This window comes from Haliotis cracherodii, unplaced genomic scaffold, assembly GCF_022045235.1.
Source record: "Haliotis cracherodii isolate W230 unplaced genomic scaffold, xgHalCrac1.p SCAF_5, whole genome shotgun sequence".
Taxonomy (NCBI): Eukaryota; Metazoa; Mollusca; class Gastropoda; order Lepetellida; family Haliotidae; genus Haliotis; species Haliotis cracherodii.
Genome location: NW_027266308.1, coordinates 21,977,995 through 22,110,539, shown reverse-complemented (window position 1 = coordinate 22,110,539; position 132,545 = coordinate 21,977,995). Strand labels below are relative to the sequence as shown.

Sequence of the window (132,545 nt, the reverse complement as noted above, 5' to 3'; positions counted from 1 at the left end):
ACATTGTGCAAATTATGTAATGTAATCTTGTTTCTTTGTTGTCAAGAGCCCCACTCAGCAATAGTCAAGGTATATGACGGCGGTCTGTAAATAATCGAGGCTGGACCAGACAATCCAGTGATTGACATCATGAACATCGATCTATTGGGATATGATGACAAGCATCAATCAAGTCAGCAGCTTGTCCACCCGATCCCGTTAGTCACCTCTTACGACAACCATATTCGCCTTTTACAGCTAGCATGGGGTGCTAAAGATTCTACTCCGGATCTTCATAAGTAAACTAATGTGATGAGAGGATCTTGTCACGGTGTCGTTTGTTAGATCTGCCATGCCATGGTCTCAATGCAGTCTCACCCGTTTCTCCCAGTCATTAAATTACACATTTGGATTTACCAAACTTTCGGGCAACTTTGGACATTGACTTCCCAATTTACAAATTATATCTGTATTTTCATTGGATGAGAAAGGGTCACATGACCTTCCTTAAAACACGGTATTGCCCAGAGACCCACCCTCTGTGCAGTGATCAAAAGTGATATTGCTCTGTATGATTGAACCAGTTCAAAGGATAGAAATATTTTCAGCCAATCAGAGAGAGCGTAACGCAAGTCTAGCTGTGCATCATCCCCTATGACTTCCCGTGACATCTGATTTAATTATTGTTGAATTTGAAATATTTCTCTGTTTTAAATTATGTCATAAAGCAATATCAATAATGGACACAATTCGAGCAATATCATGTTTTATGGATCCAGGTAACTGATATTGACCTCGGCCGCTGGCTGCCCTCGGTCATAATCAATTTCACTCCATAAAACATGATATTGCCCCCGTGAATGGTCAATAATTGATAAACACGCATACTTATATTACTCTGTATGGCACTTTGAATAGCGACAATGACATGGCCATTATTCAGAAGTATACATACGCAAAATATTGTTTTTCCAGCGGGTACTCACTCAGTGAGTGATTGAGTTGGGTTTAACGCCGCTCTTAACAGTATTCCAGTTATATCACGGCGTGTCAGCTTAATGTGGGAGGAAAGCCCGAAGTGATGCATGTCTCAGACGTTTACCACTTCGGTGACACCCACGAGCACGGGTATGGTGCTGACAAACCTAGAAACATAATCGGGGCGAACCGGGATTCGAACCCGCAATCATAGGTTTCTGGCGTGCCCAAGGGACGCAACTCTGCACAAATCGTGGGGCCTTAGACGACTGGGCAACCCGTGCTCCGGTACTCTCAGGAATCCTTCCACTGACGTTATCCCTTTGGATCAACCAGTGGAACTATCAACTGATGTTATTTATTGTATTTTTATTGTTTTATGCATTTCTAGAAGAATAATAGTTCCAAACTGTATGTAAATTTATTGCAGGGACTGTATAACAAATGTGTCTTTTACGCCTTGTTTTCACCGGTGTTACTTCTCTTTAGGGGAAAACAATTGATTGAGATCGTAAAGTCAGATGTGTTTGTTTAGTCACTTATCGGAATCTTTGTCCAAAATGGGAACAGAGAAACACTGTTTTACATCTTTATTGTTGCAAATCACCCATTGTGCCTGTCCTCAATGTGGACTGTAGTTTACCAGGGACCAATTGAATCCCTTGTTTCTTATGTTGATATATCTGAAACAGAATATGCTGTTTGTTATGACAGTGTAAAGTTTGAAAGTTAGACTTCGTTAAGCCTGTTTCCGGGGGTATCTGTACATTCGGAACACAGGTAAGAGAAAGTACATTACCTAGGGCAGTGTTAGGATTATATTTTAAACTCATTTAGGAAACCGACTGCTTCCACGGCGGACTCTCAACGGCGCGATACATGCTGGGGGTCTATTTTCTACCCTGGAATCCCAAGAAGAGACACACATTGGGTACTAGGGACCTTTTTTAACAAAGGTTCGGGAGGGGAGACAAACCTGGAATCACTTTCTAAAAATCACTTTTACAACGAGTCCCACGGTAAGAGAAACTATATATTGGATCCCGGGATTCGGATAATTGGGAATCTACCCTGTGTTGGAATATCTACTGACATGACATAGGTACCCGCGGCCTCTTCAAGAACCTTTTAACGGGATTTTTTTTATTTTTCAGTCACAAACCACGTATTTGGGAATAAACTGGAACTATCTCCAAGGCAATATGAATATAAACAAAATACTGATACACATTGACAGCAAAAGCACAGAGAGAGCAAGCTAATAATGACAATGTGATTTGTTTGACAGAACAGTCCACACATTTGAGTTAAATTAATATGATGTCTCATTTAATTGTGTCTTATTCTTTGGCTTATTGTCAGTGAACAAATACACTTGGTTGGCCTTCTGTATGACATATACCTACCCAAGTATGCCGACGGTAACTGCAGCTACGGCAGTCATGACGAAGTATGCGACGCCAGGGCGGACATCCAGGGTGCCTCGGTAGGTGAGGTTGATGGCCAGAGTAACGAACAGGTAGCAGATTAACTGGCACACGTTCAGAGTAGAGAATAGGGCTCCTTAGCAAAGCATTCATGAAATTAGTTCTGTCTCCGAAACATGTACCTAATTATCTTCAAATCTCTTATCTTTGGGAAAAAAGAAACATTAAGAACTATTGTTTTAATATTACAACAAAAGAGTTCCAATGCGTAACCTATTCAGCACAAATATGGCCGAATATTAATAAAAGCGACAAAGCCCTTCCGTAATCATAAGAAATGTCCATATTACGATTCAGACAATATCATTTGCTGATATGATAATGAGTGAGTGAATTGGGTTTAACGCCGCTCTTAACAGTATCCCAGTTATATCGCGACGTGTCAGCTTAATGTGGGAGGAAAACCCGAAATGATGCATGTCTCAGACGTTTACCACTTCGGTGAAACCCGTGAGCACGGTCATGGTGCTGACAAACCTAGAAACATAATCGGGGCGAACCGCGATTCGAACACAATCATAGGTTTCTGGCGTGCCCAAGGGACGCAATTGCACAGCGAATCGCGCCGCCTCAGACAACTGGGCCACCCGCGCCCCCCTGATATGATAATGAATTACATAGGGATGATACCGGTCCAAAAAGGGAATTGCATCGGATATATCATTGGTGACCGTCAGTCAAATTTGGAAATGTCCTCCACATATCGACGATGAAACCCTTGGAAAGCTTTTGCTGAGGCACTGAATACTTTAAGTCTGAACTAACAATGTCTGAGCAAGAGTCGCATGACACTCGCATGAAATCTTCGAAGTAAACTGCGAAATGTAGACACCAAAAGCTGGGACTGCTTGGAATGATTCAAAGCTTTCAAACTGTGCGTTCTAATTCTGGGTACATTTATACTTTAAACCAACCTTGTTCTTGGAGAGGCACACACTTCGACATGAAGGTTCTCACCATTGAGATGCCCTGGTCACCGTACAACCCGACACAGGCCGCTGGATGTAAACAGACATGTGTATATTAATTATGAACATTATCGTCTTCATCATTGTAGAAGTGATTGGATTACGTTGTTAAGGCATTAAATAGTTGAAGGGTGGATTAGGAATCCGTCATGCCGTTTCAGGAATGTTCCAGCAACACACGGGGAATGTAACAATGGGATTAATGAATTGTGCTGATTCTGGGAATCGAACCCCATTTCAACTTACCAGTATACATCACTGAATCTGTGTCCGCAATGCCTATGAGAAGGACGTCCAGAGACAGCGAGAGACATCCGCATATGGCTAGTGTGAGGTCGGAGCAGTATCTAAGCAGACACTTAGTTGACGCGAGTATGATGGCCCAGCTTACCACTGTCTTCACCCCGTAGTAGAGGGCGACATGTGTAGAAGTCCAATTGAATGGTGGAGCGAGGAGGAACAGACTGGACAGAGTCATTTCCACCTTCATGATGGACAGAAGCAGGACGCCGGCCAATAGAGAGAGGAGCAGGGAAACGCGTCGCAGACTCGGGATACTCCGCCCATACACGTCAATGCCTCTTTGTATATTCTCGATAATGTCTGATAAACAGAGGGACCTCAATGACCCACCAGGCACTGTTTCAGGCAAGAAACACCACACAAACAAAACGTTGGTGAAACTGGCCACAGCGTACAGTATAGCCGGGAATACAAATCCAAACGAATCAATGAGGACACCCGTTATGGAGATACCCAAACTGATGCCAACAGCGATGGCTGCACATGACGTTGTGATGCGGAATGATCGCTGTGGCCCAATGGGTGTAACGTCAGCTACCATTGCTAGTCCGCATGTTAACATCAGAGCGTAGCTGCCACCCAGTCCATAAATCATGTTTCCAATAAAAAGGTATCCAACATGCAGATCAAAGTGCATGACAATGATATCAATGTTAACTTTCACAAAGGAAGCGACATTAACCATAATAAGAAACGCTTTCCTTCCAAGCTGATCAGAAAGTGGCCCGACTAACAAGTTCACAAAAATGGCTGGACATAATAAAGTTATTAATATATATGTAAAGGTCATGGTCGTGTCTGCTTGGATGGCGTCGACTATGTCCTTCGAGGCGTTGACTGAAGACCCATTTCCGGTATAGGAACGCATATACTTGTCGTGGAGGTAGAACTGGGTAAGCAGGACGTTGGTGTGGCAGACGTAGTACAGAAACAAAGGCATTTCCACCAGAGCGAGTCGGCTTGGCGTCTCCAGGCCCCCACTTGAGGACAACATGACATCTGCCAACAAAAAGGTTATTAAATGACCATAGGCAAGGATAATAGTTTGCTGAGAGGTTGTGTGTATGTGATGAGTACTGATTGGTGTTCACAACAATATCCATTTATGTTCAACACTATGTTCAATCAGGTAAGAAGTTGTCCCCAGAAATCTATGCCTTTCCTAAAGGGCGACTAAATGTATCAGGTGACCAGGCTTGGTTAAATGTGCATCTTCGTACCTCAAGGGTTTCTGATAATAACAAATGGTTTATCTGGTCCAGACTCGGACGTACTGTACATGTGGTCGCAATGTAACTGGACTATTTTAATAGAAATTAATAAATATATTAATTACAATTTGTGCAAATCCTATTTTTCATGCTAGCTCAGAAACTAGTCGTTCATACAGACACTTAAAGCGACTTATACCATTTAAACTTCAAATGTAATGTGTTAACTTTGCTGAATGTAACAAAAATGTATTTATCACCATCATTAACAAAAACAGACAACCTCGAAGTGCGGGTGGGAAGACAAGAGAACATCAGTCGGATGAGGGAGCAGCAGACGGCTAGGTCACATGTCTTGGTCACATGTCTTGGTCACGTGGCGAGGCCTTTACCGACACTTGTTTGTCCCATCCCTCCTTAACATTAACATTGAAACAGAGAAGAACCTAGGAAACACGTTCGGAAGGGCAATCAATTTCGCCTTTTAGATGTGACCAGCGTGAGCTACTTAAAGTGTCTATGTAAATGCTAGACAATATCATCTTCCCGAGTCAAGGGAGTTAACTGACTGTAAAAGTCCAGTTTCCACCCTTGCCAACTAGGTTGGAATTTCCGGGCTCGATCGTAGCGCCACCAGTGGCTATTTCGAGTTATGTCCCTTCTATATCCCTCCTACTAACAAATTAGATTCCACCTCTCATATCACTAGCATTGCTTCAAACAAAATGGCAGCGCCCAGTGAAGACGATTTGATCGATAATCAAAATCTATATTGTGATAAAACGGGTCTTACTTAACGATGTGCATCAAATCGATTGAGCACCTTGATTAAACAGCCATGAAAAGATTTGGAAAATATCTGTTAACGCCGAGTTGGCGGTACACATGCTTTGCAAATCCTGCAGTCGACCGAAATCTGCACGGCAGTTCATGAACAGGATGTCGATTTCGTTACGAGCTTGGACTATGCATAGACTCGTCAGTCAAGCCAAAATATAACTCCATAATTCCAATCTAGATCGGCATGGATGGAAACAGGACTTTTTATAGTCAGTTCTCTTCCTCGGGTAGATGGACAATATGGGCGAATGGTATTTTATCTAGTATGCAAACTAAGTGTTCCACTTCGTTACCTGCCAAACTATAGTCACTGTCACAAATGGCTCTCACTGCTATATTATCTTCTTTCTCTCTCCAAATTCAAGTTTGATAATCTAACTGAATCCGTCAATAATCTGGATATCCATGGACATGTGGGGACACGGGTGGCCCTGTCACCTAAGGCGCCGCAGTTAGGTGTGCAGAATTGCGTCCCTCGGACGCGCAAGAAGCCTATGATCGTTGTTTCAAAATCACGGTTTGCCGCGAACGTTTCTGGGTTTATCAGCACCATGCCCGTGCTCGTGAGTTTCAGCAAAGCGTTTAAAACGTCTGAGACCTGCATCACAGGGTTTTCCTCCCACATTAAGCTGACACTCCGTGATATAACTTGAATACTGTTTAAAGCGCGTTAAACCAAACTCACTCACTCAAAGGACATGTGATGTGGAGATGTAAATAGTTAAAGCACAGCGAGTGAAAGAGTGAATAACATGATTTTTTTTAAATAAACAGGTTTTGATTAAACACAACCAGTGATTGACGGCAGTTCGTCACGACACACAAGCAGCAAGGTAATAAATTGCTATCCTCATGAAGTCGGCTTTCACGTTAGGCGTGAGGTCCATAGGCTTGGCTATTTACTGGCGGCCGAGGCCTCGTTGGTTTCCATTTGTGAAACCAATGATGAATGTTTTATAAGAGTGTTAATTCATAGGCATACACGCCGGACATAGGGAAGACTCAATACACGTCGTCTACGCAAAGTGACAGCGACTATTGTTTAACGGCGCAGTCAGCTTGTCAAGTTTAGTTCGACGGCACGTAAATGATCGATTCTGCAACCATGTACGATCTACAAGCAATCAGCCAAGTCACCGAGCAGGCATTGGATACAGGAAACCTATTCCCTTTAGTCGGCTCGTACAGGCATTGAGAACAGAAAACCTATTCCCTTTAGTCGGATGGTACAGGCATGGGGTACAGGAAACCTATTCCCTTTAGTCGGATGGTACAGGCATGGGGTACAGGAAACCTATTCCCTTTAGTCGGATGGTACAGGCATTGAGAACAGGAAACCTATTCCCTTTAGTCGGATGGTACAGGCATGGGGTACAGGAAACCTATTCCCTTTAGTCGGATCATACAGGCATGGGGAACAGGAAACCTATTCGCTTTAGTCGGATCGTACAGGCATGGGGAACAGGAAACCTATTCCCTTTAGTCGGATCGTACAGGCATGGAGAACAGGAAACTTATTCCCTTTAGTCGGATGGTATAGGCATGGGGAACTGGAAACCTATTCGCTTTAGTCGGATGGTACAGGCATGGGGAACAGGAAACCTATTTCCTTCAGTCGGATCGTAAGGCATCTTTTGGGGACGTTACACACAGTGAGTGAGTGAGTATGCTTTTACGCCGCTTTTAGCAATATTCCAGCAATATCATGGCGGGGGACACCAGAAATGGGCTTCACACATTGTACCCATGTCGGGAATCGAACCCGGGTCTTCGGTGTGACGAGCGAACGCTTAAACCACCAGGCTACCCGACCGCCCCGTCACTCACAGCAGTGTATGAGTATGGATTAACGAGCCGCACGCACGCTCCCCAACACCTACAAAAACAAAAAAACAAAAAATAATAATATCGAAATAGCTAATGTTCCCATGGTTTGTTATTTGTTATTTTATACTAAAACACATCAGGATAAGGTTTATAACTTCTTTTCACAGTTATGGGGAAAACTTGGGCAGCGTCCTATATATCCACCTTGGCTGACCTGAGGGCTATTCAAGCCGTCACATGAGGGCTAATAATTCACACAGCCGGAAACTCGTGGTCATGATACATATACATTGAATTGTGTAAGAACTCGTCTGTTGCACCTGGTCTTCCTTAAGCGCAGTATATGGGACAGTTTTCAAGAACGTTCAGCGTCACGCGACAGCTGTCCACTTTTGGAAACCACTGAAGGTGTGGACATTTGAAATCATTACACTCCAGATGAGCGGACGCACGGTGAGGGGGTGAGCATGCATATAAAGTGTACAGTCTGTCACCAGGAAATAGTGCGCGGGGACCGAGTATCATGTCAGAGGTGACAGACAGCCTGTGAGCTCACCCCGTGTGTGTGTTAACTACAGAGACAGGAACCCCCCAGGTGAGTGATTGTATGCAGAGTACAGGGAGCTAGTTATACATAGGTAGTGTATTGACAGAATGGGTTCGCCGTTTTGTAGACTGTCGGGAATCTTATTTAATACTCAACTGATACTAATACTCAATACTAATATGAATGTCAATAAGGTAAAACAAGTACTATGTTAGTAACAGAAAAGTTAAAAACAGACATTCGAGATTTTAAATGAGTTCAGTTCCACTAAACATACTCGTGATTGCATATGACTCAGCAAATTGTTGAATAGGGCGAAACTCATATCATGAAACGAAGATATAATTATACTTCCCATCGTAACTAAACACCGTTATGGACAATCCTCCTTGTGTCATATGCGAGACACCAGTTACCCAGCCATGTAAAGAGTGCAATACAGCTGCACCAAGACGGTGCATCAACGTGCACACTATAATACTACGAAGGAGATAAATGCGTGACCTTGACCTTGACTAATGGTCTTGTGATTTGATGTATTTTTAGACAGGGTCAGAAGATATGCTGTGTGCGCTTTGCAATCAAATTTCTGACACACTGAACATAGGGAATGTCAACTGTTAACGCCGCTATTAACTCCACTGGTAAACACAAAGATAGGGTATGTAGGTCTCCTGTGTTGTGTGTATACACACTGACTGCACGGACACAGGAATGTAGCTCAGGTAGAAGTGGTGGTCGTACGCCATGCTTTAACCTGTGGTTGGTTGGTTTGTTGTTTTACGCCGCACTCAGCAATGTTCCAGCTATATGACGGCGGCCTGTACATAATTGAGTCTGGACCAGACAATCCAGTGATTGATATCATGAGGATCGGTCCACGCAATTGGGATCGATGACATGCTTCAACCAAATCAGCGAGCCTGACTACCCGATCCCGTTAGTCGCCTCTTACGACAAGCTTAGTCGCCTTTTACGGCAAGCATGGGTTGCTGTAACCTATGGTCATATATATGATTACTTATCGGGTGTTATGTATATATAATGAATCTGCCTTGTATAATAATGAATATATTCATTCCACTCCAAAACGTATTTCTTTCATAACCGTCAGACCTTTTACATCCTCTTAAAGTTGGCATTAATAAGGCATTGTGACCAGCACTACGCTCTATAAAAACGGAGGAATGTGTTACCTTTCATAAATAATTAGGCATAACCTTCTAAAAAATATTATTGAAATAAACACTAAGGCAATAAAAAGTTCTGACACTTTTAAGGTAAACGTAAATCTGTCACACATACAATTTTTTACAAGTATCTAATATAAACGTTTATAAGAATAATGTAAACTGTGTATTTTTGGCATTCGCCACGGACAACATGATTTACAGGAGACACGTTGACACCAACAATAGACTTCAGAATAGAATAACAATGTCTAGATTTGAATTACAATCAACAATTAATACACGGATAACAAGTACTTTTATTTTTGTCGGCCAAGTCATTTACAAATAAGGCAAACAAACAGGAACTCAGTACACATCCCTGGCACACGATTCTATGTCACACTGGGTCTGGGGCAGCACACGATTCTATGTCACACTGGGTCTGGGGCAGCACACGATTCTATGTAAGACTGGGTCTGGGGCGGTACACGATTTTATGTCACACTGGGTCTGGGGCGGTACACGATTCTATGTCACACTAGGTCTAGGGCGGCACACGATTCTGTCACACTGTGTCTAGGGCGGCACACGATTCTATGTCACACTAGGTCTAGGGCGGCCCACGATTCTATGTCACACTAGGTCTAGGGCGGCACACGATTCTATGTCACACTGGGTCAAGGGCGGCCCACCATTCTTTGTAACACTGGGTCAATGGCAGTACACGATTCCATATATCAATATAACTAAGGTGATACTGTATCATGGAGAGGAGACCGTTTATCGTTAACTATTGTAGTGGTGTCCCCTGGAACAGCTGTCGTGTTAGACTGTACCTATTTTTATCTATAGTTTAGAATTCTGTTGCTTTTCGTGTATTTTGAAGACCGAATATATTACAAGTATGTTCCCAGGAAAATCCACATTGAAACGTGCACGGCACATTTTGATGCTTCTTCAGGCTTTTAATACACAATGCCACTTAGAAAGTGGTCAAATGTTACAAATGTTATATTTGGGATAACACTTTCTCAGTAGAGTACGGATTCTGGTACTGAAACATTATGTAAGCATTTGGTGCAGTTTGTTATGATAATTCTAAAACCACAGATAGGGTTTCTAGCATTGAGGTCCACTACAAGCTATACGTGTTCTGTCACTGCAGTCTAGACCTGGGGACATGTAGAGGATTGGTCACATTCAAGGAAAAACACACAATGTCGGCCCATACGGAAGATGTTGTGGCGACTGACGAGTCTCCAGTGGAGGCGACAGAGGAAGAAGGTAAATCTATTGTTAATGTGTCTCTAAGATTTATAACTAGGCAAGCCAATCATAACTTGTTCACGCATAATGAGTGGCTTACGGATGGACCTGCAATTGGAATATAGTGCGAACCCGTGGAGTTCCCTTCTCGCACGTCTGCAACATGGGTTGGTTGGTTGGTTGGTTGTTTTACGCCACGCTCAGCAATATTCCAGCTATATGACGGCGGTATGTAAATAATCGAGTCTGGACCAGACAATTCAGTGATTGATATCATGAGCATCGACCCACGCAATTAGGATACGATGACATGCATCAACCAAGTCTGACCACCCGATCCCGTTAGTCGCCTATAACGACAAGCCTAGTCGCCTTTTACGGCAAGCATGGGTTGCCGAAGACCTATTCTACCCCGGATCTTCACGGGTCCTGCAACATGGGCTACGTGTGGATACGTGTTGAAATAATTACAGACAAGTGTAAAAGTAAATACGAAGGCGTGTCACTTATACGAGGGCAGAAGAAACGGACATGTTTTATCCCGACTCAATTAACTATGGGTCCCACCAGCAACATATGCTTGTCGATGAGGCGACTAACGGGATCGGGTGGTCAGACTCGCTGACTTGGTTGATGCGTGTTGACGTATAGCAGTTGTATGGATCGATGCACATATGATTTCGATATAAAGGTTGTCTGGTGCAGACCGCCGTCATAAATCTGGAATATTGCTGAGTGCGGCGTTAAACAACAAACAAACATTTGTGTTTATGTTATATAGCTGCGTGTCAGCTTGATGCAGAAGGAAAGCTCGATGTGACAAACTTTTAAGACGATTTATGACTTTAGCGAAACCCTTTCAGCATCCTTTCTCCTCTTTGAAATGTTGTTACGGTTTTATATTGGTAGGCGGGTGTGTTTCCGTCTTCCCAAACCTGTCGTTAAGTAACTTATTCCCTGCTACTTCCAGATGAACGCAAATCCCTGATCCAAAACGAAGGCAAAACCAGCATGTCGTTACCTCCACTCAGACACTACGTCCCAGTGGAGGTGGTCGCATTCCTCTTCATCTGCGGTATCGTCATGACTCTACCCTTGACACAGTTCTACATAGTCGACAAAATAACAAGAGAATATGGCGGCGTCAACAAAAGCACGACCGACGCCTGCAGCCCCAAGGCAGGTAACTCGTCCGACACAGGGCTGCAGAACAAGATACAGAGCAAAGCTGCTGACTATACAGTATTCCTCATCTTTGCTAGCACATTCCCTGGAATCATCCAAACAATCGTTCTTGGGTCCTTCTCTGACAGACACGGTAGGAAACTGTCGATGTTAATGCCGATTTGTGGTCTTCTATCAAAGGAGATAGTGTATCTCATCGTGTTCGAGCTGGACCTACCGCTCGCATACCTATTCATAGGCAATGCAATCGAGGGGTTTTCGGGTGGTTTTGGGACAATGTTGACGGCGTTATTTGGATGTGCGGCCGACATTACAACCGCGGGACCCAAGCGAGCATTGAGGATGGCTATAATTCAGGCAGTGATGAGCTTAGGCTCAGCGATGGGGGCCTTGGTTGCAGGAATTTGGATAGAGGAGGTCAACTTTAAACAGCCGTTATACTTTTTAATCGCATTATCTAGTGCATGTCTCCTGTTTACGATATTCATATTTCCAGAAACGCGTAGACATCGACCCCAAGGTAGCCTCACGTTCAAGGAACATTTGAAATCATTCAAAACAAGCATACAGTTTTACACCAAAGACACTCCTGAGAAAAGGCGGTGGAAATTGATTGTGTCCTTGATGACCTTCTTTACGTCCTTCTCCGTGGAGCTGATCAAAGCCACGGTACTGACGCTCTACCTCCTGGCCACGCCCTTCTGCTGGAATAAAGTAGAGATCACCGGCTATACCGCGGCCAGGACCATTGTTGATTGGGTCTGCATACTCGCCCTCACGCGCTTCCTTGCGCGCCGCCTGTCGGAAGTCAACATCGCCATCATCGGATGTGTTTCCAACATGCTGTTCCTGGTGCTGTTAGGAATCGGCCAGAGTAGCGTCCTTGTCATCATAGGTATGGCTTACCAGAACTTTTTTAACGTCTTATTTTTTTTCTGAAATTGTTGTTTTCGTTCTTGAAAATGTATTATCACGAATAGTTGCCACTTTGTAATGTCTCTATTCATTCCATTCAGCGGCCGTGGTTGGGATCTTCAGTGAAGCACCGTCTGCGATGATGCGTTCAGTGATGTCAAAACTTGTCTCCCCTGATGAACAAGGTCGGTGCTCTGTCAAACAATGTATTATGACATACTGGTAAGACTATTTATGCATGGGGGGTAATATCCCATGAAGAGGAGCTTTAGTTGGATTTGTATAATTTGTATTATAATATGATTTTGTATTAATTGCCACGTGCCAAATTATTCATCTTGACGAAGTGAACCACCGGTAGCCTAACACCCATTAGAATGGCTCTCTACTAATATTTGACCTCTGACATGAAAACCTTTTCAGCTATTTTGTTCTTGGAACATACTCAGAATCGGACTACTCTTTGTTTCTGGTTATTTTATAATATAAATACACCGTATTACAGCACGGTGATTTGTTTGTTAGTTTGTTTAACGCCGCACTCAGCAATATTACAACTATGTGTCTGTTAATAATCGAGTCTGGACCAAACAAACAAGTGATTGATAGCATGAGCATCGATCTACGCAATTGGGATACGATGACATGCATCAACCAAGTCAGCGAGCCTGACCACCCGATCCCGTTAGTTGCCTCGTACAAGCATAGTCGCCTTTTACAGCTGGCATGGGTTGCTGATCTAACTCCGATCTTCACGGGTAAGCATATTGGTAGCTTGCTTGGGACCGATTCTTCGGTGTGAAATGCAAAGTACTTACAAGTGGTGTTGCTTATTAGATATCAGATGCCATTCTATCCGAGTATTGTCTTCACAATAGAGTGAGTGAGTGAGTGAGTGAGTTGGGTTTAACGCCGCTTTTAACAGCATTCCAGTTATATCGCGGCGTGTCAGCTTAATGTGGGAGGAAAGCCCGAAGTGATGCAGGTCTCAGACGTTTACCACTTCGGTGAAACCCACGAGCACGGGTATGGTGCTGACATACCTAGAAACATAATTGTGGCGAACCAAGGGACGCAACTCTGCACAGCGAATCGCGGCGCCTTAGACGACTGGGCCACCCGTGCCCCCTCTTCACAATAGAGAAAGGTGACTTGTTATTCTGTGGAATGTCGGTGAACATTAGCTTATTGAGGAGAGCATTTTGAACCTACCTGCTCGGCCCACGACATTGTAATCCAAGAAGTGAACGTGACACTTTTAATTATGATGATGATTATTATTATTATTCAGTTTCTCTTCACAACTGCATAAGGATCTATACTGAAACGTCGCTATAACAGTTTAACAAAGAAAATGTTATCCCTCACGTGTGTCTACTATGACAGTTGAAGTAGTATAGGTCAGTCGTGTACATATTTCAGTTCCGGGGTAGCACCACCGTACTCTCCCACAACTATTTCAGTATAGCATCTACAACTAACCTGGGGCTGAACCTGTCCACTCCTATGTATTCCATTTGATCACCTCATCTCACATTCCAACCATCGCTAATACACATGAGCTCATCTGACACGTGTAAACTTGATGAAGCAATGAGCAATAGACTCCATCCGGGCTAAATGCACGAGGAAAACGGCACGCGCAGTGATGTCACGTGCTTCTAATTTTGGCTCAAAATGTCATAATTATCATCCAAGATAGATCAGCTATAAAAACTTACCTATACATCCATCATAGATAAGCTATAAAAACTTACCTACACAATTGTTAATAAGGAAACACACAACTGGGAGATGGACAAAAATACCTTTAGCAGAAAGGAAATGCCAACTTTGCAAATTATCTGACATAGGTGACGAATTCCATTATTTGTTTATTTGTCCATATTTAGAAAACGAAAGATTCTACTACGTGAAACCCAATATGCATAAAATGAATTCACTTTTCAATAATTCACAAGGAACATTGAGTAAACTGTCCAAATTCTATAAAAATCAAGTAACTCCCTCTTTTTGATATGCTACCATAGTAAATCTGTATAAATACGCATGCATGCTCGGCCAAGATTTTTTTTGTATATATTCTATGTTTATATGTCTATGTATTATGTTGTTCAAATAATTTTGGGGGGCACGGGTGGCCCAGTCGTCGAAGACGCCGCGATTCGCTGTGTTGCGTCCCTTCGGCACGCCAGAAACCAATGATTGTGGGTTCGAATCCCGCTTCGCCCCAATTATGTTTCTAGGTTTGTCAGCACCATACCCGTGCTCGTGGGTTGTCTCCAAGACAGAGGGTTTTTTGTCTCGTTTTGTTTCGTCTGTTATATCTGTTTCTCAAGAATAGGTCTTCAACAACCCATGCCTGTCGTAAGAGGCGACTAACGGGGTCGGGTAATCAGGCTGGCTGACGTGGTTGGTTCGTATCCCAATGGCGTAGATCGATGCTCAGGGTGTTAATCACTGGATTGTCTGGTCCAGACTCGATTATTTTCAGACCGCCGTCATATAGCTGGAATATTGAGTTCTGGGCTAAACTAAAAACAAACAAACAAATATAAATCCAAGGACCGAATTTCCGACAGACATTGAGTCCCTCGTAGGAACATGGCGGACACCGGCTTGAAAAGTCATTGTGGCTATTCCAAACAGCTATCATCTAGATTATAAAACCAGAATGTTAATGGCTTCATTGGTCACTGTAGCTATTCTTTTTGTAGAATACTGACCCTCAAATACACCATGGCCATTCATTTTCTACAGCTCCATTATACAAGAGTTGATACTGTTAGAACCTAAAGAACCTGACACTCTAATTCAACTAACCAACGTGAGAAACCTATGTCGATCTCAACATATATATTACCGTTGTATGTGATGTTGCAGGGGCGTTGTTCGCGTCTGTCAGTACGGTGGAGATGTTGGCGTCATCGGTTCTGGGTGTCGCGGCTACTCTCGTCTACAAGGCGTCTCTCTCCTTCTTCCCCGGCCTCATTTTCATCCTCCTCGCCGCTCTCATCTTCATCACGGCAATGATGCTTGGGTAAGACCACATCTGTTCCTGTCTCACGAGCTAAAAACACACAGTTATATTCCCACACTGACTATATATTATTAAATTGATCACAGTCGCGTTTGTCCGATTCCGGTGCAATATGTTCCTAACAACAAATGTTTAGCTGACAGTGCAATATTTCTTCAAGAGCCTGTGCATTAATGTATGAGTGTCCATTTCAGGTTTGGGGAAGGTGACCTAGTGACCCATTTGTCTAAGTCGTCGGAAATCGCTGAGCGGAGTTGCGTCCCTTAATTGTATCAGGATCCGCTCATCTGAACTTCGACTATTTTAGCCGCCCTTATTATCCCTAGAGCTACTTGGTTTTATCAAAGCTGAAAACGTTAATTTGGGCTTTACTCTCTGATAGAACCGGCACGCCATGATAAAACTGAGGTACTGTCCAAAGTGGCGCAAATCTCACTCACTCATTTCGGAGTCAGTTTGAATGAGTTTTGTGGTCGAAGTATTGGCTCGTCACTCCGAAGACTCGAGGTCGATACCCACATAGGTTTAATTTGTGAAGCCCATTCTGTGTTTCACCCGCCTCTCACTGCAGCTCGATGAATGTCCCACCAGTTCATACTTTCGAATTTATTTTCATATTGATGCCTGGTCTAAGTTTTTGTGTTGTTTATTGTTGTGTGTTGTTACCCTATTATTATTATTATTATTATTATTATTATTATTATTATTTAAGAAGTAACAAACCCTTAGTCAGATTGATTTGTAGTACAATCTCGAACATCACACGACGCCACAACACAAAACTCCTAAAAGAAACAGTATTCCAAAACATATTTTCAACAAAAAAGTACTTTTTGTGTGTATCTTTCCTCAATTCACAACATCTAATAAGAAAATCCAGCTGTATTACAACACATGCTAATGTTATGTCTATTATAGGAGGGCTACCGCTTACGTTTTTGTGCTCAGGATGTGAAGTGCTTGTACAGAAGGGATGAAAAATGCTATGATGGCAACCCATATGGCAACATCTGAGAATACACATACCTTCACATGTTTTCCCTCTCCTCACAGCTGTTTGGAATTATTTGCAGTCCATGCTTACGATCGATCACGTTATCATTTGCAATAATATGTAACTATGTACCTATTCCAGGGCTCTCAGCTACAGTATAAAGAAAGATCATTCCCTGCCATCACAGACCATAATGGTGACAGCAGAGTAACCAATCACAGATCGGTGCCTACCACTTGACCAATCATAGATAAAAGTACATTATAAACGAATCAGAAACAGAGACAAACGAGTAACCAATCAGAAAAGAGAATGAGAAGGCGGGATGGTTCAGCCAGCAGCATGCTGATTGTTGGTGTTCACTAATATATGTTGGCAGGTACGTCGCGAACAGCAGCAGCGGCGAGAAGGAATAACAACGTTCAGTGATGGATAAAAGTCTTTAATCCTTAAGTGTGTGTGTGTGGTGGTGATGGTGTGTGTGTGTGTGTGTGGGGGGGAGCTACTGACAATTTTGTTGGTTGTTTAACGCAACACTCAGCAATATTCCAGCTGTATGACTGTGGTCTGTAAATAATCTTGTAATTGACATCATGAGGATCGATCTGCGCAACTGGGTTACGACATGCATCAACCAAGTCAACGAGCCTGATCACCCGGACCAGTTAGTCGCCTCTTACGACAAGCATGGGTTGCTGAAGACCAATTCTACCCTGGATCTTCACGGGATTCCAACTGTTAAAGTCTACTTTTCTTGGTGAGGGATGGGGGGGGGGGGGGGGGGGGGATTGGAACAGAGCTAATCGTCTTACTTTGTACGGTGTTGCTCCAAGGTTTTAATTGTGCTTCTGCAATGGTACTATTCCTGTGTTTCTTTCTGGAAATTTCTGAGATAAACGTAGAACACGCCAAATAAATCACCATTACCTTATCAATTTTTAGTTGCTTGCGTACAAATATGCATAGGAAATTTCAAAAGCCCAAAAATATGACATGACTCATATATCTTTTTCCTGCATCAACATGCATTAACTCTCCGGCAGCAAATGATGCACAGGAAAGGTGCAAAAGGGATATTTTGAAAATATCAACTCATTGGTGTAATAATACCAACTGACTAGACCAAAGGGAATAAATAGTCAAACAAAAATATCAATATCCAAGTTCAACAATTTGTAAATAAGCCAATAAGTAATAAGTAAATACTAACTGGCTCAAAAAGTATCTGGAGCCCTGTACTTTCTGTAAGCATGTTAGCATTATGACCGTTTTGTTTTTAAGGGCGGGTGCGGTTGGGGTGTTCTGGTACTTCATTAACTAGTTTAAAGATGCGTATGTGATATTTTTAAAGTAATCTGTGATATATGCGCACATACTTAAACAACCACGTTGGAGAGAGTTGATTTCTACATAGGATACTTTAACTCAATGAGCTGGCTTTCCACAAAGCTGGCCACGAGCCCTTCAGTTGTTGTCCAACTTTGTTCCGTGGTAAAACAGTTGTTCTTGTTTCGTGTATTGATGATAATTGAAGTACGTTGTTTCTTTTCCGTGACTTTACCTTGTGTTTAACATGTCGTGATTGTCGTTTTACTTTTTGTTATTAATAATAAAAGATTCGCATCCTTTTAGAAATAATATGTTTTGCAGTGGTCAGCCCCCTACACGCCGTGCAATGTATTCATGTTTGCACTAATTCAGTTTCCAATACCAATGGCTTAGGTTGTAACACCTCTCATCAGCAGACACACGCATTGCTTTGTGATGGAACACTGGTAGATTGATGTAGTGTAAAATTAGCTATGGTCACTTGTTAGTTTACGGAATGTTGCGTGTTCGACTTCACATCAAAATCCACAGTTGTTATTGAGCTAAAATAGTTCGCAGTCAGAATCCGCTCTTTCCCGACTCGTCCTATATGGTATGGTAGCACAATGACCAAGCCCAGAATGCGAGTGAGTAGTATTTTACCCCGCTTTTAGCAATATTCCAGCTATATCACGGTGGGGGATACCAGAAATGGGCTTCACAAATTGTACCCATGTGGGGAATCGAACCCGAATCTTCGGCGTGACGAGCGAACGCTTTAAATGCTTATTCTAAAAGAAATGTTGTTTTTGGTTCTCTTTGTTGTTTAACACCACACTCAGCAATGTTCCACCTATATGACGACCGTCTGTAAATAATCGAGTCCAGGCTAACCAGTGACTGACATCATGACCCATCGATCAACGCAATGGGGATACGATGACATGCATCAACCAAGTCATCGAGCCTGATCACCCGATCCCATTAGTCACCTCTTGCCCAAGAAGAAAAGATGTTTCCAATGTGTACCACTTTATGACAAAACTAAAAATCAGTCAAGTGTTACCACAGAGAGTCTCTGTTATTCCTGTCACGATATGCGACTCTAATCCTGTACGAGACAAATGGTGCATCTCGACCAATGGATCTTTGCCGTCACATCTGATGCTTTTATAAGCGTCGGTTCACCAGTTTGTTCGCATCAAAACCATCTAATACATCTTGAATATGAGCAATTCGTTATGTATCAACTAACACATATGATATTCGCGTTTCTTTTGCCGGTGCGTATACACTGGCAAGCGAACATATGAGGAAGTGGAGCCACCAATCTCAATGAAATCAAATCTAAGTTCTCGCTGCCGCTGAACAAAGATCTGAGGACATCCCATTACGGGTCACGTCAGAGCGCCGTTTCGCGAACTTTGACCGACCACTGTCGTTCGGAATATCCCATGTTAACGTTTTCGAGGTTGCATGATTAGAAAACACATTCCGACTGTCACTTACATGATCTGGTAAGCGACGCTTTGATTGGTCGGATGAAAGGACAATCTTTCGTGACCCGTAATGGGATGTCCTCATATCTATGTTTAGCGATAGCGAGAACTAAGATCTGATTTTCATGAGATTGTGGTGCAACAGAAGTATTGCATTTCCTAGACAGCCAGGCCATGGGTTCGAGTTTGATGGGACATCAGGAAAGCCATGCCGTGGGTTTGATGCTACAACACAGCAGAAGCCGTGGTTCTAGTGTGATGCTAGTCCTACTGGAGTGAGTAGTGAGTGAGTTGGGTTTAACGCCGCTTTTAACAGTATTCCAGTTATATCACGGCGTGTCAGCTTGATGTGGGAGGAAAGCTCGAAGTGATGCAGGTCTCAGACGTTTACCACATCGGTGAAACCCACGAGCACGGGTATGGTGCTGACACACCTAGAAACATAATCGGGGCGAACCGAGATTCGAACCCACAATCATAGGTTTCTGGCGTGCCGAAGGGACGCAATTCTGCACAGCGAATCGCGGCGCCTTAGACAAATGGGCCACCCGTGCCCCTACTGGAACTCATCCCGGTGACTTATGTGAAACTCTGGTCCTTCGCGGTGTTCATTCAGATACATATACCTAATATCAACATAGTATATTGATAAATATATAAATACTGTGTAATAGAGGGTGAACACACGTGGGCACAGCTACACCGCGGAATAACCCATATAGACAATGCAGCATATACATGTAGTATATACTGTCAGGAAGAATAAACAGTAGCTTCTTGTCACATTTCAAGTGTCGAGTGAAATATGTTTCACTCGATACATGAATATCCCGTTTATTGTATACGTTTTGTGTAGCGTATACATTATTTCATTACAAATGTAAAACCTTGAAACGTTTATTCTCCCTTCCTAACACGAAGGGACATTTCACCACCCCTTGTAATTGAGACTTAAAAAGTAGTTCCGGGTTTACAAAATCTTAAAAATAGTAACAAAAGTAACACAAATATTTAGGGTCATGAAAATTTTTTATCATACATTTGAATATGATTAAATTCAAAATCAACTTAAACAAGAAATATTCTTGAAATCTACGAGAAAGTAGACACGCTGGTCAAGTAACAAAGATGGCGCTTTGCGAATCGAACAATCTCGATTGCCACCTTACTAAGATCTACAGACAAACAGTGCGCGGGATTTGCCCAAGAGGCGGACGCCCACATGTAACGTTAAAACAAGACAGGGTTATCTCCCGTTCTCACTTGCTTCGACGCCATCTACCAGCTTTAACTTATGCCAGACAGACAGCTTGAACCCGCCACAGACCCCAGTCACCACCCACGATGCATCAACAGCACATCTCGGTGCCGGCGTCCAGAATTTTGGTGTGTTTTCTTTTGGATTTGAGTGGAGAAAAGCCTAAAGTGGACAGGATGCAGGCCTTCCAGGAAACCAAAGAGCATATGCATGGTGCTGAGAAACATAGCACCATAACCCTGGCAAACATAAGCGTCAAGCCCATGGTCTGCACTGGGAATCACTAGGCCAGGGGAGTCTCTCGGTATGAAGGTCCAAGAGACCACACACATATTATTTTTAGAATGAGTCTTCCAAACCTGTTTGAGATTCAATTAAAGTAATAGACCTCACAGACTACATAAAGAGATGGGTGGTGTCAAATCGTTGTCTTGGTCCATTCTTACACTTGTTAAAGGGAGATAAGCTCTGGTAAATTTGCAGTCCTAGTAAGTTTACATCCATCTGTTCAAACACCACTTTGGGCAAGTATTCCCACTGTAATATGTACAGAGAAATGCTGTGAATGGTACAATTCCCAGTGAATCATCTGGACAAACAGGATTTCCTTGTATGTCTGTCTAACTGCAGATGACTACCTTAACTACACATAATAATGTTGTTACCTAAACTGAAAACTGGTGCTAGACATTGGGACACTGTGTTTCTTTAACAGAGAAGTGCCAGACAGTGGGACACTGTCCTTTAACAGGGAAGTGTCAGACAGAAGGACACCATCCCCCTTTGACAGTGAGTCGGTGAGTATGGTGTTTAGCAATAGTCCAGCAATATCACAAAGGGGGACACCAGAAACAGACTTCACACATTGCTCCCATGCGGGGAACAAACCCGGGCCTTCGGCATGACGAGTGAACACTTCAACCACTAGGCTACCCCACTGCTCCACCCCTCTTAAACAGACAGGCTGTCCTTTTTTAACAGAGAGGTGTTAGAGGGACACTGTCACTTTGAACAGAGGTGCAGTGCTAAAGAGTCGGACACTGTCCTTCATTAACAGAAAAGCAGTGCTAGAGAGTCGGACACTGTCCTTCCTTAACAGAGAAGCAGTGCTAGAGAGTCGGACACTGTCCCTATTTAATAGAGAATCAGTGCTAGAGAGTCGGACACTGTCCCTATTTAACAGAGAAGCAGTGCTAGAGAGTCGGACACTGTCCCTATTTAACAGAGAAGCAGTGCTAGAGAGTCGGACACTGTCCCTATTTAACAGAGAAGCAGTGCTAGAGAGTCGGACACTGTCCCTATTTAACAGAGAAGCAGTGCTAGAGAGTCGGACACTGTCCTTCATTAACAGAGAAGCAGTGCTAGAGAGTCGGACACTGTCCTTCCTTAACAGAGAAGCAGTGCCAGGGAGTCGGACACTGTCCCTATTTAACAGAGAAGCAGTGCTAGAGAGTCGGACACTGTCCTTCCTTAACAGAGAAGCAGTGCTAGAGAGTCGGACACTGTCCCTATTTAACAGAGAAGCAGTGCTAGAGAGTCGGACACTGTCCTTCCTTAACAGAGAAGCAGTGCTAGAGAGTCGGACACTGTCCCTATTTAACAGAGAATCAGTGCTAGAGAGTCGGACACTGTCCCTATTTAACAGAGAAGCAGTGCTAGAGAGTCGGACACTGTCCCTATTTAACAGAGAAGCAGTGCTAGAGAGTCGGACCCTGTCCCTAGTTAACAGAGAAGCAGTGCTAGAGAGTCGGACACTGTCCCTATTTAACAGAGAAGCAGTGCTAGAGAGTCGGACACTGTCCTTCATTAACAGAGAAGCAGTGCTAGAGAGTCGGACACTGTCCCTATTTAACAGAGAAGCAGTGCTAGAGAGTCGGACACTGTCCTTCATTAACAGAGAAGCAGTGCTAGAGAGTCGGACACTGTCCTTCCTTAACAGAGAAGCAGTGCCAGGGAGTCTGACACTGTCCCTATTTAACAGAGAAGCAGTGCTAGAGAGTCGGACACTGTCCTTCCTTAACAGAGAAGCAGTGCTAGAGAGTCGGACACTGTCCCTATTTAGCAGAGAATCAGTGCTAGAGAGTCGGACACTGTCCCTATTTAACAGAGAAGCAGTGCTAGAGAGTCGGACACTGTCCCTATTTAACAGAGAAGCAGTGCTAGAGAGTCGGACCCTGTCCCTAGTTAACAGAGAAGCAGTGCTAGAGAGTCGGACACTGTCCCTATTTAACAGAGAAGCAGTGCTAGAGAGTCGGACACTGTCCTTCATTAACAGAGAAGCAGTGCTAGAGAGTCGGACACTGTCCTTCCTTAACAGAGAAGCAGTGCCAGGGAGTCGGACACTGTCCCTATTTAACAGAGAAGCAGTGCTAGAGAGTCGGACACTGTCCTTCCTTAACAGAGAAGCAGTGCTAGAGAGTCGGACACTGTCCCTATTTAACAGAGAAGCAGTGCTAGAGAGTCGGACACTGTCCCTATTTAACAGAGAAGCAGTGCTAGAGAGTCGGACACTGTCCTTCCTTAACAGAGAAGCAGTGCTAGAGAGTCGGACACTGTCCCTATTTAACAGAGAATCAGTGCTAGAGAGTCGGACACTGTCCCTATTTAACAGAGAAGCAGTGCTAGAGAGTGGGACACTGTCCCTATTTAACAGAGGTGCAGTGCTAGAGAGTGGGACACTGTCCCTATTTAACAGAGGTGCAGTGCTAGAGAGTCGGACACTGTCCCTATTTAACAGAGAAGCAGTGCTAGAGAGTCGGACACTGTCCCTATTTAACAGAGAAGCAGTGCTAGAGAGTCGGACACTGTCCCTATTTAACAGAGAAGCAGTGCTAGAGAGTCGGACACTGTCCTTCCTTAACAGAGAAGCAGTGCTAGAGAGTTGGACACTGTCCTTCCTTAACAGAGAAGCAGTGCTAGAGAGTCGGACACTGTCCTTCCTTAACAGAAATGCAGTGCTAGGTAGCAGGCCACTGTCCCTATTTAACAGAGAAGCAGACAGAGATAAAAATCTCACAACTGATTTATTAAGGCCTTAAATATACACTCAACATTAAACTTGAAGACGCATTTATCTGTCACCTAAGCAGGAATTGTCTGATTACCCAGACTGCATTTTTTGTAAACAAATACATTTTTCTTACCCAGAAAATCAAAGAACATATGGGTTACCCTATTTGATAGACAGCCACCTAATTTAATATAGAATAATACTTATATGTCTTGACCTTATCCAATATCCCTGACAGCATTTCCATTCACCTCCAATCCATATATGATCAAGCAAAGGAAGAATTGTTCACAGACTCTTGTGTGAAGAAGACAGCAAGTTCAGCAAATTATACAACAGGTGCCATATTTATTCCAGCCATTTGTCGATAAATAATAGAGCTATATTTAATGTCTACAACAAAATGTTTCCCATATACTTTTTCATAAACATCTTGTTTTCATCAGCTAAAGTTGTCTTGAAAATATATCCTGTGACACCAGATGATTTTCAGTTAGGTTTCAGTCCATTCCGAACTGACACAATAAATCTCACAAAGTCCAATCCTCTCCTTGCATTTCAACATTAGGGGTACAAGATATCGTAATGTCCTGGTCGATATAGCAGGTGTATGGAGGGCCTGCTGCCTTCTGGGAAATCATGGTGATTGCAAGTTGGTCCCTCATTCCGATCCATGTACTCGACCCTGACCCCAACTCCAAGGGCAGAGGTCAAGGCTATGATATGGATATGGTCACTTTCCTTTCCCATTGGTTCCACTTCCTGTGAGATAAAGAAACAAAACGTATTAGACATATGAATATAGCTAAATGAAGTTAATTCTTTTGGGTGGTAGGGAGGGGAGAGCAACTATTTCTTCTGAATACTGGCCTGAAAGTGATCAGCCCAATCCATTTGGGTGCCTTGTATGACAAGTATAGTTTAATGGGATCTAGTCATACCATTCCTCCCCATGGGGGCACGCATATGAAAATGTTTTGGCACTATAAACATCTACATCAATTATTATAACTTTCTTAACATAAAACTATAAATCGAAACCAAAAATCTTAATATTTTCTTATTAATTAAAAATATTTCTACTTATTCTAATATTAACTTAGGCTTAAATAAGATTTACAACTGTATATCAAGATATTTATTTTTGGTTTGTATCATTTGTGTATAATTCTGTAGTTAAAAAGCACTAAATCTTACCATTATTTCCTGATCATTTTAGCAAAGAAAATATATCCTACCTGGCCACAGAATTCTTTCACAGTTCGGCCACCTTCAATGAAGTTGATGAAGAAGTCACTTTCCTTCTGTAGATGCCCTGACACCAGCAGCCTGAATGACAGCTTGACATGTGAATCAGTGTACACACAGACAGTTACATAGCAACCACCTGGATCACAGCTTGACATGTCAATCAGTGTACACACAGACAGTCACATAGCAACAACCTGCATCACAGCTTGACATGTGAATCGGTGTACACACAGTCACATATCAACAACCTGGATCACAGCATGACATGTGAATCAGTGTACACCCAGACAGTCACATAGCAACAACCTGCATCACAGCTTGACATGTGAATCAGTGTACACACAGTCACATAGTAACAACCTGGATCACAGCTTGACATGTGAATCAGTGTACACACAGACAGTCACATAGCAAAAAACTGAATGACAGCATGACATGTGAATCAGTGTACACACAGACAGTCACATAGCAGCAACCTGCATCACAGCTTGAAATGTGAATCAGTGTACACACAGTCACATAGTAACAACCTGGATCACAGCTTGACATGTGAATCAGTGTACACACAGACAGTCACATAGCAAAAACCTGAATGACAGCATGACATGTGAATCAGTGTACACACAGTCACATAGTAACAACCTCGATCACATGCTTGACATGTGAAACAGTGGACATGAAATGTTCTGAACAATTCCATTCGGGAATATATTTTTGCCTCTCCCCCTGAATATATAATTGTGTCCATAAATTTCCCTTGATTCCTGTGATGAATGGATGAATGTAACCCAAGATTTGATGAACAGAGGATTGCAACCCAAGATGTGATGAACAGAGGATTGCAACCCAAGATGTGATGAACAGAGGATTGCAACCCAAGATGTGATGAACCTTGATTCAAACCTACAATCTAAGGTTTTGGGCGAGCCGAAGGGATGTAACTCTCCACAGTAAATTGCGGCGCCCTTGACGACTCGGCCACCCATGGCCCCTAAGATTTGATAAAGAGATGATTGCAACCCAAGATAAAGTGGATTACCTTAAATACACAACAACGTAGTCAGACAGACCCTGGTCATTGAAGGAGGTCTCAAGGTCAGACAGTGGACATTTGCTCTCTACCTGTGTTATGATGTCCATAAACTGAAACATAAGTGTATATTACCATAGTTACAATACACAACAATACTGTGCTATGTGTCTCCTAACAGTGAGTGAATATGGTTTTACTCCACTTTTAGCAATATACCAGCAATATAACAGTGGGGGACACCAGAAATGGGCGTCACACATTGTACCCATATTGGAAATCGAACCCAGGTCTTCAGCGTGACGAACGAACGCTTTAACCACTAGGCTATCCGACCGCCCGGCTCCTAACAGTGGCTAACACCTAACTAAAGTCTTGTAACCAGATATCATACTTTCGTTTGGTTTGTTAGTTAGTTGTTTAACAATGCACTCAGCAATATTCCAGCCATAAGACGGTGGTCTGTAAATAACCAAGTAAGCGATCCATCCGATTAGTTAATCGCCTCATATGACAAGCATAGTCGCTTCTCACAACAAGCATGGCTTACTAAAGACCTATTCTCACCCGGATCTTCATGGGTCTGCTATGTCTGGTATATGTTTGGTGTGCATGGTATGTCTGTTATATCTGGTATGGCTGATGGGTACATGGTATGTCTGGATTATTATGGGTGAGGTGAGGTGAGGTAAAATGGGGTTTAACACATCACGTTCAAGATTATTGCACTTATATAGAGATGTGCATGCGTGGGTGAGTGAGTGTGTGGTGTGTAGTGGTGTGGTGTGTAGTGGCGTGGTGTGTAGTGGTGTGGTGTGGTGTGTAATGGTGTGGTGTGTAATGGTGTGGTGTGTAATAGTGTGGTGTGTAATGGTGTGGTGTGTAGTGGTGTGGTGTGGTGTGTAATGGTGTGGTGTGTAATAGTGTGGTGTGTAATGGTGTGGTGTGTAATAGTGTGGTGTGTAATGGTGTGGTGTGTAATGGTGTGGTGTGTAGTGGTGTGGTGTGGTGTGGTGTGGTGTGGTGTGGTGTGTCTCAAAAACAGTATACTGACTCCAAGCCGACCAGGTTCTTGTTTTAGCCCCTTAATGTCAAGCGCCAGGCGGGTAACAAAAAGTACCATCTTTTAAATTCTTTTGGTGTGATGCAGTCAGGGATCGAACCCTGGACGTTCCGCTTTCCAGGCAGATGCTCTACCAGTAGACCACGGAGGCGGGCTGGTATTTATGGTATGGCTGATATGGCACCTCATACCATGCATACCGTGATATAAGACTTACATCATAAAGACAATCATGACAAATTAAATGGTATCTAGGCTACATCAATGCCACCAAATACGTCAGAATTATGAGTTATACTAAATATTGAAGGCATCAAGTTATAGTGTGAAACAAACTTACTGTTTCATGAAAATCTTCAATGGTAAACTGTGGAAAGCCAAGAGTGACTAACTCATCTTTACTCTTGCTGGCTATCTCTTTGAACCTGTAAATTGACAGCAGTATTCATGATTGCAAATATGCAAAGTTGAAAGGTTAATAGGCAGTTTAGTTTTTACACATTCGTAAAAAACAACTAATATTTTTGTGTTTTTTGTTTGTTGTTTAACGCCGCACTCAGCAATATTCCAGCTATAAGACAGCGGTCTGTGAATAATCGAGTCTGGACCAGACAATCCAGTGATTGACATCAAGAGCATCGGTCCATGTAATTGGGATGCATCAAGCAAATCAGCGAGTCTGACCACCCGATCCCGTTAGTCGCCTCTTACAACAAACATAGTCGCTTTTTACAGCAAGCACGGGTTGGTGAGGACCTATTCTACCCCGGATCTTCACGGGTCTGTAAACAAACTAAGGTGTGAATTCTTCATCATGTCTGTGCAACATCTACATGTTAAGGGACCCACCTTGTCATGTCTGTATCATCTGTGAGAAGCTTCTCCAGGTAGGAAAAACCAAATGCCCGGAAAAAGCAATTTCCATCCCCTCGTGTCTTCCTCACCTGTTTGTACCTTGACCGCATGTCCTGCAACAACCACACACAATAGTCAGCTCAGTCTGCTCGACAACATTGCCTTACATCATGTATATAACAACCTTCTCCATACAATTTCAATTTGGCACAGTTAAATCTACATGAAACAACACTGGCTTGAAATTGTCTATTTTTATACATAAATGTTCCTATGTTTTGTTCAACACTGAATGAATTTTTGTGTGTGTAAATAGTGAGTGAGTTTGGTTAATGCTGCATGTAACAGTATTACATCACAATGTGTCAGCTTAATGTGGAAGGCAAGCCCGAAATGATGCAGATCTCTGAAGTTTACCACTTTGGTGAACAATGGTTAAACTACGAGCATGGGTATGGTGCTGATAAACCTGGAATTTGAACCGGGATTTGAACCCACAATCACAGGTTTCTGGCGTGTCCAAGGGACACAACTCTGCACAATGAATTGTGGTGCCTTAGACAACTGGGCGACCTGTGCAATAGCATGCATGTAATTAAGTGTAATAAATGTAAAATATGTACACCCAAGGACCACTCGTAGCAACAGGGGTGAGGAAATTTATCAACATGTACACCCAAGGACCACTCGGAGCACCAGGGGTGAGGAAATATATCAACATGTACACCCAAGGACCACTCGTAGCAACAGGGGTGAAGAAATTTATCAACATGTACACCCAAGGACCACTCAGAGCACCAGGGGTGAGGAAATATATCAACATGTACACCCAAGGACCACTCGGAGCAACAGGGGTGAGGAAATATCAACATATACACCCAAGGACCACTTGTAGCACCAGGGATGAGGAAATAATCAACATGTACACCCGGAGCAACAGGGGTGAGGAAATATCAACATGTACACCAAAGGACCACTCGAAGCAACAGGGGTGAGGAAATATCAACATCTACACCCAAGGACCACTCAAGCAACAGGGGTGAGGAAATATATCAATATGTACACCCAAGGACCACTCAGAGCAACAGGGGTGAGGAAATATCAACATGTACACCCAAGGACCACTCCTAGCACCAGGGGTGAGGAAATATATCAACATGTACACCCAAGGACCACTCGGAGCAACAGGGGTGAGGAAATATATCAACATGTACACCCAAGGACCACTCCTAGCACCAGGGGTGAGGAAATATATCAACATGTACACCCAAGGACCACTCCTAGCACCAGGGGTGAGGAAATATATCAACATGTACACCCAAGGACCACTCCTAGCACCAGGGGTGAGGAAATATATCAACATGTACACCCAAGGACCACTCCTAGCACCAGGGGTGAGGAAATATATCAACATATACACCCAAGGACCACTCAGAGCAACAGGGGTGACACATAATTCAATTTATTCACACACACTTGGTCCAGGTAGACATACATATTAGGTTGCATTTTTCAATGTTTATACATATCTAACTCAGACCCTGTCAGGTTGCTATTTTCAGATATATTTTTACCACAAAGCTGACAAAACTTTCATCACATTTGTGTTGATTTCCAATACTTCCTGCACTTGATTATCAACATTAAACTCCACTTACATCCAACTTCTTGCGGTAAACCTCATCTTCCTGGGCATACTCCTCGATGAGTTCCTCCACACTCAGCTGTTCACTGACCAGCAACTGACTGTCTGTGATCTGTACATACACAATACATACACTCAGCTGTTTACTGACCAGCAACTGACTGACTGTGATCTGTACATACACAATACATACACTCAGCTGTTTACTGACTAGCAACTGACTGTCTGTGATCTGTACATACACAATACATACACTCAGCTGTTTACTGACCAGCAACTGACTGACTGTGATCTGTACATACACAATACATACACTCAGCTGTTTACTGACTAGCAACTGACTGTCTATGATCTGTACATACACAATACATACACTCAGCTGTTTACTGACCAGCAACTGACTGTCTATGATCTGTACATACACAATACATACACTCAGCTGTTTACTGACCAGTGACTGTCTGTGATCTGTACATACACAATACATATACTCAGCTGTTCACTGACTAGCAACTGACTGTCTGTGATCTGCACATACACAATACATATACTCAGCTGTTTATTGACCAGCAACTGACTGTCTGTGATCTGTACATACACAATACATACACTCAGCTGTTTACTGACCAGTGACTGTATGTGATCTGTACATACACAATACATATACTCAGCTGTTTACTGACCAGTGACTGTCTGTGATCTGTACATACACAATACATACACTCATCTGTGTACTGACCAGTGACTGTCTGTCATCTGTACATACACAATACATACACTCAGCTGTTTACTGGCCAGTGACTGTCTGTCATCTGTACATACACAATATGTACACTCATCTGTGTACTGACCAGTGACTGTCTGTGATCTGTACATACACAATACATACACTCAGCTGTTTACTGACCAGCAACTGACTGTCTGTCATCTGTACATACACAATACATATACTCAGCTGTTTACTGACCAGTGACTGTCTGTCATCTGTACATACACAATACATACACTCAGCTGTTTACTGACCAGCAACTGACTGTCTGTCATCTGTACATACACAATACATACACTCAGCTGTTCACTGACCAGAAACTGACTGTCTGTGACCTGTACATACACAATACATACACTCAGCTGTTTACTGACCAGTGACTGTCTGTGACCTGTACATACACAATACATACACTCAGCTGTTTACTGATCAGTGACTGTCTGTGATCTGAACATACACAATACATATACTCAGCTGTTTACTGACCAGCAACTGACTGTCTGTGATCTGTACATACACAATACATACACTCAGCTGTTTACTGACCAGTGACTGTCTGTGATCTGTACATACACAATATGTACACTCATCTGTGTACTGACCAGTGACTGTCTGTGATCTGAAGATACACAATATGTACACTCAGCTGTTTACTGACCAGTGACTGTATGTGATCTGTACATACACAGTACATACACTCATCTGTGTACTGACCAGTGACTGTCTGTGATCTGTACATACACAATACATACACTCATCTGTGTACTGACCAGTGACTGTGTGTGATCTGTACATACACAATACATACACTAATCTGTGTACTGACCAGTGACTGTCTGTGATCTGTACATACACAATACATACACTCATCTGTGTACTGACCAGTGACTGTATGTGATCTGTACATACACAATATGTACACTCATCTGTGTACTGACCAGTGACTAACGGTCTGTAATCTGTACATACACAATACAAATAACAGACCAATATTAAAAGGCCATATCTAGAACCATAATCAGTTGCACAGAACTTGTGCACACACAAAAAACATAAAAACATAAACAATAGGACAAAATAGCACTTTATAAAATTTATTCAAGTATTTGAAAAAATAATATTAATATGACATTGATTTTGACTGAATTATCGCCAATGGATCATTTGTTCTGATAAAGACACAGCATTTAGCTCATTTTGTAGCTTGACAGGTTACAATGAAAAACATAATCAGTGAATAAAAAAAAATAATTTAAAAATTTCATTTGTTTTATTGCACCACCTCACTGCACAATCACAGACTTTATATGGTAAACATGTAAACAATTGAACTCAAAATAGCAATAATTGTACTGGCTGACAATAACTTGAAGGCTGTTTTAAGCAGCACATTGATGCTACCATGTGTGAAATTGGTGGCGAAAACAAAACAACTGAAAACAGCATAATCTTTTGTGTATAATATACATCAGGGTTTTACCTTGCCCTACAAAACTAGGGTCCAGAGGACCCCCAATTACTAATTTTAAGGGAAATATGATGGTCCTGTAAAATAATGAAATGGTGTAGTGTACTGTACTATAAGATCTAATCATGACTTGAATTTCAGGAATTTAATATTTCTTGTCAAGAATTTGGTATGATGAACCTTGTTGTGCGGCCCTTTGAACACAAAGATATTTTTTTCTGCGCTCATTCTAATAACTTGAGCTGCTCTCACATGTATACTGTCACTGAATATTGTACTACCATTCTAGTGTGTACTGCCATTGTAATTGCTGTGCAGTCATTTGTATTGATTTGTAAACCTAGTTAATTTGTAATACAATTGTTGATTGTTAGGGATGTGTATTGACCTGGATTTTGTATTTCAATGTATTGCTATACCTTAACCAGTATTGCGATACGTATTGCAATATATTACCATACTTTAACCTGTAATGCAATACGTATTGCAATATATTGCCGATTTACATTTTCATGAGTTAATCAGAGTTATACCCTGTATTAATGTCAGATACCATCAGTAGGTGTCCCTTATTGATTAGTTATTTGAGACAATGTCAAATCATCTGCCATTTTGTATACCAGCAACGATCAAGGGGGATGATACGGTCACATGGTAGCTTAAATATACTTATCTATATTTCCCCTAATATATTGCTACATTTACAAACGTATCACAATACGAGTTGCTGAAGATTTGCACCACAATATACCGGTGTACCGGTAATACCGCACACCCTTATCGATTGAATACCACTTGTTGGTTGTTTGTTGGTTGTTTGTTGGTTTCACACTAAACTCTTTTACATACAGATTTCTGGGTTAACATATTGTTTCAATTTGGGAATCAACATGTAACAAGAGTGACAACCGCAAGTATGTAACAAAAAAAAGAGTAAAAAAATCTGTACTGAAGTACGTAAGTTAGTCCTGTTATTACACAGCTTGGTTATAAAAAGTGTTCAATGTATATCTTGTTTGATTCCATTCAGTGTTATTTACATTAATTTCACAGAAGTCGTGTGAGAACTGATTGGCAGCTTGTACCAACTCACTGTTCCTTGATTACCATGGTTACCGCTACTGATGCCTTGAAACAAACTTTAGTTGTCAGAGAATAGATATATGTACCATAAATGCCACACTTTGATTCAGAAAAATCATGTTTGCTATTATTTATGTTCTATTAAACGGTAAGACAGCAGGACGTCTTCATGTCAAGATCACTGTTAAATGGTCACACTGTTCCATACATAATAAATAACCAGTAACATTCCAAAGTGCAACTCTAAAGATTATTTTTTAATGTATTTTGTAAAAGCAGGATTAATAACATATCACAAAATATAAAGTTTCAGACATAATATTCTCTGTTTGATCATTGCATGAAACATTGTCTAAGTTATTCTAGAGGATATTCTATGACTGCATCACTGGTAGATCATGGGAGAAAATGTACAGCTGATTGCCAGTTCCTGAATATTTTATAAGACAATTATTTCAGATTATACAATAATAGGCCTAGCGTAACAGGATGTAATTGAAATTGTAAATCACTATGTCTAGTAATGTTTTGTCAATTAGTTAAACACTGACGTTAATTGTAATCAGTCGGACATATTAACCTGTGTATACAGATATCAGTCATCTAAAATAACCATAAATGATGACTGATGGTGATCGGAGTGCTGTATACATGGTATAATTTTCATTATTTCTGAGAGAACACATATATTGTTCAGTTCACCTACCCGCCCTAAAAATACAACCAACATCATGATACCAAATTAGAGATATAGATCAGATTATGATTAATTTGGTATATGTTCGGAAAAGAAACATGAGAAAAGAAGGAGAGTGAAACTGCTACAACTAAGCGATAAAATGTCTTACCTCCTTTTCAATATTTCTTTGCTGTGCCAGTGTTTCTTCATCATAATTTTTATCTGTAAATATTTGAGATGCCAACATAAAACCCGATGATTCATGTCAATGAAAGAGTGACAAGTATAGTCAACATGGTCAAGGACAATAATCTACTCATAGCAATCGATATCACAGTAATATGAGCAGTAGTGGGTTTAAACACTGATGCATTGGTGGATCATGATTTTTTACATCTCGATACAAGTGTCGATCATAATCGCACACTAATCAAAAAGTATCAACACTTATATTCTTTAATAAATGTTACACCAAACATTAATAATACTCGTGAATATGAGTAGTGTAAGCATAAATATGTTCATCCATTGCGACATACTGGACTCTGCCAACTATAAATCGTTACTGTGCCAGGTGTTTGGCCATCCTGTCTATGAAATAGATTGTTTACGCACCACAGATAAGAGCACGTGCAACTTAAAGCGTTGGTACAGTTTGATTGGAACAGGAGATCCAATGCCTAAAGAGTGTTGGATGTAATCCCATAAACGAGATCAGTGAAGTGTGTTCAGCAGGCGGAGGGTAATTAGCATCTCTCGATAAACCATACTTCATGATTCATTCGATATAATTTGCTTATATTGTGTTTTCTTGTCAAAAGACGCTGCTTAGCTACTGAGGTTATGATCGCCCCAAAAATGTAATCACGAACGATGAAACCAAACACTGAGGTTTCAAACAATACCAAGCAACGAATGTGACATCACATCACGGAAAACAAATACCACGTCTTTAAAGTCCCTATCCATTCACTTTCTTAAATCAGTCTAGTCGAATTCAGACAATATCAAGAAAAACAAATCTACCTGGATCGTACTTGAAACTTCCCTCCGCCATGGCATCGATGTTAGACATGCGTGAAATACAGCTTCCGCTTCCGTAGGGGATTTCCCAGGCGCTTTGTGACGTCATACAGTAATAGGTTGACAACAGTGTCTGAAGGGTCAGCTGAACGTGAAAGATGAAAATGGCGGTAGCTATAAACTTTGATAATCTCACATTCTGATCCCCACACGGAGCTTTTAATCATGGAGTCGGAAAGCAGGGATTCGCAGAGACGAGGTCAGATATTTTGATTTGAAATATTTATTGAAAACTTATTTTTGAAATCGTTTGTACCATATTAGATTCTTATTACCCTTGCTAGCTGTCTCGCGTGGACGCATACGAGTTTGGTACCGATTTAATAAAAAGCTATGTTTGAAAGAAATGTGATAATATTATACTCGGTCGATACAGATATATGTTTTCTTAACTTGAATAATACTTGATACAATCTGCCTTAAGAGTTCAATTAGACAGAGCAGCGGTCGAATAATGTATCTAAACTAAAGAAAGTATACACCTTGATCCAAAAACATACAAAACTTACTCGGCTGAAAACATCGTCAGATACTTGATCATCATGGCATAACCATTTCTGGCCACCATCAAACATGGCTGCATCCTTTGTTTGCCCGACAGTCAATGTCAGATGTTTGTTTTCATTGTGTATTCATTTGTTACTTTGTTGGTAATTTACGCTACTCTTAACAAAAATGCAATTGAGTTCCTACAAATGTGGCGATTCCTGATCATTCCTCAGCAAGCTGAGCTACCATCTTAATCACATTGTATTATCATAAAGTCAAATATTGGAGAACGTACAAAGTGTCAGCTCCTGATAAATGTATCCTCAAATGCTGTTACGGATTAATGTTTGATAATGTTGAAAATTTGCTTGGTTGGACAATCAATTGCCATAAAATCGTTAGCAATTAATTTATTACGTGTATTGCGCTGATTTCGTATCTTTGAACCAGTGCCTTGTGTTAATGATGAAACAAGTTTGAAATTATTATTGTCTATTGTCTTATTTATAGTTATAAGAATTGACTTTTTTCGTTTGTGGAAAATAGACACAGTTTACGTTTAAACTTCCATACACGCAAAAATCGTATTGAAGTCAAATTTAAATATCACAATAGAATATATAGATATATAGTACATCGGAAACTCGACCGCCATGTTCCATAGTTCGTTGAGAAAATTATGAATTATACATGCACGTGTATGGGTTTAACAACGTGAGTGCACTCATCATAAACATTACATTTATATAATAAATATATATATATATATATACAGCATGCCATATAGGGGCCGACCATTTGATATTCTGGTTTTGCACCTGAAAAAATCTGGCCTCAATACATTTTTTGCGTGTCTTGTAGCAAGGGGTGGTCATACACCATATTCATGTGACGTGTCGTTGAACTTGAGCGATTTTAGATGTGTGTGACTTTTGTCCATTACCATGAAAGCTTGTTTTTGCTACAACACCTCAATTCGGGCAACTGTCATGCCAATGTCGGATGTTGTATGACTGTCATTTTAAATGTTGATTTATTTTCAATACATTTTACTTCACGCATCTGTCTTGTGCGGTTTTTAAACGAGAGGGATTTAAAACTACAGTAAAGTTTCTTTTGGCCGTCAGTTTTCATAAGACCCCATTCGTGACCAACTCGTATTATTCCGGGACAAGTTACGAAAAGGGGCGAGTGGTGACGAATGTATAAGACCCGTGTGGTACATAGATCCTCAACAACCCATATGCTTGTCCCAGAAGGCGACTGATATTGTTATACCCAAATATAGTTGACAACTGTATTTTTAGATATAACTTTGTATTCATTCCTCACTTTGGTACATGTCAAATTGTTCTCGTTGCTACATGACTGAAATAATGCTAATGCGACTTTAACTTTTACCTCACTCACTCAATAGAATTATGTGGGTCGGCTGGCCAGGCTCGCTGACTTAGTTGAATATATGTAATTGTATCACAATTAGATTCTCTAGGTGTCGATCCCTGGATTATCTGGTCCAGACTCAATTATTTACATGCCCGCGTCATATAGCTGGAATATTGTGCTGCGTTAAACAAACAAAAATACTTTAGACTGGATGTAATGTACTAGCGACAAAAAATAAGTGAATCAATTGTGTGAATGTAGCTATCGTTTTGAACTTAAACAACGAACAAAAATCATATATCAGATGAAAACAGATTTAATATCTAACTAGGGTATCTTAAATTTAAACGCGTGTTCTGTATGAAAAAACCCAGACGTGTTTTGAACTATGGAGAAGTCAGGTATTAAACTAGACGTATAGTTTTGTAAGACAGTATATTTATTTATTGTATGTCTATTTTTTCCCCAGCAAACTTCACGGATTTAGCCCTTACGCTCTTCCGGAAGAAACACGGGCGCGCGGAGCAGAACCAAAAAGTGCAGGCCCTAACGCCGCACGTGCCAGGCCTGGTCACTTTCGCTGACCATACCAGAGCCTTGCCATGGAGCACAGAGTACCACTCTGTCTTGATGTTTGCCGACATATCAGGTCAGTTCGAACTTCGGACTTCGAACAGCTATGGCGTGGGTAGTCTCTCTTACAGACCCCCGAGCATGTGTTAAATATAACCACTACCCCCATTTCAAGTAATTAGGAGACTGTTCCTAATAGGGGAGGTTTACACGCGAACATCACATTCTTTCTCATTTTAAACAAAACGCAATTTTCGAATTAGTTAGTATCAGTGTTTGAAAATATACCCTCATTTTTCTCATTGGAAGCTCGCAATAAGTGTGAAAGTGTCATGCCGTTATGAGGCCTTCGTTTTCCGAGCTAAACAGGCCTGAATTATCCCCCTTAGATTATGACGTAATTGGTGCCAATTTAACTGGGTCCCTGTCTTGTCACAACGCAAAAGATATCAAGTACCAGTTTATGGTGAGACAACATGGCATCCGATACACTGCCTAACCCGTCAAGAAATCGCAAATTAGTTGGCACCAATGACGTCATATTGCAAGGGGCATAAGCCATGATGTGTTTATTATGGAAATAGAACTCTCGGTAAATGTGAGAAATATGAACCGAACTTATAAATAAAATAAATTAGATACTTATGATATTTGTATTGTTTTGCATCTGAAAAGCCAATTGAACAAGACGTAGTCCCGGAGACCAAAGTTCGAATCTCTACATGGTTACGTTTTGCCAAGCCTATTTCCTGGGTAGTATGGGTGAATGTTTCTGACAGCATCGTAGACGTCACTCCTTTTCATAAAATGATAAATTGTGAGAGCAAAATTATTGGATTTATTTTGCAGTGTTATGATAACAAATTGGCAAGTCCGACCAGAGACAATGGCACTTCACATTCAACCTTCACCCTATCGTGTTCATCAATGTCATAACCATGCATTATGTCTGTCCCCAGGATTTACATCCTTATGTGAGCAGTATAGCGCAATGGAGAAGAGCGGCATCGACGAACTTACCAGCACCCTCAACGCCTACATGGGCGCCATCGTCGACGGCATTCTCTCCTCGGACGGGGACGTGCTCAAATACGCCGGTACAAAATCAGTTTGTTGCGGTTAACATACGCTTATCGATGAAACAAATACAAAAAGTGGTATAGAATTAAAAAAACAATACAAAAATTAAATTTTCAGATGAACTGAATTCAAAACGGAATGGCATCACTCACCTGAACTGATGACCTTGTTTTGAAAAATTACTTGGCGGCTTGATCGTATTCAGTTAGCATCTGAATAGGGGTTTCCTATTGTACTGGTTTCCTTGTGTGCTACAGGGGATGCCATCCTTGCTTTATGGCGGGTGAATGTCGAGTCGGAGCTCCCTGCCGCGTTAGACCGAGTCATCCAGTGTTGCCTGGACATACAAAGGCATTGTGGAGAGTGGGACACGGACATAGGGGTCAAACTCACCGTCAAAATGGGTAGGTAACTAACAGTGTTACGTCAATTCATCCTAATGACCTTCGTTACAGTTTCTGGAATTCAGTTTCAGGCCTACAATGAACAACATCAAGAGACGCCGTTTAATGTAGCAATGGCCATAGTGGAGGGGGTTGATCGGAAAAAAGATATTGCCACAGAGAATTCTTGAAAAAAACATTTGCTTCAGACTGTTGAAAAAGGGAAATTGTCTACCACAAAATGTACAATGTGCACGATGATTTTCTTTAAAAATATTCAGACTCAAACAAACATTATCTGGTTTTGCCCTGAAGCTGAAAAAATATCTTTTCTCCATACAAAAACCCAGAATGGAATGTGCTGCGTTAAAGAAACAAAAATAGTTTTAACTGGATTTAATGAGAACTTTGTTATGAGCACTGTTACAGGAGAGATGGTACCGGCCACATTCACCTGAAGCCCTTACATCTGGCGTGTTGTTTGTTCCGTAACAAGATAACATTTACATCCCAGGTATTGGACTCTCTCCATTAGTTATTGGTCACACACGCTCATAGAAGAATGTTTGATTTGGGTATACATAATCTTTTAAGTTGATGTAGTCATATTTTACCATGCACGTGTCTTTACACTTATGAGTAATTATTTTACCTCGAATTACCAAACGTTAAAGTAACCTTGAGATTTATGAATATTAAACTTCGCGACCAAACTAGGTATTGCCGCTGGAGATATGACCATGACCTTCCTTGGCAACGACGAGTTCCGCCATTACGTGGAGCTGGGGCAGGTTGTGTCAGACGTCAACAAGGCGGAGAGCTTCTGTAAGTCGGGCTATGTCGTCATGTCCCCTAGCGCCTGGGAGCTCTGCAACTGCGGCCGGTATGAGTACGAGGTCATGGAAGATGGTGCACACATCAGGGTACGTTCTTCGTCGCTAGGTGTCAAGTTGGGACTTAAATGGGTGAATGAGTGAATTGGTGTTAACGCCGCTTTAAAACATCTTACTGGAATACTGTTTGAAGCGGCGTTAAACCCAATTCACTCACTCACACCGTACAGCTTCATGTGGGAGGAAAGTCCGAAGTGATGCAGGTTTCTGACGTTTACCACTTTGGTGAAACCCATGAGCACGGTACTGACAAACCTAGAAACATAATCGGAGCGAACCGGGATTCGAACGCAAAATCATAGGTTTCTGGGGTGCCCAAGGGACGCAATTTAGACGACTTGGCCATCTTTGCCCCACACTAGTGGATTTTAACGGAATTTTTTTTTTGACGTATTGCCTGCAAATATATCTTCTCGGTTTTACTGTGATTGTAGGTAATACATGTTATGGTATACTTTTGTTGAGAAAAGAAAGTAGACAAAACTGATTATAAGAAAATTCAATCAGTTGATTATATTTATAATTATATATTTACATGACTGGCTTTGAGTACTGTGGGATTAACGGAGCTGTGTCAGCTGAAGGGTTGAACATCGTTCTTTGTTCCAGGTATTGGAAATGAAACCTGAACCAGTGGTTGCTCGGACGTCAAGCTCTGAAGTTGTGAAACACCGAGGTATTATGTACTGAACAGGGCCTCAGTTATCACCATCAGTAGCTATGGTGTTACATCATACGTTTTTGTTTTTCTGGTTGTTCAACGCCTCACTCAGCAATATTCCAGCTATGTGACGGCTGCCTGTAATAATCGAGTTTGGAGCAGGCATTCCAATGATAGATGTCATGAGCATCAATCTACGCAATTTGGATACGATGACATGCATCAACCAAGTCAGCGAACCGGACCACGCGATCCCGTTAGTCGCATCTTACGAAAAACATAGTCCCTAATGATAAGTCAAGGTTGCTGAAGACCTATTCAAACCCGCATCTTCACGGGTATCATTTATGCTGATATACATTTGGCACAGTAAGCATTTGGGATGTAACGGTCAACAGAACTATCGATGCATTGCAAGTAAACCTGTCCTGATGGCAATGTATCGACGACAAGGTAGTATACAAGTATCAATAGGTCGTATCGACAGATGAAACGAAATGAAGACAAGACTGGTCATCTACACATCTAGCTGTACATAGAATGTACGTTATCATACGAGTGTAGCTACATGAATTGCACTACTGCCACAATAATGCTGCAAAGGTGGCACTGTTATATTACTGCAGCGATGTTGGCACTGCTGTCGCAGTATTGTGACAATGGAGTCACTGTTTTCACAGTGTTGTTGCAGTGGTGGCACTTTTATCGTAATACCGTTGCATTGATGTGAGGGGCCGGAGTAGCTGGACTTTCTGGAGTAAAAAAACGTGTTTGGTTTAAATCACACAGTTTTCACAGTGTTGTTTCAGTGGTGTCATTTTTATCGTAATACCGTTGCATTGATGTGAGGGGCGGGAGTAACTAGACTTTCTGGAATAAAAACGTGTTTGGTTTAAATCCTCGACTGAAAAAAAAATATCGGTCTAAAAACAATGCCTCCCACATATTATATATAACATGGATATATGGCCTGTTGATTAAAACACTTCATTTTCACCCAGAGCGTCGTTTCTCCCTCACGGATGGTGCTCCACATTTCATGCAGTCCCAAGGGCGGCGTATGTCCCTCGCCACGAGCACTGTCCACGAGGACAATGTGTCCTCACCCCCCGGCCGGCCCCTGGTAGGGACCCGCAACAGTCTGGATTTAGAGGACACCGTGGCGGAAGCGTCAGCCAGGAAGACCGGCTTCTCTTCCAAAACGATGACAGGGGTGCTGAAACGTACGTCATTCATCATTCCATGGGTCTCTGTGTTTAAGCTACCATGGTCCTATGATTGTTGTGCGTATTTTCCAACTTCAAAAAATGTCTTATTCAAGGGCGGATCCGTCATTTTAAAAAGGAGGAGTCATAAATATGAAAATACTCTCTCAGATAATTTTACTGTTTACAACATACTACATATGGTTTTCAAAAGAGGGTAGTGGGTGGGTGGGGGCGGTGTCACCCCCTCCCCCTGGACCCTTGAGGTTGTTCATTGTGTTTACGTACACCTGATGCAATGCACGTGGGTGTGTGGATTGTACTAGTCCGGGTTAATGCCGGTTTTATAGTGCTAGGCCACTGAAATACCTTTCCTTACCTTAACATGGCTACGTATGCCCCACTCAGGCACAAGCCTTGTAGTCCTTGTTTTCACCCCACTCAGACACAAACCTTGTAGTCCTTGTTTTCACCCCACTCAGGCACAAGCCTTGTAGTCCTTGTTTTCACCCCACTCAGACTCAAGCCTTGTAGTCCTTGTTTTCACCCCACTCAGACACAAACCTTGTAGTCCTTGTTTTCACCCCACTCAGGCACAAGCCTTGTAGTCCTTGTTTTCACCCCACTCAGACACATGCCTTGTAGTCCTTGTTTTCACCCCACTCAGGCACAAGCCTTGTAGTCCTTGTTTTCACCCCACTCAGGCACAAGCCTTGTAGTCCTTGTTTTCACTCCATTTAGACACATGCCTTGCAGTCCTTGTTTTCACCCCAATGAGACACAAGCCTTGCAGTCCTTGTTTTCACCCCACTCAGACACAAGCCTTGTAGTCCTTGTTTTCACCCCACTCAGGCACAAGCCTTGTAGTCCTTGTTTTCACCCCACTCAGGCACAAGCCTTGTAGTCCTTGTTTTCACCCCATTTAGACACATGCCTTGCAGTCCTTGTTTTCACCCCACTCAGGCACAAGCCTTGTAGTCCTTGTTTTCACCCCACTCAGGCACAAGCCTTGCAGTCCTTGTTTTCACCCCACTCAGGCACAAGCCTTGTAGTCCTTGTTTTCACCCCACTCAGACACAAGCCTTGTAGTCCTTGTTTTCACCCCACTCAGGCACAAGCCTTGTAGTCCTTGTTTTCACCCCATTTAGACACAAGCCTTGCAGTCCTTGTTTTCACCCCACTTAGGCACAAGCCTTGTAGTCCTTGTTTTCACCCCACTCAGGCACAAGCCTTGTAGTCCTTGTTTTCACCCCATTTAGACACAAGCCTTGCAGTCCTTGTTTTCACCCCAATGAGACACAAGCCTTGTAGTCCTTGTTTTCACCCCACTCAGACACAAGCCTTGTAGTCCTTGTTTTCACCCCACTCAGGCACAAACCTTGCAGTCCTTGTTTTCACCCCACTCAGACACAAACCTTGCAGTCCTTGTTTTCACCCCACTCAGACACAAGCCTTGCAGTCCTTGTTTTCACCCCACTCAGGCACAAGCCTTGTAGTCCTTGTTTTCACCCCACTCAGACACAAGCCTTGCAGTCCTTGTTTTCACCCCACTCAGACACATGCCTTGTAGTCCTTGTTTTCACCCCACTCAGACACAAGCCTTGTAGTCCTTGTTTTCACCCCACTCAGGCACAAGCCTTGTAGTCCTTGTTTTCACCCCACTCAGACACATGCCTTGTAGTCCTTGTTTTCACCCCACTCAGACCACGCCTTGTAGTCCTTGTTTTCACCCCACTCAGACACAAGCCTTGCAGTCCTTGTTTTCACCCCACTCAGACCACGCCTTGTAGTCCTTGTTTTCACCCCACTCAGACAAGCCTTGTAGTCCTTGTTTTCACCCCAATGAGACACAAGCCTTGCAGTCCTTGTTTTCACCCCACTCAGACACAAGCCTTGTAGTCCTTGTTTTCACCCCACTCAGGCACAAGCCTTGTAGTCCTTGTTTTCACCCCACTCAGGCACAAGCCTTGTAGTCCTTGTTTTCACCCCACTCAGGCACAAGCCTTGTAGTCCTTGTTTTCACCCCACTCAGACACAAGCCTTGCAGTCCTTGTTTTCACCCCACTCAGACCATGCCTTGTAGTCCTTGTTTTCACCCCATTTAGACACATGCCTTGCAGTCCTTGTTTTCACCCCAATGAGACACAAGCCTTGCAGTCCTTGTTTTCACCCCAATGAGACACAAGCCTTGTAGTCCTTGTTTTAACCCCACTCAGACACAAGCCTTGTAGTCCTTGTTTTCACCCCACTCAGGCACAAACCTTGCAGTCCTTGTTTTCACCACACTCAGACACAAACCTTGCAGTCCTTGTTTTCACCCCACTCAGACACAAGCCTTGCAGTCTTTGTTTTCACCCCACTCAGACACATGCCTTGTAGTCCTTGTTTTCACCCCACTCAGACACAAGCCTTGTAGTCCTTGTTTTCACCCCACTCAGGCACAAGCCTTGTAGTCCTTGTTTTCACCCAACTCAGACACATGCCTTGTAGTCCTTGTTTTCACCCCACTCAGACCACGCCTTGTAGTCCTTGTTTTCACCCCACTCAGACACAAGCCTTGCAGTCCTTGTTTTCACCCCACTCAGACCACGCCTTGTAGTCCTTGTTTTCACCCCACTCAGACACAAACCTTGTAGTCCTTGTTTTCACCCCACTCAGGCACAAGCCTTGTAGTCCTTGTTTTCACCCCACTCAGACACATGCCTTGTAGTCATTGTTTTCACCCCACTCAGACCACGCCTTGTAGTCCTTGTTTTCACCCCACTCAGACACAAGCCTTGCAGTCCTTGTTTTCACCCCACTCAGACCACGCCTTGTAGTCCTTGTTTTCACCCCACTCAGACACAAGCCTTGCAGTCCTTGTTTTCACCCCACTCAGACACATGCCTTGTAGTCCTTGTTTTCACCCCACTCAGGCACAAGCCTTGTAGTCCTTGTTTTCACCCCACTCAGACACATGCCTTGTAGTCCTTGTTTTCACCCCACTCAGGCACAAGCCTTGTAGTCCTTGTTTTCACCCCACCCAGACACATGCCTTGCAGTCATTGTTTTCACCCCACTCAGACACATGCCTTGTAATCCTTGTTTTCACCCCACTCAGGCACAAGCCTTGCAGTCCTTGTTTTCACCCCACTCAGACACAAGCCTTGTAGTCCTTGTTTTCACCCCACTCAGACACAAGCCTTGCAGTCCTTGTTTTCACCCCACTCAGACCACACCTTGTAGTCCTTGTTTTCACCCCACTCAGACAAGCCTTGTAGTCCTTGTTTTCACCCCAATGAGACACAAGCCTTGCAGTCCTTGTTTTCACCCCACTCAGACACAAGCCTTGTAGTCCTTGTTTTCACCCCACTCAGGCACAAGCCTTGTAGTCCTTGTTTTCACCCCACTCAGGCACAAGCCTTGTAGTCCTTGTTTTCACCCCACTCAGGCACAAGCCTTGTAGTCCTTGTTTTCACCCCACTCAGACACAAGCCTTGCAGTCCTTGTTTTCACCCCACTCAGACCACGCCTTGTAGTCCTTGTTTTCACCCCATTTAGACACATGCCTTGCAGTCCTTGTTTTCACCCCAATGAGACACAAGCCTTGCAGTCCTTGTTTTCACCCCAATGAGACACAAGCCTTGTAGTCCTTGTTTTAACCCCACTCAGACACAAGCCTTGTAGTCCTTGTTTTCACCCCACTCAGGCACAAACCTTGCAGTCCTTGTTTTCACCACACTCAGACACAAACCTTGCAGTCCTTGTTTTCACCCCACTCAGACACAAGCCTTGCAGTCCTTGTTTTCACCCCACTCAGACACATGCCTTGTAGTCCTTGTTTTCACCCCACTCAGACACAAGCCTTGTAGTCCTTGTTTTCACCCCACTCAGGCACAAGCCTTGTAGTCCTTGTTTTCACCCCACCCAGACACATGCCTTGTAGTCATTGTTTTCACCCCACTCAGACACATGCCTTGTAGTCCTTGTTTTCACCCCACTCAGGCACAAGCCTTGCAGTCCTTGTTTTCACCCCACTCAGACACAAGCCTTGCAGTCCTTGTTTTCACCCCACTCAGACACATGCCTTGTAGTCCTTGTTTTCACCCCACTCAGACTCAAGCCTTGTAGTCATTGTTTTCACCCCACTCAGACACAAGCCTTGTAGTCCTTGTTTTCACCCCACTCAGGCACAAGCCTTGTAGTCCTTGTTTTCACCCCTTTAAGACACAAGCCTTGCAGTCCTTGTTTTTACCCCACTCAGACACATGCCTTGTAGTCCTTGTTTTCACCACACACAGACACATGCCTTGTAGTCCTTGTTTTTACCCCACTCAGGCACAAGCCTTGCAGTCCTTGTTTTCACCACACACAGACACAAGCCTTGTAGTCCTTGTTTTCACCCCACTCAGGCACAAGCCTTGCAGTCATTGTTTTCACCACACACAGACACAAGCCTTGTTGTCCTTGTTTTCACCACACACAGACACAAGCCTTGAAGTCCTTGTTTTCACCATACTCAGACACAAGCCTTGCAGTCCTTGTTTTCACCCCACTCAGACACAAGCCTTGTAGTCCTTGTTTTCACCACACACAGACACAAACCTTGAAGTCCTTGTTTTCACCCCACTCAGGCACAAGCTTTGTAGTCCTTGTTTTCACCACACTCAGACACAAGCCTTGCAGTCCTTGTTTTCACCCCACTCAGACACATGCCTTGTAGTCCTTGTTTTCACCCCACTCAGGCACAAGCCTTGCAGTCCTTGTTTTCACCACACACAGACACAAGCCTTGAAGTCCTTGTTTTCACCACACACAGACACAAGCCTTGTAGTCCTTGTTTTCACCACACACAGACACATGCCTTGTAGTCCTTGTTTTCACCACACAGAGACACATGCCTTGTAGTCCTTGTTTTTACCCCACTCAGGCACAAGCCTTGCAGTCCTTGTTTTCACCACACACAGACACAAGCCTTGAAGTCCTTGTTTTCACCACACACAGACACAAGCCTTGCAGTCCTTGTTTTCACCACACACAGACACAAGCCTTGAAGTCCTTGTTTTCACCACACACAGACACAAGCCTTGTAGTCCTTGTTTTCACCACACACAGACACAAGCCTTGTAGTCCTTGTTTTCACCACACACAGACAGAAGCCTTGAAGTCCTGTTTTTCACCCCACTCAGGCACAAGCCTTGTAGTCCTTGTTTTCACCACACTCAGACACAAGCCTTGCAGTCCTTGTTTTCACCCCACTCAGACACATGCCTTGTAGTCCTTGTTTTCACCCCACTCAGGCACAAGCCTTGCAGTCCTTGTTTTCACCACACACAGACACAAGCCTTGAAGTCCTTGTTTTCACCACACACAGACACAAGCCTTGAAGTCCTTGTTTTCACCCCACACAGACACAAGCCTTGTAGTCCTTGTTTTCACCACACACAGACACATGCCTTGTAGTCCTTGTTTTCACCACACACAGACACAAGCCTTGCAGTTCTTGTTTTCACCACACACAGACACAAGCCTTGAAGTCCTTGTTTTCACCCCACTCAGACACATGCCTTGTAGTCCTTGTTTTCACCACACACAGACACAAGCCTTGCAGTCCTTGTTTTCACCACACTCAGACACAAGCCTTGAAGTCCTTGTTTTATCCCTTTAATGCCGAGCGCCTGGCAGAGTAACAAGAACAACATTTTAACGTCTTTTGCTATGACGCGGCCACGTGTCCGAACCGCTGCACTTCCGCTCTCAAAATAAATGCTTAATGATCTGAGGAAAAACCGAAGTGATCATGCTGCGGCTCTTGGTCGTTTTCCACGTTGGTGAAAATCACGAGCTGGGGAACCTGAGCACACCTGGGATTCGAACGCCCCAATGACGTGACTCTGCTCCGCTAATTGAGGATCATTAAATGACAAGGCTACCAAATCAGTTAATAATAATCAGTTATTTCTTTTTGATCAAACACATATTATATATATTCTTAACTTTCATGACACTGATTGAGAAATTATTTTCAAAACTCGTTTTATGATGGATTTTAAACAATGCATTTGCCACAGATAGAAAGTTTATAGCGGTCTTATATTGTGACGTTGCAGTACGTAACGTCGTGCAGACGGTGAAGGCGATGCGGTTGGAGGAGACGTTGCGGCTGTACGTGCTCTCTCCCGTCCTGAAGAAGGTAGGCCACGGTTATTGTTGCTCCTTGAGATTGTTTGTTTTTATTTTCTGTTTAAGGCAATATTCTTGTTATATCACGCTAGCCTGAAAAAAATCGAACCTGGATCAGACAAACCTGTGATTGATATTATGACCAAAGGGGTACCCATTCATTCACATCACCGAGCCTGACCACTCACCCCACATGCAGTCACCTCCCAGTGATGTCATCCACGCTAATATGTGATGTCAAACTAAAATGTGACATCACTAGTGACATGATGTTCGCTCAATATATGAGACTACTAATGAAGTGTGGATAGTGAATAAGGTATTGCATTTGTACCTTGCTAAATGTACGGCACTTATGTCAGAATTCATCCTGTGTCGTACAGGCAGAACGACACATTCACATGTGTAATAATCTCAATGCATACTCATCACTGTCTTGAAACTCTGTGATCCCCCTTTGTCAGCACCATACCCGTGCTCGTGGGTTTCACCGAAGCGGTAAACGTCTGAGACCTGCATCACTTCGGGCTTTCCTCCCACATTAAGCTGACATGCCGTGATATAACTGGAATACTGTTAAAAGCGGCGTTAAACCCAACTCACTCACTCACTCATTGTGATCCCCCGCAGATCGATGACAACCAGCCACTGGAGTTCCTGTCTGAGATGAGGCAGGTGTCCATCGTCTTCATGAACCTGGTACTGGATGACAACGTCAACAGCACGGAACAACTCCAGAAGATCTTCGACGTCGTCTTCAGTCACATCAAAGTCGTCCATGGCTCCCTTAACAAGATCTTCCTGTTTGATAAGGTGGGAATCTGAATCAGGTCACAAACATGCCCTTAGGGATAGGGATGGGAGACACAATCTACCACCTACAGTTCCGGGTTGTAACATTATAAGTGAGTGTACAGGCACAATGTGTAGGGCCAATGTTTAGCGTCCCATTGTAATATTGATAAAAAGGAAGTTTAACAATGATCAGTCACTGGCATTTACCTCTACAATCAATCAATCAACTGACTTATAAACTGACTCTTGTTCGTTTAAAGGGGTCTATCGACCGATAAAAAAGGCTCTTGACCTAAATGTGTTACACTGGAATTCCCCCTCTGTAGACGGCAGCAGTATTATAAATGACCTGTTATGACGTTCGTAGAAACATACCGTGACGATATATATATTTATATTTAGTTTCAGATGTTTCATTTTGAAACTGACTGTTGAAATTGACAGATCTGAGAACACGGACAATCAAAGCTGTACCTTTTTTTTATGACAAGATAGATACACCCCAGATAACATTAACTTACAAGTGATGCTTAATAGGGTAGAAGAAAACATATCGATGTCCATACTTATGGGAAAACGACATGTGTAGCGAGGCAAAGCTAATTCGAAGTGTAGATCAACATGAGTGAGTGAGTATGGTTTTACGCCCCCTTTTAGCAATATTCCAGCAATATCACGGCGGTGAACACCAGCAATGGGCTTCACATTTTATACCCATGTGGAGAATCGAACCCGGGCCTTCGGCGTGACGAGCGAACGCTTTAACCACTAGGATACCCAAACGCGACTTAGATCAACATGAATGGTGCATTGAAATAGAACCAGGTACACCTTTACAGCATGGGCATCTGTTTCCAGGGATGTACATTTCTGGTGATATTTGGTCTACCTGGCTTTAAACACGAGCGGGACTGTGCGCATGCGCTCGAGAACTCCGTCAAGATGAAGACGGTCATTGACAAGCTACCAGGGATACAGTAAGTCGACAGCAATGTTTGATTTTGTACACACTAATCCGGATACGGTGCATCACACAATAGGTGAAGTCCTGGTGCGATGACAGGCAATCAACCAGGTCACCGAGCCTGATCATCAGATCCTTCCCTCAGAACCAAGTCCCCCCTCTCTTCATTATCCCCATCCAACTTTCTCTGATGACGGGCGACTGAGTGGTCCAGAGGTCTATGGCGCCGCGATAACGGACACGTAGGAATGCGTCTTCTCGAGGAATGGGAGTTAACTGACTGTAAAATTCCAGTTTCCATTCTTGTCGAACTAGGCTGGAAAATCTGGGCTCGATCATTATGCCACCAGTGGCTATTTACGATTTATGTCCCTTCTATGCCCCTCCCATTGACCAATCAGATTCCACCTCTCATATCACTTGCATTTGCTTCAATCAAAATGGCGGCGCCCAGTCAAACGGTCAGATTGATGATCAAGATCCATATTGTAATAAAACGTGTCTTAATTCGCGAACTGCATCAAATCACGAGAACACCTTGATGAAACATGAAAAAATTTGGAAAATATGTTGACGCCGAGGTGGCGGTACAAATGCTATCTAGCCAAAATTTAACTCCATAATTCAAGTCAGTTAGTTAGGCAAGGGTGGAAACTGGACGTATAAAGTCAGTTCATTCCTTTGCTTAGGAAGATGGTTTGAATGTTGAGATTCTTGGGTTGTTAGTACCACACTCATGCTGGGTGTGGCGGTGGTCGAGGTCAGAGACACTCACTCCAGGCTTTCCTCCCACGCGAAGCTGACAGGCCTGAAATACTGTTCAATAATGATCAACGCGGCCTTCAGACAACTTACTTCTCATCATATTACCATGGTGGTTGTTAAAGTTTCGTAACGACCTAAGAAGGTTATCTGAAACCGGTATAAACTTATATAAAGGTTACCATGGCAATTCATAAATGTAATCTGATCAAGTGAATCAAAACCTTGTTTGGGACCCACTGCACTGTGGTTGCCTTGGAATTCCGATAATTCGTTTTGTAATAATCATTTCTCAAACCATTATCTAATGAATTGCCCATTTACCTCGTATCGAGTAGGCTGGTTCATTTCAGCGGAGTCAGCAGGACGGAAAATCGATTTAATCATAGTTTTCACACCACCAGGACATGCTTAAAATTATAACTGATCGAAACATACAAAACAATGACATTCTTTCACAATCTTTATTCATGTCGGGTGAACAAAACACTTCCTGTGTTGAGTTACAGATGAAAAGCGCTAACAAAACGATCGATTTCATTGATTAAAACATAGAATCGACCTGTAAAGCTCCGGTGTGACGTGATATAGTTTCTCAACAACAATATATGTGCCATGCTCCCGGTTAGGGCTAATCACGTGGAATACCTGGCCCTTAACATGCACACGTGATATTGGTTGATCGACTGTGAACAGCTGTTTTCTCTTTCATTCGCGGAACTTATTCAGTGGTCACAAATACCTCATTTTTGAGGTTGAGAAGTTGATGATATTCAATACTTATATTGTTTAGATGAAAATAATTATATTCTTGGATTTTCTATATATTTATCATAGATATAAATCTGCAGGTAAACTTCTGTCCGTGTCGGTCTTGTATCTCCAGTACATAAGATACATTTCGTACGATGAAAGAATACGGCTTGTAAATACGAAAGACATTTTATGTGTAACCTAATAGTTTGACACATTCGTCACCAGTTTAAAACTACAATGCGTCTATTCCGTGATCTACACGACTGGTTCAGGCACTGTACATGTCAGTGCCAACCAATGCAAGTGTTCCCTATAATATACTCGATTTACTATTTTATCACAGCATTGAGTAATACTAGAGAGGTCAAACACGTATTCACATTACAGGGTATCCATGCGTCCATCATTTACTAACATACTTCATACTTCCGTATATTGGTAATATAACTTAGGTTACCTATCGAGCCAAGGGTTCGATTCCCCACGTGTGGAGCCCATTTCAGGTGCACCGTCTGGCCAGCCGTGTTCCCGACAGTTGCTATGCCGATCTTCGGATTATAAGGAGTTAAATCATACTTGTTCTTGTTTGTTGACTTTGTTTTGACGCTGTAAATTAATCGAGTCTGGGGCATACATTGCAGTGCCTGACATCATGATCATCAATCTGCGCAAGTGGGATCGATGACATGCATCAACCAGCAAGTCAGCAACCCTGACCACCCGATTCCGTTAGTCGCCACTTACGGCAAGCATTGGTTGGTGAAGACCTGGATATTCACGGGTCCATACATTTTCGTAACGAAGGCTGACGTACGATTGAGAGCCCGTACTTTCACACAGGAGGCCCAAATCCTGGTCTGAGCGCAATCTTGTAGGTTCTCCCCATCCAGGATTGCATCCTAAAGGCTGTCGAGACAACGGTTCCCAGTATGAACATGACACAGATTGGAATAAACAGTTGCTGAGATGGTCCCCCGCCAATAGTAACCCACAGGGTAAACGCAATAATGTTCACAAGCATGTGCAGGGCATAAATGACATTGTATAGACCGTATAATCTGCTACACTTCCAGAACGGCGGACGGCTCGATTGGGTCAGATTGAATTCCATGTCCAGTTCGAACCTTTGGATTGGTACGAATGAATACACCATGGTTATACACAGCCACACTATGAGACGGGGCAGCTTGGCAGTGAACAACTTGGTGGGTTTCTCCTGGTAAAATCCGCCGTACCTGCAACGAAGGTACACACAGTTCACCTGCTGGCTGCTGTTCTCAGTATGGTCTCTCCTCAATGCTATGTAGGTTGGGATGGTAAGAAAAAGACACTGGACACCAAACAATATAAATCCATAATACCCGAAAGCCGAGAAACACACGGCATAGGCTAAAAATCGCCCCCACACTTCACCCAAGCGGCACAACACTGATAGAATTCTAGCTTTCGTTGGCATGCAGTATCCTGCTCTACCCAGATCAAGATCTGTTAAAGCAGCTGCCATGCTAATGGAGGACAGAAATGGAGACAAAATTTTTAGGATATTTGTAAACGTTAACGTTTCCACGGGATGGTCTAGGAGGACGTACGTCTGTATCAAGGACTGTGGTCCTCCTTCGAGAAGACCCTCTATCATCTTGATGATGAGGAGACTGAGGACGATGTAACTGTCCACGATGGGGTAGCGGTCACAGATCTCACAGATGTTCCTCCAGACCTGCCCCAGTTGTAGCGATACCAGGACCATTCCCAGTCTTCTAAGATTCTTGTCCTTTTTTGTAGTCGTCTTCTCTTTACAAATCTGGAAAAAACACAACACGCTGCTCAGAAGAGATGGGGCGATGACAAAGAACAGCATTAGTGGCCACATCGATATACCTTCTTTGTAAAACGTCACCACTTGGAAGACATCGGTGCCAATGTCGGCCAAAAACATAATGATGGCTCCCGTGGCAAACACCTTCTGCAGAGTTGTCGGCGTTCCGGCTAACTTTCTTTGAAGAATTTTGATTTCATCCACCGCTGGGTCCAGACCACTGTCCTCGAAGGAGATACCGATGTAGTCCTTCTTTTTATGCGTCTCTTTGATCGCCAGAAGCACGCTGTACGGTCGTTCTACTTTTTCCAAATCGGAATCTGATGAATCTACATGAGTGAATGAAGCTTGGAGGAGGATTTCAAGGACGTGTTCCAGTTCTTGCATCCACTTCAAGAAGGAGTCGTGGTGCGGGTAGGTTTCATGTTTGATGTTCTGTCCGTTATCGCAGGCCGACAGTTTGTAAATGTCTCTCACTAACAGAAAGAAGAAGAAAAATAGCTGACTCTGCTCCTTTTGAATAGTATTACACCAAGGCTTGTCCCTCCGATAACACCTCTGCACGAATTCTATGTTGTTGTCCCCCTCTTTGTGGTTTTCCAACCAGGAAAACAGTTCATCCTGACCGAGCTTGTCATAGTTGGGACAATTCAGGTCACTGCACTTCAGTGCACAAATAAGATACGTCCACTTTGAATCGATCACCTGTTTTGCTCTATGGTGAAGATTGCACATGAGACAACAACAATCACATACACCCTCATTACTACCAACCTCGGGGGCGGCAACTTTTCCTACGGCGTCCTCTACGACCTCGGCTTTCGTGAGGGGGGCTGTTTCAGACACGTGGTACGGATCGTCATTCGCGTCGTGTCTCTCATCTTCGTCGCTTCCTCCCAGGGGGGAGTAGTAAATCTCAGTCTTACCCGCCTCCCCGTTCTGGGACGGCCCTCCCCTCTCAACGTCGTCGTCTTCTGGTATATCCATCTCGCTTGCCCCGTCTAACAGATCCAAAGCGGACAGGTACACACTCTTCGCGCTGCTGGCGAGGCTAGCAGACGACTGGTAGCGCGAGGTGGGCGGAGTCCTGAACCACTCGTCGTCATCTATCGGACTCGCTTCACCTGTGGCGCGGTTATCAATACTACTCATAATGAAACCTGGACTTGCACAGGAGCAGTGGTCGCTAGGCACAACAACTTCCCAGCAGAGAAAAACAACACTGAGCCTTCCCACTGAAAGCTCAAAACAGGAACATGTAATCCAACCATGCACGTCCTTCTAAAAATCACTGGAGCGCAACATATCCGTCAGGTATATATTTAAGTGTCCTTTGTCAAGATGGCCCCGTTACTGCACTCTTCTGCATAGCCATGCCTCCTGTCTCAACTCGTTGCCAGCGGGTCAGTGGGTCGCGATAAATCCCTTCTTCCCAGATGTTCTAGAATTACACAAGATTAAACCATTACCGGTTTAGCGTGTATTAAAACCTGACACTAATCAGCGGCATAGCTTGGACTAATCACAAACAACACAGGGCACCGCTGGGTTCTGGGTAGCGTGTCAAACTAAGATCTCCCGTCACGACTTCATCGTGCTGTGGTGACTTTATCGATCCTTAGTTAAGTAAAGAAGGGGTATGTGCGCCCAACTATATACCGTGTGACCGCTTTGAGGCGGACTATAAGCTCCTCTGAATGGACGTTTATGAAAGACATCTTAGATTGGTCGAACTGCCCTTTGTGAGTTTGTACAACACCAACAATTGCCGGTGGTGACACGTGTGTAAACACAGGTTTAGAAAAATGACCTTACTGATAACCCAATACTTCCCTACAACAGCAACGCAATAAAATGTCCTTATTTGTATAGTGTGTATACTATGAATAACTTGCTTTAATTACAATTCTGCATTAATTGACGGGATATGTTAGTATGAAAAGTGTGTCTTTTCACCAAAGAATTAAGTGAAAAAAACCAGTAAGGTTGCGAGATAGAACAGGTCACCATTAACCTTAACTAAAAATGAATAAAAAACTATTTGCATGACAAGTAGCTCAGCTGAGCGAGTGTCTCAACCGAATGCTGTCTTAATTTTGACTAAATATTGCCCTCTCGGCGTATTTTTTAACGCGGTATTTTTAATGCGTTCTCAGTAATCGATAACGGAGTTAAATTGAGGTTCACATGCACGGGACCAGAGGTGGTTGGGGTGCGGGTGCAGGCTAGAACTCCGCCCCCACCCCATATCCACACACATCTGTATTATGCATACACATCGTCCGGGTCACGCTGATTGGAATACTAAAAGTAAAGTATTACGACTCTATCTGGTAGTGTATTTTACACAAAATTACACGACTGAACACGAATTACCAAATCATAAAATAAACCCTCCTTTAAAACAGCACAATTTGTGCTTCGTTCTTGAATTGTGTAATTAAACAAAATAGCAACATCCACTCAAACAGAGCCTCACACTTCGTGTCAGGGGGTCTCCATGCTAACTCGATCACCGTGTCACCGGCCCTGACCATACATAGAAGGATAATTATATAAGTACATTGGTCACGGGACTTGATAACGCTGAGGTTTATTTATGTCGTATGTTAAATAATGTTATACACATAACGTGACCACATGTTTTGATATACAAGTATGTGTTGAATTATTTCCTACGTATCCAACACGAATTGTTTGATAGGCATTACTTAGAAGTTGACGGATGACTCAGAAGAGACAATTTATGGATAACAACTTCTTTATTTACTGTAAAGGCGGCGTTTCGGTATAGATCCTTATACCGTTGTCAAGGATCTATACCGAAACGTCGGCTTTACAGCAAGTTGATATGCATAAATTGTCACTACTTTCTTATCCATAACGAACTTTAGTACGTTTTGTCCAAACATTAAATCAAACGGCTGTAGGTTACATATGGATTGATGTGCTTACAACCTATGTCTAATTGGCATGTACATTCGACAAGGAAACGAAGAAATAGTCAGTTTAATTTTACATTTAAACGATACTACGTTCCCAGTCTCTCAAAACTGCGATGTTTTTACAACACACTGTCAATATTTTACCGTTAAATAAACATAGCTGAAGACAATAAAGCTGTGGTTTTGTGTTAATTTGACCGCGTGACACCTTGTAAAGGGCGGCGTTCTTTTGTCTCTTTCAGAAGAGTGTCAATTGGGGTAACAACGGGGACGACTTTCTGCGGCGTGATCGGCCATGCACGACGCCATGAATACTCCGGTAAGTCCCCCCCCCCCCTCCACCACCGCCCAAACAAACACATATATTGTGCCATATTTATACAGACAGACAGACAGACAGACAGACGGGTTTTTCATGTCCCGTCTGTCTGTCGGTAAAAAGCGAGATTATATACATGCATGACAACAACATCTACGACCAATCGCACAGATTTATGAGGTGAGGTGAAATTGGGTTTAACGTCGCGTCCAAGATTATTGCACTTATATAGCGACGTGCATGCACGTGTGTGTGGCTGTTTGTACCAGTCCGGACTGATGCCGATATGTAGTGCTAGCTCGGTGAGATACCATGAATCAACCTACCAATATATAAAAAACAACCGAATTTAACATATCACAAAGGAGAAAATCTTCCAAAAAGAGGCAAAATAACTATCAGAAATCTGATTGCAAACTAAAACACCTGCTACAAATGCCACTCCAAAAACAAAAATCCATCATAAAACCAAAAACATTGACAGATTAATAACTAAACTACAAAGAGGCCACACTAAGTTAAACTCCCACCCACACCAAATTAAAAAACACCAAACCGGTAAATGCCCCCACTGCAACTTAAAAGAAACGCCTGAACACATAATACTATATTGCAGACATTACCAGCTACACAGAACAACACTCCAAATCCAGGCCTACTTGGCTGCAATTATAAAAAGTACAACAAACAAGCTGCCATTAAACCCTACAATTTTAAACCTATAAAAACACACAAACTCCATTTTAGTCCTCACCCCTCCACCTTTTGCATGGCATATTTCAAAATTCCAAATTTGTTCCCCAAATTAAGTAAGCAACCCTAAAAAAAACACCTAGGTTGCCTCACCTTTCCAGACATACCCTTTTCAACCAAACACTAAATGGCCTGGCGGGCCCGTGCGCGAAATGTCGGAAAGCGCACGTTAAATTCCCAATTTAAGTAAGTAAGATACCATGCCGCAGACCAAGAAGGCGGTCCGAGATCTATGAGAGAGAATACAACAAAGTTGGTAAATGTACATAAAATGTCATTTTATAAGGAGACTAAAATTGCTGCTCATGCACAGTATATCTAACATAAATACTCTAATGTATTTATATACATAAACGTGCACATACATTATCCATATATAACATCTGTCGGAGGTTAATGATTAATTAAAATTCCATAGCAGGTTTTGGCAACACAATCGACAAGATCTGGGTTTGCTAATATACGTTAAATTAGAATAGCGTTAAAGTAGGGAAGAGTAAAGCTACAGGAAGTAGGAAGGGTTGCCCTCTAGTCGTTATATATTGGTCATAAAGGTAAAACATGTTCAATACAGTCTTCACATTTAAAACAGCATCTTTCTTCATATATGTGTAGTATGTATTGCACGCATGCAGAAACACTTGTCAAACAGGTCTTATATAACCATAGAAAAAAGTTAAGCACAGCTGACTACCTGTTTCCATGAAATAGCCATTTTTAAAAATCGTATCCTGTTTTTATCTAATAACATGGTCCATGACAATAGTTTCTAAGTCCCCTTTCAATTGTTTTATCTGCATCTGTGTATCATCTGATGTGCACTTGTACTCACGCCCATCTAGAATAATACCGTCCTATTTCAAATTTTGTTTAATTTTACCAATGAGATCAATATCATGTGTCAGTGTTTCAGGATATATGAGAGTAAACATGGAGTGGCGTTAATTGTATGTCTCCCCATACAATGAAACCTTATTGATCCGGACCAAATCGTTTCTAGTAAAATCGTCCGGATTAACTAATGATTTCAACATGATAAGGTCCGTCCCAACAGTAACCACACGGAAGATGGCTTTTCCCGAGTAACAGGGTCTGGATTATCGAGCGTTCACTGAACATGTGTATCAAGTCGGCTTGTGTCATCATTCACGTGAGATAAAATGTTTCTATGCATTCCGTTAAATGTTGGAGGAAGATTTTGTATTAATATTACGTCCGCCTTTCAAGTGTAACTGGACACTGGTGTAAGGGAAATTAGTGTCATGTAGTTGTTAGTCCTGCTCAGTGTATAACCGTGTCACACTGACATATCACAACCGGTGTTGTCGCCGGAATCCGGAACTGTGGCATCTCTTTCAACGTGATTAGTCAGACTAGTTTTGTGGTCAGTAAAGACCAAAGCGAATATGTAAACCATATATCTTTGTTTGTAATTGTTAACTGCCAACGGGGTAATATAGTAGTTTCAAGGCATGACATGGATAGGTACATCTTTAGAGACAACTTCTAGGCATATTGGATAAGACGAATAGGCACATCTCTAGAGATAACTTCTAGGCAGGGTTGATAACATGAATAGGTAAATACAATTAGAGACAACTTCTAGGTTGGGTTGATAACATGAATTGGTAAATACATTTAGAGACAACTTCTAGGCAGGGTTGATAACATGAATATGAACATCTGTAGAGACACATTCTAGGTTGGGATGATAACATGAATAGGTAAATACATTTAGGGACAACTTCAAGGCAGGGTTGATAACATGAATAGGTAAATACAATTAGAGATAACTTCTAGGTTGGGTTGATAACATGAATAGGTAAATACATTTAGGGACAACTTCAAGGCAGGGTTGATAACATGAATAGGTAAATACAATTAGAGATAACTTCTAGGTTGGGTTGATAACATGAATAGGTAAATACATTTAGAGACAACTTCTAGGCAGGGTTGATAACATGAATATGAACATCTGTAGAGACACATTCTAGGTTGGGATGATAACATGAATAGGTAAATACATTTAGGGACAACTTCAAGGCAGGGTTGATAACATGAATAGGTAAATACAATTAGAGACAACTTCTAGGTTGGGTTGATAACATGAATTGGTAAATACATTTAGAGACAACTTCAAAGTTGGGTTGATAACATGAATATGAACATCTGTAGAGACACATTCTAGGTTGGGATGATAACATGAATAGGTAAATACATTTAGGGACAACTTCAAGGCAGGGTTGATAACATGAATAGGTAAATACAATTAGAGACAACTTCTAGGTTGGGTTGATAACATGAATTGGTAAATACATTTAGAGACAACTTCTAGGCAGGGTTGATAACATGAATATGAACATCTGTAGAGACACATTCTAGGTTGGGATGATAACATGAATAGGTAAATACATTTAGAGACAACTTCTAGGCAGGGTTGATAACATGAATATGAACATCTGTAGAGACACATTCTAGGTTGGGATGATAACATGAATAGGTAAATACATTTAGGGACAACTTCAAGGCAGGGTTGATAACATGAATAGGTAAATACAATTAGAGACAACTTCTAGGTTGGGTTGATAACATGAATTGGTAAATACATTTAGAGACAACTTCAAGGTTGGGTTGATAACATGAATATGAACATCTGTAGAGACACATTCTAGGTTGGGATGATAACATGAATAGGTAAATACATTTAGGGACAACTTCAAGGCTGGGTTGATAACATGAATAGGTAAATACAATTAGAGACAACTTCTAGGTTGGGTTGATAACATGAATTGGTAAATACATTTAGAGACAACTTCTAGGCAGGGTTGATAACATGAATATGAACATCTGTAGAGACACATTCTAGGTTGGGATGATAACATGAATAGGTAAATACATTTAGGGACAACTTCAAGGCAGGGTTGATAACATGAATAGGTAAATACATTTAGAGACAACTTCAAGGTTGGGTTGATAAAACGAAAAGGTACATCTTTAGAGACAACCTCTAGGCAGGGTTGATAACATGAATAGGTAAATATATTTAGAGACAACTCGGCAGGGTTGATAACATGAATAGGTACATCTTTAGAGACAACCTCTAGGTAGGGTTGATAACATGAATAGGTAAATACATTTAGAGACAACTTCAAGGTTGGGTTGATAACGTGAATAGGTAAATCTGTAGAGACAACCTCTAGGCAGGGTTGATAACACGAATAGGTAAATACATTTAGAGACAACCTCTAGGTTGGGTTGATAACACGAATAGGTACATCTGTAGGGACAACCTCTAAGCAGGGTTGATAACATGAATAGGTAAATACATTTAGTGACAACTTCTAGGCAGTGTTGATAACATGAATAGGTACATGTGTAGAGACGACTTCTAGGTTGGGTTGATAACATGAATTGGTAAATACATTTAGGGACCAACTTCTAGACAGTGTTGATAACATGAATAGGTACATCTTTAGAGACAACTTCTAGGCAGGGTTGATAACATGAATAGGTAAATACATTTAGACACAACTTCAAGGTTGGGTTGAATAGGTACATGTGTGGATACAACTTATCAGTTGGGTGATAACAACTCATTGTCTTCTCGCTTTGTCTGTACAGTGATAGGACGGAAAGTCAATATGGCGGCCAGGCTGATGATGCAATACCCTAACAAGGTCACGTGTGATGACGATACTTTCCAGTCGTGTCGTCTGCCACCCGAAAACTTCGTTGTCTTGGTTACCAAACGAATGAAAGGTCTCCAGAATATAGGACTCATCCGTGAATTCAGCCTCCCCGATGTAAACAAAGACAGCTCAGGAATTGAGAACAGCCTTCCGTACTTCGAGTACCCCTTGTTAGGTGAGAGATATTAAATATGCTGTAATACTCGTTTTAATGTAAGGGACCGACCTTGATATTCAGGATGGAGGGTGTGTGATGGGATGGTCGGATGCTAGGATTTTGTATGGAGATTAGATATTTCCCTCAGCTTCAAATCCAGGTATCTTTTTATTTATAACTAGGGGCCTGATGTTTTGAAAGGTAAAACATCTTGCAACAATTAAGTTTTTGTGGCAGCCCATTTCTTCTGGTTTCAACAGCCTGAAACATAATTATTTTGTCAAGTTTCGAGCAACCGCCCCTCTACCTAAACGCCAAGAATATCAAATGGTCGGCCCCTAAGATTCACGTATCAGCACCATTTACCAATCTATATATGAGGAAAAGCTTTTGACTGTTAGTGTTAAGAAACAGAAACCAGTGCATCCTCTTGTACTTCTCATTGGTGTCCAACTGGTGTTCCGACAAATCAAACTAGCGAAAACCGTGGTGTATTTTTTTAAGTTCTTCCACTGCAGGACGGAACGAGGAGAAGAACATGTTCCTAGGTGAAATCCACAACCTCCTGGACAACGGCAAACACCGCCATCTTGTATTCGTGGGGTCCGCTGGAATGGGCAAGACTAGACTGCTGGATGCTCTGTGTTATATAGCTGCCCAGGAGAACCTGAAGTATGTCAATGTCATGTCCTGATGTCACAAGAGAACCTTACATACATGCGTGCGTGCGTGCGTACGTGCGTACGTACGTGAGTGAGTGAGTGAGTGAGTGCCTCCATCTTCGTGTATTGATATGGGATTTCTTTGTTTGCCATACACCAATACAGCTTATTTCCACCACAGAGTGATCAGCTGCAGCCTGAACCTCCTGAATGTCAACACGGCGTACTTTCTGGCCAGACATCTTCTCCGGATGTTGCTGTCGAGTTGCGGCTACTCGCAGGAGGTGGAGAAGGAGCCTGCTGTATTGGAAACCATGAGGTTGTGTGGCATGGACCAGCACATTGCAGCAGTTGTCGACCTACTGTCCACAAAGGTATGGTGGTGTCGTTCACTCCTCAGCGTCATCACGATCACCCCGCCTTGTCACTGTTGTTCGATTCCCATTATGAGTACAATCTCTGGTGCCACCCCGGCGTGATATTGGTGGAATATTACTAAAAGCGGCTACTTACTCACTGACCTGTCCTTGTTGTATTTTATTGTCAGTGTAAGCAAATGTTTCTTAATTGATATATCAACACAATCAGGAAAGTAATTTGGTATTCATGGTAAGCGTTATTGACTTGATCTTTGGTGAGCTTGGAAATGATTTAAGACATTGCATATCGGTCACACTGCCCTGAAGGGGCGCTTGGGGTGCCTTGTTCGACCTGTGGAGATGCGGTTTGGAATTGTCTTCAGCAACCCATGCTTGTCGTAGGAGGCGGGACTGGGTGGTAAGGCTCGCTGACTTGGTTGATGCATGTCATCGCATTCCAATTGTTTAGATCGATGTTCATAATGTCAATCACTGAATTGTCTGCTCCAGTCTTGATTATTTACAGACCGCCGGCATATAGCTGGAATATTGCTGAGTGCGCGTTAAACAACAAACAAACAGACTTGTTAATCTGACCCTGATCCCTTTCTTGCAGCCCATACCACCCTCACATATGAACCAAGCATCTGTAACAGCTCGGACGCAGGTCTTTGAGTTCCTCACGCATATGGTGAGTGTCTTCACAACGACTGCGTGTGTGTGTTGGGCTCACGCGACTCTGTACTGTTGTAAGTTGTATGACGGCGTGTCAGCTTCATGTGGGAGGAAAGCCCGACGTGATGCAGTGAATCTTTGGTGAAACCAAACACGCATGATGCTGACAAACAACGGATCATAATGAAGGAGAAGGTGGTGGGGAGGTGAAGTGGAGTTTAACATGAATACCCCACTCAGACACAGTATAATAGCTTCAAGTTGACCAGTCCTTGTTTCAGCACCTTAATGCTAACTGTGACGGCCCCGGGGATCGACAGTGCTTGTCCACTGAGATACCATACCGCAGTTTGACATGACTACGTCACTTAGACACAGTATACTGACACTGAGCCGACCAGTCCTTGTTTTAGCCCCTTATTGCCGAACGCCAGGAAGGGTAATAACAAGTGCCATCTTTTAACAGTTTTACGTCTTTTGGTATGACGTGGCCGGAGATCAAACCCCGGACCTTACGCTATCCGGGCAGACATTCTATCCACTACACCACGGAGGCGGTCTACAATGAGGGAGAATCTGGATGCCTACATGAGCTGCCCCTATACAACCATATATCTGATGAAAATGCGTCTTTGTCATTTACTAATATAAAGAGAAAGTCACACCTTACACTGCCTTTCCCTTTCAAGCTGATAGACATGAAAAAACTGAAGACTGTTCATCATATTAACCTTAAAAGACTTGACATATTTTAAAGATTTTGACATTTTTAATAATTAAGAAGAACTCGATTTTCAAAGCCCATGGGGGTCAATCTTCTGCTCAATTAAACTCTAATGGTAGGTTCCCCGACCGCGTCATACCAAAAGACGTTAAACGACGGTACTTGGCATGCATTAAGGTGCTAAAACAAGGACTGGTCAACTCGGAGTCAGTATACTGTGTCTGAGTGGGGAATTCATGTTAAACAGCGGCATGGTATCTTAGTGGGCCAGCACTATAAAATCGGCACTATTCCGGACCAGCACAAGCCACCACACGCACGCACACACGTGCATGCACGTCGCTATCTAAGTGCAATAATCTAGAACGCGACGTTAAGCGCCACCTCACCTCATCTATGATAACCAATACCTGATGAATAAGATCCTAATATTATCATGATTATTGTTGCATGTTTATGCTTGCGTGCTCAGTGTATGAGTTACCACAGCAGATGTATCTACGTCATAATGATGCTTTGATCACAAGGACCTTCACGACCCTGATACTTACTTGGATGTTACTGGAAATAAGTAACGCCGCCTTACTTTGCGTGTGAAAATAGAAACGTAGGGCTTTAAGACGCTTTTGGCGTTTCAGCCTACATATCACGGCATGGAAGACCTTTAATGGGCTTCATGATTCGCTCACATGTCGGAGATCGATGCGATGCATTGTCCGTTACATGCAATAACCATTACGTAACTTCATCATCCAGCTAATTAGAAGCCGTTCGATTTAGAATTGAGATTCAAAATGTATAAAATTGAATTTTACGGCAAGTATGCTTCTTGCAGCATATTTGTCCGAGAAACAAAACTTGCTATGATTGACCATAAGTAACCTCTGAATGATACGGGGGCGGTGGGGTAACCTACTGGTTAAAGCGTTCGCTCGTCACACCGAAGACCCTGGTTCGATTCCCCACATGGGTACGATGTGTGAAGCCCACTTCTGGTGTCCCCCGCCGTGATATTGCTGGAATGTTGCTAAAAGCGGTGTAAAACAATACTCACTCTGAATGCTATGTCGGGGGGACGGGTGAGTCTGGTTATTGTACTCACGTGAGACAGGACAACAGCTGTTGTTCTCGGTCCTCTGAACCGCCAAGCCCTCAATCGGTGCCCTCGTGAGGCGTCACTGCAATTCCCAGTAATTTGCACATAGGACATAACCTTAAACACGTAAACAAACAAATAATATGTTTTTTTATGTTAGAAAAAGTCTTTGTAACGTTGTGTCTCTGTTTCTAGTTTTCTAATTGAGTCCAAACTCACCCGTGACGAGAAGAAACAAATCTGAACACTTTTAATCATTAAAGAGGTTTTGATGCATTCGGAATACACTAATACCGATACACTAATAACATATACCTCGGATATTACTGGACACAGCTACTACTTAAAGCCTCTCTGCCAAGATGCCATAAGACAAACTCACTCATAACCATGACGTTTCAATTTTCAGTGCCTTGACTCCATGGGTCCCACCGCCGTCATCGTAGACGACATGCACTTCAGTGACAAGGAGTCATGGTCATGTGTCAAGGCACTGAGCGAACATCCTCATTGTCTCCTTGCCCTGGCCACCAGACCAAACGCCATAGAGAACCCTCCGTGCCCAGAAGCCTACAGTTTATTTAACGTGAAGACGTCCATTGTGACGGATGTGTACGGCCTTGACCTTTCTCTCGTGTCAGCATTGGCGTGTCAGGTGTTAGAAGTCGTCAGTATCCCCAAGGATTTGGATAAGTGAGTCGCCAGACAAGATAATTTACTTGTAACCATAAGATAATGTGTAATGGCTAATTATATAGGTGAGCTACCGAACGCCTGTATGATGTTGAACATGAAGTACTTAACCTATAGGGAAGTTACCTATGACCTGTCTCGAGTGAAGTACTTTTGAAAGTTCCAAGATTCGAAGAGGGTTTTTCGACATTAATTCACGAGAGAGTTGCGACTAATTAGTGTATTCTTTATATAAATCATCGGTGTTTTTTTCTGAGAAGATGTAGATAAATGTGGGTTCCTTGATCTCAAGTGGAGTCTGCAGCTCAGTCTTTTGTTGGAATCGTCTGAAACGTGATGATCAATGGTTGACGATATAGACAATTATTTGTGACGTTGCGTCCATATGACGTCCCGTTGCTATGAGTCACTTCACAGACAATGGTCAGTTGGCATAAACTAGCTACATGTTACAGTTAGTGTGTAAAATCAGTCAATGTGTAAAATGACTGAAATGTACATTTATGCAACCCAAAAATATTTCAATTTCCAAAAAGGACTTAAAAACATCACGCCGCTCTTAGCTTTTAACAGTATTCTAGTTATATCACGACGTGTCAGCTGAATGTGGGAGGAAAGCCCGAAGTGATGCAGGTCTCAGACGATTATCACTTCGGTGAAACCCACGAGCACGGGTATGATGCTGACAAACCTAGAAACGTGATTCAAACCCACAATCATAGGTTTCTTGTGTGCCCAATGGACGCAACTGCACAGCGAATCGCGTCGCCTTAGACAAGTGACCCACACCCCCACCCCCACCCCCACCCCCACCCCCCTCATTGGTAATAAATGTTGCTGCACTAAGTCTGGAAGTAGTCATAAACGGACCTTCTCAGTTATTTATGACCTCTTTTTTAGTATGGTATGTTTTTTCTTCTCGGAAATGTAGGCCACCCGACCCGTAATTCACAAACAATATATTGATGAAAGGTTCGCCTTTATACGTTCAATACATTACTATAAATATAAATCACCTACAAATGATATTAATTCATATCATAGTGTTTTTCAATCCATTGTTTTCTCACATTGACACCATAAAATATGTTTGCACCTCGTTTCCATGCATGCTGGTTGTCACAAAGTTTCATGATATTGATGACGTTAAAATGTCCTTTCACAACGCTAGAATACTGACTCCTCAAATTCTCATACAAGGGACAGATCAACAGAAAATGTTCTTCATCTTCGATAACTTTCTTTAAACAAACATTTTTCAAATATTGTCATCATCTTTTTTCGTCTTCTCGTGCATTGAAAAAGTCGTTCTGGTCAAATGTGTTCAAGGAATTCAATGTTGATAAGTTGATAAGCTCAGGGCCCTTGCCTCCTCGACACGCAGCCCAGACAGCGAATGGGACCTCTCCCTGGAATCGCTGCCAAGTCAAACCCATCCAGAACTTTTCGGAGAATGTGAGGACTCGCCAAAACTGCAGCCTTCTGCATTACCCAGTTTGTCTTAAGGGCTGTATTCCCGGTAGAAAACCCGGGTTCTCTTCCAATGTCAGTCAACAGATTGGGAGGTACCAAACCTAAGACACCGAGATCAATGGGGAGTCGGACAACTTGGTACTTGGCATGCAAGCGCGACATTTCGAAAGCGAGGTCCGCATTATTGCCATGTTTTTCCTAAATCTTGTCAATCACATTAGTGTCAAAGGGGACAGAAAATTCAATGATATAAATGATTTCATTGGATTTATCAAAAAGGACAAGATCAGGTTTGTTGGCCTGGATACGTATTGGGCTGTAAATGGGCCTATTCCAAAGAATTTGGTATTTATCATTTTTCGTGATGCCCTCTACATAATCCGGCTCGTACCATGGGTGGACCTCTGTGTCAAAACCACAAGCATGGTGAAGACGGTAATAAAATGATCGAGCTACACCATCATGTCGTTTAAGATACTGTGTTTGTGCCAAGGCTGGTCATCCATCTCATTAAATGCATTACATAATCTACATTTCATGTTTTCATTTTGATGTAAAATCACACATTGACGGTTTTGAGTGGGAAGGTCCTGAGCAGCCAACAGAAAGCCTTCAGTTTCACTTTTTAGGTCAGACGACTTCATCCAAGCGAATGACTCTGCAGGATTGCTTATCTTCTCAACACACTGCACACAAACTCGATGCAGTGGTCTTTCAGAGCCGACTTGATATGGCACTTCTCGCTTGGTTGACACTCATTTCTGTACCGTCCAGTAGTAGAGAAAAAAACCACATGATGATAATGATGATGATGATTATCATCATCATCATCATCATCATTCATCTACAGTGTGTTACGGGACATGAGTCAAGGGGTTCCGTCATGGGTGGAACAGCTACTCCGGGACATGTACGACAAACGCCAGATCCTCATCCGCTACACTGACCTCGTCCCCACTACCTTCAGGGCGTCTGTCGTGGTCCCTAAACAGACTTTCATTACCAAGTTGACCAATATCGGGAAGGCCACCGAGCGGAGGCGTCCCAGAACGGCCAGGAGATTTTCCGACATCGTAAGTGTGGCGTGCCAGTATTAAACGGAGACTAGGCTCCGGTCAACTGGCAGTCATTGTGCAAATTATAGAAGTAAACCCACTTTGTCTGTAAACTCAAATCTATTTGATTATGTAGACGTTTATGATAACCACATGTCCATATACACGATGTCAAAGTTTGATACAAGTCACAGATTGCAATGTTTAGACCTAGCTCGAAAATGGGCATCTGATCGCGGGGAAATTGTCCCCCATTAACGGCGAACTTAGCAGGGGTCAGTTGGCAATCCTTCCAAGTTTGATTTAAGTCATTAGAGTCTGCAGGCAGTACTCCATGTTTGATTTAAGTCATTAGAGTCTGCAGGCAGTACTCCATGTTTGATTTAAGTCATTAGAGTCTGCAGGCAGTACTCCATGTTTGATTTAAGTCCTTAAATTCTGCTGTCAATAGTTCAAGTTTCATTCAAGTTAAAAAACTATGCTGGCAGTACTCCGTGTTTGATTCAAGTCATTAAACTCTGCTCTGTGTGTGTGTACTCACATAATGGGTATCAATCATCAATCACTGGAAATAAACCTTGGAACGTAACTTCTGAAACAACCATAGCCCTCAATACAAACATTATTATATTTTGTTTAAAAACATAAAATTCGCCTTGTTATAAAATTGGGACATTGTTACTTTTTGATTTGGCTAAACGATATTGTATCTCAAACTTCTGGATCGTATGTAGGTGATTCGATCTTTCCCCAGACACTAGGCAATATTAGTGATCAATTAAACATGAAACGATGTTTTCACTCACTCAGTACAAAATCGTATCGGTCCTTGTTGAAAGTTGTGAGGTAGACTACTAGGCCAACATGGTGTTCTTGATATACTTGTGTCTTTTTAATATACCCAGGACTCCATAACACCTGAGGCAAGTCCCGAAGCCATGCTTGCTGACCTTGGCTTTAAATTCACTACTCAGAGCAAGGTGAGGGGAACGTTCGAATTGAGAACATGCGTCATGGCGCCTGGTAAAACTGCCGAGGACATTCAAGTTCCTGGGGCCATGAAAGGTATGCCGGTTGTCTGTTTCATGTAAGTAATGACTTTAACAGTGTTCAGGGTTCGTGTGAAATGAAAGTACACATGGAAAGGGGGAACCGTTGAGGTTTAGGCCGCTAACCAGCACACGCAGTTTGTAAGATGTGTTGGTGTATTGACAAAACATACAGGGGCAGTCGTGCTGACAAAACATACAAGGGCATTCGTGCTGACAAAACATACAGGGGCAATCGTGCTGACAAAACATACAGGGGCAATCGTGCTGACAAAACATACAGGGGCAATCGTGCTGACAAAACATACAGGGGCAATCGTGCTGACAAAACATACAGGGACAATCGTGCTGACAAAACATACATGGCAAATCGTGCTGACAAAACATACAGGGGCAATCGTGCTGACAAAACATACAGGGGAAATCGTGCTGACAAAACATACAGGGGAAATCGTGCTGACAAACCAAGGGCCATTATCAGGACCCGTGGATACATACACCCAGTGGCGTGTAACTCGGCACAGAGAAATGCGTTGACTTCGATGACCAGGACATCCATGTCCCTATCCAATGAGAACATGGACTTCAGTTAAATGTTGTCTTGTGTGAAAGTCCAGATAAGTATGAACCGCGTCATCTGAAGACGCCTTCACCAGAGCATGTTCTCTGTCTGATCGCAGTACTGAGTGGATGAAATCTCGGTTTTACTCCAATTGAATGATTCATTATATTTCATAATTCATCAAACTACTTACCATAAAAAGAGAAGATGTTATTGATGCGATGAACCAATCCAGTACATTTAGTATCACTGACCGATATCACGATCTTACTAACAGTTTTAGCACGCGACCGTGAAGATTTGGGTAGAGAACACGTCTTCAACAACCCATACTTGCGCTAAAGGCGATTATGCTTGTCGTAAGAGGCGACTACGCTTGTCGTAAGAGGCGACTGATGGGATCGGGTGGTCAGGCTCGCGGACTTAGTTTATGCTTGTCATCGTATTCCAACTGCATAGACCGATGCTCATGATGTCAATCACAGGATTGTCTGGTCCAGATTCGATTATTTACAGAACGCCGTCAAATAAACATGGAATATTGCTTAGTGCGGCTTTAAACTACAAACAAACAAACTGGTTCTTTTGCAGATTTGGTTGTAGCAAGAATAGATTCTATGCGTGCCACAGAACAGCTGATCGTGAAGTGTGCGGCTGTTCTTGAGCCTCCCTTCACGAGGCAGAGCGTGGAGGAGGTCCTTCCCCAGGCCAACACCTTCAAAGTCAGCACTTCCCTCAAGAGGCTGTATGAGAACGGGACGTTTACGTGCAGCAGCGTCTCCTCTCGTCTGTCGTCGTCACGTCGTAGAGAGGACGTCGGGAGAGCCAGAGGGGAGTGCTGCTGCCCCAGGGGGGACCACGAGGAGGGAGAGGTCATGTGCAACTCGCTTATGTTCCGACATAAGCTGCTTAAAGACACTGCTCAGGAAATGCTGATGGGCAAGCAGAAGCAGCATCTGCATCTGAAGGCTGCTGAGTTTATTGCACGGGGGGTCAAGGACATCAGGGGCAATGTACCGTATCAGTTGTTCGTCCAAAACCGGAAGGAATCTGAAGCTGAAAAAATACGTACGTGTGATTTTGTTGGGATTTATTCATGTTCTTATTTAATTTAAATGGTTTTCTCAAGGTACCTGAAATATGCAATGGCTTAAAGGTTGCTCTTTCTGCTTCTTGACAGTGCCGGTGTGACAATGATCTTGGTGTTGTTTCAGACACACACGAAGAGAATGCGTTGACTGATGAAGAGACGTCAAAAAGGTTTCGGACAATTTTAAAATCGGGGTTAGTGTATTTCTATTATAGATAAACGTTAGCGATTATCTTTTTTCTGAAGATAAAACATGAAATATCTATGAAATATTATTAATGTGTCACAATGTCACGTTTGTGCATCCACAAAAAGACACTTTGAATTATTGGTACACGGTACGCGTAAGCTGGGTTTCACGCCGTTTTAAGCATTATTTTATCATGATCGTTGCTAAATGTTAGTGGAAATACTGAAGTGGCGCATGTGGCTTGGGTTTACATTGACGGTGAAACCATGAATATTGATGATGAACCCATGAACATTGATTGTGAACCCTTGAACATTGATCGTGAACCCTAAGACTCATGAACATTGATGATGAACCCATGGACATTGATGGGGAACCCTTGAACATTGACGATGAACCCTTGAACATTGATGATGAACCCTTGGACCCATGAACATTGATGATGAACCCTTGAACATTGATGGTGAACCCTTGAACATTGATGGCGAACCCTTGAACATTGATGATGAACCCTTGAACATTCACGATTGACCCTTGAACATAGATGGTGAACCCTTGAACATTGATGATGAACCCTTGAACATTGATGGTGAACCCTTGAACATTGATGATGAACCCTTGAACATTGATGATGAACCCTTGAACATTGATGGTGGACCCTTGACCATTGATGATGAACCCTTGGACCCATGAACATTGATGGTGAACCCTTGAATATTGATGATGAACCCTTGGACCCATGAACATTGATGGTGAACCCTTGAATATTGATGGTGAACCCATGAACATTGATGATGAACCCTTGGACCCATGAACATTGATGATGAACCCTTGAACATTGATGGTGGACCCTTGAACATTGATGATCAACCCTTGGACCCATGAACATTGATGGTGAACCCACGAACATTGATGGTGAACCCTTGAATATTGATGGTGAACCCATGAACATTGATGATGAACCCTTGAACATTGATGATGGACCCTTGAACATTGATGGTGAACCCTTGAACATTGATGATGAACCCTTGGACCATTGAACATTGACGATGAACCCTTGGACCCATGAACATTGATGGCGAACCCTTGAACATTGATGGAGAACCCAAGAACATTGATGATGAACCCTTGAACATTGATGGTGAACCTTTGAACGTTGATGATGAACCCTTGAACACTGATGGTGAACCCTTGACATTGATGGTGAACCCTTGAACATTGATGGTGAACCCTTGAACATTGATGATGAACCCTTGAACATTGATGGTGAACCCTTGGACATTGATGGTGAACCCTTGGACCCATGAACATTGATGGTGAACCCTTGAATATTGATGGTGAATCCATGAACATTGTTGATGAACCCTTGAACATTGATGGTGGACCCTTGAACATTGATGATGAACCCTTGGACCATTGAACATTGACGATGAACCCTTGGACCCATGAACATTGATGGCGAACCCTTGAACATTGATGGAGAACCCAAGAACATTGATGATGAACCCTTGAACATTGATGGTGAACCCTTGAACATTGATGGTGAACCCTTGAACATTGATGGTGAACCCTTAGACATTGATGGTGAACCCTTGAACATTGATGGTGAACCCTTGAACATTGATGATGAACCCACGAACATTGATGGTGAACCCACGAACATTGATGTGAACCCTTGAACATTGATGGTGAACCCTTAGACATTGATGGTGAACCCTTGAACATTGATGGTGAACCCTTGAACATTGATGATGAACCCACGAACATTGATGGTGAACCCACGAACATTGATGTGAACCCTTGAACATTGATGGTGAATCCCTGAACACTGATAGTGAAGCCTTGAACATTTATGTGAACCCATGAGGCATGGATATGGTCCTTAAAAAGAAGAATCAAGGGCACTTGTGGGAGTATCTGTTTCATTGTCTCTTCCATTGTTGTCTGCTTAGTGAGATGTTACCACACCTGCATCTGATCCTAGAGGGCGCTGTGATTGACAAACGCCGGAACTCTCTTCTTGAACAGTTACTTCCTGTGTATGATAGAATGGCCTTCCATTACAACGCCGCGGACGACATGTACAGCCTGCTTGACACACAGACGGAAGCAGGACTTGTTTGTATTGTGCTGAAAAGGAATGGACAGGTAAACATATTATGGATTCACTGGTGCTGTTTAGCTCAGCATCTGGATAACGTACTGTGTTTTGAAACATATTCACTTAAGAAAGCTACTCAAATCAACTCTTTAATGATCGTTAATGACTCAAAGAGTTTGGTTCTTTGTCCAGGTGAGATCCGGAGTGAGTATTGCATTACACCATTCTATGAAATGTTACGACATTGTACACCAGGAATGTGCTGCAGACATTGTAAGATTTGCGGTATCGAAACAAAGTTTTCGGGATGACGAACGAACACTTTAATCACTGGGCTACCCCGTCATCATTGCAGATGATGAAAGCGATTGTGATGACATCTTATCTAATCCGTTTCTGTAATACAAATAATTATCACAGCAGTATCTATTGACGTATATATACTGTTGAGTCTGTTTGCCATCTCTGTAGGCAATGTCTTGGCTAGAGGAAACAACAATACCGTTCAGGAAACTGGCAGTGTCGAACCAGCCCTCAGAGGTCGTCAGAAAATACAAGAATATCCAGGCAGGCCTGAAGCGACTGATTGGGAAGGTGAGACCCTCATAAGATTCGACAACCTGACATACAGTCCTATCTTATTCACAGTACTATTTGGAGATGTTGAATGTGTTACTTTGTAACAGGTTACACTCTTCATGCACTGTCACTCAGAAGACGCTGGTTACGCAAACGAGCACACACGCATAATTTCTGGATAAATGATATTTTCTAGTTTCTTCGTATGACTTCAAACAAAGTATACAGTCAAACACCGTTGTGACCAACTTACGGTTATCTCGAAGTAAAAACTTCCCTGCATGTTCTTTCTTTAGTCGTCCTTTTCGGTTGTGTCGAACCTCGGATATTTACGCAGGTCTCTTCAACTTCGACACAAAGGTGTTTGACTGTATATATTGTGCGTTGTACTCATATTTAGGGCTAACTGACAAAGAAATATTTGTTATTTGATACCAATAGGAAGCTAACGCACTGTTACAGACAAAGCCTTCAAATGCTTCCATATTGGGCTGGAATATTGCCGATGTCACGCTGATGACTAACTCCCTCATTGCTTCTTCCCTTGGGTATGAGCATCGTCCTGAGGCAAGAGCTACCAATAGCCTTATTATCAAAGTTGTGTTTCAAACCTTGACACATCAAGCCCATTTTTCATTGGACTATCGCAAATGTGGATAGTCCAATCAGAGAACATTTCACAAAATCAACATCCACGACTGGTAACCTTCGTATGAAAGTGATATATCGCTGGTAGACACGCTTGTCTCGGGAACATTGAGCATGAGTGACTCAGGGTTCGAATCATAGATTCGCTCTGAAGTTTGTCAGCACTATGAACGTTGGTGGGATTCATCGAAATTGTAAACGTTTAGAACCCTCATCATTTTGGGCTCTTCTCTCATACGAAACTTACCCGACCTGTTGTAACTGAAATGTTGTTCAGAACTGCCCTAAATAATGACTATTTCTTTGCAGTCTTTCCTTCAGCTCGGCCAGCTGCCCGAAGCAAGGCAATACCTGACGGAGGCCGCGGGTCTCCTGGACATGACCGAACCCTCCAGCAAGACAGACACTCGGTTCCAGATGTTCAAACTCCGTCTCTCGCCCTTCCCACGGTTCATCTACTTCACCAAAGGTGGATCAGTCAGACACCTCAAGTACGTGTCTTCTATTACACTAGCTACGGTAGTGTTTCAGAGTTTTCTTACATTCACGCCATTCTCAGGAACAGTATAATCTTGGGGAAGGATTTCTTTCAACATGACAAGCCTAGCTCTGGCTGTCGCCCACCTTCAGAGTCTGTAGCAGTCCAGGCTCTGCACCGAGCATCTTTGAAAAACGTGTTCCTCGTCCAAAGGATGGATTGACAAGTATTTACTCTACGTCACTGATGGTGTTATCTAACTTATAAATGAAGACTCGGGTATTATCTATGTAACCAATTCTGGAAAGCCTTAAACATTATTCCAGAAAAAGATTTAAATGCGATGCATGAACCACAGCTGACTGCCAAATATTGTACTGATGCGGCAGTTATGTTCCATGCACACGTCGTTTTGAGCATCGGCTGCACGGCACGAACTGTAAGAATGAAACTCGCAGCTTTTCTGTTACTCAGGCCGGCCAGCCGGAGGACGGTAGAACGGGGACACCTTCTGGGGGATCTGTGTCGGCTTCACAAGGAACAGGGAAACAAGGACCTCCTCATCCTGGACGCCTGGAGACACTCGGCTAACATCGTGGGCAGGGAGGTCCATATCCACCAGGTTCGTTCCATCCCCGGTCACCACTGACATTGAAACCATGGGTTTAACCCATGAATACACTCAACAGATTCGGTGGTGATGATCCTGCTGTCGACATTGACAACCAACGAATTCTGTGGTGTGTTGATATATTTCATTTGAGTTTCCATAGACAAAATATATTTTGTCTGAAGCATGGTAATTGTCGCGGCGTTAGAAGGCATTCCCAGCGGGACGGTCAATAGACCTCGCTCCACAGTACGACCTTAGCACAGTGAGCCTTGTACCACATCTTAGCATAGACTCGCAACAGTGTACTGAAGATGTACTTGACTGACGTAGATAATTGAAGCATCAGAGAAAGCGTCTTTATGTTTGATTCCTTGGACATATTACTGATATCATTGTATTTCGTGTACATTATGTTTATGTCGATGTATACTATGTTTAATATGTTTAATATGGTGACTACAGGTGCTGGAGAGTTACATACACATTATCCAGGCGTGTAGGACGCGTGGCTGGTCCAGCAGAGCCCACAGACTCGAGAGTGAACTGTACGCCACGTAAGTACATGACAAACTCATCTGCTGAACATACGGGGTGATAAAATGAAAACGTGTTTTGCTTTAACGCGAGTGACGGACAAATGGCAGCGCGCAGTGTTTAAGTTGAAGTGTTGAAGATACAGGTGTGCATGTTTCGCAAGATACAAAAGTAAGGATGTGATGTATTTTAAGACAAAAATATGCTTCGCATTGTAACTTGCTTCATGACAAGGGAAGGCATATTATATGATGCGCATGTTGCTTATCTTCACACACTCTGGAAAGAGTGCATGTTTTCACGCAGTGTAGTGAAGTGAAGTGAAATGGGGTTTTATCGTTGCGTCCAAGATAAGTGCACTTATATCGCAACGTGCATGTACGCGCGCGCGCGCGCGCGCGTGTGTGTGTATGTGTGTCTGTGTGTGTGTGTGTGTGTGAGAGAGAGAGAGAGAGAGACAGAGAGAGAGAGAGAGAGGGAGAGAGTGACTAATGCCGATTTTATAAGTGCTAGCCCACTGAAATACCATACCGCAGTTTAACACGAATACCCCACTCAGACTCAGTAGCACATTAAACTTGAACGCCAGGAAGGGTAACAACAAGTACCATCTTTCAACGTCTTTTGGTATGACCCGCCCGTGGATCGAACCCCCAACCTTCCGCTCTCCGGTATAAACCCGCCCGTGGATCGAACCCCCAACCTTCCGCTCTCCGGGCGGATGCTCTACCACTACACCACGGAGGCGGACTTTTCACCAATACAACAGACATGCATGTTTCCATAATACAACAACAAACATTGGCATGTTTCCAAGTAAACAACAACAGATACTTTTAAGCTTCCACATATAACTACATGTTATGTAGTAACAGAGGGTACGTTACGAGATGTGCAATAGTTGTTCTGATGTGCTGTTGTTCAGATGCTGTGCACGAAGTCACGAACTCTTGTATGATGACGTCAAGGCGCTGGCTACGACACTAGGGGAGGGTGCCTTGCACTGTCTCTCGGCAGGAAACGTCGCTCAGGCCACAGACAGGGGTAAGAAGAATCTAAATGTCTTGCTGACACCAGTGTCATTTGAACTGTTCGTGAGGCTTCTGGAGCTCGTTTCGTTGATTTTTATGACCAACGTTCATGCAATATTCTCTGTCCGAAGGCAATAGAAAATGTACATTTTTGTACACATGTACACAACACTACACTTAAAACACTTCTCTTGAATGATCATAATAATTCAGCAACTCTTAGTGTATGCTATCAGATGTTTGAGTGCACGTTGCAGTGAGTCTAGTGATTGAACGCAGGGTTCATTTCATAAAAGGACAAAGAATTTCGTTCTGTGTAATACGTGTCCATTCACAACCAATGAGTAACAGAAACACAATTTTTATTTTAGGTGCAGTGTCAATATATTGAAACCGTACATTAAGCAGGATGTTAAGGTTCCCAGTGAAATATATACAAATGAATAATTGTTGCGCATTAATATCCTTTGCTGTACGTTCCTGACAATACCCGCCCGGGCAGCTGGGTGGTCGGGAAGTGCGACCGGTTTAACGGGGAACGGCTTGCTTAACAGCTTTTTCCCGAAACAAGGAAGTTAACTGTCTATAAAAGTCCAGTTTCTGCCCTTGCCGAACTAGGCTGGAATTATGGCGGTGTACTAACGAGGCTATGCATAGTCCAATCAAAATCGCATAACGTAACATCCAGTTCGTAAACTGCCGTGCAGATTTCGTTCGATTGCAGGATTTGCAAACTATTCCGTCAACTATTTTCCAAATCTTGTCATGTTTTTAATCAGGGTGCTCACTTAATTTTTATTTCAATATTGATCTTGATTATCGATCAGATCGTCTTCACTGGCCGCCGCCATTGTGTTTGAAGCAAATGCAAGTGATATGAAATGTGGAATGGGACTGGTCAATAGGAGGGACATAGAGGAGACATCTCTGGTAATAACCACTGGTGGCGCTACGATCGAGTCAAGAAATTCCATCCTAGTGCGTCAAGATGCAAACTGTACATTACATCCATGTTGTGTTTAAAGATTTGATAATTGTTAAACTCTTTACAGGAGAAGTAGCAGCAAAGATCGTAGGGCACATGAGTCACACTCGCTTGACAGTGAGAATCTACCCAATATTGGCCATGGCCTATCTCGCCGCAAACAGGTGAGGCACCAACCATGCAATTTTCTCCAAGGAATGTTTTGAAAAAAAGAATTTGTTTCTGAAATTACGGAAACATATTTGCCTCTGATTTTACACAATAGATGTGCTGTGGGAAATTGTGTTGTTGGTTCCCTAAAAGTGTTGTTCTCTGACGAAAGTTCGTTCAAAACGGGTTGATATTTTATTATGTTTTTTTGTTGGTTGTTTAACGCCGCAATATTCCAGATATATGACGGCGGTCTGTAAATTATCGTGTTTGACCAGACAATCCAGTGATTGATATCATGATCATCGATCCACGCAATTGGGAAACGATGACATGCATCAACGAGTCTGACCACCCGATCTCGTCAGTCGCCTTTTACGACAAGCATAGTCACCTTCATTGGTTGCTGAAGACCTATTATAACCCGGATCTTCACGGGTCTGATATTTTATGAGGATGTAATAAAGGTGTATGAGTGTTGCATCAAAACCTTTCAAAATTGATAATACTTACTCGTATACATTTTTATATTGTATATTTTTTAAAGTTATATTAATATTGTATATTTTTTAAAGTTCAATTTATGTTAACCTAATGTTGCTAGGGTTGACCGTACGTAAGCACGATTTCCCAATTATTCCGCAATTTATAGAAGTATTAAAACATAGATATTAAGATAATTTTCTCAAACGCTCACTAGATCGAATGTTGGCTAACCTTGTGCTTTTAAACAATGCCATGGTGATTAACAGGCTTGTTCAGATAAGTTTTTATCAAATTGTTAATTTATAATTTAATAATTGTATTTGTGTACATGTAAAGTTGGTATCACTGACACACTGGCCACATTCTACATGTTGTGTCTCGACAGACCGCAGGACTGTCAGGACCTCCTGGATAAGCTGAATGAGATCTACGCGGACCTCGAAGGGTGGGGGGTTGACACCTGGGGGACCATCCTCGCCCTGGAGCTCATGATCTCACCAGGTGATGACGTCAACCACCAAATAGTGTACACAGGAACATTGGAATTCAGTGCAAATTAGGACCATTGGATATTCGGAGGGGGGATTTTGTATACAGACTTAATATTTCTTTCAGCTACACCTGCAAAACCAGATTATTTTAATTAAGACTTTGAGCCTTAATACTTTTTTAAATCATTTAAAACAATGTTGTTGTTTTTTATGGCAGTCAATTTTGTTTGTTAAAACATTTCAACAGTCTGAAGCATAACTACTTTTCAATACTTTTATGGGACAATTTATTTTTTGCGATAAAATCCCAGCACACACATCCCACCCCCTCCCCTTGAAATGTAATCAAGATAAAAAGAGAAATATATCATCATGCTCTTTCAGTGGTGTTCGCATTCACTATGTTGTGTTGTAGTCATTATTCTCCCGCAAGTAATGCTGTATTCCGTTCATATTAACATGCTAGAAGTAGTCAGGAATATTCTCATGGAAAGTATTCGTCAGTAGAGCTCAACATTCCCCTGTTACCCTCCACCTTTCAGGCATCCCCACACAAACATTCTTCATGTGTCTGCAGAAGGCAAGCGTCTACCTGAAGAACTATGACGCCGTCATTGACGGCAGCGTGGCACGCTACTACATTGCGATGTGTATAGCGGTTTGGTGAGTGATGTCTGGTAGTTGGCGAAGGTTCTTCAAGAGAATTATTCATAGAAGGCACGACTTAGATTAAAGATCTGTGAAGTTTGCGCCTTATTCTCCATTCCTAGTACAGCTTACTTCACGTTCGAATAAGAGCAAAGAGATTATCGAGCTTCATCATACCTCCATGTCAGAATGATGAGATCTGATTGGTCAACGTGATTTTGAAAAATACGATGTATCCCGCCTTTGAGAGAAACACATTTCTCAGCGGGAGAATAAAACCCTTATACCCCACGAACAAGTTAGGCTGCACGTGGATTTCTGAGAGGCAGAACGCATTTTCCGAATCAATGAAAGCCACGGGGCATAACACAAGTTAACCTCAGCTAAGTCGAACGGCTGTTTTCTATCAATTTTGATTTAAAAAAATTTCTTTAACAATGTCGGTAAGATCAATTCGTTGTAGCAGGATCACAATATATAATCTAACGAGGGATACATAAAACCCCATGCATAACTTATAATAGTGGCGATAGAAAAAGCCAAACTCTTAAATCAGAGAAAGCAAAGAGCCGTACACTAGATGTAGCATTTTAGCCATATATCAGCCAGGTGTCCAACAATAGGAATGGGATAACGGAGACCTATTCTTTGGAGCTCCAAATGAGTTCTGGAACAGGGACGAGGGCACAATGACACGCAATCAGTTACCCCAGTCTAGTTACTTTCAGCCTTGTGGTCGTAGGTTGAAATCCAAGATCTACGATTATGACATTGGTCTGTCAGCACTATAAACAAGCTGGACAGCTTTTAACAATGCGACAAAGGCATGTGACAAGAGCAAAAATCTAAAATGAAATGAATTAAATTCTGCTTCCACTCAGAATCTATGATGAATTTCTGTGAAAGTTGGACTTTTTGTAGCAACAACTGTGAAAATTTGATCCCGATCAGTGTTGGTTTTTGATTGATGCCCCATACTGGTCATCTACAGGTACAGTCGCCGAGGCCAGTGGCAGACCGCCCAGGGCTGGTTCGACTACTGGGAACATTACGACCTGGGCGAACACAACTACATCACTCTGAGTGCCCGATGCAAGAAGGTGGAGTGTATGCTTCTAGCAATGTGTAGGGCCATTCAGAGGGGGACGGACAGGGCATACGATAGGATCAAGACAGATGTTGTCAAGGTGAGATGTCTTCCTTACGTAAGTCGAATGACTGCACATTTATCAGCACTTCATTAACCATCATTCACAGCTTCGTAATATGCCCAACGAAGTGATTTGCCTAGCGTGTAACTTATGTATATATAATCCCTTAAAGATTGCGACTTTTCAATTAGTTATTGAAAATGTGTGATGTTGACATATACCCTTTTGATAACCTTGGCTTGTTAGCTAATGAAAACATCTGAAAGCCTGCTGTGACCCTTGAGATGTTCTTGAGATGATCATGTTATAAATTGTTGTTTGTCGTTTAACGCTGCTCTAAGCAATATTCCAGCTATATGACAGCAGTCAGTAATACTCGAGTCTGGTCCAGACAATCCAGTGATTGACATCATGGGCATCGATCTACGCAATTAGGATACAATGACATGCATCAACCAAGTCAGTGAGCCTTAACACCTGTTAGTCTCCTCTTACGACAAACATGGGTTACTGAAGACCTATTCTAACCCGGATCTTCGCGGGAATCATGTTACAAGTATATCTACAGGAAAACATGCACAAGTCAAACATAATTGTCACTGAGAAATATACTTCTCAAGGGAAGTTAAGGAACAGGTGATTGTTTCATACGACTATAGTTTGTGTCATGGTCATGCGGATTAACAAAAATCAGGTGTTCTTCAACGTGTTTTGAGTAGTATATTATGCAAACGTGTTGATGCAAACGGCATATAAATATATTTTGTTTATGGTACTTAGTGAAAGCAACTTTTGAAGAGAAGTATATATGTGAATGGTCTCCTCCATGTTTATTGTGTATATGTATACTGATTTAGTCCTTTGCAAAGTGTTAAAAATTTCGTGAATTATATCTCCAGGAATTCTACTCCCTAAAGAAACTACTGAAGAAGAGCCCTGGTTTGAAACCTCGTGCGTATCACCTCAGAGCTTACTTCTCTCTCCTCCTGGGCAAGGTGACATCCGCAAGGTCATATCTCATAGCGTGTGTCCAGCAGTGCAAGAAGCAGGGCAATCTGCTGGAGTTCTGGTTGGTCAGACATGACTGGAGACAGTGGAGCAAACAGATGTCCACCAACAGTCTGGACACCACGTGGGTGGACTCTGTGGACGAACACTTCTTGGACTGGCGTCTGAGGTTGACAAGAGGGGAGGAGGTTCTGTATACCTTACCACTGCCTCAAGAAAGGGTTGTGCGGCGGAATAGGTGGTGGAGATCAAACAAGATTAAACCTCTGCCTCTGGAGTGACATTGTTTCAAAGACCCAGACAAGGAGACCAAACAAGGTCAAACTTCTACCTCTGGAGTGAAAGGGCAAAGCCAGTATTTTCAATGATAGATTTTTTGTTGAATTTTTATTTTCTGGTTAAATTTGAATTTTTCACTATGAAACAAAAATGTACCCTCTCCTAATATTGTTCTGGAGTGAACAGTCACGGGGGAAAAATGGTGTGGATTTTACTCACAGTAGAACATTGTTGTTGTTAGTCACAATATGGCTGAAATATTGCTAATGTGATGTTAAATATTAACTCACTCACTCACTCATTGTTCTTGTTAACTCATGAATGTTATGTCTGAACATTGGAGAGCTAATATATGAGTCATTTTCAAAAGATGTCACTATTTCTGTCCGAACCCATTAAAAATTTTTTTAAACATATATTGACATTGCAATTTGTATAGATTATCACCTGCAAAGTAATGCATCTAGTAAAATGGTTATTTTCAATCATTGTGTCATATTATGTGTTTTTGATGCTTTTTAAATGGGTAAAAAGTGCATTTTTGGCTGTCCCATTGTATTTAGCTTCAAATTTGAGAAACTGTCATTTTATAAATATTGGCATATATATAATATGACTGTGGTTATCTTATAAAAACGAGATTCATTTAGGAATTTCAGTGTATGATTTCAATCTAACTGATATAATTCCTGAATAATAATCATATATAACACCGTCCTTAGATTTTGTGTCTTTCCTGTAACACTTAATAAAACTTTGGAATAATCAATGATCCCCAATACAAGGATATCAGTACTTTCTGTCATGCCTAGTACCATTTCCTATACAATAGGAGTGTGATGTGCCATGTGCACCAGGAGACAAATAAGCACTAAAAGTTAACCAAAAAGGTAAGGAAATGATGAGTATTTTCATTTCATGTCTTTCCCATAACGCTATAATTCAATGGAACAGATGCAAAATAGTTATTTCAAGATCCAAGTTTATGTGCCGATTCATGAACAGAAAATTGTGTGAACATTCAGCTTCATGAAGGGACCATTAATTAGTCAATAAAATTTTTTATCTAATGATTTGTCTTTCCTGTAACAGTCTTTCCTGTAACACTAAATTCTGTTACAGCTAAGACAGATTTTGTTATGGTAATGACTTTCTTCACTTAATAAGCTATAAAGTAAGAAAACTCTTACTTTCTGTTCTTTTACAACATTCCAACTGAATATTTTTAATTCAGCAGTTTGAAAGACAAAGCTGTATTTTATCATTTTGAGCAACATTGTCAGAACATATGGTTTTTATAAGAAATGTGTTACAGTAAAGACATATTTTGTTATTGTAATGACATTTTGCAATTGAAAAGTTATAAAGAAGCAAAGTAAATTACTCTGTTCTTTTTCAATATTCTAATTAATTATTTCAATCAAGCAGTTTGTAGGATAAACTTGCACTTCATCATTTTATGCCAAATTATTGAAACATCTAATTGTTATAAGAAATGTGTTACAGCAAAGACAGTTTTGCTTCAGTAATGACATTCTACATTTCCATAAGACAATCAGAATCAAAGTAACTACTCTCTGTTATGTTTGATGATATATTGTACTAAAGGGATCAATGAGATTTTAGTTACTTGTTCCTAAGCTTGCTAAAATAAGTGTTAATATGGTACCATGGTTATAGAAAAGACAAACTTTACATTTAATATAGAATCATGGCAGTGATCATGAAGTACCTATCAGCTTATGGGTATTTTCTATTGTTAAAGGTCAAACAAGTTTTAGAATACGAGTTTTGGAGAAAAACATTTCTTCACTGCACTAAAATTCAACTCTCTACGCTTCTTTATTTTCTGAAAAAGGCTTTGTTGGCAAAGACAAACACTCAAGTATGACAATGTATAGATTTCATTACATCATCAAAATAATTTGAAATTCACTAATGCTGATTTCATGAAGGTTTACTGAATAGCAATGTTTGCTTGACTGGAATACAAAGCAACTCCAAAGTGGAACTGTACAACTAAATTAACCATGGCAATGACAAATGGCGAGCTGTATCCTTGTACTATGTTATCAAATGGTAACTGCTCACCATCATGTGGCAGTGTACTTGCTTTTGGGACAAGTGACAGAGCAGCAGAAATGACAGTGAAAGTAGTCTCTGAACTTGTTGCCAATGAAGCCAAAGATCTTGATGGAAATTTCCAGTCTCAAGGCATAAAGGAAGGATGTCAGTGTAAAGGGACATAACTTGCCACGTCATTATGCTCAGTATTCTGACATATATGTTCCAGGAACTTGTCTCACAGACAACATAGTCCAAAGCATATTTCGACTCAAAACCCTCAAAGTGAAGAGGGACAAGTCTTTTATGGGAATCTGGCAAATTCACACTTTAGCCAATGTTTTGAACAGACCACTACACACAATCTACCCCAAACGTGGTTAGTGAAGGAGAGAAGGTGAAGGCTGAAGATGCTGTTAGAGATAGAGAGAAAGTGAAGATGAAGAGGCTAGTGATGGAGAAAAGGTGAAGGCTGAAGATGAGGCTAGTGATAGAGAGAAGGTGAAGGCTGAAGATGAGGAAACTATAGTGATGGAAAGAAGGTGAAGGCTGAAGATGAGAAGGCTAGTCATGGAGAGAAAGTGTAGGTTGAAGATGAGGCTAGTGAAAGAGAGAAGGTGAAGGCTGAAGATGAGGAGGCTAGAGATGGAAAGAAGGTGAAGGCCGAAGATGAGGAGGCTAGTGAAGGAGAGAAGGTGAAGGCTGAAGATGAGGGGGCTAGTGATGGAGAGAAGGTGAAGGCTGAAGATGAGGGGGCTAGTGATGGAGAGAAGGTGAAGGCTGAAGATGAGGAGGCTAGTGATGGAGACAATCATCCCAAAGTTACAGAAGACTCCAGAATCATCTCATTGTGAGGTTGACAATAACATTTGGTCTACAGTTAAAAGCCACTATGAAGGGGTATAATGTCTTGGGAAGACAGTTATAATCTTTCAACTTTCTTCTTAGATGTTGCATTCCAGGTTGTAGTTTAGATTCTTACTTGCAGTTGAAAGTTGTGTTCTAATTGTAGGTCATGTGTTTTCTGACATTTTCTGAATTGTTCATTCTACAAGTTGACCAAGTCTTTATTGTCTCAAGTATACCACAATTCTTTTACCAAATACTTTCAGTGTTTCACAATATTAGTAAAAATACTCAACCTCAAAAACTTTGGATTTGATTGTTGATCATAGAAACCATAAAAAGACATGAAAACTATTCTCTAAATGTCTTTCATGTAACAAAATGTTGTCTTCACCATAACTGTCTTCTATCACATCAGTCTGGAGATTTCACAATGAGATGGAAATATAACAATAACTATATCTAGTGGCACCCCTGTTTGGTAAACCTTTGTTTACTTATGATAGTGAACTAACTAGGCTGACCAAAACTTTGTTTCACATTGTCAGTACTGTAACGTCTTAGGTCTTTCCTGTAACAGTTATAATGTAGGTCATAGGTAACATTCTTCATATTAATCATTTAAAAATATAAATATAACTAACATGTGCATTGTTATTCAAAGTAACACATTTGCTATTACAGTAAAAATGCGGAAACTGCTTGGCGATCTAAAATGTCATTGTATGGTAATTTGTTCTGTCATGTAACAAACCTTTGTCCTTACTGTAACATATTTTAGAATTTATCCTTTAAAAAGTTGGAATAAATTTATCAATATAACTGAAAAAGATAATGACTGGTATTACTTTTGCAAGCATTATTATGAACATGAGAAACATTTAAGATAATCTTTACCACTCTTTTCATATTGATGATATGAATTTGCAATGTCTTTTCTGTAACAAATATAGTCAATCCTGTAACATGCATGTCTTTCCTATAACGCACTCATTTAAAAAATATATATATCTTAATATGTCTTTAGTTTCCGCAATGAGACATAAGTTGATCACAGTTTATCTTTGTTTATCAAATAAAAAACCTCCAAGAAATCTTGAAAATTTAGAAATCATAATATTTATGTTGAAGGGGTAACAGTATTTCATAGAATTGACACTGAGTACATATTGGTCATTAAGAGACTAAATAAATGCCCTTCATCCTTCCAGCTATATGACGGCGGTCTGTAAATAATCAAGTCTGGACCAGACAATCCAGTGATTGACATCATGAGCATCGATCCGCGCAATTGGGATCGATGACATGTATCAACCAAGTCAGCGAGTCTGACCACCCGATCCCGTCAGTCGCCTTTTACGACAAGCATAGTCGCCTTTTACGGCAAGCATGGGTTGCTGAAGACCTATTCTACTCCGGAATCTCTGCACATTTAGTAGCTTAGAAAATATTTGAAATGAAGTCATTCTTTAAGGAAAAAAAATGTTTCTGAAGCTGATATGTAACTCAAGTGCTTTAGTGCAACATCATTTTTTCAGGTTTTCATAAATGAAAGTCATGGAGCATGAAATCTGAAGCAATATTGCTGGTGAATTACTGATTATTGTCAATAAAATATCTTCAAATTATAAACTTTCACAGTCTCAAATTGATTGCTTTTGTTTCTAAAAGCCCAGCAATGACTGGTGAATACTACTTAGCTGGTGGTCCTGGTGTGTCACTGAAATGAGTTCTAGAGGTAAATGTCTATAGGAAACGTATTCAATAAGCAGGTCAATCAGGTTCCTTCTGCTGTCAGCAGTATACTACACTGCTGTTACCATATTGACACTGATCTATGACTGGGCAATTAGGAGTGATATATTATCCATGTAGTCAGGGGAAGGAACACATCAGACAGTGTTTAATTTCTTTTATTTACAAATATATCCTCATAAAAAAAGACATACACTTTGTGTACACATCACTCTTAAACTGGACACATCCATAATACATATATCCCACATTATACATGCTATATAAACATCTGTCATTTGTGCCATCAGTACATTCACATGCACAAGCTGAAAATACCTCATGTAATTTTGAAATCCATAAGTATCCTTAAAGGATCTTTACAAAGTCATGATTTGGGGAGCAGCAACCAGAATTGGCTAAATGATGACTGATTGAGTGAGTTTGACTGGGTTTTGTGTGAATTGGGTTTAGCACTGCTTTTAACATTATTTCAGTTATTTCATGTCAAAGATAGATTTTGCAAGTTCCGCTGACATTGTTCATGTCTCCCAGGTACAAACCCATCACAGATATTCTATTGAATATTTTTTAACAAATATTGACCATTGTGTTGACTGATGTGAGAATCAAGTTAATTAAAGTCATATTTTTTACTCTAGATACAATACCTCTGTGTGGCCCCCATCAGAGGTCGCATCAGTTAAACCTTGACTGAACTTTGACAGCTCAATCAAAATACAGGATGTGCAGGATCTTGAGACAAAACAGAACAGATTCTCCCTTGATATTACATGCTACTGGATATAGATGCCATGGTGCTTAAAATCTGCACAACATTTTGAACATGGCTTTTATTTTTTTCCATGCAGAACTGACCGTTTATGTTCGCAATGTGATTACAAAGCTCCCCTGATGTGACCTATACAGGTTTGTTCTGTTCATACAGAGAGGTACTGTATCAGAGTAAAAGATCTGAAAGCCCTCAGTCTTTTTTGAATAAACATATTTATGACATATATGTACCATGAACGCTTCCCTGTCAAACAACTTGAGCATTTCTTTTCATTCAAAGAAGCCATCACCTGTTTTCCCAATACATAATGTAACCAACCACTGAACCATTCCATGCTGTCCACCAACACTGTTATGACTTTTACCATGTCCTACATACAGCTATGTTAATCAACATTGTACATCATCACAATCTAACACCAAGACAGTACCTGGTATTATGATCTGTGAGAAAAGGCCAAAAGATGGCAAATATACACATGTAAGTTATCTGTCAGAATATCAATAATGAGAAAATCTAATGTTTTGTTTGTATGTTGTTTACCGCCACAATCAGCACTATTCCAGCTATATGACGGCCGTCTGTAAATAATCAAGTGTGGAGCAGACAGTCTAGTGACTTACATCATGAGCATCAATCTACCCAATTGGGATGCGATGACATGCATCAACCAAGTCAACGAGTCTGACCACCCAATCCTGTTAGTCGCCTCATACGGCAAGCATGGGTTGCTGAAGACCTATTCTAACCCCCATCTTCAAGGGGAGACAAGCATGGGTTACTGAAGACCTATTCTAACCCGGGTCTTCACGGGTCAAATTTAGAAAAATGAGGACAAATGTCATTACATGTAAGGAGATAAACAGAGACATCTCTTTACTCCACATTGAAGAAAACACTACTTTTCTGATCTTATTTTTGGAACTGGCAGAACAATGCAAGGTATGCAACAAATAAAAACATTGTCATAACAACTGTCAGGGTACACATTAAAAAAGAAACAAAACCCTAATATTTACCCAAAAGTACTTGGATACTTTCATATAAACACATACAAACCATTGCCCACAAAATTCCCTCAACTGCAATTGAATGAGGCAGATATACAAAGCTTTACCAGTAAACAAGATGTACATGCTTTAAGTGACCATGATGTACATAGGCTCCAGTGAATAGCACATACATTGTCCCCAGTCTTAAATTCGCCTTGACATATATGTGGGAGTGAGTATGTTTTTACCCCGCATTTTAGCAGTATTCCAGAAATATCGCACGGGGACACCAGAAATGGGCTCCACACATTGTACCAATGTGGGAAATTGAACCCAGGTCTTGGTGTTACGAGCCAACGCCTAACCACTAGGCTACTCCACCCCCCTGGATATATAGAAAGTTCCCAATGTACCTGATTCCAAACATGATTCAAATGGCTTCAATCACTTTGACAATGGTGAAAGAATCTATACGATTGTAATCAAGTTGATGAAACTAGACTGTTATTCGTTACTTGTCCAACTTGTTAGACAACTCAAAGATCCTATTTCAATTGAAGCTAGACATCAAAATTCTTTTTAAAAAATGTTTCAATTGAATATGACATACAAACTCCAAATGAATATGGCATACAGTTTATATGAACATGGGTATATAATTCTTAATGAATATGATATACACAGGTCAAACGGATATTTATATACACTGCTTCAAATGAAATGGATATACAAGGTTTGAATGAAGATGATGTACACTGCTTCAAATGAACCTGTATATTCATCTCCAAATGAACATGACATACACAGTCCAAGTGAGCCTGACTATTATCACTCCAATTTGTATGTTTGCTTGTTGGTTTATTGTTTGATGCCGCACTCAGCAATATTAAAGCTATATGACGGTGGTCTGTAAATAATCGAGTAAGGACAAGACAATTCAGTGATTGATATCATGAGCATCAATCTACGCAATTGGGATACGATGAAATGCATCCACCAAGTCAGAGCCTGACCATCCGATCCCGTTAGTCACCTCTAACGACAAGCATAGCATGGGTTGCTGAAGACCTTCTACCCCGGATCTGCAAGGGTATAATTTGCATGTACAATGAACAGCAAGACCATACAATGGGCCACATATGCAAAGAATGCAGTATTGTTACTGTCAATAGAAGGCATTCACCTGCACACACATAAATGTAATGGACTATCACACAAGCACTGACTAGTTAAACTGATATTTACTACTAATAAATAGTGATAACAGCAGCAATTGATCAGAGTATTCTCGATAAATAGTCTATTAATATTTGAGTATAATATTTCTTTAAATCTATTTCATGGCACACATTGGAAACCAATGAACATATATTAAACTATGACAACTCATTTAACCTATAGTTATTTTTCACTCTCCACATACGGGAAGACTGGACATTGCTAGTCCTCTATAATCCGCAATGTCCAGATATCTATAAAGTTCTAATCTGACCCCAAAGTTGGTTCAAGAGGAGGTTTGCTTGCACATGACAAACTTCAAACAAAAGTTACACTGTTATGTAATAAATAATGTTGTACTAATGTTACATACCATAACATTATATAAAACCAAAAGCTTCCCTTTAAACTATAAACTGTTCAACAAATATCTGATCTGTCTTAACTGGCTTGATTTAATATAATAATAATCAAAAATGATGTGTTATTCAGGGTAAAAACAGCACTAAATTATACATACAGTCTGAACAAAAGAAGTTAGGGAACATGAATATTTTGGGGGAAGTTTTTTGGTAGTGAAGACTGAGCACCCAGTTTCATAAAATCCTATTCATGATCCCTAACTGTTTTAGTTCAGTATATTTGATTGGTCATCATAGCTGGCACAGTCTGAAAAAAACTAGAGACAAAACACAAACTTCAATAAGGCATAGCTCCTTAATGTACAAACAAGCCACATTCTATGCCTACTGAAAGCACTTATTTGATAGAAATAGAACACTGTGTAGAAAACGGTATGAGCAAATTTGAGGTGTCATAAGGACAGTAGCATGACATCATCATCATCATCATCATCATCGTGGCTACAGGTAACATCTTGTGTCAACAATGAAGTTATAACAGCACAAAAATAAACTTCAAATGCTTCATTTGACTTTTATGAACTCAAGTATCTTTACCCTTAGGGTTATTAAAGAATCTTAAATAAAATTAAGCCCTTGTGACATTTGTAAATATTAATATGAAATTTCCCATAAGCATAATATATGATTTGATTGATTATTTGATCAACATCTTGAATTATGGCACTCAAGTAGAAGAGTAACATGATTTGAATAACATAATGGACACAGAGACTACATTCATACAAATCCCTCCACACAAGTGGATGGCAGATATATCAGTACATCTTCAAAGAGCTCAAACAGCAGTATTGTAACATATCAAATATTCAGTACCATTTTCACATATTCTAAACAGGTAAGCAAGGTACAGCACATCTCAAATTCACAACTGACACAAGGACCTGCAGTTTTTGTTTTGATTTATTCTCTAGCAAACTATGTTTGATAAAGAAGATGCTAAAAAGCTCATGAAGGGTACGCTGTAAGCTGTAGGAAGCTGAATATGTTTACTGAGAACTAAAGATTCCATGTATCAGTCAGGAGCAGGAAAAATACTGACCACAGCTTCTTTAGAGAAAACATGGGACATAGCTGTCAAAAGAAAGGTTGATTTGTGACAACAGCTAAAAAATCTCAAATGATTTCAGAGTAAGTTATTAGGGAAGTTCAGAAGCTGTCTGAAGAAAAGACCCTATGAAAATACAGTGAGCATGGTGGCTATAGAAATATATACATATACAAGGTAAATATTCCCCATCCAAACACAAATCACTAACTAATAATTAAGCTGCCTCTATCTCATCAGGTGATTTCCACATTCCCTCGTCCTTCACTGCCCTTGCTTCAGCAACCTCTTCCATAAGACAACAACTGACATTCTGACAACCCTGGAATTGACATTCTAACGTCATATTTTAGCAGGATCAAATTTATGTTAGACCATGGTTTTACTGAGGAACGCATGGCAGCGAAATATCATACTTATTCCAAAGCAGTCATTCATAATCCAGACAGGGAGGCAATTTCATTTACTGATTTACCAGATAAACATTTGTGAGGCCTAAAATAGTTAAAGTGCGTAAGGTAAATCATATCAGGAGGAAATAGAAAGAACGACAGTGTTCATAATTCTTTCAAATTTGATACCTCAGGCTGATGTGGTTGGTTTCAGGCAAATATGGATAACATCAATGTTAGAAACCTCTATATCATAAGCACAGTAGTTTTGGCCTCCAAATTCAATGATATAGTAAATGTCTTATGCTCATAGTCTACCAATGAGCAGTGGAATTCATGGTCAGGATGTCAAAGATTGACTTCTGTACCTAGTTGGCCAAAATTTCTTAAACAGTTTCTGGAAGATTACAGGTACGTCCATGTCCCTTTCACATGGTCTAACTGACTTCATCTGCTGAATTAGTTCACTTCTATGAAAGAATGCCATGTGTATTTCCTGGGCCAACATGAAGAAGACGAAACACAGAACGACCTGGTGTAGATGTACACACACAATACCCCATGCTGTCTACATTCATGCACTAGGTAACAGGGCTCGATCTAAGGCTCTTGTTTAACTTGCACCAGGTGCATGGTGATACAAAAACCTATTTGCACCAGACAAAACCAGGTTGCACCCTCGCCAGACAAAGCCAGGTTGCACCCTCGCCAGACAAAACCAGGTTGCACCCTCGCCAGACAAAGCCAGGTTGCACCCTCGCCAGACAAAGCCAGGTTGCACCCTCGCCAGACAAAACCAGGTAGCACTCTCACCAGACAAAGCCAGGTTGCACTCTCACCAGACAAAACCGAGTTGCACCCTCAACAGACAAAACCAGGTTGCACCCTGGTCCCATAAATATATCAAAGCTGAAACATATTCCGTCTGCTGCCAGTGTCACATTAATTATGACCTGCTGCTATAAAACGTAATAGGAACATGTGCGTATAATCTTTAATTACCCTTGATGAAATTCAGTTTGATGAAGCATAACCAATAATCACCTAAGACAGAGATGAAATAAATGTAGTATGGTTAATAAACGCTAGAGGTATTGAGTATATTGGCAAAAAGGGTTAGGCAGACGCAAACTTGAATTTTTTTAACATGCATCTGGTGCATGTTGACATACATATTAGGTTCCATTTTTCAATAACTGGTTGCACTGGTGCATGTTTTATAAAGCTAAATCGAGCCCTGATAATCAATAACTAAACACCCATTGACATATCATGCAAAATGAAATAAAATATAATGACATTAGAAAAACCGACCAGACATGGCAAGCAATAATAATTCACATTTTCTGATTACTTTCCATCTTCAAATGTCAGCAACAAACGCCTTCATGTAGAGTTTCACATGGTCAACTGTGCATCAAAGTACAGGAAAGGGAGCAATCGCCATTACGACATAATCACTATCTCAATAAAGAAAACAAATCCTACCTACAATTGATATACATCAGTGATAATAAGTTGACAATCACTTAACAATAATGACAGACCATTAGACACAGACACTGAAGAAACCCAAGCGCAGCCGGGAAATGAACGTGTACAACAACAGGAGCTATGGTCATTGCTGTGTATCCCAGTGCCAAGGTGCAGATGAGCAACTAAGCTTTGCTTTTAGCAATATTCCACAGTGTGCAATACCAAGATTAGGACACGACTATGGAGTTCTGACTGACAAGGGGTCCCTGAACCAGCCCCATCCACAAGGCTGCACCCCCTCCATCACCCCCAGACAAGCTGCTGCAGCAGTTCAATAAGGCATTCATAGCACTACAAGTGAAACGAAGGTTTCAACATTCAGTTTCAAATCTCAACTTTGGAGTCACGTCACAAGTAAAAACATGGGCTCTGTCTGTCCTAAGATTATATGGTGAACAGAATTCAGAACGCATGAAACATCTTCAGATAGTTGGCAGTTATATATATATATAGTGTGTTCATTTCCAAATCCGGCCATGGGGGCATTTACACACAATATTCCTTAAAGGTGCAAAAAATAAATATCTCCACACCCAAAGGGTGTAACATAATATCCAAACACTAAAACTTTTTATCATTAACTTTAAGCAATTGGAATACATTAAGCATTTATCTTAACCTCGAAACTCTACAGTCAGCTTTCAGTAATAATAGGTTACACCTCCTGAATGAATTGACCACTGCAATTTTACAAGTGTTTTGATTGGCTGGTTCATTTACTTGGCCGAACTGGCTTTCATTTCTCGGTCTTATATCACTGTCACATGTGGCCATAAACTTGTCATGGTATCCGAGAAATGAAAGCAAATGTAGGGGCCATGCTTATTCCAATGTTTTGAATATTTGTGTGTCGCCTGGTCACCTCAAATGTCCCCTCTTCTTCTGAAATGAACACTGCTATATATTTTTATAGTTATCACAAGTATTTTCCCACAACACATGACTTAGTATGTAAACTATGATAAACACATAAATGAATGGACACAATACCAATTAATACATCCTATCATATACTTTGGAGTGTGGAGTGTGACCATATTTCAACTGAATAACGAACCTATCTGTTATAATTCTGTTGCAAAAATAGAAACAGGTACACAATGAGACAAAAATAAACATTGGTCTTTTGATGACTGAACAACCAGTAATACTGATGCCAGTGCTAATATAAATGGATACATATTCTGCCAAATAAATATGACGATCAATAAATTATTATTTACAGTAATTGGTTTAACATGTGTTTTAGGTAATATCTCCAAATAACAAAATGGACTGGTGATGAAAATGGATTTAGGTAAGGAGAAACATGTGAGCTTCTGATTACCACAGCAAATGTTTCGTTGTCACTGGTCATGTACACAGTATGTAGCGATGAATATACACTACCATCTCACAGTTGCATATAAAGTACTTGCATTTTGATTACAGAGTCGCACAGCCCTCGTTGTTGCGTACATTTCTCATAGCAACAGATTCTAACACCAAGATACAAAGATGGACTCTGTGAAGGTACTTAACACTGCGCCTGACATGTTCCCAAGATTGATATAACATTCTTAGTACTTCTGTATGTAAGAGAAGGAAAACCTTTTTATACAAAACATGACCACTGAATGCCATTGCCTGATAACAATCAGATAACATAGCAATGCATATTGTTTTGATGCCAATTTTTCATGATTATACACTTTAAGAAATCTTCTGTCAAGACTTGATATATCATCTGAATCAAACAGATAGCAACATGTTTTGTCCATGGCAATATTTTCATATTATCAGGGATACAAGTTTTTTTTTCCCTACCCTTGAACCTACAACAGTGAACTGTCTCTGGCAAGGGCAAACTGACTTTAAATGTCTATTCCACCCTTGCTGAACTAGGATGGAATTACTGAGCTCGATCTAGTGCCACAAGAGTTACATCCCTTCTTTGTCCCCCATATTGACTAATCAGATTCCACCTCTAATATCACTTGCATTTGCTTTAAACAAAATGCTGACGCCAAGTCAAGACGATCTTATCAATAATAAAGATCTTTTTTACCTTGCAAAGTGCATCAAAACACTTGAGCACCTTGATTAAGAACATTTGTTTATGAACCGGATGTCTATTTTGTTTTTGATTTTGTTTTCGGGGTTTTGATTGGACTATGCATAGACTCTTTAGTCCAAATTATAACTCCATTATTTCCAGCCTAGTTCGACAAGGATGGAAACTAAACTATTAAAGTCTGTAAACTCCCTTGCCAGGGGAAGATGGCCTTATCATGAATTCATCTGGACATGCTCAGAGACCGATTTTCTACAGAGTCTGAGCAAATGTCAGTAAAAATTCCCAGATTGGAAATACAAGTCACAAATTCATGATATTGAAATTATAACTAATGCCATGGCTTGTTGAGTTGACGTGTATTTCAGTGACATCAGGACTAATATCAGGGGAGAGGCATTAATGCTGAGATCAACAGCATTGCAATGTTGCATCTGAATGTAAGACAAAAACTCAAAGAAATTACCAACTTGGAACAAAATAGTTTTCCAAGTTGCCTGCCAAGGGCGCTTAGCCTATATAAAAGCCTAGCTTGTCTAAAGGATCTTGGCTTATAACAATTAAAGAAATAAGAGCGTAATAAGAAACAACAGTCAGTCAAAAGAAAAAAGACATGCAAGACCAAGTGTTGGTGATGTAAAGGTAAGGACATCATTATGCTTCCTCTTAATTATAAGTGACAGAATCTGAATTTCTTCAGAGCTATAATTTCATTTCAAAACCTTCAAAAATCAAAATTCAAAGTTCTGACATTGGTCTTATGCACAAAAGAATTATTGAAACCATTATTGAAGTATGATGTTTGATAACCTTGAAATGCAGGCTACAGTGTTGCAGCTACTAATGGTGAATATACCCCTCTCCCTGAGAAGATGAAAGTTGACAGATGACTGACGATGCTACTGACGGCTATGTACAGCAACAGGATGAGCTCGGCATGAGTTCGTCACCTCTTGTCCTTCCAAGGGAATATTTCATTGACAATAAATTGCTGGCTCTTCGATGCAGGGTCGCATGGCTGTAAATGCAATCTCTCATCTTTGCCGATCTCCACACATTTGCTGAGCAGGATATTTTTAATAAGATACGAGTTCTGAAAGAAAAAAGAAGGAGATACAGATACCTAGGGTGAATCTACAGCATGTCATGGCAGCATCGTCAGCAAGATTCCAGCTATATCATGGACCTGGAGATAGGCAACCAAGAGTCAACGTCTTTCGTGTGAGTTGGATTTCGTGCTGCTTTCAGCAATATTTCAGCAATATGAGGGCAGTGGACACCAGAAATGAGCTTCACACATTCTACCTATGTGGGGAATCGAACCCGGGCATTCATTGTGACGAGCGACCAAGGGAGATAATTGTGTGGATATACAGCTTTTTTTATCACAATAAGTGAGACATTTCGGTGTAGATACTAACACCATTATCAAGCCAAGGAAGGTTATACACATGTAGATAACATATATATCTTAATCCTTCTCTTCTTAATACTGGCTTCCAATCCCTTGCCTATATTAATCACTGTATTGTTTTACTGAAACGTGCCTCGTTGATCCAAGTTTAATATGTACTTCTATCAGGCTTTGTACTCCAACCTTATCTGTTGTGTAAACATTAATCTGTCATCCCTTAACCTTGTATAAACATCAATTATCCACATGTACATAACCTTTCTACTTCACCATTCTATGGGACAGTGGGGTAGCCTAGTGGTGAAGTCGAAGGCGTTGGGAAGTCGTGCAATCTCAATAAGCATGGCAAGCCCAATATTGTGAGTGAACAGTATTTCAGTTATATCACAGCGTATCAGTCGGATGTAGGGCGAAAGCCGAAGTGATGCGGTTGTTGGATATTTATCACTTTGATGAAACCCATGAGTACAGTGAGTGAGTTGGGTTTAACTCCGCTTTAATAACAGTATTCCAGTTATATCACAGCATGTCAGCTTGGAGTGATGCAGGTCTCAGAGGTTTACCACAGCAGTGAGCACAGCTATGGTGGTGACAAAGCTAGAAACATAATCGGGGCGAACCGGGATTCAAACCCACAATCATAGCTTCCTGGTGTGCCCAAGAGATGCAACTCTGCACAGCAAATCAGGGCGCCTTTGACGATGGGTCACCCGAGCCCCCCCATGAATACAGTGCTGACAAACCAAAAACGATTATCAGGGCAAACGCAATATTAGGAAGCTATTTTTTTAATTGATAACATAAAAGACCACATCATTACCAAGAAATACTTCAAATTAAATTTCAATAGCCACAACATCTAAACTACTGATAAATTTAGTCAAATTTATTATTGGCGTCTCTATACATGATAAGTGCTTGTGGTTTTACTGTTATGTGTTCAGATACAGACAAGCAGGTCTAAATCCTTAATCTCTTTCTAACAGTGTTCATGGCTTAATGTTAGCTTCAGGATGCTCTGACACAATTCATGGCTGGACATTCATGGAAAAAGGTCATGAGCCAACATGGTGTGACGTGCATCAACGCCTAAATGGCCACTGTTGACTTGTCAACACCAAGGTTATATCCCTTGTAAAGGCAGATTTCAGTGGGAGAATCCTACAGGTCCATGTCCTGAAGTAGCAATTAGGGCAAGTAGAAATCTTACAGTGGTAGCCATACTAAATGTCACTGCATTTGTCCACAGTGCTTAGTCATGTCTTTATTCAGCCTTGCTTATTGAAAAGATCTGTCAGATCAGGGTTGGAAATAATGTTTGTTAATTTATATCAGTTGAAGTAATTTGTTCCTATCGTCCAAACGATGACATTTGTTGATGGTCCTGACTGCTGCAAGGTCACAAAAAGAAACCTTGATGCCATAACAAACCAAACAACAACAAAGTGAGTTTGAGACTTTGGACATTTTCCTTTCCCTCATCCAATCACGGTGAGACATCATGTTGAGCAAACCACACAGCATGTCAGGTGCACTCAGATGGACATACTTGCACATACTTGCACATACTTGCACACACATATCAGTCGATGGTATGGTGCTCTGTGGTCTAAAGCTATTATTCTACTCAAAAGAAGTTAAGGATCACCCGATTCTTTCATAATGGTAAAGTAAATCTGTCATGACATGAGAGATTAACTATAGTAATATGAAAGAATCAGGTGATCCTTAACTTCTTTTGAGTAGTATATTAATGACACTCATTAATAGGTTGGAGTTTTTGCCAATCATATTAACATTTGTGCCCCTTAAAACCTAATGATAGGTTAGGGTAAAGCAAAGAGTCGTCAATCATGAGATTACACCCCTTACTCAATTTTATCATTTTTGTGGCTTGGTTGAGTATTGTTTTATCATATGTGTCATGTGATCTGAAAGATGATTTGCTGAAGCAGTTGTCCCCTAAATGGAGTGGCCTACCTCATCATAGTCCCAGGGTCCGGTAGGCTGTACATCACAGTAATGTATGTGGAGGGTGTCACCATTCGGAGACTCAATACACCGCTCTCCATAACCGATCTGCCCCTTCGTGTTCAGGCGATACAGCTGTGAACAAACAGTGAAAACATTCAGGTGTACTCATGACATAACTACTGATATCATGAACATAGTTTATAATAAGCTGACACTGCTGAAAACAAAACAAAATGTTGCCGATCTTGAGAAAATCTAGAGACACTAAAATATTTTTGGGTTTCAAACTTGAACAATACAATTTTGATTTGGGGTTGAAGAACACTTCAACTTTGAAAATATAGAAATATGAATGGGATTTTTCCTCACAGATTAAAAATTGTTTCTCATGGACTATAATCTTGACTGGTTTGATATGTTCAGGCATCTGGTGATGGCGCAAGCTAATTATAGTGGTGCCAGTGGGACAAGTGAGTGTAGAAGTATTGTTTAAGCCAATGATGTTGAAATTCACTGCAGTCAATATACATAATATGAGGAAGAGAATTTATGGATGTCAACTTCTTTATTATGAGCAACACAACATAGTATATATACTTACTCCTTCATTAGGTGAATGTTGTGTTCCTCATAATAACATACACACACCACACTGACATACCAATATTTTAGGATGGATTGATTGTGTTGAAACATTTGTTCTATTCAGCAACAAGGTAAGCTACTTAGATCCATACTACACAATCATACTAAATATGTCAATGAAAGTGGATAATGGCTACAAGGAAATTAAATATATTCCTTTTGTGCTTCTGTTTTCTGTGTCCATATACGAAACTAGTAGCACCACAGGTTGTCATGGCATTTGGCCCTTCCTACTTCACGCTAATGTATGTGTTCCAGCTGTGAGTGTTCCTACCTGGTTGCCCCCTCCGTGGTGGCAGTAGTAGACCCCGATGGGACCTCCATTCACACCCTGGCCCACTGTGTCCCAGCATCGGGTCCCCTGCTTCTCCTTGAACTGTACAGGAAGGATTCATGTTATAGGACATTACTGCACATTACCCTAACATGCATATTCGTTATCCTGATTATATGTCAGCATACAATTTCCATGATTTAAACAATGATATTAGATGAGGTTGGCCGATGTAAAAGAAGAGAGATGTAACAATGGTAACAAGAGTTATTTTGACGACATCCTACCTCTCCCCAGGCTTTGTTTGGTGGCGGTGGAGGGAATCTGTCATACACCTCATAGGCCACGTTTTCCATGAACCACTTGAAGCTCCTACATTTCTTCTCCTTCTTGAACGCCACCTGCTTGGTGAGGTCGCCAACCGGATAGCCACGGATAGTGGGCTCCCGCGTGTAGAAGTACTCACGGAACTCTGGGTCAAGCCACACTTCCACCACACGCATGTAGTTCTGCACATGATAGGAACACTTTGTCAGCAGCAATACAAGCCTCAAGATAACATGATGTGAAAACAGTGACGTAACATTAACAAGCTTTAAGTAACTCATTAAAGAGTGAATTTTGTTTTACATCAGTCAAACATATTTCATCATTATCTTGGTACACTGACAATATCGGGGCTAGACAAACCAGTGCCTGATATTATGGTCACCACTGCACACAACAGACAAATGTATGTGACCTGTTCTGACCCAGAAGCCCTACAGGTTGTAAATAATTACATCTGACCAGGCAGACTAATGGTGAAATACACAATCAGCAATCACACACATTTTCACCACTCAAATACTGGGGCTCCATTCTGCCTGCAATCCCACACGGTCACTCATAATAGAGGTACAATATAACTAATTGACTTCAGTCTTCCAAACCAAGGTCTTGATACCAGGAGTGGGATGTTAACAGACCATGACAAATATTGGAATGTTTTCAGTATACAACAGACTTACCAAGTTGATGACAGGTATCTTGTGACTGATCTTGCCAAATGAGTAGGGCATATGGTTCCTGTAGACATGTCCCACTCTAGAGCATGGCACCCACTCTATGGAGCCTCCACACTGCCAAATCTGAGGAATGTAAAAGCCAATAAGAATCTTAAAAGTGTTCACATTGGAAAATGGTAACTGGCAAAAAGGGAGATAACTGTGATAGCCTTCTACTCAACACATCTGTCAATTTCTGCCATCAAAATAGAAGCAAATTGCTATTTTTTAATGTAATGAATATGTTCTGACAAAGTAAAACTGTTAATGCCAACTAATCACAATGTTTACCTTGAAGGAAAGTTCAAAGTTCTCTCCACCCCAGATCTGCATCCCGGGGTCGTACGCTCCAATCTCAAAGAAGTACTTCCGGTCCATGGCAAACAGGCCTCCAGCATGGGTCGGGGACCTGCAAGGTAAATCACGACAATTACAATTATGTAAAAGTGAGCTACAAAAGCCAATACCCTAATCAACCCATCCTTTCACATTTCACTGCACTCCATCTTTCCAGCCACTAAGTCTTTGGTCAGTTAAGATATGAGGTTAGGATTCTGAAAAAAACTGCTTATGTTGGTTTTGTGATCTGCTCTTCAAACTACCAGCATGCACACAGATAGTAAAACACCAGTGCACAAACTCATTCTCTACTAATATTCACTGTTCTCCCTCTGTCCAGACACTGATGCTTGCCTGGGGTCTCTTAATCTTCTCCAAACACATCTATACTTGTTGATAACTCTGATTTGATTTTCCACACAATCACATTCTCTGGTAACATTTAATACTGAGGGCTTTTTCAGGGTCACCTTCCAAAGAGTAATCTTAACACAACCGTGTAATAAGGCTATGACTGTAAAATTCCAGTTTCTACCCTTGATGAGCTCGACTGGAATTTCTGGGCCACCAGAGTTATGTCCCTTCTATTATGTCCCTCCTGTCAGATTCCTATTAGTCCAGCCAAAATGTAACCCCCTAATGCCAGCCTATTACAGCAAGGGTTGAAATTGGACTTTAATAGCCAGTTAACTCCCTTGCTTCAGGAAGATATGTTTAAGTATTGGAATTAAAATTGTTTTTGTGCTATGATTGTTGTTGGTTGGTTTGTTGTTGAACAGCTATATGATGGCGGTCTGTAAATAATGGAGACTGGACTAGACAATCCAGGGATTAATATCATTAGCATCGATCCACGCAATTGGGATCGATGACATGCATCAACCAAGTCAGTGAGCCTGACCACCCAATCCCGTTAGTCTCCTTTTACGACAAGCATAGTCGCCTTTTACGGCAAGCATGGGTTGCTGAAGACCTATTCTACCCCTGATCTTCACGGATCCCATGATTGTTGTATGCACACAGGGTTCTATCAGGGTATACAAGGCAAAGTGTTAGAAGCCTGTACTCACTTGTAGGGTTCACTGTTGTATGCCCTCTTGCTGAGCTCCTTCTGGGGCACCTGGCTCTCCTTGTACAGGAATCCCCACTCGAAGATGCCGCGGTGGTGGTTGGTGGTGTAGACCGGGTGGTAGCGGAAGTTGTTCCAGTCAATACCATCCACTATTGGCACTGCCATCACCGTTCTAGCAACAGATGAAATGATTCAGAAATGAGTTGATACAGAGCTTCACACAAATCAGGAGTGTAACATCATATCAAACTATCGATGTATTACAATTGTTTGCCCTATAATTGTACTGTGTCAATTAGAATTTAAAAATGCTGATGGTATTGTGGACAGTATGCAACAATTGATATCTACTTATCAACCAAACATAAATTATGCTTCATAAAACTCAGTTTTACAGTTGAAATTCAAACCTGCTTTGTCATGAATAGCTAAGATCACAACATCAGATCGGGGTTTCTTCAGTAGCAACAGGGAGGAAAACGGCCAAATTTGACAATATCAGCAATAATTTATTCAATTCTATTAGGGACTGGTGAAGTCAACTTTGCACCAATGGACCAACAGTGGACCACTAGTGGACCACCAATGGACCTCTAATGGACCACCAATGGACCTCCAATGGACCTCCAATGGACCACCAATGGATCACCAGTGGACCACCAATGGACCACCAGTGGACCACCAATGCCCTGCTAAATGCAGTGATCAACACATCTGATATCCATGATCGTGTATACCGAAGAACACTGACCTGTCATGCCTGATACGTGTCAGTAGGGGAACCAGCCAGTTTCTGTTACACTCGCAGTGGGCGTCCAGGAAGAGAATGACGTCCCCAGTGGACAGCTCCGCCCCTCGGGTCCGAGTTCGGATCAGCCCCTCTCTGTCCTCATTCCTGTACAGCTTCACCTTACCATTGAACTGCTTCACATAGTCCTCCAGTTTGCCCTTCAGATGCTCTGGAGAACATAAGGATGAGGTCAGCTTGCAGCAAAAGTAAGTTTTAACAATATTACAGGCTGAAGTTGTCACTAATACACTGTACATACTTGTGTATCATTTTGGTGACTATTACAGCGAACAAAAGAAAAACCGCGAAAGTTGCATTCAATTCAATCTCAATCAAATCAGACCTATTACTCTGATATTAAGGTTTTACGCAATGCAGAAATATGCGTCCAGTATGCACAAATGTACAGAGTGGATGCAGAAAAAAATATACTGCGTCCCAAGGGAAGCACAAATTTATTTATTGTACCTACAGAGCATCAAGAACAGTTATGGGTGTCTGTTCTTTCATCCATCAATTGTGACCACTGTCCACATGATCACTGATCCATTCTAGGCGCTAAAGTAACTATACAAACATACAGTACACTACGCCACATTCATTATTTTACAGGACCCTCATATTCCCTGCAGGGATCATTCAAATTAATTATTGGGGTCAAGTGAAGGTAAAACCCTGTCACCTCTCTGCATGAAGATCCTGATAGGAAGTTGCATCAGGTGAATTTTGTTATTTGGACATTGAATCAGGTGAATTATAGATTGGGAGGTCACATCAGGTGAATATATAGATTGGGAGGTCACATCAGGTGAATATATAGATTGGGAGGTTGCGAGGTCGCATCAGGTGAATTTATAGATTAGAAGGTCACATCAGGTGAATATATAGATTGGGAGGTCGCAAATTTGCATCAGGTGAAATTATAGATTGGAAGGTCACATCAGGTGAATATATAGATTGGGAGGTCGCAAGGTCGCATCTGGTGAATTTATAGATTGGAAAGTGGCATCAGGTGAATTTACAGATTTAAAGGTCACATCAGGTGAACATATAGATTGGGATATCTCATCTAGAGAATTTATAGATTGGAAGGTCACATCAGGTGAATATATAGATTGGGAGGTCACATCAGGTGAATATATAGATTGGGAGGTCGCGAGGTCGCATCAGGTGAATTTATAGATTAGAAGGTCACATCAGGTGAATATATAGATTGGGAGGTCGCAAATTTGCATCAGGTGAAATTATAGATTGGAAGGTCACATCAGGTGAATATATAGATTGGGAGGTCGCAAGGTCGCATCTGGTGAATTTATAGATTGGAAAGTGGCATCAGGTGAATTTACAGATTTAAAGGTCACATCAGGTGAACATATAGATTGGGATATCTCATCTAGAGAATTTATAGATTGGAAGGTCACATCAGGTGAGTATATAGATTTGGAGGTCACATCAGGTGAATATATAGATTGGGAGGTCGCGAGGTCGCATCAGGTGAATTTATAGATTAGAAGGTCACATCAGGTGAATATATAGAATGGGAGGTCGCAAATTTGCATCAGGTGAAATTATAGATTGGAAGGTCACATCAGATGAATATATAGATTGGGAGGTCGCAAGGTCGCATCTGGTGAATTTATAGATTGGAAAGTGGCATCAGGTGAATTTATAGATTTAAAGGTCACATCAGGTGAATATATAGATTGGGATATCTCATCTAGAGAATTTATAGATTGGAAGGTCACATCAGGTGAATATATAGATTGGGAGGTCACGAGGTTGCAAGGTCGCATCAGGTGAATTTATAGATTGGGAGGTCGCGAGATCACATTTGGCGAATTTATAGATTGGAAAGTGGCATTAGGTGAATTTATAGATTGGAAGGTCACATCAGGTGAATATATAGATTGGGAGGTTGTGAGGTCGCATCAGCTGAATTTAGATATTGGGAAGTGGTGTCAGGTGAATTCATAGATTGGGAGGTAAGATCAGGTGATTATATAGATTGAAGGGTCACATCTGGTGAATATATATAGATTGAGAGGTAAGATCAGGTGATTATATAGATTGGGAGGTCACATCTGGTGAATATATAGATTGGGAGGTCACATCTGGTGAATTTATAGATTGGGAGGTCACATCTGGTGAATTTATAGATTGGGAGGTCACGAGGTTGCAAGGTCGCATCAGGTGAATTTATAGATTGGGAGGTCGCGAGATCACATTTGGCGAATTTATAGATTGGAAAGTGGCATTAGGTGAATTTATAGATTGGAAGGTCACATCAGGTGAATATATAGATTGGGAGGTTGTGAGGTCGCATCAGCTGAATTTAGATATTGGGAAGTGGTGTCAGGTGAATTCATAGATTGGGAGGTAAGATCAGGTGATTATATAGATTGAAGGGTCACATCTGGTGAATATATATAGATTGAGAGGTAAGATCAGGTGATTATATAGATTGGGAGGTCACATCTGGTGAATATATAGATTGGGAGGTCACATCTGGTGAATTTATAGATTGGGAGGTCACATCTGGTGAATTTATAGATTGGGAGGTCACATCTGGTGAACTTAGCAGGTAATAGGTAATCAAGTGAATGAATGTCATTGCCACACACTGCAGTATTCCAGCTATATTAAGGACCAGACAAACAGCTTGATTTTATGATTAACGTCTAATGGCATCTGGGTGCCATAGCACATGTAGCATGCTGTCCCCAAGCCCGACTACTCGTTTCAATTTAAACGACATTTTACGACAAATATTGTCTGTTCTGCATTCCCCACTGGGTAAAGGTAATGAAAACGGCTACAAACCCTTGTCGCTGTAGTCGTCTACCATGACAACCTCCTTGAGCAGATGAGGCGGGGAGGTGTCGATGACGCTGTGCACAGTGCGGACCAGCGTGGACCAGCCTTCGTTGTGGAACACAAGGATCACACTGACCGTGGGCAAGTCTGTAGGGTAGTGCCAGTACTTGCATCTGTACATAGCAAGCACAGGAATGTAGGAATTAATATGTGTTAAACAGGATGTTGGTACTCTTACATGGGAACACTCAACTCACATGAAACTTGACATGACTGCATTTAGACACGTTAGATTTAGAAGTCAGAATTTCTTTCTTGAAATTGTCATTGTCTTTGTTTCATCATGTTTGTTCATTAGGAAAGAAATGATTTGATTATTATGATGCTATGTATATGTTTTTAAAATAAAATAGTTGATATTATAACAAACAAATATTAAGGATTCCTATTGTAACATAAAAGAAGAACATGTAACTTTCAACAGCAGTCAGCAAAAGCAAGGCTAGGTATAGTCCCGTTTAAGTCACTTGACTTCTGTTTATTGTTCAAGTTACGAGGGGTGGCTGAAAAGGTTCTGGGCCTAACTAGTCTGGAGCCTGTTGACGGAGTTGGTTGATAATGACTTTTCGACATAATCCAATTTGAGGTCCACACTTCTGCCAAAGATGCTGAGTACCCACTTGTGTAGAAGGCTTACTCCTTGTGGTGCAAAAAGTCCAGCATGGCAGAAATGAGGCCATCCTCATTTGCATTATGCTTCTCAGATAGTTCTTTCTTCAAGTTCAGGAAGACATGGACATCTGACAGTGAATATGGCAGATGTTCAGTGAGTTCAAAGCCACAGTCATGCATTGCAGCCATGGTGACAACAGACCTGCACACAGGCGCATTTTCCTGGTGGAACACCACACCTCAATGAGTTTTCCATGAAATTTAGCCATGGTATTCTCATGTATTAAACAGTTGGCCTATAACCTTTCAGGATTTGTCTGCAAGCAGGAATCCTTTGCCAGATGAAGTGACATTTCCACTGCTTCGATAGCGGTGAACCCAAGACTCATCCATGGTTACAAATCTCTCAACAAACTCAGCTGGGACTGCTTCAAAAACAGCCTAGACTCTCACGAGAGAAGATGAACCGGGGGCATTTCTGATACCTTTATCAAGCCCCATTCTTTCCTCAGATTGTTCTCAACTCTTCACTGGCTATGTGAGTCGTTGATCATCCAGAATCATATCATGTATTTCAATCACTATTTTCCTTATTCGGGGCATTTGAAGGTCTTCCTGGTCACCTTTGAAGGTCTCACTTCACTTACTGAACTCCTCTGCCCACCTCTCAATAGTAGCAAAGGAAGAGAATCATCCCCTAAAGTTGACACCATGTTTGCATGGGGGCTGTTGGTAGCAAATATAGTTCCTTTTCATCAAATGTCAAGTTTCAGCTAGTTTTCTCTGTCTTGTGTTTGGAATGATGATAGTCATATTAAAGTAACAAAATGCGACAATATATTTGCTTTGCCTTTGCTCCTGCAGGACGTATATAGAACAAAAGGAATCTTTCACCAAGATTACTCAGCCTGATTCTACAATCTTAGAACATCCAAATGTATTCCAGACATTGACAGAAGTCACACAACAGAGCCCAAATCCAGAGGTGAACAAATGGTCAACAGCAATCTTTCTTGTTCCATTTACTAACATGATTAACACATGGATGTGCATTTTTCTTGAAGTAAGGGACTTACTGCTTAACAAGAAATGTCAACTTGAAAAGAACTTAAAAGACAAAAGGAATGATTTTGATAGTAATCAATCCCATTATATAAGTGAGTACAGTTTTATGCCGCTTTTAGCAATATTCCAGAAATATCATGGCAGGGAACACCAGAAATGGGCTTTACACATTGTACCCATGTGGGAAATCAAACCCGGGTTTTCGAACGCTTTAACCACAAGGCTACCCCACCACCACCCCATTACATGAGGCAACAGACCCTGATCAAAAGGAGACTTACTCATCCATCCTGGTGTCCGGGATGCTTCTGTCCATTGGAATCTTGTCACTGGCTACCATGTTGAAGCCGAACTCTCGAACAGTCTGGTCAGCTTTGGACTGCTCTTCCATTGTAGTGTATACAGGCTCGCCCATCTCACCTGGCAGCAGAGTGCAGAGTGAGGTGACGTGAGGTTAAATGGAATTGCATCCAAGATTATTGCACATATATAGTGACAAGCATGCATGTGTGTGTGTGTGGCTGCTTGTACTAGTCTGGACTAATGCAGTTTTTATAGTGCTATCCCACTGCCACAGCTTAACATAAATACCCCACTCAGAAACAGCATATTGACTCCAAGCCGACCAGTCAGCCTTTTAATGCTGAATGCCAGACAGGGTAACAGGTACCATCTCTATGAACCCCAGACCTTCCACTCTCTGGGCGGACAGTCTACCACTAGACCCCATGTGCCGAGTGAGGGTTGTGGATGAGCTGGTGTGTTAAGGTGAGTGTTAGTGTGTGTGTTAATGGGGTTTCATGATGTGCATGTGTGTGTCTGTTGGTATGTGTGTGTGTCCATGAGTGCATGTGTGCTTGTTCATGCAGCAAGCAATATTCCATCCCTACCAGTCAATTACAATATAGTCCCAAATAATTTTCCCGAAAAAATATTGTGTGCAAAGTGTGCATGTCCACAACTACTCCCCAATGTAGCATTAACACTTGTATATTTTGCCAGACCTGTTTTACGGAAGAGAAAGTCTTTTTTCAATATGGAAACAAAACATAAGGCACATCTCTAAAAACAAGACTAAATTATCCTTTTCATGATGAAGATGACATGCAGTTTTGAATCTATTTTACAGAAGCAATTATTCACTTGAAATTCTTTTAAACCACGAGATGACTTCAAATGTTGTATTCTTTTATTCACGTATGTGGTGTAGTGGTAGAGCATCCCCGGAGGCGGAAGGTCAGGGGTTCATCAGGGTTTCAATACCCGTCCGAATCATAACAAAAGATGCTGAAAGACGGTAGTTGTTGTTACGCTCTCTGGTGTGGCTAAATCAAGGACTGGTCAGCTCCTCTCACTCTGTGTGTCTGTCTGTCTGTCTGTCTCTCTCTCTCACACACACACACACACACACACACACACACACACACACACACACACACACACACACACACACACACACACACACACACACACACACACACACACTTAAAACGCAAACCATCTATAAAGGAGGCCACGCTCACAATTCAGCAAAGACTCTCTTCATATCCTTAGGCCATCACCATGGAAACAAATGTCCTCAAGAACATATGGCATTCCTATGATCATGCCTAAAGATTATCATAATGATCTGCCCTTAAACAATGTCTGCATGAGTAACTTTTCCACATCCATTACTAACCTGGGGTATTTTTGGCTTCAGGCTCCTTGGGTTCAAAGTTGCCTGTAATTCCCTTCTTCATGACAGCTACAGGTCCAAGATTCTTGTGTTCAAAAGGGTTGTCATCCTCTCCTACCTGGGGTTGGGGGATAACATTGTCTTGATTCAGGTCGGGTACAGCATGGTCACTTTTATGTTGACGTTTACTGTCCTTCTGGTTCTGGAAATAGGAGTGAGTGAGGTGGGTGGGTGAGTGAGTGAGTGAGTGAGTGAGTGAGTGAGTGAGTGAGTGAGTGAGTGAGTGAGTGAGTGAGTGAGTGAGTGAGTGAGTGAGTGAGTGAGTGAGTGAGTGAGTGAGTGAGTGAGTGAGTGAGTGAGTGAGTGAGTGAGTGAGTGAGTGAGTGAGTGAGTGAGTGAGTGAGTGAGTGAGTGAGTGAGTGAGTGAGTGAGTGAGTGAGTGAGTGAGTGAGTGAGTGAGTGAGTGAGTGAGTGAGTGAGTGAGTGAGTGAGTGAGTGAGTGAGTGAGTGAGTGAGTGAGTGAGTGAGTGAGTGAGTGAGTGAGTGAGTGAGTGAGTGAGTGAGTGAGTGAGTGAGTGAGTGAGTGAGTGAGTGAGTGAGTGAGTGAGTGAGTGAGTGAGTGAGTGAGTGAGTGAGTGAGTGAGTGAGTGAGTGAGTGAGTGAGTGAGTGAGTGAGTGAGTGAGTGAGTGAGTGAGTGAGTGAGTGAGTGAGTGAGTGAGTGAGTGAGTGAGTGAGTGAGTGAGTTACGCCACTTTTAGCAATATTCCAGTAATCACAGTGGGGGAAACCAGACATCAAACCCAGGTCTTCAGCGTGACAAGCGAGTGCTTTAACAGCTTGACTACCACCAACATTGAGTTGTGACAGAGCAGCATAAGGTGTGGACTGACATTGGGTATTAATTGTGAAAATGTTACCATCCTCCACAATGCTCAAGGGCAAAACCACACAGATTACAATACTGTTGGACAGGCTTTACTTCAGGAAGACCAACATCAACACAGGGCTCCCAGGATGGAGGCTTGACAATTAAGATATTGTCTTTAAGTGGAAAAAAGGGCTGAAAAAAATTCTAGATAGTTATAATCATATTGTTATAATCATATTGATATTTCACTTTCATAAACACCCATTTTTGGTTTGTTTGTTGTTTAACGCAGCATGCAGCTCTCAGCATTATTGCAGCTATATTTTATTGCTGAAGACCTATTCTTACCCGGATCTTCACAGGTCCCATTTTGGTTAATAAGAAGTTTTGTCAAACTTCATGACAAGGAGCCACTTGCTCCATCACAAGATACAACCCGCAAAATTGAACATCTGAAAATGTTCTTTTGTACAATCATCAGTACATGATGACTTGTTAGCATCAAATTTGAACTGTCAATGTATGCACTTTGCATCTTTAATCTTAAAGGTATGTCATAGTTCATCATGCATTTATCAGGTTTATGAAGGATAACATCATTTTTGTCAATATGCAGGTTACAAATACTATTTCTGTCAATAATGTGTTATTTTAAGCTATCTAACAGACAGCCTGGCTTATGCTTAGGCAGGTGTGGAGCATCGATCCCCATCTCGGTGTGTGAACATACAGCAGATGTATTTGAACAGGCAACAGCTGGGACAAACTGCAGCACAGTCACACTCAGCATGAGCGATAGAGCCAGATAGGGTTTCACAGTACTTATGTCAAATGTAAGATGACACCCAAGGTGATGCAGTTGGCAGACAATTACAGATTACCCAGTAAGCATGGGACAGACACATTGCAAATTGTATACCAATCCCAAAAGTAAGCTCATCCAACAGTAAAGATACCCAATCTTCCAGGGAATTATTTCTAAGTTTCTCCAGGGATTTAACTAGGAGTTTAACTAAGTGGCAGGCAAATTTGTTAGAATTTGTTAGAATTTCATATTTTCATAAATTTCTTAAATTTTGAAGTATTTTAAGACTTCATTTAATGCAATAACATAATATAAAGCATTAAAACCTGTTCCTATTTATTGGTCTTGTTAAAAGTTAATCCAGGTTACTTCTACAAAGCCAAATAATAAGTAATATATATTAATAAATTAGTTATATGTTAATATATTGTAACATGAATTGGTTTTTACTTCCAAATTAGGAATTTTGAATGACATTTGCTGCATTTTCTTGGGGACGTATATCAGTCTCTGAGCATGTGTAAATAAACCCCTGCTAAAGCTGATATATTTGGCAGAAATTCTTCATAGCTAGAAGTTACTTGTTCTATTTTGACAAGAAACCTGGACCCATTCGACTTGATAGCTTCGTTTTGGAGTAATGTCACCGCTCACTCGTGAGAGTTAGTTTATTGGATGGCTATTTTTAGCGCTAGGCCATCCAATCAGACTGAATACAGAAGGTGACATAATCATAATAATACACTGGATAATCGAGATGGTAAAACGTTGCCACGAACTGCTAAACTTGACCCGAGCCGGGCATGTGTACATGGCAGGTGTACAAACTCTTCCTCCATTGTTCTCCAACACATAATAACATATTGAAGCGTTTATTGTAGACCACGGCATTGAACACAATGGCATGAATAGAACACGTAGTTGAATAGATGAAGCATGAATAGAACCCACTTAGTCAATATGGGGTATTGATGTGTAGAGAGATCGCTACGTACCATTTAACATATTCATGTCAAAATCATGAAACGAACAGGCATGACTTGTTGCTATGGCTGCCATGGCAGCCATGACATGACTTTTGACATGCATCAGTGTTAGAAATTGGCACTATTCCTGTCGTCCTTGCCAAACTGCCCAATAGTTAAGGTATCATACATGTCATAAGGACCAGTAGAAATTTGCCCTTTTTAAGGGTTTTGCTATACGTTATCATTATAAGGACTAGTGGACTAAATATGTTAGTTTCTATCGCTACTGCATCATTCAGATTATTGTTACTATTAACACTAGTATTCACATGAGCTTACACTGGTACAGAAGTCAACAAATAACCAAACATTTTGATAAGTTAGAACTATAAGTTCTATTGATTAGCTCAAAAAAGAAACACCCTCAACCAGTAGCTTCAATATGGCAAACAGATTGCTTTGAGCAAGGGGAGTGATTTATAATGACACTGCATGGGAGTAAGCATGATAAGCTCCAATACCATAACAGAACCACCTGGCTCGGTAGCTCACCTGAATTTTTTCTGGAATATTTGCAGCAGACTACAAACCCAAATGAAAATATCATGATAGAATTGAAGTGCAATTTACAAAAAAATCGGTAAATATTAATAACCATGATAACAGTATGAATTTTTTGTTTGATAATTATATGTGCACAAATGGTTGAGTCATAACAAATTGACAATTTCAATATGGCTGCCATGGCGGCCATAGCAACAAATCTGCTGTCAGCAATCTTTTTAGAGACACCATTGCTGGGATCATCCATGCAAAGTTTCTACTTCAATAGTCAACATGTTTGAGAGGTGATTTCATTGGGTCAGGAAATCATTTACCATTACCTGTTAATAATATAGCCATATGATTGGCCAGTCACTGTCTTGTCAGTTGACCGGCCTATTCGTTTGTTTGCTTGTTGCTTAACTCAGCACTCAGCAATATTCCAGCTATATGACAGCGGTCTGTAAATAATCGAGTCTGGACCAGACAATCCAGTGATTGACATCATGCCCATCGATCCACACAATTGGGATCGATGACATGCATCAACCAAGTCAGCAAGCCTGACCACCCGATCCCCTTAGTCGCCTCTTACGACAAGCATAGTCGCCTGTTACAGCAAGCATGTACTGATATCATGATGTCACAATGACTGATATGACGTCCCATGCATGTCACATCACAGTTGACCCTGTTTACTAGTGTTGAAATGATACAGCAAGGATGCGTATCACCATACATAGATCACACATGATACAATATGTATTGCAATACGCTTATTTATGTCAAATCGCATGGAAACTTCTAGACAATAAATATTTCAGAGCAGTTTCAAAAGGTAAGGCTAGCTGTAGACACATGTTTGTTGTGGCTATTTTTAGTAGTGAACTTGAAACACTAATTACAAGACATTTTGCGATATCTGACTGACAAAGAGGCCAGGGGTCATCAAACGAATAGTGAGTTATTTATTTCAGCAAGTGTATTATCTTGTATCGATACAGAAACAAATGCATTGTGTATTGTGTATCGATTCACCCCCTGTTTACACTTCTGAAATTCTGATCGCGGTCACCAGATAGATGTAATTGTCACTCACAGATATTTCACTGAAAATAAGTCTTGTCAACTGCTGATGCGAAATGTGTTACATGTGCCACTAGCAACGTGCGCAAGATTTTACAAGCAGAGTTTTCAGGTTCAGCTTGTAAAACCCCACTGTAAAAACCCTCTGTATACCCCACCTGTGACACATTATCCCATAGCACAAGGACTCCTGACCTCCACATGCTTAATAGTAAATAATACACAACACAACCGGTAACAAGGCAAAAAGTGAGCAGGCCTCAAGAATACCGTGACCACGACTCCAACATATTTCATAGTTCAAAACATGAAAAACATCATATTTTTCAGAAAACACACATGAAAAACAAGATTGTTTTTAGAAATTACACATATGAAAATCAAACTTTGCAGGGCATCTCTTCTATCAGGAAACTATATGGAAACTATATGGAAACTGTTCCCTAACTTTGAAAAAAGTCCATTAAGGAGTTATCAAGTCATAGGTCACACAAATGTTTAAATAAAAACAGCTAGGGTTATAATGTTCAGTGCATGGATCTGATCAGATCAGCTCCTTATCACCATAATGACAAAAGTCAGCATGTCACTTTCAACATGACTGATATCACGACCTTCCATAGTATCAAATTGATGAAGTTGCTTCTTGTCACCGCTTCACCTGTTGGCAACATCTGGAGCCGATACAAGCTGTTGTCCAGTCAATGCTGTGGCTACATACCTCCATTCACACCTACACAATGCATTCATTCCCACACCAAGGTTGATCAATAGCAAGTAGGAGAACTAAAGTACTCACGAAAATGAAAAAAACCTGTTTTTCTCAATTTAAAAATTGACACAAAGTGTTACGTAGCTGTAAATACGAAATGACAAAACAACTCGAAAAGTACTAGTCTGGATTTGCTAGTTTGATCTCAGTGAACAATACAAAATGTGCTTAACAGGAGGTAATTTGTCGGCACTTTCAACATTCAAAAATAAAACTAAGTCCAAATTGACATAGCAGAAACAGACTAAGGCATTATGCACCTGTTCTCACCTGTCGTCAAGGTGCATAGGTCACCTTGATCTACTTACACCTGGTTATGCCCTGTTTCACAATAGTCTGTTTTATTCACATTTTTACACACTTTTACGTGTAAAAAGGCATAAAAACATTTGATAAGCTGTATTTGTGCCACGGCCCAATTAGTACTAATTTAGTTGTTTGAATATTTACATATTTTGCATATTAACTGCATTTATTTAAGATCTGAGGTCGAAAAAACAGTGTTTTTTCATTTCCGTGAGTACTTTAGTCCTGTACAATAGAATACTGTAATCTGAAATCACTGCACATAATGCTGGACACAATAAAACTTCATATACATGGTGGATGTATTGATATTTATCAGAAAAAAATCAAATCAGTTCAGATCTAAAAACTAAAATCAGATCTTAGTTCTTGCTACACTAAACAAAGATCTGAGGACATCCCAGATCTCGGCCATCTATTAGACATACCAGAATGTTTTTATTCAGTTTTCAAGTTTTTAATCAAGAACTTTGTCAAAATGGTTTTCAAAGCTTAGTCTGGAATGCAAGTCACCAGTTGAACCTTGAGAATTTTAACTTCATTAGTCATTTCATTGGTTTGCGAAAGATTGTTTTGACAATACTTGTAATGGGATGTCCTATATTGATCTTTGTATATCGGTAGCGAGAACTAAGATCTCATTTTAATGAGATTGAATCTTTTTTCAAAAAGATGTTCTGTCATGTTCCTTCAATCCATACTAGGGTGGACTAAATCTGTTCATGGTGCCTGTTTGTGGTAGAGGACATGAAAGCAGTTCACTGGTGTGCACCAGAAACATAGTACACATAGATACAGGGGAAACACATTGCAAGGTTCATTCAGATATTGAACACTAAAATTCAAGCCCTTTTCATGGCTTCAAGGCTGCAATCGTTTTCAAGGATTTTATATTTTGGTTATAGGCCTTAGTATGTCAATATTTTATTAAATGTAGCATATTATGTAGTTGTAAGACCTAAAAAGCAGTATCATTGCACATTTTCCAAAAAGATTTATATTTTACCAATCAAAAGATAAATTATTAAGTCTGTCATGAAATCTTCAGTGTCTCTGTCACACAAATCTATCACTGTGATAAATCTCACTTAAACATCTTTGCTACATATTTTTAAGTGCTCTAATACTTTGATTAACAAGTATATGTCATTTTGTAAATATTCAAGGCTCTTCAAGCTACTTTGGTGATTTCCAAGGCTTTTCAAAGTTGGTGCTAAATCAAGGCTTTTCAAGAGGACCTTAAAATTCAAGGATTTTCAAACCTGTACGAACTCTGCAATAGTTTTCTCAACACTCATTATATAATGTTCTATCAAACGATAACAAAGCTAAGAAAAGAATATTGTTCAATCATGTAAATTGAAGGATAACAGTATCTGATCCAATACCTTACCATAGGCATATAATGTATGGTCACAACACAGGGATTTATCTAGACCTGGGGTCACAAATTCACAAATGAATAAAAAAATCCCAAATTATGATATGATTATGATTATAGATATAACTAATGTTATGGATTTGTTTTAGCACAAATATATTCAATTCTCTGGAAAAGGATTGGGCACAAGTTATCACAATATAGATCACCCACTTCTATAGATTTACATGAATCCCTACTAAAATTCAATGACAGAAAGGAAAGATGAGAAATGTATGTACATTAAACTTGCTCGATCAATCTTGTTTTTTTATATCAGGTACTTTATGTATGTAGATTCCTAAAAATGTTTTCATTGACATGATTAGGTAAAGCTGCATTGCAAACTGGCATCAAGACAATATTAAAATCCCAAGCATCTTTCACCATGTTCACAATTAACAACAGTGAATGCATCAATATAAAAAAACGGACATTTAATGAAAAACTACATCAGCTTTCGCATGGGCTGCCACATGGGCGGTTTGAGTCCCAATGGCTGTGTGGAGGTGACTTGAACTACAATGGTCACCGGGCCAGGAAACATGCTGAACATGGTAAGGAGGCGAGAAGCTTCTACAATAATTAACAGATGCTTTACAAATGATAACCGTATTGTGTGCAATGTTGAAATACAATGTAAAAATACAATGTTGAATTTCACTGAAGTTAGGAACATAGGATCTAAGAAAAATCCTGAAGTTTCACAACTGGCCTTCCAACATGGCCACAGGACTTTTGAATCCTAGATATATCCTTGTAGTTCTAAGACGACTTTTGGTCCAGGAAAATAACCAAGTGAAAGTAAATTTTAATGATCCTTTACATCTAGAGAGCATAAGGTTTAAACATGATTTGATTGCCCCCTTGGTCATGGTACATCTTACCTAATGACACTTCAGCATGTACAAGGAAACATCTCAACTCACCATGTCTACTGGACTAGGACATCACAGGGCTGCCTAAGTGATGAGAGAGTAATGTGACCCTGTGGCCAGTGTGTCCCCATGTTCTAGGAGCTAGCTTGTCTACTGGAGGTGACCCTGTGGCCAGTGTGTCACCATGTTCTAGGAGCTAGCTTGTCTACTGGACTAGGACATCACAGGGCTGCCTAAGTGATGAGAGAGTAATGTGACCCTGTGGCCAGAGTGTCACCATGTTCAAGGAGCTAGCTTGTCTACTGGAGGTGACCCTGTGGCCAGTGTGTCACCATGTTCAAGGGGCTAGCATGTCGACTGGAGGTGACCCTGTGGCCAGTGTGTCACCATGTTCAAGGGGCTAGCATGGCGACTGGAGGTGACCCTGTGGCCATTGTGTCACCATGTTCAAGGGGCTAGCTTGTCTACTGGAGGTGACCCTGTGGCCAGTGTGTCACCATGTTCAAGGGGCTAGCTTGTCTACTGGACTAGGACATCACAGGGCTGCCTAAGTGATGAGAGAGTAATGTGACCCTGTGGCCAGTGTGTCACCATGTTCAAGGAGCTAACTTGTCTACCGGAGGTGACCCTGTGGCCAGTGTGTCCCCATGTTCATGGAGCTAGCTTGTCTACTGGACTAGGACATCACAGGGCTGCCTAAGTGATGAGAGAGTAATGTGACCCTGTGGCAAGTGTGTCACCATGTTCAAGGAGCTAGCATGTCTACTGGAGGTGACCCTGTGGCCAGTGTGTCACCATGTTCAAGGAGCTACCATGTCTACTGGAGGTGACCCTGTGGCCATTGTGTCCCCATGTTCAAGGGGCTAGCATGTCGACTGGAGGTGACCCTGTGGCCAGTGTCACCACGTCCAAGGGGCTAGCTTGTCTACTGGAGGTGACCCTGTGGCCAGTGTGTCACATGTTCAAGGGGCTACCATGTCTACTGGAGGTGACCCTGTGGCCAGTGTGTCACCATGTTCAAGGGGCTAGCATGTTGACTGGAGGTGAACCTATAACCAGTGTGTCACCATGTTCAAGGGGCTAGCATGTTGACTGGAGGTGACCCTGTGGCCAGTGTGTCACCATGTTCAAGGGGCTAGCATGTTGACTGGAGGTGAACCTATAACCAGTGTGTCACCATGTTCAAGGGGCTAGCATGTTGACTGGAGGTGACCCTGTGGCCAGTGTGTCACCATGTTCAAGGAGCTAGCATGTCGACTGGAGGTGACCCTGTGGCAAGTGTGTCACCATGTTCAAGGCGTTAGAATGCCGAGTGGAATGCAGACATCTACAGGCTAGTTCAACAGTTCAATCACACAAAGTTTTACCTCCTACGTAAACAATTTTTGGAATGTTGTATTCCGAAATTAAATGTAGAACGTTTTGTACTCAGTGACTGCCTGCTACAACCAAGAAGAGAAAATTGCTGCAGTTTCAACAAGAAAATAAAGATGAAATGAGAGTGTTAGAAATTGTCACTGCCAAACTTCCCAAAAGCTAGGGACTAGGGTATCAAGGGCTAGTAGAAATTTGCCATTTTTAAGGGTGTTGCTATATGTTCTCATTATACATGTTATAAGGACAAGTGGACTAAACATTTTAGTTTCTGAAATGATCATGATGATAAATTTAGATCAAGTAAGACGTACATATTTCGAAGTCAAACACTCACCATTTCATGCACAAACTTGTCCTGTCTCCTGGCCACACCCTTGTTATCATCAAACAGGTGGAAGAGGTAAGGCCCCACCAGTAGCAGGGCTGTGACAGCCAGCCCCAGCTTCAGGAGCAGCTTCCTCCGACAGTAAACCCTCATTGGGAAACTCTTATCTTCACCCGCAGTAGCAGCAGCCGGATCTCCACTACCAAACTGGTGCGAAGAGACTCCTCTTCTATTTGCCCTGAAAATAATATTGTTTCCAAGGTTATAAGAACCAATACTGACCACCAGATCACATTAGTGGCCTCTTACAAGCAGTCACATCTTAAGGCAAGCACGGGTTGCTGAAGACCTATTCCAAGTTCCAACCCAGATATTCACACGTCACTTTAACATTGTTCACCATATGACTTTATGTGTTCACAAGGTGTATACATACCTGTGCCACGTGTACAAACAACTCACTGTGTCTGTGTCATGAATCATGGCTATATCAATGTATATGGTCATGGCAGTCATACTTAGCTAAACTAACAAAGCCAACTAGGAAAATAATCCAAGAAACAGACTTGTCAATTCGTGACAGTTACCATGGTTACAAAGGCCAAAGAAAACAGGAATGCAACTTTACCATATCTACTACCGCACATAACATGCACATATCACATCAATATTTATTGCAATAATCGGAGCATAATCGACATGGTCGGCTAGCATGGCACATACAGAATTTGATGCTATATCAACAACAGCAAACAATCATCAGTAATCATAATAATCATAAATAAAATATCAATAACATTGACTAACCATGACACAATGAAAATAATTTCTTTAAAAATAGCATACTTAAGTTACATATTTCGCATATGATCAAGAGGAGAGCTTTTGAAACTAAACTGTTGCTGTAACTAAAATTGTGAGGAACTCACCATATTCACAGCATCGTTGTACTGTACAGTACACAAGCATAAACACTCAAACACTGTTGTGTCAAAGATGAAGGGACCTACCTAAATAACTCTAGTTGTCCAAGGTATTAGACACAACCGAAAATCATAATAAAGAAGGAATTCACAGGGACCAAGCTTCTTGTTCGAGATAACTGTAAGTTCAACACATCAAAGTTTGACACAATAGTGTTTGACTGTATATGAAATACCTTATAGATGTATATGTTGCGTTCACTTACAGCTAGCAACAGCATATTTAAGAGCCCAGCTGAATGATTCAATTTAAAAAGTGTTAGAAACTATATAATTATAAGGTTAGCACCCTTCTCTTTATGAAGATAAAAAAACATGAAGAAAGGACCCAAACGTTTGTGTTACCTTAGTCACCAAGGTCACTGCTGTTGATTAGTTAATGATAAACACAATAGTGAGTGAGTGAGTGAGTTGGGTTCAACGCTGCTTTTAACATTATTCCAGTTATATCACGGTATGTCAGCTTAATCATGTTAATATAGGAGGCAAGCCTGTAGTGATGCAGGTCTCAGACATTTACCACTTTAGTGAAACCGACAAGCAAAGGTATGGTGCTGACAAACCTATAGAAACATAATCAGGTCGAACCAGGATTCAAACCCACAATCGTGTTTCTGTAATGTCCAAGGGATGCAACAGCGAATCGCAGCACCTTAGACAACCGGGCCACCCTTGCGCCCGATAGACATGATAACATCCATAATACTGCTTACAGAATAATCATAACAATCACTAAACGTGTAGCATGAGAAGCCCTCAGTCCCATGTACTCCACAAATCATGATGTAAATTCAAGTGTTCAAAACTAAACCAAAAGTCAAGAGTGGTCAGGGTTCCTTCTCAAGAATATGACACTGACAACCACAGCGTTAAAAAGTTTGGGTTTCAAATACCACGGAAGCAAATTGGAGGATCCCCTCTAATTTCGAACACTGATGTCTATACATGAAGTGAAGGGCACTGTGCATACTCAGTACATTCACTGACATATTGATCATAGTAAGCCTGTTGACATGAAGGGTTTGACAGACACAGCTCAGGGCAAGACTGGTAGTTATGTACACCGCCATCCTAAAACATGTGCACACATTGTGTGTATTCTGAATATCTAATGCACACAAGACACAACCCAACAGCTCAATAACACATCACAATGTAAGCATAGACCTCATTAGCAGTGTTCGAAATTAAGTATGGCTCCTTGTGAAAGAGTTAAAGATTTAGGGGGTCATGAAATTCAAATACCATTTGAGAAGACCCCAAGGACTCCAGCACCCAACATAATTATGAACACTACATCATAAGCACCTAGGTAACCATGGTAACAACACGGACAATCAACAGGTGCCTGAAAGTGATCACATTTATAAATGCCATTATCAGATTATGTCTGGTAGAACATGGTGAAATTATAATATTACTGATACAAGAACAATATTGGTCAGAAGTATTTGTTTTTCCAATTGAATTAGCATGCTTAGCCTCAGCACAAACCCAAGGCTGAGCTGGTGTTCTATACTGTATCATGCAATACCATGCTTACAAAGGTTTTAACACAATGCTAAAGCTTGCTTGTTTGCCGTTTAACACTGCACTCAGCAATATTCATGATGGCCATCTGTAAATAATTGAGTCTGGACCAGACAATCCAGTGATTGATATCATGAGCATCAATCTATGCATTTGGGATACGGTGACATGCATCAACCAAGTCAGTTAGCCTGACCACCCGATCTTGTTTGTTGCCTCTTATGACCAGCATAGTTGCCTTTCACAGCAAGCATTGATTGCTGAAGACGTATTCTCTAGCCGGATTTTCACGGGTTCAATGCCAATTGGAAGATTTGCAATATTCCAGCTATATGATTGCCGTCTGTAAATAATCTGGACATGACAATCTAGTGATTGATGTCATAAGAATATAATCAACGCAACTGGGATATGATGACATGCATCAACCAAGTCTGCGAGACTGATCACCCAATCCCGTTCTTACTACAAGCATAGTCGCCTGTTAGTGTTAGTGTTAGGGTAAGCATGCATTGCTGGAAACCTATTCTACCCCAGATCTTCACGGGTTCATAATGATATGATTAATACTGTCAACTACTCAACTTTTAATCAGACATCTACTGAAATCAGAGTCTAAATAAGTTGTTTACCAGGATATTTACTGACTATCATCCAATACACCGGTACGTGATATCTCAGATTCCTTAACATGCTAAAGATTGTGTTAAATTTGGTTATGACATGCCCAATCAAAACGTGGAAAAATCATGATAAAGTCCTAATGCCATTGAGAAAATGATTTATGTCTCCAGCAAAATCATTGTCCGTTCAACATGTTCTACTTAGGGGTGAAACGATACAGCAAGGTCACAATACAATATGTATCACGACACTTAGGTCACCATACGGAACCTATTGCGATATGAATATTTACATCAAATCGCGTGTAAACCTCTCAACTATTAACATTGAAAAATATTTCAGAGCAGGTTCAGAAGATAAAGCTAGCTGTAGTCACCTGTTCATTGTGGCTACTTTGCGATATTTGACTGACAAAAACGCTTATTGTCATTAAACAAGTAAGTAATTATTTAAGCAAGCGTATCGTCTTGTATTGGTACAGAAATAAAACTTATAGTGTATGGTATCATAGCATGTAAATTCATGATGCACCGGTACATCGATGTATCGTTTCACCCTTATGCTACACCAGACCATAAAGCAGGTAGTGTTGTGACAATGGTAGTGTTACCCAGCCACACCCTGCGGCCAGACGGAACGAGCTAATGTAGAAAAGGTCTGGCTTCAGTTGAGTTTCAGTACATATTGCCTGAGGGAAGAATGTATGCCATTTATCTCTGATGATACTGTTTCCAACCTTCAACTACTAGTATGATCATGTTTTTTTACAACTGGTCCTTGGAGCATGTGGAACACAGTGATGTGACTACACACTTTCAGCTCTGGTCACAGACGCAGGCAATAATGATTGATTGGGTATTGTTTAACACCACATTCAGCAATATTTCTGAAGTGTAAATAATGGAGTATGAACAAGACAAGATAGTGACTACTGACTAATGCCAGGAACATGATCGGTCCATGCAATTTTGAGTATGAGCATGCAGCAACAGGATCAACCTTCTCAGCAAGCTTGACCACCCGATCCTGTTAGTCACCTCTTACGATGAACACAACTTCAGACCAAGATCACGGGGTGCAGGCAATAACCAGTAGATGAGTTATGGCCATTTTCATTTACATGCCATTTCACAAAATACACAACATTAATCATGTTAATAGAATCAAAATCTTTGGTTAAAATGGTAAATGTAAAGAAATGAGACCTTTGGAATCTTTCCAGTGGACATTGTGAACAAGAAACTCGAACCCAGAAAATGCTTTTTAAACTAATTGAATAAGTCATTATCATGATTACTGTCATCATTACCCAATTTTCTTAGCAACACTATGCCTAAATAAGTGTATCATTCAGCAAATTACAGTTTTTGTCATGAAGAGGGTGTCAAAGCTGTCGTGTTCACGAGTTCACTTTATCCAATGTCAGCAACCCTTTTAAACAGATGACCTTATTAAAAAAATGAAAAATTTGATAGCCACCTTTTGACAATAATTGCATGTTGAGGAATAAAAGTGAAAAAGTTTACGGATACACACACACAGACAGTGTCACCACGGTTAAGACATAGAACAACAATAGACATGATAGAGACCATGGAATAGCATGGAAGAAAAGAAATATGCTTAGTAATCATTAATAGTGTAGATGTGTGACTTTATTGGTCTTAACAATCACTTATTTTGTGCAGATCATTCCAACATAACACCAACGTGAGAAACAGGTTCGCAACCATGTTGATTGTCATGACACCAATCACATCATGAAGATATTAACTATAATCATGATAATTACATACTTCAGTGTGAAAGACTGAATTTTCCGAAGTCGAGAAAAGTGATATTTTCATTGCTGTGAAAATAACACATGGCCGGAACTATTGTCGTACAAGAGTTACCTCCCCGCAAATTGTTTCCCCCTTATCATGTTTATCGTAAAAGTCTAGCCCGGACACATACTGGTGACTTCCTTTTTACATTCTACATTGACAAGGCAAATAATTACAGATGGTCTTTTATGGAATTAATGTCACTCCTTGTCATTTGTTATTCTCTTGAAAATGTTTTGTTATAAACTGTAAATTTCTCATTTAACTTGTCAATCCAGACAGTTTGTTTCGCAAAACGTCATTTTTATTACTTGACCAGTGTGTACTCTCTCGCTTCAAACAGCAGTCTCAAAGATTTCACACTAAAAAAACATTAAAATAGTTTTTGTGTATAATCAAATCCCAATGTATGATAACGAATTTGAGACCCTAAATATATTTTGTTACTTTTGTTTATATCTATTAAGATTTTGCAAAGCCAGAACTACTTTTTAAGTTGCAATAAAAAGGGATAGTGAAATGTCCCTGCGTGTCAGGTAGGGAGAACTTACGTTTCAAGGTTTCACATTTGTAATTAAATAATTTCATTTTCCAGAAGAGACTACACAAAAAGTACCGGTATACAATAAATAGGATATTCCATGTGTCTTGTGAAATATCATCATGATCATGTTTCTTACATCATCATGTTTCCCTCGTCACTTAATGAAAGAAACATGATACTTCACGGACACATGAAATATCCTCTATTTATTGTCTTCAACAGAGAAATACATGCTCACCACTGTTTATTTGGTCTTTGAAAAAATATTGAAAAAATATCAAATACAAATCATAACATATGTTTATTTCCACTTGTTTTATTTCCACTCTTAATAAAGAGAATAGAAATGAGAGGGTGCTTGACTGCAACATGTGGGAAAGTGGGAAAGCAACTGAATATCATTTTTTGATGATGAAGGAGGATGTGGAGATGACAATGACATCCTTACCTAGGGATGAACATGATGAAATTAACATTTCCTGTCTGCTAGTCAGAGACAAGTAAAATGCTGTGTTGACTACCACTTTAACTCTTTTGAAATAGCAATTATTGTCTAACTTTGTAATACCTCATCAATTTGGTAACAGGGTTAACCTCTTTGGTCAGGTAGAATAGGCTTCCAACCTCAGATCAATACGCTTGAGGTTCGAATCCCACCTCAGGCATCTTATATTTTATTGCTGAATACTGAATAAACTGGTTGTCTACAAATTAAACCGCTTAATACTTTTTCATAGGTATATTCATTTAACATGTTTAAGGAAAGTGCAAATTATCAAAAAGATTTAGGCTTATTAGATAGCATATAAAAGAGGTGTTATGATAAGCATGATAAGAAAACAGAAAAGTAAATTTCAAAGTAAACACAGGTGCAGTTAATGGTACAATATGTTCATGATTATGACATATAAGGTTGGTGCCAAACATGTTTGAGTTTTATGGCACAAACTTATTCGTCAGCATTATTTTAGTTGACTTTTATGTGAACAAACATGCTTGCAAGTGTTTTTACTATATCATAGTTTGAACCACTGCAAAATCTGGCACACATTCTAGGTAGACTCAGACATTGTCAGACTTCAGAATAGTTGTGAAAATTGCAGATTGCAAATATTTACAGATTTCTAAGAGGAAATACTATGGACATAAATTATGCAGTTATAATTTTAGCATTCAAATATAAAAACTACGATGCACACTACACATACAAATGATTACTAACCATATTAATTTTTCAACATTCAGCTAAGAAAAGCAAAGAAAATACCTTTTCATAGTCTAAATATGACAACCATTAATTGTTCATCAGCTTGAATTCCTGCAGAGAAATGTACACGCCTGTTGGCAAGGGTTGGTTGTAGCACGCAATGGACAATAATATACGACCCGCACCGGGACAGTGAAAGGGAATGTTCGTCTGTGTCAACTAGCATATTACAGATAGCATCATCTCAGTTAGCACAATAGGTGTTTCGTTACCAGGTGTAGCTATTGATTTTCCTCGCGATGACATGAACAGACGTGCTTTTCCAGAAATCCTACATATTAACAGTTCTTCCCGTTATCTATTGTCTTGTCGTCCCTCGATGATCGCTGTCTTATCTCCAAGTGACAAGTGTCATTTTACCATTTGCTTATGAGAGACTACGCATGGAATCGTCTGTTTTGGTATATTGAGCTACGTCAGTGTAAATAATCAACGCATAGCACATGCTTTATTTGCACAGAATCATATTTCGTTGCATTACAGTGTTATTGCTCGTAAAAGTTCTTACCGTACGATGTGGCGAATTTGGCCGGAAAAGCAGTGCGCCCTCTCTAATTTAGGTGACAGTTGCGAGTTATCTTCCCTTGATGAGGCCCACAAAGAACCTCTCACAGTCTCTAAATTGATTTTAAAGTTTCTCCCAAATTAAACCAGGAAACAGCAACTGTGATAAGCCTTGCTCAAAACTACACAGCTGTGTCCCATATGTATAAGAAGATATCGATTTCAAATAATTATTGTAATAGCCATGGCGCAGATTGTACAGTGGAACTACTGAGCGCTGTCGACTCAAGCTGAGATATGATCAGGGCTGTGATTTTATTATCTTTACGTGAAATATAAATTATAGGTTTTATTGCTACTATTATTTACGTATCGACATTGTCTCATGTGTGTAGTGTTACTGATTAAGCGACTCCAATCATAAAGATTGAGTTAGCAGACAAAGTTGTGTCTGAATGACTGCAGTCAAATTTACTAGGATTTTCCAGAGCCCATTTATCAGAGAGAGAAATGGGGGTGCGGCTCTTGAGATCGGTCTTAGGAGTGTAGCATGTTTTGCCCCACCCCCATTTTATGTTACATTTATTTTATGAACACTCCACTTCGAATTGTAACACCAGAGACCATATACCGGTATATGGTCTCTAGTAACACCTGCCAAACAATTTCGTTTCTATGCAGCTAGATAGAGGTAATTCTTCATATGGGAATATTTTTTAAAGGCTACCGGTAAAGGGACCACATGGTTGATCGTCGATCAGGAGGAATCTGCTAAAAATCATGATATATTTTTGTGTGCTACATGAGTGAATTGTATGCATGATGCATAATCTATTTTTGTGTGCTATATGAGTGAAAGAAGACTAACTTGTTTCGTATGGACGGTAATATAATATTTGTCCATTAAAGCCTTTAAAATTGAAATTATTTAGATGTATCATAAGTACCACATACATGTAGTCGGACGCACTTTTATGCAGCATGAAGTGGGCACAGAGACGCTGCAGAACACGCGGGGAAAGCATGATTTTACGTTCGCTTCATCGAGTACCTTTCATCATTCCTCACAGCGTAACAGATTGTGTTTGTGTGTTAAGAACGGGAATGTATGACAACTCAATTTTGTCCAAAATAATGACAATTATTTTTTTTTAATAAACGTTCAGCTAAATATCACGTGCGTATTACGACCAACTGGTCCCTTTTAATTATAAGATGTATTTTGTCTTATGCTTTTATCGATTCAGCAAGGTTATACCTTTGAGCACACGGTAACTTCCTTATAATTATTGTTTTATGGTAAAAAGAAAACCCAGAATAATGTCAGCACACGCTTTCTCACTTAAACAGATTTCTCAAATTCTTATCATTCCATTCTTTGACAAGTCACTACACCGTCAGTTTTAAAGCTATTCAGTTATTTTTTTTCATTTGGAGGGATGTCATTGTAGATTATGAATCCACTCTTTACTCAATACCGACCACGTGGTCCCTCTACCACTAACCTTCCCCATATGCAGATATCATTGTGGTGCTCGATTCTCATTGTGAATGTAACGTGAATTGGTTACCCCTTGTGCTGCAAAGAAGTGCACTTAACAGATACTTTATGTTCATTCACCAACCATGCTATATAGAACTGCACCTCAACCTTATATCCTCCATGTCCTAGCTACATTGAATTGCACTTAACCATCACCTTATGTCCTCAATGTCCTTGCTATACATGGATTGCACTTTACCATCACCTCATGTCCTCAATGTCCTAGGTATATGGAATTGCACTTTACCATCACCTTATGTCCTCAATTTCCTTGCTATACATGAATTGCACTTTACCATCACCTCATGTCCTCAATGTCCTAGGTATATAGAATTGCACTTTACCATCACCTCATGTCCTCAATGTCCTAGGTATATAGAATTGCACTTTACCATCACCTCATGTCCTCAATGTCCTAGGTATATAGAATTGCACTTTACCATCACCTCATGTCCTCAATGTCCTAGGTATATAGAATTGCACTTTACCATCACCTCATGTCCTCAATGTCCTAGGTATATAGAATTGCACTTAACCATCACCTCATGTCCTCAATGTCCTAGGTATATAGAATTGCACTTTACCATCACCTCATGTCCTCAATGTCCTAGGTATATAGAATTGCACTTAACCATCACCTCATGTCCTCAATGTCCTTGCTATACATGAATTGCACTTTACCATCACCCCATGTCCTCAATGTCCTAGGTATATAGAATTGCACTTTACCATCACCTCATGTCCTCTTTGCCCTTGCTATATATAATAGGACCACGTGCCACAACTCTTGATTTTTCATCGTTTCATCAGTTTGTATTCATAATTGTGTCCTATTTTTATTTACCTTTTTTAATGTATTTTCTTCATGTACACCAAATGTTGTTCCCCAGCCATGGAAGGTGGAAATGGTGCCGTGCTCAAGGGTGGGGCACATCAACCGTCTTACCCTGCCGTCCTCGCTCAGTAGGAAAACACACACCCCGCTACGTATGTCCGTCATGAATCATGTGAGTACCTCTGTTGTATCCACACAAAGCGTTGCATTGTTCGATTACACCCATTATAAGGTATCAGTATCCAGTTTCCTTGCTATCATCTTTTATGATGTATCCACATAAAACAGACATAGCGTGAAGACAAAGATCACTGATGCATGCATTACCAAAAGCATGCATTTATGAATAAAGAAATAATGAAGTGAAGAAAAACAAATTAAAAGACACATTAATCATTCAGTTATTTAATACACGAATCTGCAACCGAGTAAAGGAATCTATGGATTAGAAAATGTGCGTCAAGGAATGAGTGTGGTGATTTCGTGAACAGTTGACTTATTTTGATAATACAAAGTAATAGATATAACTCTGAATTGGTTTTGATAGAATTATGTCCGTGTGGCGGAGGGATGGAGGGATGGATGAGTACAAGGAATATTTCTCCACTCGGAAACCAACACTTAGACAACAGACACATGACGTGAACGTCGCTGACCAGTTGGACCTGAAGAAGAGGCTGGGCTGTAAGATTTTCAAATGGTTCTTGGACAATGTCGCTCATGACCTTCTAAAACACTTTCCTCTCCCCCTTACAAACAAAGCGTGGGGTCATGTACGTGATCATGCAAGTTTCACTTACAAAATATAGATGTGATGTTAAAACTTAGTTTACACACATTTTGAATAATAGTATTATTATGTAATCTCTATGACGTATATAGACAAAACTTGATAATAATAATAATGACATATTTCACCAGTATAATCAGCCAACCGGATCCTTTTGTCTGGAACTTAAAACTCAAAATAACTTGCCGCACCATAATTGCAAGCCAGGCAAGGGTCATGGGAATGCAGAATGAAATCCTCGGTTGTTTCGCTAGAATATTTAATTATTGAGGCTGTATCCATAGTTCCTTTGTTTAATGGTGAAACACAAACTATTTTCTCTCCTTACATTAAAATACTAGCTTCTGGCTGGTCAATGAGCGGGCAGTTATTTTCCACGCTAAAAGCGGCGTAAAACCAAACTCACTCATTTATTATATGATGGAACGGATGTCCACATACCAATCTTTGTGTTGCAGATCAAGGAACGATAAGAGCCATTGCTTCGGGAAGGGGACATGGTTATAACTGGTGTCTGTGGAGGCGAGAGAAGGAATATTTTCATGTCAGTGTATCCCCAGGAAATCCAACTCACAATCCACCAATCTAATTACTATCCTGCAAAGCTAATCTAATACATCACATTGTAGGAGTTCAGGTAAAATGCGGGAGAATTCTTTCTTGTTTTCGATTGATTTCTCAGCAGGCTATATGGAATTTGTACCCGCCTGTGAGCGGACAACATGGAACATATTTGACCGCTCCTAAACCAATCAGGAGCTAGTAGACCCGTGAATATCCGGGCGAGAATAGGTCTTCAGCAGCCCATGCTTGCCGTAAGAGGTGACATACGGGATCGGGTGGTCAGGCTCTCTGACTACGTTCATGCATGTCATCGTTTACCAATTGCGTAGATCAATGCTCATGATATCTATAACTTGATTGTCTGGCCCAGACGTAATTATTTACAGACCGCCGTCAAAAAGCTGGAATATTCCTGAGTGCGGTGTTAAACAACAAACATACAATGCAAGCTAGTATCGTACTGTAACGTAAGATAAAACAGTTTCAACAAACAGTGTTCAGTACGTTTATGTGTCATATTGTATGATGAAAGGGGTGTTTTTTGAAGATGAAATGTTTTTTTATTGTCTTTTCCTTGTTACAGAAATAGCCGTTTGATAATTTCTTAATTGGAATATCAATGTAATGTAAACTATATGCATTATTCTAGTGCAAATACCACTGCTGTGATATATGTAATTATTTGACAGAATGTCATTGTAGGCAAAGCTGATTTCTGTTTTCAATGATCAGTTCCCTGTCTGTAGTCGTTCGTTGCTGTGTAACGAACCCTATAATATTTCTAGTCCTTAATATCGTCCCTGGGGCGAGCCAGAAACCTCGGACCCACGGCTCCATTCCCATATTTTCCCGGATCATGTTTCTAGGTTTGACAGCATCACACCCGTGCTCGTGAGTTTCACAAATTGAGTTTTGTAACCTGCGCGCGCGTGTGTTTATTTATATATATACTGTGCTATATCCAACACGCTAGGTTTGCAACTGAGATCCAAGAAGAACAGTCGGACACTACTCAGGGTCATCATTCTGCACACAAGAAGTTTTCTTGTTCCTTTTGGTTTTTGACACAACGTCAAAGAAGACATTTTCACGTTTCACGTAGACCACACTTCAGCCCCCTGTGGACAGATACTCACAGACGAGTTTCACCCCAATCGATCAAGCAGGCCTAGAATATACGTCGACAATGTTGATCGTTTACAAAAATTACAGAGGAAAATGATGATTTTGTAGGTGAGCTTAATGAAGCTCCAAATAACTTAACATTATTTTATATAGTCGATCTGTCTACTGTCTGAGTGACTGCTTCATTTCATAAACAAACATGGGATACTTTGGCAGAATCATATATTATTCAAAATACATATCATACACTTTATAAAGCCTCATAGTATTCATTCCCTGACGTTCTGTATGTAAAGAAAGCTCTGTTTATAGCACGACTTGTATACATCTCTAAATGTCAGGAATGGTTGACTTGAGATGAAATATACGTCCACGTGATGTTGCTGTCGTCTCTTGTGCCTGCTTTCCCTCGGATATCGTCCAGACCAGAAAGCGCCAGCCCCAGAAACACAAAACGGAAAAGTTGTTACCAGGAGCAAATGTTAAGGATACGTTTCACCTGATACGTTTCACCTGAACATCACAACGAAACATTCTGGACGCATTAGATTCAATTCCGGAAAAAAATGCCGACGAGTTTCCTTTAAATCATATTTCATATCATATGTTGATTGTACTGTTTTGCAGTTGCTTGACTTGTTCACACGTTGACGTTAGCATCTATGTTTAAAGATTATAGTGTACTTACCAATTGGAAGATAATAGGATGCCAGGTTGTGTTGTTTAATTAAAAACATATGTACAATTTGCAAATCAAGCACAGGTTGGTGAGAAAAGTAAATGAAGCATTTCAAAGCAGAATAGGAATATCCATGTTCATTCATACACCACAACAACCACTCACATCTTTCTCACTGTCCACCTTGGTTTTCAATAGGAAGGCATACGAACGTCTGAACAATAGGCGTAAAGTATGCAGCAGATAATGCATTGTAAAAATGAAATGAAACATTGACTAGGGCTGTACGTGTTACTGTATCACCATCGTAGGACATTATGTACATGCTTAGCTGTCTTACATTCTCCACTGGGACATTTAAGTCTTCATTTTATACTGATAAAGTTTAGGTGCTGCTTTATGTCTTGTATTTGGAGTATAGTGAGTTTTCTATATTTGTAAATATTTATACCTGACGAGGGTTCCGATGTACAAGCGACTTGACCCGTTTCAAATGATAAACCTTGGCAAGGTGCTCCTCCATACTGTGGTACTGGGTTGGTGCAGGTCCTTGACCGTGTCCGGACTGTTGTGGCATAAATTCCGCATGTTGCAGAGCAGGGAACCAGGGACCACTGACTCCAGGCAGCATAGCCTCCATCAACTGAAATAATCAACAAACAGAAAACCGTTAGAATCATGATTATATTTTAGGACACCCTTGTGGTTTGTTTCACAAGTTGGTTCACAATTTTTCTCATCTTAAACATACGTTTTCCATTAATATAAAACATGCAATCGAATGAGTCACATAAAACAAAGGTGTTTTTCATACTCATATATTATATATAAATACCATTAGTAATTGTTTTATATCTCATCGTACCTCGACATGAGTTAAGACCACAAGTGAAAGAGCTTGTATCAAAAGTTGGTCCAGAACAGGGTGCTCCTCCATGATTTGGCACTGGGTTGGTGCAGGTCCTTGACCGTGTCCGGACTGTTGTGGCATAAATTCCGCATGTTGCAGAGCAGGGAACCAGGGACCACTGACTCCAGGCAGCATAGCCTCCATCAACTGAAATAATCAACAAACAGAAAACCGTTAGAATCATGATTATATTTTAGGACACCCTTGTGGTTTGTTTCACAAGTTGGTTCACAATTTTTCTCATCTTAAACATACGTTTTCCATTAATATAAAACATGCAATCGAATGAGTCACATAAAACAAAGGTGTTTTTCATACTCATATATTATATATAAATACCATTAGTAATTGTTTTATATCTCATCGTACCTCGACATGAGTTACGACCACAAGTGAAAGAGCTTGTATCAAAAGTTGGTCCAGAACAGGGTGCTCCTCCATGATTTGGCACTGGGTTGGTGCAGGTCCTTGACCGTGTCCGGACTGTTGTGGCATTAATTCCGCATGTTGCAGAGCAGGGAACCAGGGACCACTGACTCCAGGCAGCATAGCCTCCATCAACTGAAATAATCAACAAACAGAAAACCGTTAGAATCATGATTATATTTTAGGACACCCTTGTGGTTTGTTTCACAAGTTGGTTCACAATTTTTCTCATCTTAAACATACGTTTTCCATTAATATAAAACATGCAATCGAATGAGTCACATAAAACAAAGGTGTTTTTCATACTCATATATTATATATAAATACCATTAGTAATTGTTTTATATCTCATCGTACCTCGACATGAGTTACGACCACAAGTGAAAGAGCTTGTATCAAAAGTTGGTCCAGAACAGGGTGCTCCTCCATGATTTGGCACTGGGTTGGTGCAGGTCCTTGACCGTGTCCGGACTGTTGTGGCATTAATTCCGCATGTTGCAGAGCAGGGAACCAGGGACCACTGACTCCAGGCAGCATAGCCTCCATCAACTGAAATAATCAACAAACAGAAAACCGTTAGAATCATGATTATATTTTAGGACACCCTTGTGGTTTGTTTCACAAGTTGGTTCACAATTTTTCTCATCTTAAACATACGTTTTCCATTAATATAAAACATGCAATCGAATGAGTCACATAAAACAAAGGTGTTTTTCATACTCATATATTATATATAAATACCATTAGTAATTGTTTTATATCTCATCGTACCTCGACATGAGTTAAGACCACAAGGAAAAGAGCTTGTATCAAAAGTTGGTCCAGAACAGGGTGCTCCTCCATGATTTGGT

The 132,545-nt window shown here is 41.0% G+C and overlaps 6 protein-coding genes across 7 annotated transcripts in view; 3 read left to right on the top strand and 3 right to left on the bottom strand.

Annotated features, from left to right (window-relative positions):
- The first annotated feature begins 7,917 nt into the window (after positions 1-7,917).
- Positions 7,918-17,195, top strand: LOC139444238 (proton-coupled folate transporter-like). The gene is made up of 6 exons (XM_071225161.1): positions 7,918-8,188; positions 10,478-10,596; positions 11,549-12,658; positions 12,780-12,863; positions 15,562-15,718; positions 16,854-17,195. The coding sequence occupies exons 2-6, from the start codon at positions 10,530-10,532 to the stop codon at positions 16,921-16,923; spliced, it is 1,488 nt and encodes a 495-aa protein (XP_071081262.1). The 5' UTR covers positions 7,918-8,188; positions 10,478-10,529; the 3' UTR covers positions 16,924-17,195.
- Positions 17,196-21,121: 3,926 nt separating this feature from the next.
- LOC139443598 (uro-adherence factor A-like) lies at positions 21,122-23,815 on the top strand. Its single transcript, XM_071224560.1, has 2 exons — positions 21,122-21,156; positions 21,793-23,815. Exons 1-2 carry the CDS (start codon positions 21,122-21,124, stop codon positions 23,813-23,815), a joined length of 2,058 nt encoding a protein of 685 aa, XP_071080661.1.
- Positions 23,704-34,717, bottom strand: LOC139444261 (ubiquitin thioesterase OTUB1-like). The gene is made up of 8 exons (XM_071225184.1): positions 34,657-34,717; positions 33,800-33,852; positions 29,645-29,743; positions 27,981-28,099; positions 27,472-27,556; positions 26,078-26,181; positions 25,026-25,116; positions 23,704-24,549 (listed from the first exon to the last, which is right to left on the bottom strand). Exons 1-8 carry the CDS (start codon positions 34,703-34,705, stop codon positions 24,352-24,354), a joined length of 798 nt encoding a protein of 265 aa, XP_071081285.1. The 5' UTR covers positions 34,706-34,717; the 3' UTR covers positions 23,704-24,351.
- Positions 34,718-34,878: 161 nt separating this feature from the next.
- On the top strand, positions 34,879-81,313 carry LOC139444226 (adenylate cyclase type 10-like). The gene is made up of 31 exons (XM_071225148.1): positions 34,879-34,912; positions 37,058-37,237; positions 38,121-38,258; positions 38,499-38,645; positions 39,342-39,547; positions 40,127-40,193; positions 41,180-41,401; positions 47,473-47,555; positions 48,176-48,358; positions 49,199-49,317; positions 55,826-55,902; positions 60,277-60,519; positions 61,020-61,173; positions 61,345-61,537; positions 62,139-62,213; positions 64,427-64,710; positions 67,034-67,256; positions 68,144-68,303; positions 69,441-69,917; positions 70,064-70,133; positions 72,082-72,277; positions 72,702-72,824; positions 73,767-73,948; positions 74,410-74,557; positions 75,011-75,102; positions 76,008-76,126; positions 77,166-77,262; positions 78,120-78,235; positions 78,768-78,888; positions 79,865-80,060; positions 80,924-81,313. Exons 1-31 carry the CDS (start codon positions 34,879-34,881, stop codon positions 81,311-81,313), a joined length of 5,115 nt encoding a protein of 1,704 aa, XP_071081249.1.
- A 4,818-nt stretch (positions 81,314-86,131) lies between these two features.
- On the bottom strand, positions 86,132-124,859 carry LOC139444232 (N-acetylgalactosaminyltransferase 7-like). Of its 2 annotated transcripts, XM_071225155.1 has the most exons (14): positions 124,827-124,859; positions 124,319-124,369; positions 117,554-117,782; positions 108,199-108,397; positions 106,799-106,937; positions 104,787-104,953; positions 101,928-102,135; positions 101,175-101,348; positions 100,057-100,174; positions 99,730-99,849; positions 99,007-99,228; positions 98,720-98,821; positions 97,807-97,932; positions 86,132-95,505 (listed from the first exon to the last, which is right to left on the bottom strand). In XM_071225155.1, exons 2-14 carry the CDS (start codon positions 124,324-124,326, stop codon positions 95,359-95,361), a joined length of 1,959 nt encoding a protein of 652 aa, XP_071081256.1. In that variant the 5' UTR covers positions 124,327-124,369; positions 124,827-124,859; the 3' UTR covers positions 86,132-95,358. The 2 variants fall into 2 exon arrangements, with proteins under 2 accessions (XP_071081256.1, XP_071081255.1); XM_071225154.1 differs by lacking the exon at positions 124,827-124,859 and having other exon boundaries at positions 124,319-124,610.
- A 5,864-nt stretch (positions 124,860-130,723) lies between these two features.
- LOC139443596 (coadhesin-like) overlaps positions 130,724-132,545 on the bottom strand; it is a 19,111-nt gene continuing 17,289 nt past the window's right edge. Inside the window, exons 12-16 of the mRNA XM_071224559.1 lie at positions 132,466-132,545; positions 132,052-132,243; positions 131,638-131,829; positions 131,224-131,415; positions 130,724-131,001 (exon numbers count right to left, since the gene is read on the bottom strand). The exon at positions 132,466-132,545 is cut by the window's right edge and continues 112 nt beyond it. Of these exons, the coding sequence (XP_071080660.1) occupies positions 130,724-131,001; positions 131,224-131,415; positions 131,638-131,829; positions 132,052-132,243; positions 132,466-132,545 (934 nt within the window). The remainder of the gene's footprint in view (positions 131,002-131,223; positions 131,416-131,637; positions 131,830-132,051; positions 132,244-132,465) is intronic.

What these genes read in the sequence shown, in the direction of transcription:
- LOC139444238 (XM_071225161.1), top strand. Translation starts at nt 10,530, where the DNA reads ATGTCGGCCCATACGGAAGATGTTGTGGCGACTGACGAGTCTCCAGTG. An exon ending in TAGCGTCCTTGTCATCATAG is followed by an intron (nt 12,659 to 12,779) that starts GTATGGCTTACC and finishes CATTCCATTCAG; the next exon opens with CGGCCGTGGTTGGGATCTTC. An exon ending in ATCACGGCAATGATGCTTGG is followed by an intron (nt 15,719 to 16,853) that starts GTAAGACCACAT and finishes TACCTATTCCAG; the next exon opens with GGCTCTCAGCTACAGTATAA.
- LOC139443598 (XM_071224560.1), top strand. Translation starts at nt 21,122, where the DNA reads ATGAGTCTTCCAAACCTGTTTGAGATTCAATTAAA. An exon ending in CTGTTTGAGATTCAATTAAA is followed by an intron (nt 21,157 to 21,792) that starts GTAATAGACCTC and finishes CACTTTGAACAG; the next exon opens with AGGTGCAGTGCTAAAGAGTC.
- LOC139444261 (XM_071225184.1), bottom strand. Translation starts at nt 34,705, where the DNA reads ATGTCTAACATCGATGCCATGGCGGAGGGAAGTTTCAAGTACGATCCA. An exon ending in GATGATACAGACATGACAAG is followed by an intron (nt 27,557 to 27,980) that starts GTGGGTCCCTTA and finishes GTCAATTTACAG; the next exon opens with GTTCAAAGAGATAGCCAGCA. An exon ending in TGAAAGAATTCTGTGGCCAG is followed by an intron (nt 24,550 to 25,025) that starts GTAGGATATATT and finishes TTTATCTCACAG; the next exon opens with GAAGTGGAACCAATGGGAAA.
- LOC139444226 (XM_071225148.1), top strand. Translation starts at nt 34,879, where the DNA reads ATGGAGTCGGAAAGCAGGGATTCGCAGAGACGAG. An exon ending in TCGACCTACTGTCCACAAAG is followed by an intron (nt 61,538 to 62,138) that starts GTATGGTGGTGT and finishes CCTTTCTTGCAG; the next exon opens with CCCATACCACCCTCACATAT. An exon ending in GCCTATCTCGCCGCAAACAG is followed by an intron (nt 77,263 to 78,119) that starts GTGAGGCACCAA and finishes GTGTCTCGACAG; the next exon opens with ACCGCAGGACTGTCAGGACC.
- LOC139444232 (XM_071225155.1), bottom strand. An exon ending in AGACGACTACAGCGACAAGG is followed by an intron (nt 102,136 to 104,786) that starts GTTTGTAGCCGT and finishes TATGTTCTCCAG; the next exon opens with AGCATCTGAAGGGCAAACTG. An exon ending in AGATACCTGTCATCAACTTG is followed by an intron (nt 99,229 to 99,729) that starts GTAAGTCTGTTG and finishes TATCATGTGCAG; the next exon opens with AACTACATGCGTGTGGTGGA.